We start from the raw sequence: 140,280 nt of genomic DNA, 5'->3' as shown, positions 1-140,280 counted from the left end.
TTCCTGTAGTTGCTTCAGAGGTGTTTGTCAGCTCTGCAAGTGAAGGGAGGTGATTCCTGCCATAGATCCTGTGCACCTGAGAAATGGTTTGGGAAGCCTCATGTTCTACACTTTGCTATTTTTAGGAGGTGCTGAAGACTAATCCAGGATGAACATCTAATTTTGTCACTTGTAATAATCCTACAGTGGCAGAGAAATCAAGCAGAAATTCTTCTTTACTTGTAGATTCTGTAAGGTGAAACAGGCAAATGAGCAATGAAAACAACAACGTTCACTTAAATACAGTACAGGCATCTGCATTTATGAGTCTTGAGGACCGTGAGGTACTTCAAATAATGTATGACAGCTGCCTCTGCAAAGAGAAATTTATGCGAGGGTGATCAGTGAGATAATAGCATGCCAAGGGGTGGTATTAGGATAAATGAAAGGCAGTGTATATGTGAAAGTGAACTCTCCTGTTGTTGGTCACGAGCACAAGATTATTACGAAGGGGTCGTGCCTGTTGGGAAGAAGTTGTCTTGAACAGTCTTATTTGTTTGGCACATGCACAGATACCGCGTAGGGGAATACTCTGGTAATGTTGTCGAGTCTCCTTCCCTGGAGATACTCAAAAGCCGTCTGGACACAGTTCTGTGCAACGTGCTCTAGGTGACCCTGCATGAGCAGGGGGGTTGGACTAGATGATCTCCAGAGGTCCCTTCCAACCTCGGCCATTCTGTGATTCTGTGTAAGTCACCTGCTACTGCTAATTAATGAATGTATGTCCCTCCAAAGTCCCATATGTATTCCTGTTGTTGTCCCTTCTGAGTGTTCAGCCTACCGTCTCATCCTTAAGAAGCAGCAAGTTAGAAGTCATTAAGAGGAATGTGATTCCAGAATGTGTAAGGTAGCCCAGCATCACTGCGAACAATGATGAAAGACTAGCAATTTTGAAGTATAATTATATAATGGTAGCAACATCCCAAAGGAGACACTTTTTCTGTAGACACAGCCTGCTTTGCAACGTAATTACTTGCAAAAAGATCGGACTGAGAGTCTCCTGCAAAAAGTCAGTTATCCCAGAAATGCCCAGTTTCTCCCCTGGAAAATGACAACCCCCCAGCAGCATCATTAGTAGCTTTTCATAAGAGGAAAGAGGAATGACTTTACTGCTTCACTGGCCAACTTTGTAAATTAGGCTCTGCTTGTGATTTACTATCAGCGCAGCTTCAGATGTGGTAATGAAATAAAATTAAATCAATACCCAATGGGCTCAGACACCATAGAACTTTCCAAAAACAACACAGACTATACTTTGTGTTTTACTCTTCTTTTTTATTTTGTGTTACTTTAAGGATATGGGCTTTTTCAGACTGATGCACAATATTTTTTTAAAAATTATGCCCAGCTTAGGCCTACTTGTTTCATTACTGTGCCCCTTTTCAGAATGTACTGGTGCCATAAAGGGAAGCAGTGGCAATAGCAGCTCTCTGCACTTTGATCGAAGCAGCATGTCAGATCAGTGCTCATTAAAAATTATATTAACCGATCCAACCTTGACTTTCTGAACTTGGGCTCCTGGGTCAGGGTATATACTAACATACATATAATGTAAAATCATTTAGAAAGGCAGCTCTCTCTTGACCATATTTGCAAAACCATCATAGGGGTCAAAAGCATTTCAAATTGAAGCTCGCAGATCAGCAGAAGTTTTCATATAAAGTAGCGATTTTGAATAATAACCTGATGGGAAACGTACTTTGTGGCTGGGGCCCTCTGCAAAAGTATTAAAATAGGAAGAAAACTAACTTGTTGGACTTGTTGTATGACACTTCAAAGATCTAAGCGTATCAACATAGCACTTGTCTAGCTAAAGTGCAGACTGGTTGGCTGGCAGCCAACGCCAATCTTGTGGCGAAAGATATTTAAAATAGAGACATGACGGGAAAGAATGGAGGCAGTGAGCATATGGGACACTTTATGCTATGGAGAAGAATAGTTCGGGGTAGCAGTTTTGAACTCAGTTATGCTTTGGTAGTGCCACAACTATGATTTGCTAATGGCTAAATTATGTTTTTAAAAAGACAATATGTTCTTTTAAATAAGTCCAAGGAGTGGGACAGAAAGATTTATTACAAAGGAGTGGAGTGTCTCATTTGCAAAGAATCAGAAGTCTGTCAGATTTTTATCTGTGAATTGTCCATGACAAATTCGTCCAAGTAAATTAAGATTTGGAGGGAAGTTTTCCTGCATGTCCAGCTTTAGTTAGAATCCACAAAACCAGCCTAGAGCCTGTCTGATACATAGAAATAGATGCTCTATGACTTCTTATTTTTGCTTCAGCTGTTTGAGAGAGAAGCTAAACTGTTTTACAATATAAAACAAATGGCAATCAGTTTGTTTCTCTGTTCAAGTTGGACTGAAAAGTCTATAGTTTATGGATTATAGCAGGCTTTATCAGTTACTGCATCTATCATTTTTATATTTTTAGAATAAGATGTTTTTTCTTATTCTTTGCTAGCAAAAGTAAGTGAAAATGCCTTTGGCAGTATTTTCTAGATGTTAGGCTCACAAACTTGTGCAAAATATTTTGCATTCCCCCCCACTGGAGACTTGATATTCAGTGTAGCCACTGGAGCCAATGAAATTTTAGATCATTTTAATGAATGCTTAATCTGGTTTTACTTTTCTCAGACATGTACCTATGGTTGTGCTCACCTGCAAGCTGTGGCTCTGAGAATAAGACTTGTCTGTGAGATGGTATTCTCTTTCTTGTTTAGGTAGATAACTATTCTGAAAAATATATTTTGGAAATGATTTAATTTTAGTCTTGTAAGTCACAATACATGTGGAAACTCTGCTCCCTAGTAACAGGCACAGAAAATATAGACCAAACATAATTAAAACAATGGACTCTTTTTCTGTCTTTATTTTTTCAGATACGTGCAGGCACACACGGACACACACACACGCATAGGGCCTATCTACTGGAATAGGCTTGCTTGAGAGATCACTGGCTTCACAAAAATTTACATTATCTGAAACAATTTTTTGGTTTGCACAGAGTAATTTGAAAAGTAGATGGGAATAAGGGTGTAAAACGCCATGCAGAGTAGACCCTGTAGAGCTCAGACAATCCTGGAAAAAGAAATCCAAAAAAGAAGAAGTCAAACAAAGCAAATCACTTTCCATAAAATAAACTCTCTTCTTAACATCTTCACTTGTTTCTGGCATTTAAAATGTGCTTGTGATTTGATTGTTCAGAGCCAAAGTGAAACTTCTCTGTTTAGAATTACTTTACTATGAGCATGGACAATTTCATGGTACTGTTACTGCAACAGTAGAGCTTTAGGGTCTAGTCCAACTCCCAGTGAACTCAGCAGGGGTCTTTCCATTGACTATAATGAGAGCTGGATCAGGCCCTAAATGAGGTTGTTGGAAATGCCAGCTGGAACAACTAATACACGTATGCGATGCATTAATCTGGAAGCAAGGAAAACAGAGGCCAGAGGTATTTCTTAATCCAGTATATGTATTAGCAGCCATCCTAACCCTGTCCGGTGTTGCTTATTTCATTCATTCATGGCATTCAAATACCATGAAAATGAGTGTGGTAAAAATGCCTTCATAAATGTTGATTATGTCTTCTATTGTTTTCACAGTGGCTTTCTGATGTTGTGACAAAAAAAAAAAAAAGCCAAACCAAGAAATTGAAAATTTGTTTCAGTCTAGGCAAAAATGTTCTCCATACATCTTCTTGCTCTGCAGAGTTGTGCAACTGATTGGAGTAATGACTCTTTCCATTTCTGAAGACAAAAGAAAACTGGAAAAATTTGAACACATATAGAGAGTTGTTCATTACTGCTTATATTTTCTCAGAGTAAAATTAAACTTTGATTTTGATTGATTTCTCAGAGAAAACAGAAGTTTTGGCATTTTTTTCTAAAATACCCAAAGAAGCAAGTTTCATTTCTAAGCTGAAAAATGGATTAATGTGGCCTACCAAGCTTATGTGAGACTCTTAAGTAATGACTAGTTCCTATGTGCACCTGGGAGTTGCTTTCTTAGGTTATATTCTTGGAGTCCCTATGGGGCCAATACTTCGCCAGGTTAATAAAATCATTTGGGAAATGGGATTTTCATCCCATGCACAGCACAATCCATGATCTTTCTTCCAGTTTGCCAGCTTATGTAGGGAAAACACATATAAGATGGATGAAGAGTGGGAAATTGAAATCCAACTAGTCCTTTTTAAAAGGTAATGTTTCTTCAGAGAGGTCAGGAGGAACTTCTCCCACCCTCCTCCCCAAAGCTGTTAGCCAGGTGAAGATTGTCTCGGGGAGGAGTATGCAAGTGGAAGCGTTAGCTCCCTGCTTTCCTGACATGTACTTTCTTCTGTGTCCTTGCTGGCTTCACATGGTCCGCTGTGGTGGAGGGCTAAGAGCAAGATGCTCTTTCCCACACTGTAGCTTCTTCCCTGCTAATATTTTGTCTCAGGAACTGGGAGTGTTGCCTTGAAGGAGCAGGTGCAAAATTTTCTTTCACCGTTTTGTTCAGTGTTTGTAATCAGTGATGTCTCTCTTGTAAGGTGCCTTAGATTCACAAATGGCCCAACTCTTGCTTAAAGTTTGACCCTGTTTATTAATGTTCTCGGGTTTTGGTAGTGGCCCTTTGGCTGGCTTGTGTCTGGTCCCATTGTCACACTAACATTGTTTAGTTCTCAGCGTGACATTATAGTTCCTAAGCCACTTTCAATCCTGATCTTGAATAACAGGTATCAGAGTCTTAGAATCCTGCAGATATCTCAAAAATGTGCAGATATTTTGTTGTGTTCATTACAGAGATGACTTTTGATCTCCTCAAAACATTCCCTGAATTTTAGGATCCTACCTCAGGGTCCTGGCTCCCAAAACCACTTGCATGTTCAGGCAGAAGTAAATTTTTTCAAATGTTCTCCTTTTCCCCAAGGAAAGGGGGAATGACCAGCGTCTTTCAGTAAAGGAAAACCACTTCAACGTACTTTCAAGCAATTACATGAATCATCAAGGTGCCATCATGGCTTCGGAGGGCGCAATGGGCTCAGAAAAGACATAGAAGTGTATGTTTTCCCAAGTAGTTTGGAAATAAGGAGGGAAAAAAAACGTGAGGAACATGAAGTCTTGAAGATTATCATTTCTAGTCTAGGCAACCTGTGCGGCGTGGGCTCTAGGGGCTAGCCTTTGCTCTTATTGTGTGATGTTAATGCAAGTCATTCTGTTTCTCAGGGGTTCGGTTTCCTCAACTGTAAAAAGAGTAGTGTGTGGATAAGAGAGGCTGTGTATAACTTGTGTAGACTAAAAGCAAGGCTTATACAGTATGAAGTGTGACTTAGAACAGGAGGTCACTCACAGATGAAATGGCATTCATATGGCTTTAAATAAGGCATATACTTCTTCCCAGGGTATTCCAAATCAACTGCATTAAGTTTTGAATTCCTTCCATCATTTCCATCTATTTACCAATGTAAAACATATTTTTATACATGTACATACATCACTCATCTATCTATAGCATGTACATGTGTATTTTATATATGTATAAAATCTTTGAAACATCTGGATAATGCATTATGCAAGTGCATTCTCGTCAAGTCCATAAGAAGCCAGCTTGCTGACTGCCTGTATTAAACTGCAGTCTTCTCAGACAATTCTGTCCACAGCTGTAAGGTGTTCTCTAGGCTACTTAAAAACTGCCAGCTTCTGTAGAAAAATTGCTCATCTGCTGAGAAAATATTATCAGCAGCTTCTTGGAGAGCTGTGGATAAATTACAAGTATTTGTGGATAAATTACAAGTATTACAAGTATTAAAGAAAAAAGAAAAAGGGGAGAAGAAAAGAGAAAAGACACCAACCAGCTCAATACTGGCTCGTTTCTTTGCTCTTCTGTTTCTGTACTTGGTACACAATCTAGAACAGTCGGGGTGGCTTAAGAGTTTTCTGTGTTTCTTGAGGCTGATGCAGTTAAGGGTCCCAAGAATGGCTGAAGAGTAGCAGTAGAGAGCGACAGGGAGCAGTCCTGTCCCCTTTTGTCTCTTTGTCTGTTGACGATGGTGCAGAACAGTTCCAAGGTCTCTGCGTCAGGAGGATACCCCATACCTCCCTTTCTGTTTTTTGTTTTGTTTTTTTTTTTTTGTCTGGACAAAGTTACACTTAACTTATGTGGAACAGTACATAGAGTTACTTTCTCTTCTGCTGTGGGAGGAATTAATAATAATGCTGAAGGGATAAAGGGTTTGGCCTCAGGATGCTTGAGACACCCTGACACTTGAGTCATCAGCATGGGAAGCTAGTGCATCGCCTCAGCCATCCCACAAGCAACAAAAGGGCAGTGTTAGGACCAGCTTTCCCTGTCAGCATAATGAAATGTGCAATGTGGAAGTGTAAACCACTGGCTGTTGAAGTGAACCCTGCCAGAGGAACGAGATAGTGTCTGACAGTATTTTGCTGTGCAGGTGGGAGTGTGCAGGAGAGGAGCAGCGACGCGACTCATCCTCTTTTGGCTAGCTAACTTCTAACTGTGCCATGTATGCTCAGCTGCATGGTGTCGGGAACTCCAGTAACCTGTCTTCTCCATCCCTCCTCTCAGCCCTGTTTGCTCCGCACTGCTGCTCTTGCCCTCCAACAGTAAAGAACATAGAGCGTTGCAAGATTATAAAAAAAAAAAATCTGGTAAAACAAACACATTCACACCTCTACTGTCTTGTGTGGTAGGGGTGAGTGTGTATGTGTGTGTGTGACACTCGGTGGGGAGGAAAACAGAGAAGAAAGATGTGGATCACAGACAAAGCAGCTAGGGAATGCTGACCCTCACACCACTCTTTTCTCTATCAACCACACACACACACACACACACACACACACACACACAAATAAACACCCCAGGTATAGACGACCTATGGAACTATTTTTCCCACTGCAATAATCACAACTACAGCAATTATAACCACACGTGTGTGCGGCTTACTCCTGGCAGATGAATGAGTGATCTTAAAGCTATCAAGTTACTAAATATACCCCTTCAGCCTGCTCTTTAATTACTAAACCGTTCAACTGTTCCCCATCACGTTAGATAAAGTACATTTAGTAATTATTTTCTTAAGTAAAGAAGTCTACACACAAAACTTCCTGCTCATAATGCAGATGTGGTAAACTGTGAGATATTTTTAAAGTAGCATTTCACATAGGTTCTGTCTATAGGGAATAAAGGGGCAGAAGCTGCTGCTGTTTTCATTTTTGTATTTACTCTTCCAGATCTGGAAGGAAGCTAATAGAGTCGGAATGATTGGTTGTCTGGTGACTCTGCATTAACACAAGCATGGGGAACAGAATTTTCTTCTGAGCCTCATTTTGTGTGAAATAGGAACAAATGAGTGGCTGCAATGAGCGGAGCTGTTTGGAAGGAGAGGAGGCTGGTGAAGTCAATACTAATTCGCTGGGTCAGGCTACGTTCTGTGTGCCAGACATGCTCTGTGGATTTTCACTTTTCTGTAGTGGGCACAGGGAGACTTAAATAGTGAACAGGGCCTAATATTTCACTCATGGAGTGCGAAACAGAATGCCTTTTTGTGGCTTTTATTTTTTTTTTCATTGTGTGTCATGAATACAGACAGTAGCATGGCTGCTAAATTTGCTGACAATGCAACTACATCAGGGTCCATAGGCCAGAGTAGCCTCTGGGCTAACACTCTGAGGAGAGGGGGAAAGGAAGGGGTACGGGTGCGGGTCATTGGCTGTACAGGGCCCTCTGAAACATGCTATGCTGCTCACAAACTCTCCTCCCTTAAACACTGAGATTGGGAAATCAAGAACTGTAGAGAAGTGCAATTTAATTGCTCAGAAACTTTCATGATCAGCCATTACCAAACTGTTATTACTCATCTCATTCTTGTCTGACATGAGTTTGTAGCTGTTGGTGAGCTCCCCGAACTTTCTTTGTCTTGCTTTTACTTAGTGTTGGGCACCTTGACAGTACAGAATTTTGGTCTAAAGAGCTATGCATTTCTGATTCACTGGTGAAATGGACTTGATGTAACACCAGCAATGCTTTATCTCATGGTAGGTACGGCATGGTAACTTGTATCATAGGAACAGCGATGCACAGCAGTCCTTAAATAAGGGATGACGATTAGCCTGCATTTTACCAACTCTAGTGATGATGAGAAAAATATTTATCCCTCTGGTTGCTCTTTCAATTTCCAAGCATGCCACTAATTACGTTGTTTCAGGTTTTGTCCAGGCTTATAGTCCAGTAGTTTCCCATTGCAGTCAGTGGGAGTTTCACCTTTGGTTTCAACAGACATGGGTTAGGTTGTAAGGCTAGTAACAGATCCTTTATAGTTCAGTTTGAAAGCAAGTGCAAACAATGACAAGAAATGTCTTCATAAAGACAATTTGCATGTTGAAACTTATATTGCGTAAATGTGCCATTAATATCATTAATATCTTCCTGGAGATAAGATGCTTCTTTGAAGATGACTTGCTCAACTCGCTCCTGGCATGACTTCAGTGGAATTTCACCCACTTCTGACGATGATTTATTTCGTCTGGAGCACTTTCCTCTGGGAGTCCAAGATGTCTATCTTTCCAAATCAATACAATCTAACATCAGAGAACTTAGAAGCAGGACTCTCAAGTTCCAGTACTAGCTCAGCCATGAACTGGTATTATGCTGGTTATCTCATTTAATTTCTGTGGGTCTTGGCTTAATCATAAATCTCACAGGCATAATTATTTCTTACAAAACTTATCAGAATATCACTTTGAATGGTGTACTCATGAAAAATGTGAATTGCTACAAATTAAGTGCTTCTAAAATAATTTGCAAGTAAAGAAGTAAGAGGAAAGTAAAGGAGGAGATGTTCCCTGAGGCTGTTGTAGAAATTTTGGATCATGTCTAACATGATGGAATAGCAAAGAAAAAATATTGAGGTTTTTGTTTGCAGTAGAAAGGAGACCCTCTCCTCAACTTTGTCTGTTGTTGTATTGATGTTTGTTTGTGTATTTAAAACTAAAGAGTGTTCACTTCAATTACAGGAGAAGCACGAATGCTTCAGGGTTGAGCAGGAATTGTGATGGGCTGCATTTAACTATTTGTTGCTTTAAAAATTGGCTGTATTTTAAATGGAACAGGAAATTGTCTGCAGAAATGTTAGTTTGTTAACAACATTTTTTAAATGTCAGTTAAGGAAAAAGGCCAACATTTTATTCCTTTATAATAAGTGAACAATTGTTTTTTTTTCAACCCACTTTTATGCCTCCTTGATTCTGGGTAGGAACTGTTTGGGTTCTGAAATGGCTTTGTGTTCATTTTCAAAGACCTACATTTAGTGTATTCTTTGCATCTTGCTTCCAAGAAGATATGAATACTATTGCTGGAAATGGAGGCACATTTACACAATGTAAGTTTCAACAAAATTTGCCTGTATTGGAGAAATGAAGAAAAGTCCTTTTACATTCAAAGGACAAAGATGGCATTTTACAATACACAGATTTTAAGAGCAGGTGGAGCCCATACTGGTCCTCTGCCTTAGCACCTCCAATCTTTTTTCGTACCTTGGCATTATTGTTAAAAATATTGTATATGGGAACTTATTATAAAAGTTTAGAGTCCTTTTTCTCCCATGAAGGGAGAGATTGTGATCATAACATAGAAGAATTCGTGGTCTAGCCTGACCTTTTGGATAACAGCAGGCATTTGATTAATAGCATGGTAAGTTATTGGTGAAGCTGAGGAACCCATGATTTAGCTAAACCGTCTCAGATACTTGGACAGAGTAGAGATAATTCAAAACATTAATAGGCAAAAATATTTTATTGTAATGATATAGGGAAGTAATACCCTCAGAGATAAGGTGACAGTTAACACAGAGATGTGCTAACAAGAGAAGTTTTATAAGCTTTTTATAAAGAAATATTTATCTGCTGATGAAGGACACTCGGGTAAGCAGTTACAGCTGAAGACACACTAAACCAAACAGTATCATGCCAACTAGATTATATTTTCTGGTTACTATTTCTCTTTTGCATATGAACATTACTGTTAAAATACTAAACTATATCTTAAGTATGTCTGTTCATATATGTGTTTGTGTGCATATATATATTCACACATATTCACACATATGTATATGCCAAATCTTTTTATGTCTAAACTATAGATTGTGTGATGAGATTATACAGAATGATTTTGTAAAACTAAAATAAAGCATCTGTGTGGAAAGGTCCTGGCATTGTAAGTAATTTTTGCAGGCTATTATCTGTGGTTAAAGAATGTTAGCTGCATAAATTTTTATAATTATTTCAACTCATATGATCACATCACAAACATTCAGAAACTGAAGCTAAAAGATCTGGTGAATGGAAGCAAATGATTCTCCTGAATTGCAGTAATTAAGCTTGCATAATATTCTCTATGGCAACCTGTTGTTTTCACAGGCTCATAATTTTCTGAGCTGTTTTAGCTTGGTTCCTGCTTTAAGATGAAATTTGTTTGCCAAAGACTTGAGCAAGAAGTGATTCATTTCTCCCCATTTCTATGAAAGGTAAGAGAAAAAGTTCACCTTACCTGTCAGAAGATGCCATCTCTGATCCTAGTGAAGAAGCCCTGTGGCTCAATGGGGAATTGGGGGATCAGTCCTTCTCTATTGTGCAAGGGCACCAGACATTTTAAAAACAATTACTGAATACATGGAAAAAGATGATTCCATTCGAGGCATCCAAAATTAGTGGACATTTAAAAAATAATCTAAGTCATCTTTTCCAAGTCTTAGAGGAAGGCCTCTCAGATTTCTGAGATGAACAGCACTGTTCTGTCTATAAGACTTCACTGCTTCTCAGAAAGAAAACAATTCCAGAGTCTATTCCATTATTTTTCTTGTTGAGCAGATGATATATATTTACCCATCCATGATAATCACTATGATTTACCAGAGAAAAGCTGAGAAAAGCAGAGAAAAGCCAGATGTTGTTAGTGCCGTTAATACAGACTGCCTGCCTGACGGGCCCAATCAGCAGTACTGAACAGTGAGTTGGGTGGGAGTTTGCCTGTCCTCCAGAAATCAGGTCTCTTCATGTCACCCTTTAATTTTTCAGTCCTTTCTGGATTCCCCTTAGATAAGGCACCTCAGATTTGAAAGCTAATTCTGAGAGCAGGGCATGGACAGAGAAAAATGTTGTCTTTTCATCAATGTACAAAAATCTGTGTCTAAGCAAAGAAAAGAGGGCTCTGAAAAACAGCTTTTTCACTGTAATCTGCCTACCTGAGTAGAAGTGAGAGCAGCAAAAAAGCAAAATACGGTTTTGAAAGATTTCACTTTTTTCCAGCAACAATTGTTCTCTGTTAAAATTCACACATCAGGAAGAGTGATGAATCTAATTCTACTGGTATTTCATAGTGGAGCTAGGAAGTGAACAGGCTGGGCGGCAATAAAAATCTGCCTTTTGCCTTCTGAAAACAGGGTTAGTCAAGCTGAGGGAATCGCACAGCCATTCCCATTCTCTTTGTGAGTCACTTTGCACACTGTTTGTCATACCTCACCTTTGGGCCTTGGAAAGATGACGGGAAAAGCTTTTGAGCAACTCCAAGGAACTGAAGTTCCTTGGACTAAGGCTATTCAGTCCTTCCTGTAAAACACTGAATTTAATGCTAGTGGACCAGGTCCTGTATCTTCTAGATGTACAAATATAGAGAAATCAAAAATGAATAGAAGATTTTAGAAGAGCAGAGACCCAAACATACAAACATACATACATACATACATGCACACACACACACACACATATATATATGTATATATAAAAATAACATATTGGTCTACACGTGCAGATGGATGTCCTTTAATATTATTACACATCCAAATAATTGCACTAAGTTTCCAGTTCTTGCCCTCTTATCCCTACACTCATGCCCCTTCAACCACATAGACTAAACAATCAAAGTACAAAATCACTGTTTTTTCGTTTTAGGCCCCTTTCTTTCCATATGCTTTGTGTTTTGGTGAGGCAACTGACTAAGACCTTAGAGACTACTTATTAGTATCCATGTGGATGTAATTTAACTGTCTTCTTTTTCCAGTTGCGCTGCTCTTTGAAACTTTTAAAGATAGTGGTAAAATACTAAAAACAAACAAACAAACAAAACCCCTTTAAAGCACCTTTCCTTTCAGAAAGGTCACATTATTTTGTGAAATGATGGATCACTGTGAGAAATAAGTAAGGCTATGGAATTAAAAAGGAGAACCAATAAATAGAAAGTACCGACGTCCAGCAAATACTTACATGCTGGCTAGATACCACTGACAAAGTTCAGGCTCCACTCATGCATGTGCTTATGTTCTTGAGTAATCTTTCGTGTGTGGGGAGGCCTCTATCCGTGTTTGGAGGACATGGCTCTATGTGAACAACCTTCGTACAGGGAATGAAATGATATGTCCATGTCACTATTACAGCTGTAGGGAAGTGGCACGAAAACATTGCGTTAAGTTAAATTAGGTTAAAATGTTCTCATAATAACTTTATGAAGTAAGTAAGCATCATCACTTCCATGCAGACAAAGATGAGACATACTGTATATTTTCATGCATGTACTCGGTTAAGTAAGGCGCATTGAATGAATGAATTTTTGCCTGGATATATTTCTTATCCTCTGAAGCATGTAAGATCCAGTTTAATATATGAGCTTTTTTTATGTTGAATGAAGAAGATCCCATATTCACATACTTTATTTCTGATGAAATCTCATCTCTTATATTTGTAAACATTACTGTGTCCCATCACGTCCTCATAGGTGAATGCAGGAAATGTGGGTTGGATGAGTGGACAGTGAAGTGGATTGGGAAGTGGCTGGAGGGAAGAGCTCAGAGGGTTGTAGTCAGAGGTGCAGTCTAGCTGGAGGCCTGTAGCTAGCGGTGTCCCTCAGGGGTCAGTACTGGGTCCAGTCTTGCTCAACTTTCTCATCAATGACCTGGATGAAGGCACAGAGTGCACTCAGCAAGTTTGCTGAGGATACTGAACTGGGGGGAGTGGCTGACACACCAGAAGGCTGTGCTGCCAGTCAGAGGGACCTGGACAGGCTGGAGAGGTGGGCGGAGAGGAACCTCATGAAGGTCAACAAAGGCAAGTGCAGGGTCCTGCACCTAGGCAGGAATAACCCCAGGCAGCAGTCCAGGCTGGGGGTTGACCTGCTGGAAAGCAGCTCTGCAGAGAGGGACCTGGGAGTGCTGGTGGACAACAAGTTAAACATGAGCCAGCAATGTGCCCCTGTGGCCAAGAAGGCCAATGGGATCCTGGGGTGTATTAGGCAGAGTGTTGCCAGCAGGTGGAGGGAGGTGATCCTGCCCCTCTCCTCAGCCCTGGGGAGGCCTCCCCTGGAGTACTGTGTCCAGTTCTGGGCTCCTATTTAACTCAGTTACTTTTTAGCATGATGACATCATGTCTACGCCAGCACAAGGAGGGCTGGGAAGGAATGGCCAAGGCTTAGGCAGTAAGGAGGATTAAATTCTTTTGGAAGCAATGCATCAGGGATGTAGAGCACCATGTGTCTGGGACTGTGGGGAGTTCTGGATGAAACAGACTTACAGCCAAGACGAGGATTGTCATTTCTGCTGTAGGATAAACAGTCGTTTCTGCTGTAGGAAACTGTCATTTCTGGCATATTTCTGCTGTAGGATATTGTATGTATGATGGGTGAAGTGAGACAGATTTACATACAGTACTTTGCCTATGGACAAATGGACTGCATGGAAAAAAATGTATCATTTAAACTGCATTTTAAACGATTTTTGTTTGACTGCATTTTTCTCTCAACAGTTGCCTGGACCTGAGATTATAGGAAGTTAAAAATATGAATGTATTTTTTCTCACGCTTTTTATGACCTTTTTCTTTCCAGTGGAAAGAAAAACTTAAACAAAGATAACTGAGAGAGGATAGTGAGTTTTCTTGTGCTTTTGAATTTCAAAGCTTTTAAAAAATATAAAAAAAATCAGTTGGAATTATTAAAAAACATAAACATTAAAACTTGATGTTTACAGAAATCATTTCTTTTGATAGGAAAAATGCTTCCTCTTAATTGAAAAAATGCCTACCATCTATCTCACTGGCTGTATTATACAATGAACTGATGACAGTTCCAGAAATGAAACTCAGAAAATCTAGTTCTTCATGTCAAGCAGGCCGCATTCCTCCATTCTTTTCCAAGCAGAGCTGATTCTTAATGAAGGCTAACTAGCACGGAAGTCCTTTTTTTTGAGAGTATTCTTGAAGCTGAAAATCTGCAGTTTGTGATGAGACCAGGGTAAGTGTTACTGACCCTTTTTAGACTGAGTAGATATTTTAAAAAAACAGAGGATTTTAAGCTTCATCCTATCAAATTTGGCATCCAGGACTGTTTTTGAATGTTCTATTGTTGCTGCATTAGTGTTTATGCTTTCAAAGCTTGCTATTTTGAACAAAGAGGAAAATGGCTGTATATAAGTAAACAAGAAAAATGTTCAGGGGACAGGCTCTAAATTTTCAGTTATGATCAGATGAGCTTGAAAATATCATAGTTCTTCTTGATAATCAAATATATTTACCAATTTCTACCATCTGAAGCGTTATATCAGAGATTTTTTGTCCTTGCTTTTCTTTACTCTGGTGCACAAAATAATCTAATGTAGCTCTTGAAATATTACACAGATATTTCTACAGAACATCAGTAAAACAGGATTATTTTCTGTTTTTTTGTTTTTTGTTTTTTAATTGAAGTCTTTCTCTTTAGTTTTAAACTTACAGGTCAGCTTCAGCCCAACCTATCCTTTGGTTGTTCTGCTCCAACACTTCACACTGATTTAAATGTCCAAAGCATGAGGAATCTGGTATTCTGTGGATTAGTTTATTCATTTTTGACACACTTTCTATACATAACTATGCATAAATATATGCATGTGCCGTTCTCATTGTCTTCAGTAGGAATGGGGTTCCATATCAGTGGCTAGAAGTTTTCCTTGAATAATTCCACAGAAGGTCTATCTTCAGAGATATCCTCTTTTCTAGTAAAGATGAAGGACAGAAATGTTGGAAGAAGACACACTAAAGAAAGCTAATGTTTCCACAAGAATGGGATTTGCAGGAAACTTGAATATGAAATAGTTGAGATGCTTGCAAAAATCTATCACTAAAAGTAGTTTTCAGCATCAAAGGTAGAAAACAGGATCATCAAGAACAGTAGTGCAGGGTCAGACCAGGTGCCCATCTAACCTGTGGTCCTATCTCTAATGTTGGCGAGGCATAGATGTCTAGGCAAGAGTTTAAGAATGGAGCTTATTCCTTATTCAGTGATACTCCCTGGAGCGCTCTCCTATCAGCCAGCAATTGGGGGCTCGCAAACCTCCTGAGCTGGAAGTTGTGTCTGTAAATTGCAACAGTCCTTGGTGAACTTTTTTTTCATGCATTTGGTTGCTTTTTGAAACTTCTGGTATCCACAACATCCTGAGGCAAAGTATTCTACGGCTGAATAACATGTTGTGTGAAGAGCCGCTGCCTTTTATTTGTTTTGAACCTGCCACCTTCTAGTTTCATGTTATGCCCCCTAGTTCTTGCCCTGGAAGGGACAGTGTTCTCATTGTTCCCTACTTACTCACTCGGTGACACATGTGATTTATAAACCTCTGCCATATCCCTACTCAGTCATTTAATTTCCAGCCTATTCTATTCAGTAATTCCTAGCAGGGAAGCTGTTCCACACCTTTGATCATCCTTGTGACCTTTCCCTGAACCTTTCCCCCTTCAAATATATCCTTTCTGAGGTTGGAGAAACAAGACCGCACAGAGCATTCAAGATGCAGGCACATGAGAAAATACATACTCCGACAAAATGATATCTTATTTTGGTCTTTTCTTAAAAATCCTCACTGTCTGATTTTCCTCATTGACTGCTTCTTGATACTGAACCAGTATTTACATGGAAATATCTATTATAACAGCAAGGTCTTACTTTAGAGAGAGAACAGTTCAGAGGCCATCATTTTATATGTGTCTTTGTAAAGCAAGAATAGAACGGGCTGAACAGTATTAATACCAAAAAAGTTTGTTTTAAGAAAATATGTCAGGGTGATTTTTAAAAATTCAGAATAAAAGCAAACATTTGTAGGGCAATTGGCCTAAGCTTTATTTTCACACTTTTGATTGAAAAAGCTCTGTATGAAAGCTTTTTTTTATTTTTATTCATTTATTTTTAAAGTAATTATTATATTGCTTTAGAGATGATTCAGGATGTTTCAGGCCATGAACCTTACATTCAGATCTTGTAAAAAACTTTGAACTAACTAAATAAAATGCATCTGGAGGATCATAATAGGTCTCTGCAGTGGAAGATTGTGCTGGGCTAATTTCTTGGAATTCTTTGAGTATACCGACAAAGAAATAAGCAGATAAATAAAATGAGTAGATAAAATTTATTTAAATTTTGAAAGACTTTTGACAGCAGCTGTTAAAAAATAAAGTAGTCACTGGCTAAAAGTCAAATAGTTGTCACTAGTGAAAAACCAGGAAGGAATCAATTTTTGTCAGTGGTCAGTTTTCATTATGGCAAAAACGTAAGAGCAGGGTCTGACAAGTTTCTGTACAGTTTCTGAACTACCTCATACCAAACAAAGTTCAATGTTAATAAATGGAATTTATAAATGCAGTAATAGTTATGAAAGCAATTTGTAAATATAGTGCAAAGATATTGAAGTGTACTTTCTACATTATAGAAAGTTATATGTTACAGGAATCCAGGAAGAAAAATCTTTGCACAGTGTGCAGCTTCTAGGCTGTTAAGCTTGATAACTAGAGAAAGTCCTACCCACACAAAGAATAGAAATTATTCATGCAGTCAAATCACTACTTTTTAATTTAAAAAAAATCTCTGAACCCCACAGGCTTATAAGACAATAAATAACAATTTTGAAGAAGATGCTGCTTCCTTCTGCAAAATGATAGTCTTGGTAACTGCTAGAAGAGTGTTCTCGCTGGCCAAAATCCTCACTTTAACTAAATTAGGTTAATTATTATTAGAAGCTGTTTGAAGATTATAAAGATAACTATCTGTTGGAGTACTGATACTTTCAGTAGGTTTGAGAAAGTTCTCTCATCACTGGTTCAGTTTACTTAAGACTGATGGGATTGTTTCTGTTTTGTGATTGGCCAGCATAGTAATATAATCCTGTTTCTTGTAGAATTACAAGATAAAGCACATTTAAAATTTGTTTTTCATCAATACGCAACCTTGTGTATTTCTGCCTTCTACAAACATTTGAGTCAGTAAAATGTGATATTATAAATATCCAAAAAAGCAAACATGAAAGAGCACAAAACAGCTGGGGAACATTTGTTTAGAAAGTTGATCAAATATTTGCGGACTTTTTTCTGCAGTATTCATTCTACTATGTATGCACAGAGGTAGCTTTACTTCCTTATATAGACAATACTTGTCACCTAAAGAATTCCAACCCCCTTTACAAACAACAAGCTGACACACAAACTTTACTTCAGTTTTACTTTGCTATCAGCTGAACAGCACTTGTCCATGTGCTGCTCAGAAGCAGGCAGAGCATATCCATTCAAATAAACCTCCCTTAGTTTTGATGGCATGTCAGTATTGGATCAGAGGGGTAAAATAAATGGCCAGAAATAGAATTTGGCCAGCACAGTTGAATCAACACTTTCATTTTAATGAAGAATGTTCTGGTGGCTCTTTTTGTGACTACAGATGGCATGGTGCAGCATTTCAGCCAAACTCTCTGAATGATTCAGTGGGTGAGAGAGGGGATCAGGAAGAGGTGTAGGGGATTCCAGCACTTGGATGTTTGTCAGAAGTCTTCCAGTAATGTACAGACCAAATGCAGCAGCATTTAATATGTGAGGAAGCGTGGAACACATCAGAGAGCAGTCAGTGCAGAACATGCACAAGGAGATCAGTAGACTATCTGCCTCTTTCTTCTATTTTTTCTTTCTTCTATTCAGGTAGATTTGCCACAGCTTGAATCAAATGGATTCCATTTGTCAGTTTTCAGGGTTTATGCAGTATCTTGCCTTACATCTTGATTGACTTTTCATCCTGTGCTTTTTTGCTCTACAGCTGCTCACAATTCTTTACCGTAAGTTGTCACAGATGTAGACTTTTATTCACATGCTTGCAAAGTGAATCAGTGGCAACATCTGTTCCCCCAGAGGCATGGGTGCACCAGCCCCAAACCACCCACATCGTCAGTGCCTATAGAAATTGGTATTTCCTGGCTTGCATTCTTGCAAGCACGTTCATTAAAGGGGAAAAAAACCCATCCATGCTTCTGTGCTTTTGTGCATAGGTGTGAAGATCTCCCTTGTAAGACAGGCTTAGAGAGAATCATGTGGCATTAATATTAACATGCATCTGAAAGTTCCAGTCTAGTCCAAGGTTCCCTATATGGTTATTACAGTTAGAAGATGACTTTTTTTCATGTGTCGTAGATGTTCCAACATCCCATAAATAATTATTTTGTATTAAAGCAAAAGCTATTGTGTAGCATACATTTTCCCCTCTGTAGCTTTAGCATATATATACCTGAAGCTGACCCATATATATATTTCATGCAGAACTGAAAGTGGATCTTCTTGGGATTGTACCCATCTGCAGTGGCTCTGCAGTTTGATGAATAAAACATAGTGGGATTTGAAGTAGTTAGAAGAGGTACCAAGGAGAGAAGGGGATCTGTGAGGCTGATTAGGTGTCAATTTCAATATTACCTTACGACAAAAGTCTATAATTCTTTTGTAATTAGCTGTAAACTCTCTGTTAAAGACTGTCCCTGAAAAAGGTAATATGATTGAAAGCTCTCTGACTGCAATGGCAAAACAGGGGGAAAGCCGGAGATGAACAAACAGCCATGGTGTTAGGAGTAGAAGAACTCATTTGGGAGGAAAGATTAAAAGCAAAAAGAGATTTATTGAGGTAGCTTAGATCCCCCTACCCATTATTAGTGACACAAGGAACATAATTGTAGGTGATGAGGTTGGGAAGGAGTTGAGACAATGTGTGGGTTCACATGATCTTTGTGGCTTCACTCAGCCCTGCAGCATCCAATGTGGTAGCTCATGCTGTGAGCTGAAATGTTCCCTTGGTTCTGAAGAACTGTGGGCCAGGGGTGCAGACTGGCCAAGGGGAGACTACCTAGCATCTTTGCCCACAAATATTTTGAGGGTATAAACATCTTATTACTACAGCTTTAGAGTAGAGGTGCATAAAGTCAGGTTCACAATTTTCTAAGACAAAACCACTAGTGGCAATATCTGCATCTCTGCATATTAACAGGCAAAATGAGACCTCTGAGGTTTGCTGGCCACAGCTGTACCACGAGAATCACAGGGGAGTTACCTCTTTAGCAGTCCCTTAGGATGCTAGTCTACAAATAAGAGGTCATGGCATTTAAGAGATGGTCTGTATGCCTGATGGACACTGGATTGCAGGAGTAAGGTTTGCAATCAGAAGTGAGGTCGTGAGCCTGGAAGTGCAATGGGAAGTGAGGTCCTGAGTGGAAAAGTTTGAGAAACTGCCCGGAGAGCTGTGTTTCAAGTACTGTTGCCCTTGGCCTCTCTTACATGCTCTCGTCTCTATGTCCTTAATGCTTCTACAGAGGATTATAAAAACCTTTCCTGATCCATGAGAATATTCACTCAAATCTTATTTCTTTGCTACAGTTCAAAACGCTTGCCAGCAGGTTAACAATCTCCTTTGTCAATGTGAGGAAAAACCTGGGAACTTTGTGATCAAGGACTATTTCTCATTTTCACGAAAGAAACAGGAAAGGGTTGAGCCACAGGGGAGATATTTAGAGTCAAAGAATAGAACTTGCCTCAGCAAAGCCAAAATGCATATACACACACAATACAGTGCTTAGAAATCACAAAGTCTTGTAGCACCAGACCAGCTTCTCTGTGAGAATGATCATTGCCCTTTGATTAATGCTGGCTGTGATGCATAAGAAATGAGCTATTTCTAATTAAAAAAAGGCTATTTGTTTATACATGCCCTTCTCCTGAATCCAAAAGACAACTAGTTTTTCTCAGTCTAAATAAACAGAAAGTCTAATAATCTCTCATATTTTCCTTTGGAACTGCATTAATAAGCTAACTTAGAGCATGCAAAAAAGGTGGTGAGATGTTTAATTACTATTAAAGCATTAGAAAGGGAGATGTTGCATTGTTCTGTGTAAGCAATATAATAATTGTATGTGATTGTCACTCCTTTTACTGCACAATATTTTTGGTCAAATAGTTTATATGTTATTAGGAACATTTTCCTGAAGGTGCAATAAGATCCTTATCAGTGTATATTAACAATGTCCCCTTATAAGTAGCCCTTAGAGAGGATTTGGTCTTTTACAATCATTTGGGAGATGAGGAAAGGCATGTGAGATGCAGGATTTCCTTAGAACTGCATTTGATCTATAAACAAAGTTCCTCTCTGTATCTTTGGAAGTTTAAATGCTACCTCTTAAGCAAGAAACAATAGAAATTTCTCTGTGCTTGCCAGTTTGGAATGATTACTTTAACTGAGAGCATTGGATTGTGTTCCCATTCCTACACTGAAATGTCTTGCAGGCATAAAGAAGAGGAATTATTTGTGGAATGCAGCATCAGCCAAGTCTCAACATACGCTAGGAGGAGTTGGCATAGGCTCACCTGGTTTTGCATGTAGTGGAGCATTGAAGTGTAGGAGTTTGAACTGGTTTTTCTTTTTAATACCTTTCATTAATGTTAGAAAACAGCAGATCCAAATTGCCTGTTACCTGCTTGCTTTTCACATTTAATCTTTGACTTGCTTTAAGAGAGAATAACTATGGCTGTCATTTAGACTTGTTGCAGACAGCATCAGAGATAATTCTTTCCCTTCCCTTCCCTTCCCTTCCCTTCCCTTCCCTTCCCTTCCCTTCCCTTCCCTTCCCTTCCCTTCCCTTCCCTTCCCTCTCCCGCTGTATTTCCCTTTCCCCTTTTCACTTGTCTTACAATAATTATATTGTCTTTTACTTAGATGTGCTTTGCACACCTTTTCCTGTTGTGGCAATTTGTTTTCCTAGGCTGGAATGCTTACAGCAGCTGAGCAAGTAAGATCTATCAATTGCAACTGAATGAATGTATCATTAAGCCTATGTGAAGAACTGATTTTTTGCTCTGGTGACTGAGTTAAAAAATTAAGATTTTGGTTTGGAGTAAAACGTTTTTCTGATTTTTTTTATCCCCAAGGAAGAACAAAAATTTCCCAAATTACATTTAATGTGGAAGGAAACATTCTGTTCAACCCCAAATGAAACATTTCGTTTTCCAAGCATTTGCAAGAAAAGCAAAGGAAATGAAGGGATAGATTCACAAAATTGGAAAATGGAAAGAAGGAGGAGTCAGACACTTTTAACCTATTGCCAGACAACTCTTCTGTTTTGCCACCTTTCAACTTTATGTAAATATTTATTGGAACACAGAAATGAGCCCAGATGGGTGTTCCAAATAGCAGGCTACTTATGCCTTCTTCTGTATCTATTCCCCTAAAAGAGTTTTAGAAGCATTTTATAAAAAGTGGACCGAAAGGCAGCACCTTCACTGAGATGCCTGTTCTGATGCTGAGCAGTGGTGAAGAAGAAGGAAGAGTTTATGCACTTCTTCCTCGGGCAACGTAGCGTTCAACTGCTTCTGACGCGTACAGCTCATTTTTTATTTGCTACCAAGCCACTGAATCGCAAAGCAATGAATTTAAGTTGGATCTCTGTGATGAACATCCAAACCATCAGGTTTTAGTGAGGCTTCCTCAGTCCCTTCTGCTGGAGTTGTTCCACCCTGTGTAGGATTCATAGACAGTGAGACACCTAGAGCAAATGAATGCAACTCCGTGCCTGAAATGGTAGGACACTCAGCTGAAAGATGGGAAACCCGCACTTTACTCCTTTCTAAAGTTACTTAATCACTTATGAAACGACGACACTTAACAGGACACATGATTAAAATTAGTATCCCTACCGTGAATATATGAAAGGCTGATATTAAGAGTGAACTTCTGGGAGGTGAGGGCTGTTGGTTACATCTCCTCTGGCAGAGGAAGGAAACTTGTGTTTTCTCATGCCCACCTGAGTTCTCCAACTTTTATAACAACTGTTTGAAAGAACACCACAACTCCTGTTTTCCTGAGCCTGTTTTTTTTAACTTTTATTCAAGCCAAGACAATTTGGTGAATTTGACCAGTATGCTCTTTGCTATATGTATTACATGGCAGATATTCCACCAAATAAAAAATGTCTGTGAACATGTGTGAATTTACAGTGTGAGTCCAGAGTAAACAGTGGGCTGAATGAAGCCTTTAAGGTGAAAATCACCTTTTCTTTCAGAAAGCACTAGAAATCAAGAATATACATGGAATTTCTGTCTACACAAATAAGGCCATAGGAAAGCGTTCTATCGGCAGTAAAAAGACTTTGGATTCTAGATTTTGTAAGGGTAGATACCACATCCTGTAGGTATGGTTTTGTACTTTGTCTAAATCTTTGACTGTAGAAGCTGTATTGAAGTTCCTTCAGGCATTTGGGGTGTCTACAGAGAAAATTTTAAAGAAGAGACAACAGCCATTTCAAATTGATACACTGATGAGGATCAGTTGAGATGGGCCTAGTTTAGGATTGAGTAGATTTACCAGAATTGCCCCTCTTTGTGGAAGCATCTTCATGAACATGAAAACACTCTGTGTTTTTGTGATATAGACAAGGAAAAAGGTTGACACCTGCCAGTTCCTTTGCTTGGAAGTAAGTTACTCATGTTTTAAACTTCAGAGACTTGTAGGCTTTAGTTTTAATGGTCCGTTCTTGAATAGTACTCTCATTATGTTTTTGTAGAAAATGGTACACATACATGTGTTTTTGGATATGCAGAAGGGCAACTTTTATTGACAACCTCAACTTATGCTTGGAAAGTCTAAAGTAAGTTAAGCAAACTGTATTAATAATGGTCAAGTACTATATTAATCACAGCTTGAGGATAAGCAAAGCCAGGGGTGCGGAGAGGGAGAGAAATGAGATTTTTCATTCCAAGTTTTGTTTTGAGCTAGAAAAAGATGGAAAGTAATTTTAGAAAGGAGGAAAAAGTTTCTTTTCTTTCTTCACAATTCAGAAAATTTAGACAAAGTCGGGAAAGGAGCAAGCTTTGACCTAGGTGTTCTGTACAACTTCTACACTGAATTTTCAATTTGATAGCTGAACAGAGGAAACTGAAATAGATTCTTGCAAGAGTACTGATCTTAAATGAATATTTTTTCCTATTTTTCAAGGACTCAACGTCAGGACTTTTGTGTAGCATTAAAATATAAAATTGCAGTTTATTTCAGAACAGGTAAAGAAGAAAATGCCTCTGTCCACACTTTACAGCTGTGGCTAACTGAGTAAGTAGATACACATAATTTGCTTTATGACTGATATAATTGCATATGTTTACAAAATATTAATATTCATGTACATACCTGCATGTAATTATACTATAATAACAAAAATAATTTAAGATTGATCAAAACCTTTCATTTGACTCAAAGTCAAATATTTAGTTTCCTTTGTGAGATTTCTAACTCTTTTAAAAACTTTTAAAATAATTGGGCAATTTTAAAGTAAACAAAATTTTGAAACAAGAAAGGAAAAGAATATTGAAAATGTCAAATGATAAATTTTGGCCTGTCCTATATTTTTATAAGTTCTCACTGCTGAAACTATTAGTTAAATTTTATCTATCCTTCCCCTACCCCCTTGTAAAAAGTGTTTTTCAGAAAGTAAAATTCTCACTGAGAAGAAATAACCTAATTCTACTCTAGAGTGCTTATGGTGAACTTCTTTCTCTAGTTCATGCATGTTGTATTTGCTACCTTTTGCTTGCTCAAATGAGTGCCCTACTTTTCACTTACTAATTGAGTTGTGCGTAGAAATGTACCAGATGTACTCTTCAGAAGTTCAAACACAAAAATCTAATATAAAAATATGACTGTTGTAGAATCTTAATAGTTAGTTCTAATAAACTTCCAAAAGTACAGTGAGGAATGTTAATTTAATAACTGATAATATCATGCTATCCTGCTTTCACAGTGACCTGCCTGCAAAACACTGGAATACATCTCTGGTGACCTGCCTGCAAAACACTGGAATACATCTCTGGTGGGTCTTTCTTTATGTCTCCACATGGACTACCGGGCTAGGTTGAACTTCAGGTTCAATTCTGCATGTTTGTAGGGGGAACTATATTATTTTTTGCACATCTGTATGTTTTTTTAATCAAAAATATTTTTACCTGAGAAAGAAGGAGTTAATCAAAATAGGCTTTCTGCTCTTGAAATGTCAGCCACAGCTTCTCATCACTCTATGAAAAGCCCTCTTGTTTCCTTGCTCAGTTCCTCCTGAACTTCAAACAGTCTTATAATCCTTTTGACCTTAGAAGGTCAAAGATATATAAAAAGTATCATTCTTTGTGTAAAAGCACATTAATCATTCTTACCTAGCCCTTTATTCTCTTTTGAGGGCCTTGTGATATTTTAATTCAAGTACTTTCTTCTAGCATTAGCATATATCATTTCAGCTCTAATTTTAAGCAGGTAAAAAAGGAAAAATCCTTTCTGTCCATAGATTGCAATGCTGGCTCCCTGACTACAGCCATGTAATTTGTTTTCATGATTAATTTAATGGCATGATATAAAATCTTAATATTTACCACGAACATACATATATTTGTGCTATAAATATTGTTTAATTAAAATACTTTAATGAGTAGAGGTAGGTTTTAAGGCATGCCACTATCCATTTCTATGGATTTGGCAAGACTTGAAATTCTTAGGACCAAATTCTGATGTCAGTGCAAGTTTGAAGTTGAATTTAGGTCAATGAAAAAACTCTAGACTTTCACCTGAGGACAGAATTCATCTCCCATTAAGGCTACTGCAAGAATTCCATTCTGCAGTGGAGGAGGAAAGAGAATAGACAAGATGAAAACCCTACTAAAAGTAAAGCAAATTACAGCAAAACTTAATTGACTGTGTGGAGCCTGTAAAAGGTCAGTGCCCAATCACCACAGGAAATACACGTGCAAGGCTGAAAAAACATCAGCACTGGGAAAGCGAGTGCAAAGGGAGAAACGGACCTTTCGGTCGGGCATGACTTCATGGTGGAGAGCCCGTTAATGAGGTTAGCATGCCTGCAAGGGACGGGATACTGCTGTCTCCTTGGGCCCTGAATGTGATAAGCAATTAAATGTGTATTGACACCAATGAGCCGGAACCATGCTTTTCATTAAGCATATGCTCAGTGCACTGATGAATCAGGGCCTAAATTAAGTGCAGGCTGTGGAAACGGCTGTAGTAAGTAAGTTAGTAGGAACTGTGCAGAGTCTGCAACTGTTTTGAGCCTGACTCATACTTTCTCAGCTATCTATACTTGATGCTTTTGGAGGAATAGCCTTTTTGAACTTAATGACCTGTGCGCTGGTACTCTTTGTTTTGTAACAAGATTCCGCCCATTTGCCAGCAGGCTGGCAGGACAGTTGTTAACTGTACTTTCATGAGCAATGTTGAGAATACTAGGTTTTATTGCATAGTTGATTGGAGGATGACTGCAACAAGAGGCTTGGAAAGGGAATACACGGAAACCTTTCCAAATGCTATGGTTCAAAGGGAAAATGCAGGCTGCAGAACTACTTCTAAGTGTCAGAGCTGGAATAAAAAAAACAAGGTGAGGTATTCTACCTGTTGTATTAAGTCTATTTTTCTGTATAAACACTTTGGCACTAAAAAGTGCAAGTAACAATAATTATGAACTTGAAACCAAATGACTTGATACAGCTGATAGCAGGATGAGGTAGACAAGGTGGCATGGGGAAATGTTAAAAACAGAGGTGAAAAAGGGAAGCAAAGAAGAGAAGAAGGCCTGGACTGGACTGTTCCTTTTTCTTAGTCAGCAGTTTAAGAAAAAGAAAAGGAAAAAGTCAGATTTGAGACGGTAAGGCTTTTTTAACCACACCATATATCACACAATGGGGTTAGGCCATGTCTGTATTTTCTGTATTGACGTGCCAGGGAGGCTATACTGATGTAATCAGACTGCTTTGCCTCTTTCTATCACTGCTCTTCTAAGATTAGAACCAGTTCTTGGGACACAATGAGGGCAACAGCACTGTCCTTAAATTTGGGGATTCTGACAGCATTTCGTCAGCCTTCCTAGCACTTTTGCAAGCCCTGTACAGAGAGCTCACCAATCTCATTAAATCTTTTAAACAGGACAGTGAGATGATGAGAGAAAGGTCATTCAAAATACACAAAAAAGTCCAGGAAAAATGTCCATTTTTAATATGGTATGCTTCCCCAGAGGCTGAGGCAAAATGCCTGCTAGCTGGATTGTTGTCTCCTGCTAGCTTCTAAGCTATAACCTCTTTCTAACTGTCGGAAAGGATATTTGTGACAGTTGTAAGATTCCTTGGTATTTTTATCTTCACTTCTCTCAGAGAGTTGCATAGTACTGGGAAGCAAGGGGAGCTAAAGTAGCTCTGACCAGTAAATTTTGTAGGTTGAAAATGAGCCCAAATCATGGATTAATGCCAGAGGGCTAGGAATGAGGTTTCAGGATCCACTACAAATAAAATGTTATCATGGCTGAGAGCATGACATGACCAGCCATTGGGCTGTTCTTGGTGGGTAGGGAGCATATTGTAAGCTAGAGGACCAGATGGAGAAAAGGAAGGAATACTCTTCTGGTACCTGTGAGAGAGTTAAGTGAATCTGAAATTCTGTTGCTTCTTAATATGCGATCTTGCTATAGAATATTATCCCAGGCCCACAAAAGATTAACCATCAGCCCACTACTGTGCACGGATTTGTCTTCTCTGTGACTCAGTCCTTTGGCATTGTCACCCTTGCAGGATTGCAGTTTTCTTGATCTGTTAATGAACTGTGTCCTAAGCTCAGGCTCAGACCTATGGCTTCCTTTCTTCCTGAGCTCCTCTGTAAGTCCCTTCTTGCTTTTAGTGTAATGAGGCCCAGCCTTCTTCCTGCAGCAATCTCTCTTCTCTTTTTGCAATAGCAGAACTCCCCTCTCCGCCCCAGCTACCGAGACAAATATCATGTAGGATTCTTTCTCAGCATACTTACAAAAGTGCAGCAGTGTACCCCAGGGCTATTTCTCGTGACATTTTTCTCTTCTTTCTTCTGAAGCTTCAGTTACTTTTTTTCCTGAAAGAGCTCAGGTATCTCTTTGCCTCTCAAGGAACTTGTTATCCATTTTAACCACCTATCTGCTGCTCCAAACCTATCTTTTCTCTATCCCCATTTATGCGCTGTTTTGGCCACTCAGCAAACTGACTCTACAGGAGGGGCTCTTCCCAGTCCTCTTCTCATATATGAGGCCTCAAAATCCCATCACAGGATGTATTTAGTGTACTTGGTCAACAGCTATTTCTTTGTCCTAGTTGTGAATGGCTTGGTGTCATAAGCCTGTGAAGTATGCCACCTGAGCTAGCTCAGCCTTTAAGAATCCTCACCTGGCTCAGATATATGATATTGGGCATGAATTTCTCTAACTTACCTCCTAGAATTTGAGAGAGATGGGTCAATAGTTCAAGCCTGATTTGTGATCCCAGCCCAGCTTGGAAAACCATTGAAATCAAGCCCTCCCTTAAGGTAGAGAGGACAGAACCCTCCTCCAGAGACCTGTTGAGAAAAGTATGTAGCTTGCCTGCAAGTTTATTAGGAAAAAAAATCATAAAAATTAACCTAGGAACTGTCAGGCCAGGTGCTTTACCCGGTGTTACGGGTTTCAGGGTATTGGCAAGCTCTGATGTTGTTAATGGACGTCCCAGGTTTCCTGCTGTGCCTCAGAGAATCAGGGCATTTATATTTTAGCAAAGAGCATTTCCAGATACATGTTTGAAGGGGAAGAACTGGAATTGTAGGGACTTGTGCAAAAGTTAAAGAATCTTTTATTCATATATTTGGGAACAATATACAATTTATTCTGAGTACTTCAGACTGCAGGAATAATTCTGTCTTGAGCAACCTTGCTTAAATGGAAGTTCCGACATGCTGCCTGCCTTCTCTCCTGCCTCTCTCAAATCCTATCCAAATTCAGGAAACATGAACACCGCCTGAGACGTGTGCCATATATTGAGCTTCTACCTGTTTTTGATGAACATGAGGAGAAGTTCAAGGGAAGGATTTTGAGGCACATACCTCACCCAACCCCTTTGCTTTCATTTCACTCCCCTTTTATAGCTGTAGCAAAGCTAGTAAGTCTGCCCCTACCAAAGGCTTTTCTTGTGTTACAAAGAAGCTGGCTAGAGGAAGTTGACAGTTCATTGGTATCCAGGAAGAGGTCAATTTCCTTCTTTATAAACATCTCAGAATAAGGCTATAAAAGTAATAAAATATTAAGCCTCCATCTATTTAGTTTCTTGGGTAGTCTGTCGGGAGAGAAGTGAAGGAGAAAGTCAAAGAATCATCACTGTGCCAGTGCATACAGATTGGATTATTTCCCCAGAAAGAAAGAAAATGTCAATCTGTGAATATCTTTCGTGGGTGAGGAGGAAAAACACATAACTTCTTTCTATTAGATTCATGAGCATCTACTCAGTGCTACTTCCTTTACTAGAGAGGCCAGAAAATTTCTGGATAATGCTGTTTCACAGCTATTAAGAGATGATTACAGGAAGGATCTAGAACTTTTTATAAGTTGATGGTGACTTTGAGAAAGATTATCTTTGTGCAACCTGCCAAGAATCTATGCACAGTATCTGCCTTATCCTTATGGGATTTTCCTGATATTAGTCAGAATCATTTTACGCCTATTTACAAGTTCCTTGTGTATGGAAAACATATTCTGAATAACCAGGACTGTATCAACAGCAGCTAAAGCCAGTTTTGTTACAATAGCTTTAAGCTGATTCTGAGTTTGATGTCATGGAAGAGGACAAAGCTTTTTTACCAGTCCCACTGCAGTTTATAGAGCTGACCAATTTAGGCAGTTTGGGGAAACTGTAGTACCCAGATTTCCAAGGACCTTGGGGACACAGACTGGAACCAGTTCGAGGAAGCATCCTTCCTACTCTACCTGATGCCACAAGAAAGAGCCAGCAGATGCGACCAGAGCAGATGTAGCCAGATGGGGGAGCTGCATTCATCACTGGAGTTGAACTGCTTACACTGGAAGGGTAGTTCAAGTGGAGAACAGGCACATTCTGTTCAGTTCAGGAGAGGGCAATGGCTGCACTGTGGTATTGCCAACTATGCAGTTGTGTGACAGGGACCCCACAAGGTGGGACCAGTATCTCCATAAAATTCCCTTCTTGGTCAACGCACTTCTTTGATCAAGATCAAGATCAGGATGGAAGTAAGGGGTAAGGTGAGATAAAACATAGAGAGAAACAGAAGAGCATCACAAAAGGTATGATGGGACTGTAATGGTAACATAAGACTTGGAGATGTAAATGGTTAGTACTGCCTTGGGCTGATGCTGGTATTTGCCAGAGTGGGAAACACCCTTTGTAACAAAACACAGATAAAGCCATCCTATACTTGGAGTGTGCGGGTGTCTAAGAAATCTGCTAGACTGGGGCCTCTCCTGGATTCAGATGCTTAAGTACAGACATGTAAAACAGATTGCAAACAATTTCAGCCCTAACAATCTCCCAGACTGGGTGCTTTTGATGTGGATTTTTGATGTGGAAAGGGTGGGGTGGCAATGAATAGGCTTAGTACTGGTAGTCATCACAGAGAAAAGGCACACCGTAGTTTACATAGTAGTCAGCCCCTCGACAAAGCCAAACTGGAATCAGGTTTGGAGATAGGATGTAGGTCCTACAGTCAATTAGAATTTTGAAGGTAGATTAATCACAGGTTGCATTGACTCAGAAGGTCTGAACAAGGTGTTCAGTGGCTCACCCATAAGATTAGGGAGTATGAACTGGAGAGCAAGTTCTAGGATCACAGAATCACAGAATGGTTTAGGTTGGAAGGGACCTCTGGAGATCATCTAGTCCAATCGCCCTCCTCAAGCAGGGTCACCTAGAGCATATTTCCCAGGATCACATTCAGATGGGTTTTGAATATCTCCAGGGAAGGAGACTGCACTACCCCTCTGGGCAACCTGTTCCAATGCTCTGTCACCCTCGCAGTGAAGAAGTTCTTTCTCAGGTTCAGATGGAACTTCCTGTGGTTCAGTTTCTGCCCATTGCCTCTTGTCCTGTCGCTGGGCACCACGGAGAAGAGATTGGCCTCATCCTCTTGACACCCTCCCTTCAGATACTTGTACACGTTTATGAGATCACCTCTCAGTCTTCTCTTCTCCAGACTGAGCAGGCCCAGCTCTCTCAGCCTTTCTTCAGAGAAGAGATGCTCCAGTCCCCTCATCATCTTTGTGGCCCTCCGCTGGACTCTCTCCAGTAGTGCCATGTCTCTCTTCTAGGATATGAGATGAGATAAGGTTTAGGCAATGTAAAGCAAGCAGGTCAGGACTTAGGAGGAAGAAAATAAGCAAAGGTCAGATCAGAAGCCTGTGAAGAAGGGTCAGGAACTAAGCCAGGAATTACTAGGTGATGTTCAAAGGCTAAAGCAAAGACTAAGCAGACAAGGAGCAGTGTATGCTGCAAACTTATATATTCCCCATGGCAAAGTCTATCTTTACTTGATTAACTAGGACCAGAAACTCTGAATTTGTGGCCAGGGCACAAATTCTTGCAGGGACCAAACTTGGAGGCTGCACTTGTTCTTCTTCAAAGAAAGAAGATTTATTTATGATAGAGGGGGGGCCTCTGAGGTTCTTCTTTTTGTAGACTGTACAAACATTACTTGCTTTAAAAAGAAAAAGGTCTGAGGCGCATGAAGATATTTTTTTCCTTGCTTGAGTCACATACCCAAAATGATTTTCGTTGTCCAAAACCTTCTAGTCTAGACCTTTCCAGTGACATAGGGGTTGTGGTCTCACTGCAGGAATTGTATAATGACTTCTGTGGTCTGCATTCCATAAGCCATGATCACAACAGTCCCGCTGTCACCAAAAATCATGATGTACTAGAGAATGTCACACCTTGTGGCACCCACAAAGGCTCCTTAGCCAATGTCCTTGCCTTATCTAATTAGCCTTCCCTTTTATCTGAGTTAAGAACTGGCAAGCTGAGAAAAGAGGGTAAAGTCATTGCCATTTTTCTTGGCCTCAGGAGGCTACAGAGCTGTATCATCAACTGCAATAAAATGATGCTGGAAAAAAATTGAATATTTTGGTGCAGAGTACTTGAATGAGCTTCAAAATCTTGTGTGTTCCAGCTGAAAGATCAACATCATTTTGGTTTGAAAATGCTGACATTGCTCTGAATGGCTGCTGCCATTATGACTTCATTAGCATGGAGTGGATTCTGGTCTCTCTCACTCTGATTTTACACTGAAGTAGTTCTGTCAGCTCACTGGAGGTACATCTGATTTAACTCAATATATAGCTGAGAGGAGAATCAGGCCACAAATGTCCCAGGCCTAACTCTTTCAGACAGGAAGGAACTTATGGTTTGGATCCCTTTGGGTTAAGAGAAAAAAATAAGAAAAAAGAATGCTTTTAAAACCTCAAAAACAAACATAACCTTTCTTTCCCCTCAGCAGCAGGTTTTGCTTATGAAGTGATAGTATATGACTCTATTTAGCGTGCTGGAGCTGCTCCACAATGATATAGTATGTTTTCTATTTTCCTTCTCGGAAAGAGCCTGCTCACTTGCAATGATGTGTGGACATAGTCTGGTTAGTTGTTGAACCAGGAAACGGTGGGTTTGCAGAACTGACGCACTATGGCTACATGAACCATCTTCCCTCCTCCAATGGCACAGACAAAGTTCAGCAAGGCAGACACGACCTGGAAGGATGTTTATGTAATAAAACAATGAAGTATTTGTTTCAAGGAGCTCTGATGACACTGAAGTGATATCACTAGAAAAGCATCTTTTCAAATGGTAATTACATTACTTACTGCTAGATCTCGCCACCATTTTATCAGTCTTATTGCCTACATGATCCCGTGTGGTTGTAGTACAAAATGTAGAGATAAGGCAGAGATGAGAAGAACAGCAGAGCCTTGGCATGGAATGGGTAAGATCCCACAGCACATCAGTGGCCAAGCTAGGAGTTTCTTCTGGTTTTCCTAAGTCACAGTTCAGCACTTGAGAGCTTCTCGGTATGTGAAACCGTGATTACAGCTCACAGTTCCGTTGTTTGCCATTAGAAGTGGTAGAGGACATGTATCATGCGCCCCAGGGCTAACGCTCTGCTTGAGGATTCAGCTGAAGGTGTTGATACTGAGCTTTATATGCAACAATCTGACTCAAAGGCTATTGGGCTTGAGAGTTTTTGATTCCATATATAGTCTGGATCTAGATCATTTGAAATGCTGCTTCTCTTCCAAAGACAAGTGAGATCAGTGGACTGTTAGTATTAATACTGGGTTATTAATATTAATTGGTCAGGGTCGGCTAGTGATAGATCTACCAATAGTAAATCCCAACCAATTATTCTTAAGGAAAACTACTATCTCTGCAACTTTTTTCATACTGCTCTAAGAGAATTTGAGGCTACTGATCTTTACAGCAAGGTACAAGGCTTAAGTCAGTCTCAGACTTTCATCTGATGAATGGGAGTTATTGCCTGGATGTTGGTTTGTTCAGTGACTTGGTTTGAACCAATCTATGATATTGTCTATAGGCACTCAGAGTCTTTGGTAATAGAAGCATTTACAAATCAATCAGTCAGCCTGTGTTATAGCTACTTGGCAGCCTGTGTTATAGCTCATGCAAGCCAGCACTGTACTATACAACACAATAGGCTGGATTCATCAAAGTGATAGCAGGGTCAAAAGGACAGAGTTGCCAAGACATAACTCACTGTACTTTAGAGGTAATTTTAGTTTTATTTCCTTTTGATTAATGTTTAAACTTTGATTATGAGTTTCCAGGAGAGAACAATAGAGCTGTGGGATAGATGTTTAAGTCCAAACTGATAATGGAAAACGCTTAAAAAATAAGAAAAAAAGAAAAAGCCCTAAACCTCTCAGCAGAACTTTTTCCAAGGAGAAGTCCTTCATGTTGGAACTAAACAGGCTGTTCCCCTTCCATTTCTGTTGTTCTGCAAATACTGACTGTCTGTAAATAAAACTAAAATGTTGCCCATCTGTTGTGCACAGCTAAAGGAAGTTTGCAGACAATACTACTAGAAGTACCAAAGATACCATCTAACCCAGTAAATAATTTATTTTCACAGTTCAGATCAAAGAGCTCCTGGATATTGGACTGAATCTGTTTCTACAAAATTTTTTTCTCCTACAAAAAAAGAGATAGCAGTGGTATGTCTTGGCAAGATGGAACATTCACATGGGTAGAGCTGACAAAGTTTCAGTGTTGTTACTTCTCAGAAATTTTTGAGATCTTGAAATCTGATTTATTTTTGATTCAGAAGAAAACTTGTTTCAGAGTTTCCTCTTAAATGTAAGTTCCACATTGAATCCTTGGGCGTGAAGATGAAATCGTATTCTTTGAGATCTCTTCAGTTCTTTTGATTGCTAAGCTTACAATGTCCTTGAAGAAGGAATTAATCACCACAGAGTGGGGAGTTGTCATTGGCCCTGTTTCTTGCCTTTAGTCTTCTAAAATTGGCTGATGATTTGTGTGTAATGCTGCTGCGACAATTCACGAGTAATCTTGTTTTAGATGTACTAGTCTTGGGAAGCTTTATCAAAATGCTGGTGCCACATATATTTCTGCATAAGGTGAGAAGAGCTCAGGTCTCCTCTTTGGATCATGCCATGCCCCAGGACATCAGCTTGTGTGTAGCAGATTAGGTGTGATGGCATGACATTATTCCATGTGGGAGACTTCCGCATGTGGCAGTATTCTTAAAGTAAAACAGAGCATATGGTGTTGTTAACACATTGGTTATATGTTGGGTGCTTCAAGCTACAAGGCTGTGGAAAACACACAGACTGCATGCAAGGGCACCGAAGCGTTTCATCTTGAGACATACTCGTGATGGTCCAAGAGCAGTGCAGCGTGAGCAAGTAAGGAATTGGCCTTGCAGTGGTAACTGGGAGCTCTTTAGCTGTTTGATAGAGTTGGAGTACTGAGAGTTCACAACAAGACACAAATTAATGCACAGGAGCTACACAAAAGCAGTCTTCCGCTTTCTGGTTAAAAGGTCACTACTTCTTTTCCTCACGTAATGAGGAATGCTGCCTTATTTGTATGGCAGCTATGTATAACGGCTGTCACACTGTTTGCTAGGAGTACTTTTTGGAAACTAATCCTTTAAATTTGGCAAAGCAAAACATCTGTCATTCTAAAACAGCTATTTTGTGACTGTCTCTCTCTCAGCTGGTAAGTACTCTTAAATCTTCCTACTTTTTTCTTTAAAACATTGCTGTGGAAATGTTATGTTTTTCATAAATTAAGATAACTTTTGTAAAAATAATCTCTGTGGCAGTCTCGAGTTCTCTGAGAAGCAGATTGTATACCCATCGCAGACAGTTTGCAGAGCTCTGGCAATAGGGAAATGTGATCATAGCCTGAGATACACGGTAAAATAAGCTACTTTCTTGTAGCTTGTTAAAGCAGGATGGGTTGAGAAGAACTTGCAACACTCAAACATATTTTGGCAGCTACTTAAGTTTCCCTGTTCTTAGCCACTTCTAATCCTCTGGGGATTGAGGACTTGATTTGGTGGACTGGGAAAATGTGTTCTCAATTGCTGTATAATACACATATGTCTAAGCAGTGAGATGCATAGTTAGAGCTATTCGTAACGCAGCTCAGCATGCATTATGTTAGCCCTCAAAATGCCGGGCGTGACGCTACTTATTTTCAAAAGAGCTTTACTGGTCCCTCATCTACAACCTAATTATTTTCACATCTACAGGAGTAGAGGTGTTTCTCAACATTATGTGCCTAAAACAATAGCTAGTATCTAAACATTTCATTACTTTACAATTCTCATTGCCTTCATTTACCTACAAAAAACCCATCACCCACCTGTTCCAAAAATATATAGCTATCCTGTGTTGCACCTATGTCTTTTGAAAGGGCAAAAGGTGCTGTGAATAATTATAGGCCAGAAACATCTGTATTGAGATACTGTATTGATACTGATACAATATCTACATTGTATTTTCTTGCTTAAAGGGAACATTTAAAGTGAAATAAAAGATGAATAATATCTCGATATACTTGAACCTAACTAGCACAGTTTTCACAATGGGAAAATTGTGTGTCACTAATCTGTTAGTAAGTTTAGACTGGGTCATTAAAAAAACAAGTAAAAGAAAATCAATTAATAGCTTTAATTGAAATGTTAATCCTGGGTAAATTCTCCACAATGCTTATTCAAGAAGTTTAAACAGTCATGCTATGAAAAAGAAAGTGTTTCCAGAAAAACAAGAATGTAATAAAATATTATAGCAAAATGTGTACAAGAAGGGAGCTAAGTCTGTATCCTGAGATATGTGTTACCTAATATACTTGCTAATGGTATGCAAAAAGAGATGAGCAAAAAAACATGTAATAGCACAAAATTATTTCAGTTAGTTAGCTTGGGGAGAACATCACATGGACTTAACTTACTTGAGCGACTGACAGATATAATTCAAGGAAAGCTGCAAAGTAATGTGCCTTTGGAAGAAACATTTTGAACTTTTCACACATGACTGAACATTAACTCTATCATCACAGAAAACAATCTTAAACTAAGCCAATCAGCAGAGATAAGGAAGATCTCTAACATGGGAGGAGGGAACATCATCTGAGTTACTTGCAGTAGGTCTCTTGACGTCTTCTACTGAAACATCTGGCTATTGTCAGAAACAGGACTGCAAACCTAGACTTACACAGTATGGCAGTTTTTATATCCTGAAAAACAGTATCTGGGTGTCATTGTAGACAGCTGAGTGAAAGCTTTATATTCAACATATAGAAAATGAAATCAAAATTAAGCTTACTGTTCAAGTGCATAAGAAATATGATATCAAATACTTAAATGCTGTGATGTCTGCACAGTGATTTCCTCATTGGGAATACTGTGTTCAGTCATCTTGTCTTAAGATTGGTATTTGAGCATATCCTAGAAAGGAGATGGATGAGAAAGGGTTTGGTAAAAGTAGATACAATAATCTATGGTAAACAACAGTAACTAGAGAGGGACAATTTCCTTTTTCTGATACTATAAGAACAAGGCAATGCTCACTGAAAATGGAAGCTAATTCTGACTTGACAAAAATAACTTCAATATACTATCACACAAAACCCATCAGACTGAACTCTTTGCTGTGAGAAAAAAAAAGCTGAACTCTGTTCAAAAGGTTTTTTTCTTTCATATTAATAACCAGATCATCCACAGTCACGTTAGAAAACACTGGAAGACAAAACTGAAGCGTTTCAGGAAGTGTCAAACACTGAGAACAGGAGAGTGGAAAAGCAGGTGTTTCCATGGCTTTCTAAAGCAAGAAGGGTGTAAATGCCTCTGAAGACCCTGATATTGACTCCTCTTGAAGATAAGGCAATGGCCTTATTCCTCTGGTTTGATTCAGCAATGGTGTGTTTCTTTTGTCTCTAGTATGTTAGATATTTAGGCAACGACTGTTTCATTTCCTGAACTTACATTCATCTTGTTTAAAGATGCACTTAACTGATGTTTAATAAAATATCATGGATAGTCTTGAATTTAATGAGTTGCCATGTCAGATTTCATTTAAATCCTTTGATTTTTGTCTTAAGTTTATAGCCTAGAGCTCTGTGTTTCATTTTGACCAGAATTACTGCTCCAGCTATTGGCACTGGATTGCTTATATTTACATACCTACAAAACAAGGATCGAGCCAAACTAAATTAAAGCTTAATAATAATAAAAGTCCCTCAGAAAATGAAAACAACAACCTAGCTCCATACTTCACCTCCTCAGAAATCCTAAACCACAACACATCAGCAAAAAGTACCTTTTCTACTTTATTACTCAAGGCATGTTTATGTATTTTGGGCTTGAAATGAATGGACCCTTCTTAACTAAGACATTAGTGTACTTTTAAAGCAAGCAAAACTTTTCTTTGGGGATTATGCTAAATTGACACCCACAGAGATTACAAACTCATCTTTTCATATGGAAAGCATGTCACCCCGCATGTTTGTTTTTGCATGCATGTGTAACCCATGCTCCTGCAGTGCTTAAAATAGCTGGCTTTCTTGGAAGGATTGGGGGATAATGCAGCCTGTGCTGCTGGACTTCTAAGTCTGCTGATATTTGCATGTATATATTTGCATATAAGCAGTCATGGACTTATATGCATGCTGTATGACATATGTACATTTGTAAGGATAGGCCCTGCTGTGGTAATACATGGTTGCAAGTATCCCGTAGCTACATTTGCACATGAACTAGAGTGCCATACTTGTGCATACAAAAAGCAAGAGCAGCGCTTCATTATTCCTCTAGAAGCTTTGAGGGATTTTGATATGACAGGGCAAAATAGAAAGAGATATATGCCTCCCGTGCTGCTAAAGGAAACAAAGAAAACATTCTCTGTGTCTTCTGTGACTGGTATTTTCTCTTAAAAACTGTTTCTACTCCAATAGAATTTTTGCAGCATAGAATGAGTTTTAAAAAGTGCTTGAGATACTAGGTTTTTTTTTTTTAGAAAAATTCTTGGATGTGTTGTGATGTTTAAGATTTTTGGGGGTGTTTGTGTGGTTCTGACCTTTTTATTAGGTTTTTATTCTATTTGTTTAGGTCGTTATTTTGCAGCTATGTATATACAGTTACGTAAACAGAGTGGTTACCAGTATGCATGAGGAATGGCACATATAAGCGGAAACTTCAGAGTATGAATTTCCAGTACCCAAGACTTATGTTTATTGTATATTATTGTATTATCTGAGAAACAGAAGCAGGCATATCATTAAATATAGCTGTGAGGAATATGAGCAATCTATGAGAGAGAAGCTTGTGGAAAAAAAGCTTTGGCATTTCAAACTTAACCTTAAATCATAAGCCTCGATGGTCTCTTAAGTTAAATTTTTAATGAAATAGGCATTTACAAGTTTTATATTGATTTAACAAAGTGGCTTTGTTTGTGAGTGTATTTTTGGTCCCTTGTATGAGATCATTTTAAAGTACTTTTTGACAGGCAAACAGCAGCTACTGTAACCATCTTTTAAAGAAGCAGAAACTCAGGTGTGCTCTGGTCAGACAGAAGAAGCCTGTGAAGTGAATTGGTGCATATAGCTATTCATGCCATATTCATTGTAAAACGTATTAGCTGCTCTTTTCTTCATCTTTGATGCAACCCCTTGAGAAAAAAAAATCTGCTGGAGGGAATGGTGCTACAAATTCTCCCAGCTAAATGAAGAGGCATGTTAAAGCTGTAATCAAGCTTTTTTTCGCCAGATTCTGTTGAACTAAGTAGCTCATGGGAGACATTTATTCCCCATTTATATTGAGTTCAAGTGGGACAACGGATCTGTGTTGCAAAGGATTAACAGGAAAAGACCAAGGCAATCTTTTTAGCAGTGTGTCTTTTCTAGACTGAAAAACAAAATAGTATATACAATGCTTTCCTTCTTGTACTTAAGTAAATCACAAATTTATTTTTCTAGCTTTCTTTTACCTCAGGATAGGACATAGGACATTTTACTTTCTAAATAGAAAACAATTTCTATATACTTCTGTAATTTTTTCCCACTTTCCTTTAAGTTTTTTCCAAAGAATACAGAATGAGCAAATCCTACAAAAGTTGTTTTAGAAAGTTTTGTTAAGTGCACTAAACTTGCTCCCATTAATGAAGGAGAGTGGATAGAAGTGAAACATACATATGTCGGGGCACATTGTTTCAGGGGCGATAATGAAATAAAAAAATAAAACAAAGTATAAGTAAATGCTTCTTAATTAGGCACCTGTTTTGTTTTGTGGTCGTCAATGCTGGATGGGATAAAAATGCCAAGTGACAGTGACATTTTTCAGACTTTTGAAAAGAAAGCCTTTCTATTCACCCGTAGCTTAAAAAATGCAATGACGATTGCTTTGGTTTGCTAATAGATATTTTTAAATCAGTTAGGGAAAAGTTATTCCATGAGGTAAAAATCCTATTTGAAGTAGAAGCTGTTCATCTGAAGAAACATCCGTCACAAGACATGAATGATTTCTTTGTGACTGGGAAATCAATGAGACATCTGTTTTAATGTACAACCCAGAAATAATGCATCTAGTTGAAAAAGGGAATTATAAAAGCGGCTGTTTTTTGTCTCTTCTCTCCAGAGTGTTCAGGATGGGATTCAACTAGTAGAATTTGTTGAATTTGTGTCCTTAGCTGTGTGGTTGAACCGGGTCTTTTGAGGATGTTGACTTTCAGAGTTAGATGAGCTAGTAATTCGTGTTTACTGACATCATAGAAAAACCTCCTATGGGGCTGGATCTTGTTCCTGTTTTCCAGGCACAGACTGACTGAACAGCTAATACAGCCCTAATCTGGGAGGGGAGAAGGGGCTGGGAGCTGTACAGCCACCTGGACGCATGGCAAGAGGTGTAAGTGCCTGTTCACTGTGGGCTTGGCCTCCCTGGAAAATCTGTGCTCTGCTACAGGACATCAGGACAGTCAGTGGAGCATGTGTGGACATCTCTGCATGTGATATGATTGCTTAGATGGAGGCTGTTTTTCTTGCTCGCTTCCTTTCTGTCCTGGAAATCTTGCTGTGTCCCTGTGTCATGTCTTTCAAGTGCACATGGAAAGAATGATATGCTGGTTTTAAGTTTTCCTTTCCAAGGTGTTTTTTGCAGTCTCTTTGCCTTTCCAGAATAGTAGTAGTGCAGAAACCAGCAGAAAGAGTACATATCTTATACTGGAAGGACCCTCTCCGCAAAACCTAGATACCCTGCATGATGCCTAAACCCTTACTTAAAAGGGTTTTTGAGGAGAAGAAATTAAAAATTGAGGAGTTGATTACCTCAAGATACATCAAATTAGTAGTGTTTTGTACCACCTTGATGCATAAGGATTGCATAAGATGCAAGGTTGTGAGGAATCCAGGCATTAGCCTTAATGGGATTGTCAGAGCTCCCCAGATGTGCGCGAGGTGGAGTCTCCCTGTGGCAAAACTGGGCTTCCAGAGACCTGCAGAGAGGAGAGAATAGCAGCAAATTAGGCAGCTCTGGCAGTGTTTGAAATCTGAGATCAATGGTTGCCCTGGAAACAAAATGTTGCAAGTCTGGAAAACCTCCTGGCAATATGAGGGTGGAGTAAAAAAAACAAAATCCTTTGGGTTGCGTGCGCAGTTCCACAAAGTTGTTCTTCGGCAGAGACAACGCAGCTCCTGAAGGGTCACACACAGGTTCTCCAGGGAGCCACTTTATCTCCAGTTCACGCAGAAAGTGGCTGAAAATGATTTGTTTAGGACATGCTTTCCCTTGGGAAGTGTCAGCAGAATAAGTACGTTTTTGTTCCTGTCAGCATGATCCAGTGGAAAAAGTGTGTGGAGGGGTGCCCAGAACAATCAAATGAATAGTGAGAGGTGGAAGAGTTGTGCCTTACGAAAGGCAGCAAAAAACCCTACAGTTCCCAGTGGATAAGCTGTTGCTCTTGCATATTCCAACCTGTCTGGTTATAAAACATAATTTGCATATCAAACCTTTCTATGCCCTGACTTTCTATTTACTTGTACTGGGGAATGTTGCAATCAAGCGATTGTAGATTGAATGTTGAAGCTGGCGCATGGGAGACCATGGCCTTACAGCCATTCCTAATGTGCACGTAGTTTGATGTTCTGACTTCAAAAGTGGCTGCTTGCTGCTGGCAGTCTTATAATTATACTTTACTGGTACACTGTTCAAGCTTCAGTGAGCTGTAATTCAGGGGTTTCCTGAGCCAGAGATGGTGTCCTGGCAACTAAGAGCTCATGAAAAATTTCTGTCTCATGAAGTTGTTTATTTATGTTTTTAACCAATGTAAACTTTGGCATCTGGTATACTGTCTGACAATGATCCCACAGCATATGATGCTTTAAAAGATACTGCCCTTTAGCTACTTTGAAACTACCAGCTGATAATCTCTTTTGATGCCGTTATTTCATGTATTATTGGAAATAATGAATTTCTTGGTTGTATCTTGCTTACTACTTATAATTTTATCAGTTGTCTTGTTTCTGAGGTGAACAGTCCTAGTCTTTTAACTCACTTTTTGTACAGAAGTTGCTCCATGGTTTTTGTCATCCTTCTTGCCTGTGTACTTTTTCTAGCTTTGTTATTTTCTTTTTGTGATGGTGACACCAAAATTGTACTCAGTATTCAAGATGTACATACACGTCTGAGTATGCTATAAATTTAGTATCAGATTTATTCCATCTTTCCCAGCTGGCACATTCACCAGGCAATGAAGGATCAATGGCAAGAGAAGAAATGCAATTGTGTAATGACATGTTTTGCTTTGGTGTCTACTCCTTTCTTAATAATTCCTGGCATTCAGTTTGCTTTTTTGGCTAATAAGAAGCAGCGAGGTGAGTGGAATTATCTATTATAATCCTAAAATTTTGTCCCTACATAGCAATAGTCAAGATAAGTTAGAATTGGTTTTTCTTGTGTGCATCACTTTGTACTTGTTTACTTTGAATTTCATCTGCCTTTCTGTTACTCAGTCAGTTTTATAAAAGCCTTCTGCAGCAACTTAGCGTCACCCTCATTTTTGTTATGAATATCTTTGAAACTGCAGGATCTTAGTTGCCTTACTATTCATTTCCTTTTACAGGGGAATGAATATATTGAGGAATATGCTGAACAGAACAGACAGAGCCTCTGTAATGCCACTGTGAAAACTGATTGTTTATTCCTACCTCGTGTTTCCTGTTTTTGAAACAGTAACTTCTCCATGTACTCCAGGGAGTACATCCCTTCTTATCTTAGTTATACATTCCAGTTGTTTTTTTTTTTTTTTTTGAGATCCTTGGGTGAGAGACCGTTTGGAAAACTGAACAGACTGTATACAGTTGATCTCTCCTTATCCACATGCTTGTTGAGTCCTTCTGAAAACTCCAACAGGATAGGGATGTGACTTCTCTCTGCAAAAGCTGTGTGGACTCTTCCCAGCATATCATATTTATGTTTATTTGGGTGCACACTAATTCTATTCTTTAGAATAGGTTTTACTAATTTGCATGTGTATCTATGTACAGGTAATCCTACAGCATTGAAATGTAGCTGCTTTGCCTTCAAGCTTTGGTAACAGGAAGCCCTAAGAATGACATAGGGAAAATGCAATTATTATGCAAAGGAAGCCAATGTGTTTGTATATGTGTAAAACAAATAACAGTTGCCTCCTTCTTCATATTGGCTCACCCTAGGTGTTAGATAGATTATGGTACGCTATGATATTCCTGCTTTTGTTGTACTGGTTCTTCAACAGTTCTGATGAAATGAAGACCCAAATCACTGAAGACTGGAATTCTGTGTTTCTTGTAGATACATCCCATGGATTTTATTTTTTTAGTGAAACATGTAAATAGTTTTTAGCCGGTTTAACAGAAGCAAGGACTGGTAATGAAGCCAGCACTGAATTATTAGCTAAGAAATGCATGACTCCAGGAGGGATTCAGCTGTTGCAGAACACCCTTGCAATTTCTAATGGTCATTCAGTTGTTTCCCACAAAGACTTCCTAAAGAAATAGCAAAAACTCTCCATAATTAGAAACTGTTATTGTTTCTTGTTTCACTATTTCCATAGCCCATGATGATTAAAAAGTAGCATCTTGTCCTGATTTGTCTTCTTTTTGGAAAAAAAAAATTATCTAAAGTAAATAATGTTTCCCCAGACTTTTATGCATTCCCTTAAAACATAATCCTTATTTGGCTTTGCTTTTCTGCGGACCTGGGTAAAACGTAGACTACACTAAGAAGAGTGTGTTTATTTGATACCTCAGAGACTTCCTTGACATGTGTGAAAATGGTCTCTGTGCCAAGGATGCACAAACCGATGTGGAGATGAAATAAGCAGCAGAAAAAAGTAGGCTGAGTGCTTAAGAAAGAAGGAAAGAATAATGTGCAGAAGAACTTTAGCACTGTATTTGATATATCAATTTATGCTCTGAATATTACAGATAGATGAGATACAATTTATTCTCTTGCCATTGATCCTTCATTGTTTGGTGAACGTGTCAGCTGGGAAAGATGGAATAAATCTGATTCTAAATTTATAGTCCACTCAGATGTATACAGAAAACACTCCACTTTCACATTTGAAGGAAATATCTGTCTAGCCTTTCTTTTATTTATGCATACAACTAGTCGCATGGAACTCAAAATACCTTATGTGAGCAAAGGTCTGTATATTTATGTATACACATTTCCAGAATCCAAACTTAAGTGCTGACTTTGTTCTATGGAAGCTAATATTTCTGTATGTGTCTTGTTTGTGTTATTTCTTTTTTTTCACATCAAATCATAATCTATGATTTATGTTCTGTGAGAGATTATATTTGCATTCCCCCACAGCACATTTTATTGACTGTAGTGATTACTTTAAGGAAAGCGTATGGTCTCTTATTTTTCAACAGAACTTGGCTTAGATGGAGCATCTGGTTTTCAGCAAAGCTCTGCTTCTTACCCGGTTTTCCAGCTGAACTGACAGAGGTATAAGAAAGTAAAAAGTTGCGCCCAAATTCATACAAGGATCAGAGACTCTAAGAGGATTAAAGCTGTGGGCCTTTTGACTCTGAGGTCGTTTGCCACCTTAGCTGGCAAAATGAATGTGAAACCTATTCAACTTTAGGGGAGTCTAACATACAGATTTACGCATAAGTCTGAGTGACTTTGATTAAATGCCTATAACAATCTCTAAGCCAATAGCTTTTGCTCCCTGCTCCAAATGGAGGTGACTTATCCATATCAAGTCCAAACTTGCCACTTCTGCTAGCACTTGGTTTTACTTGACAGCCGAAATACCCCTGGCAAAAATGTGAATGTCAGATGTAGCTTGCCTTTTCTCACCACTTCTTGACAGAGGTCTCCGAATGCAATTCTTTCTAGAGAATTGTTCTCTTCTGCCTCTGTAATTTACAGGGTTAATAGGTTGCATGAACTCATTTTGGAGCGTACCAGGTCTTCACATTTGCTAATGAGGTGCTTCACTAGGAAAGCGTTGTTGTCCTTTTACGTTTTTACGTGGCAAAACTAGATCTCGTCTTTCAATAAGAAAGCTCTAGAAAACTAAATAGCAGCTGTTTAAGTAGTAGGATTCTACTGAAATAGATTTTTTTTCTATTTAAATTTAGTAAAAAGCAAAAAAAATTAAATTTGAAAAGCAAATAAATACACCAACACAACTTACAGTAAGATTTACTTTCTGGATTAAGCTCAGTAGGCTTTGAGAGTCATTAAACATCCTTTGAATTTTAATAGCACAAACACAATTTTCTATCCATGGAAGTACCTGCAACTTTGTAGCAAAATCTCTGTGCAAATTAAATCTGAATGTTCTTGCTGCTTCCTTTCTCAACTTCCCACAGGTATTTATGCTCTTTGCATCTGTAGGAGCTGTTTTCCCCACTGCAGATTTTGTTATCACAAATGCTACATAATGCTACATAAGCAATGAGGTTTGGTCCCATGGTACCCTCTCCTAGCTGCTGGCAATTGCTTGCTGCCACTGCGTGCACAGAACATGACAGACCTTTCCAAGTTCTCAAACGAAGCCTTGAATATGGGTTCATTTTTAGCCCATGTGTTTATTTGTGGGAGTGGGGCCTCCTGAGGAGCTTGCTAGTAATTTCTTTTGGCCTTTGTTGAATAGGAAAACATTTGCAACAAATGAAATTTTATTCTTGGAAAACATATACTTTGCCATCTTCATTCTGTCCTATTCTTGCATTGTATACCCCTTAGACTCTATAGGGAAGATGTCATTTGGGTTAGTGGAAAAGAATATTAATAAGTGAATGAGCTATAAATAAACAAATGGAGACCGCGGAAAGGGGAGTAAAGTTGTTTTAATAAGTAGGACACCAAAGTAGCATAATTGTTTCCGGGAATAATCCCTTATTACAAAACACTTAACTTTTTGCACATTTAAACTTCTGGATACAATTGTCCTTTAACGGAAATTTTAGTTCAGAATACAGCATGAACTCATGTGGCTTCATCTAAAGTGCTGTGGAATGTGATTGCTTCATGATTTTTCTTTTTCAAATTGTTATTTATTACCCTGTGGACACTATAGAAATGCATTTAAATGTTTTTTTCAAATTGAAATTAAAAAGTGGAAAAGTCCTCCTCCAGCCTAGCACTGTGGCTTCACAGAGGGAGTGCATGTTGAATCTGTGTTATTATGGGTTTTTAAAAAAAGAGTTCAGGTACCTGACCTCGTATGCATGTGATTCTGATTGAAGTTAGTCAGTTTGAAAGATTAGTGATTATATAACTGAGCCTGCAAGTCATCAGTTAAGAAAAATTCTTGGCATAAAATGCAGAAGAACAGTTTTATAGATTACGTCCCCTGTACACATACTGTACCACATAAGAAAAATCAATTCTGTCCATATTAATTTAGCCTGAGGTAGGCCTCGGTTTGGCAGCTTACTTGATCTAGTTTGCCAGCTTCATAGCATACTGGGTTTAGTTATCTTTTTCTCAGCACCTCTGAGGCTAGGATGAGAATATATTAGAAAGAATGCGGAAGTCCTGGACTAGAAGGGAAATTCTAAGTCACTAAATGAATCAAATGCCATCTTGCAATGAATTATTGTAGGATTTGGGCTGGGGTCAGAATACCATTTCTCTGGTATTTAGAAATGTTCTTTTAATTTTCAGTTTAGATATAGTCATGATTCATTTTATACTTTTTGTTCTTGTGCCGACCTTTTCTTGCAGCTTAAGTAATTTTTATCAGTACCCGCGTTGGTATACCATACTGTTTTTATGGATAGCAATTGCATCTGCTTTCAACCTCCTTTTTGTAGGCTATACAAGTCAAATTTTCTTAGCTTAGCTATAGATATTAAACAGACCCTTTTCTTCATCCATTCTAGTAATCTACACCTGTTCCAATATGTGGTGGTCATACATGGCTGGGATTGTACGAGATATGATAGAGATGGTTTCATAAAAGTGCTCTATAGTGAAATCTGTATTCCTGCTGGATAGAGAAACAGTTTTGCCTCTATATATGTCAGGACCACATTTCTTTTTCACAGTAACAGGATAGGTGTGCTTCTTCCTCCTTCTATTACTGACTGACTCACTCTTTCTCTTGCTCTTCATCAAACTGATGAGATCCCGGCCTATGGCAAAAGTCAAAGTGGTTTCTAAATGCCTGGCTTTATGCTTGGCACTACCTGGATGTTAATTCATTTCCAGAGCTGCATGCCTCAAGGTCATCTGGTCCTTCTCAGTGCCCAGATGGAGAAGCTGGAAATTGCCGTCCCCTTTACCCTGCCAGTGGAAATTGTTAGGAGTGTCAATAGTAGTGGAGGGTTTCCAACTGACCTGCCATTACAGTTGTTGGTGGCATCCAGCTGCCTGCCAAGCCACATATTATCTATTGAAATGTGTATATTGCAGGTGGTGCACAGGTCACACTTTTTAGCTACCCTACTCTGATTGTCCTCTTGATTAATAGGTCCATCTTCATGACGTTGCTTTTTAAGCCAAAGGCATGAATGAAAATATATAGGTTCTTGAAGAATGCCAAGAGAACCTCTCCCCAATCAATTTTTTTGCTGCCAACACATCCTTCCCTTTAGTTAGTTTCTTACCAGCTTACAATTGTTGAAATCAATTCCCATTTTCTACAGCATAATCATTTCCCATACGACACCGTATAAGGGACTTTAATGAAGTCCAGATATATGAAAACTAGTTCATTCCTCTTGTTTGAAAATCTATTATTCTGAAAAGTTCAGCCTTTGGTAAACCCATTTTACATTGTACTCCCAATTTTCCACTTTCCTTTGTGCCTTTAATTTCTTTCTTTCCTTCCAAAAGTATACTAAAACCGTGGATGAGGTTAAACAAATCAAAGGTCTTTAATTGTCCAGATCACTTTTCCTCTTTTCTCAGAGACAAGGTATTATGTCTGGTATTTGCCAACTATGTTGACTTACTGTGTCTTATTTTTAATTATATGGCAAAGAGAATCAAAAAGGAAAGTAATCACGAAGTAGAGTAATGTCCCAGTCTAGGAACCATGAATAGAAAACTTCATTCTGGTCTTAAGAGGGGACTTAGGGTGCTCACATGATTAAGTAGTCATGTAATAATCAATATGCACATGTATATTTATAAGATTAGGGCCTGACAACTACCTAAATCTGTGCAAACCTAATGTGATAATAGAAAACAGGTTAGAAAGACTGAATAGAAAGACATTGATTGCAGAGTTTGGGAGAAGACATCCTTTGCAAACCTCTTGCTGATATCAATGCAGTTGTGTTCGGTATGCCTCAGAAAGAACTCCATCAAACCCAAGTTAATGCTGGGATTTGACCCTAAAATGAAAGGACCTAGTTGTTATCAGCAAAATGTAGGCCTGTATGTCCTTTTGCCCTTATTTGCACCCCTCGTAACTTTTGAACCCGCTGGCCGGTTTCAACCAAGCTTGGAAAGACAATAATGATCAGAAGGCTCTAGCATCTCTCGAAGTTTGGGCAGATGGAAGAGGGAGAGAGGTTAACATTGCACTTAGAAGAAGATCAGCGTATAAGCACCAGTACCATAGATAAAGATATTTTGAAATCCCCGGTGATGGGAAAAGTTTCAAGTGAACTTTGCATCTATGTTAGACAATGAAGAATCCAAGCATGAGATTATATATCACTAGTTTTGCTGCCCATGAAAAAAGTAGTTTAAAAATGCTGATAGGATCTGATTTTTGCTTTTAGCTTCAGGCAGTCTCTATACTGTTTCTATAGATACCTCCTGTCAAGTGACTGTTTGAAAAATGTCCTGTTCAGAGTCATGTGATTCCAGGCATTTGTCCAGGAAGTGTCTTAAGGTTTTCTGTCGTGGCTGCTAGTACCATGGGGTTTTCCAGATGGTAGCTGAGCTATGATTAAAAAAAGATGTTTGTATGGCTTCAGAGTTCAGGTGTCTCTGCCTTTTTTTGACTTGGGAATGTTTATCTGGATAATTTAATTCTGCTGTTCCTCTGTGCACAGCTATGTGGTAGAGCTGTTGTCTAAGGAATAAACAAAATCATGCCCGTCTTTGTCTTTATGAGCTGCCAGGTTATTCCTCCATGCTTGAGTTGTCATATTAACAATAGGTTATGCAGTTAAATTGCTTGGTTTCTATTGCTTCATGGATATAATGTGTCAGACATTTAGAAAGAACTGTTTTTCTTCATTGTAACTGGGAGATAGGGTTTTTTCCCCTATTTTCCCTGGAGAGGCATGGATTTATTCTTCTGTTGTTTGTACCTATGCCACTTATTTTTGAGTATGTACTATGTTCTTTCCTTACCTAGCACACCATGTTTCATGTTATCAGATGGCTGGTGGGAGTGTAGGCCTGTAGCAAAAGCCCAGCTACCTGGGCTTATCTTATCTTTCTTCTCATTCATTTTTCTCTCTTTGTGTTTGGCTTAATTTTTTCCTTATTGTAGCTCAAAACTCTGTAAAAACTGTGATTTGTGCCTAGGAGATCTCTGCCATTAGTAAATGAGTAAGGCTGTGCAACTGTTTTTCTAATTGGAAGTAAAGGAGTGACTGAGTTAGCCGGGAGGATGCTTGAAGAAGAATGATCTTGGAGAAATGGCCTAAGGAAATGGATTGAATTCATTAGCTTCAAATTCAATAGGGTAATAGTAGTTACTACTATAAATTCAGGGTAGTATAGTTATGCAAGAGCAATTGGCTACACAAACAGAGTGAGAACAATTGGTTAGATAGCAATTCTTGCAGAAAAGTATCTGGGTGTTGTTGTGTATCACTATTTGGAATGAACATTGACATGTTTTTTTCAAAAATGACAAACTCCCTACATTGATTTATAAACTAGTTTTTGCATGCAAGAGGTGTGAAGAAAATTCCTGCTCTGTTCAGAAAGGCTTAGGACTCAGCTGGAGTACTGTGGCTGGTTTGGGGCATTTCACCTAAAGAATAATGACAGAGGCTCAGAAAAAAAGACAAAAAAAAAAAAAAGACTTAAAGGCTAAAAGGCATAACCTATAAAAATACTAGAAACACTAGGGTTACTTAGCTTGAAGAAATGGAGACTTTAGAGGCGATATGACTATAGTTCTCAAGCATTTAAGTGACTAGTGCAAAGGAGAAAGGAATAACTCTGATGAACAGGGGTGAGATACAAAATATTTATAACTATAACTACAAAGATGCAGGCTATATATGCAGAAAAACTTTCTAACAGAAAGGACTGTGAAACACTAAAGTAAATTGTCTGTGACCGCTAGAAGAAAGTCTGGGGTAACAGCAGATTAGCCAAACATCAGCTGAGGTTGCGTGGAAACAGAAAGGGTCTTGGAGAAAGGAGCTAGACCAGATAAGCCCCTGAGGTCCTGTTTTCTGAGTCATTGTGAATTAGCAGTCTTATAAATCATTACTAGCTTTTAACATAGCCCTCTTTTGCTACACTGAAATATATATTGCTGGAGTTAAATAGATATTTTAAGATTTCAGCTGATTTAGTTAAGCATGCCCCAATTCTAGCTTAAAAACTGTCAGAGGTCAGTGAAAAAGTATCGTCTTGAAAAACATGAAATGAACCGAGTACAAACTGTTCCTCTGTATTAAAGCAAATGTGACAATTGTGTGGCATCTTCTGGCTGATCTGCACATGACATATGGTATTTGCGATTTGGTTACAGATCAAGACATTGTCTTCAGACTTCTGAGCACCTGAAGAAGGAGTCCCAATTAGAAGAATTCCAGATTCTGTTAACGCTGCAAGCAGGGTTAAGGGACTAGCAGTACCTTGAATGCTGATTAATGTGTTAAACAATATAGTTGACAGAAGAATCCTCTATTATTTGCCTTTTATTCCGGGATTTCTGACTAGCTCAAGGTTTAATATCAACCTCCAGGGAAATATTTTGTTCCTTCTCAAGAGATAGGGATTTTGCAATAGAAAAAAAAGCATACTCTAGCTCTGACCTTGAAATCCAGATGAAATTTCTCTCTCTGATATGTTTCTTTTCTGTCCCAATTAACCTGGAGAGACACTACTAGATTGTATTGACTTTATTTTAAGAATCATCAGCAGTACTTGCTTATATTGCTTGTATCTGATGAGGATATGTCTCCAAATCTGTATTCATTAACTGAAGCAATAAATACTGTAGAAGAGGTACACAAATGTACTACTCTTCCTACATGGCAAAAAGATTAGCTTTTAGTAGCTAAAAAACCCCTCTGGTCTTACTGTGTTAGAGGTTTAGAGGCTGCAGATATTTTCTCACTATTTTGAGACTTGCTATTGTCTTGTGTTCAAACAAAAGTCTCCGGGATTGAGTCTATGCAGTCTATGCAGTCCAGACTTCCCCTGGGGTTTGAAGTAACCTTGCTGGAGTCAGTGGAGGTCTAGCTAAATAAAAAAATATGTAGCAGCAGAGTTGTATTCTGACCTTTCATGTGTAAGTGAAATTGATTTCAGTGAATAAAATGTCAATGAAGTTGAATAGAGACAGGCAAAGAAGAGTTGCTCACTTTTGAATATGAGTAACTGTGTTTTTGGAACTCATATGCCATTTGACAGTGTACAATTGTTACAATTGTTGGAAAGGAAAATGTGTTACTCGATGTTTTGTTTACATTGGTTTCAGTGGAAAAGTCTTTGTTTACAGCAGCCTCGCTATAAACTCTGAAGGAACTTTAGTTGTAGTAATCAGCCAGATCCAACAGTGGATTGCCAGGTCATGGTAGAATAATTTCACAAAGCCGCCTAGTAGGAGAATTATCCTTTCCATCTTTCTCTTCCCATCCATGCACTGATGTACCGTGTTGTTCTTGTAGTCCCATATAGAATTTTTTCATTCTTTCTAGGTTATTTCTGTGCTGAGGGGCATTTGCAGGCCCTGCCAACACCTCTTTGAGTTATTTGCTTCCTGTTGTGCTGTCTTCTTAACATCTCATGACACGTTCATTCAGTAAATCCTTTGATCCCCTTTCACTCTCCTTTTATAGGGATATAGCTACTAAGACTTCCTAGGGCTCTTTTTTTTCCCTTGTAAAAGAGACTGTAACCCCTTTTCTACTGCATTCAGCAGTTCTATTTCTGTATGGCTCAAACAGTCTGCATACAGTGCAGACGCATCTGGAGTGACGTGCTACAAACCGTTTAAATCCATCGGCTGGGACTCCAGAGAAGCAGTGGGGATGTAGACTGGTTTACTTCCCAGCAGGAGAAGAATCTGGCATGCATTTGGTGTAACATGCTACCTTATGATATGTTTGGCAAGGACTTGCGTGGGCTTGGGTGGGGATGCTATCTGTTCTCTGTTTCTGGCCGTGACTGGAGATGTGTTAAGCCCCCTACCAATTAGCTGATTTACATACAGGCTGTGGGTGGTATTAGTTTCCTCCAGAGGTCCTAAAAAGTAGATACTAGTAGGAAAGGACTAGTGACATTCTGAGTTGGGAAAAGCAGGTAGGAAGAGAGTGGAGATTTAGGGTTGGGGAGAGGAGAAGCAGTGGTTTCTAGAAGAAAGCTTATAAAACAAACAGCAAAGTTAGGAGCAAAAGAAAAGCCTCAAGCGACTGGCTTGAAAGAGAAATGCATGCAAGCTAGTATGGGTGTTTTTAATAGTACTTAAGGATTTACCAAACCTCTTAACTTCAGTATAAAGTAGCAGCAGAAATGGTTTATAACCAAATGTTTGTGATTAGAGAGGGAGACCTTAGGCTAAAGGGTGGGGTGAGTTTCTGCACACCACTACATTTTAGTAAAATGGAAAGTAACTTTGGAGCCTTAGGGAAACCCTGATGGGTCACGGAGTGGGTGGCTCCATGTTGTGGGGTTTATTACTTTTTCAGAGAAGGCACATCTCAGTTTTGAGATGTGATATGAACAGAAACCTAAAGCTAGTCAGACATATGAAGGACTAGGAGATGTAAAGAAGGGAGCGTCCGAAGAAGCTGTATGAAGGGGTGCTTTTAGGCTTACAGATAGTGCCTTTAAAGTGGGTGGGTTGCTTGTTACTGACACGCCCTTTAAAACTGATGCTTTCACCTTATCCTTTTGAAATCTACTACTGCCTCCTTGCTTCTTGTTCTGACCTGGTTGCCCATGAGAACTGCTGACTGACCTTATCCAGCCAGTAAACATGGGCTTCTGGCCATTAGCTCAAGGCTCCTTGTGTTCCCTGGCTGCCACTTCCTTGTGTTTCGTTCTCCCATATTCCAAAAAAAAAAAAAAAGAAAAGAAAAAAAGTTGTCCATCTTGGCTCTGCCAGGGGGTCAGCCTCCTTTTTTTGCACTTCCTTAAACTTCAGACAGATTTTGCCCATCATGCCTTGCAAGTGCAGCATATCTGTCAGTCTGCAGCTCTTTTTGTCATGCAGAGCTTAACTCTGGGCGAGGCTGCTCAGTGAGAAGTTGGATGTTGCTCTAAGCAACCCTCTATGACAGACACCTTGGCTTTGGGCACGTTCCAGCTTTGACTCTTGCCCTGTTGCTCTCCTCTGTGAGCCCTGCTCTCTGTTAGCAGCCAGTTCTAAGGAGGGCACTACAGGAGCTGTGATGTTTTCTGTTAATTTTCCTTGGCCTAACATATCACGGAGCAGGATTTAGGGAGCACGCCTGCTCCACAGGTTAAGCCCAGCTGTTTCATCCTAAGTAGTGTCATCTGGAAGAGTCCAGGCAATCAGCAAATGAGAACTTGTCTCACTGTGCTCCAAGAATGTTTCCATCCTCTCACACTGCTCCATTTATTCTGTGTTTTGATTGTCTTATTATAAATCTGGATCATGCACTCTTTAGTCTAGGAAATGCATTCTTATCCTGTGGTTGAAAATGCATTTTTCCGCTCATGTTGTTCTTTGACTGGGTGCACAGTTGTCATTTTGTTCAAAAATGATAACTGGTGAAAAAGAGAGGGAAACTAGTGTTAGTTAAGTAGAAGATGGACCGGGACTGCTTCTTTAGTCTGCTGTTGTGATCCTCGGATATCTGCCTGTTCTTTTTCCTGATGCAATTGCCAAGATTTTTGAAATTCCCCTCCCCCTAATGGGAACTAGATTGTCAATATGTAAGAAAGCGAGATCTTAATGTATTTTTTAAAGTGGGCTATAAGTGCTGCAAGGAGAGCAGCTGAGTGATGAATATTCTTGAAAATCTGGTCCTATTCGGAGAACGTACTACAAAACGTGACTGAAAAACGAAATGATGTTTCCCATGTGATCAGCCTTTTGCGGACGAAGACTCTTTTAAGCAGTGCTATATTTGTATCAGCTAGCAAACCCGCCTTCTGTTATGCAGTATCACAAACATTTCTTTTTATGATCCTAATTTCCATAGATAACATTTCCTCGGAAATGGTCTCAGACAGGCACTTAGGCAGAAAAAGAGCAGCTTGTCACTGTAACTGAGCAGTCTACCCTTGTCGGCTTCCTTGACAAATTTGCACCCATTTCTTTCTCTCATGTTCTTAAGCCCTTCATAGTCATCAGCCCCTTGATCCTTTGTGTCTGTGGGGAGAGGCAGGGTGTGCATTCAGTGATCATTCTGAAGATGAATGTGCTGGATAGTTTTGATTAGTAATTTGCTATTTTAAGTCCACATTGTGCTTTGATGACTCTTATGGGATTTTCTCTCACAGTAAGGGACAAAGATCTAAGGGGTGCCTGTTTAGTTTTTCTCTTCCTGTAACAATACAGAATGTCATCTTGGCCTAAGCAGACCCACATGTCACTAGCCCCATGGCACTGTTCTGAATAAAAAAACATTACCCTCATACAAATACTTGAATATTTAAGGGGATTTAAGGGAAGGAAACCAATAAATGAAATCCTTCTAGAATCCGAAGCTAGTCTGCTATTGCCTCGTGCTCAGCTTAAAAGGAAAAAGGTCTTAAAATAAGTCTTCTTAATTTTTTAATGCTGTTCTAAAACTTAACAGAATTAAGGGATTCCTCTTTCCGGGCCTGTATATATGACAATTTTATAGCAAGAGACTGACTGTATGTTACCCTAAATCCAAGTATTCTTTCCACTAATCCAATTAGCTTTTCATTAGAGGTCTTAATATAATATCCCATTCTGAAGTCAATTGCTTTAACTGTTTCCCTCTCCCACTGTAAGGTGTTCTTGGTTTGTACATACCTTTGCTCTTGCCTAGACTATCAGCTTGCAGGGATTAAAACTATTCATTGTTCTGTATTTCAGGTACTACCATGCTATTGTATTCAATTCCTTTTTGCTTGTTGCTTATTAAGATGATATATGTTAAAAATAATGATTTATAATAATGCTGCATATTTACATGGAAAACACTATTGCTTTGAAACTAGATTCTACCATTCTTAAGTTGGGAAGTACTTTACTCTGCGTATATTTTTTATGCAGTACTTGTTCACTAAAAACCCTATCCAGTGAAAAAATTAAGTCTGTGGTTAGCCTTAGTGAGGTCAAGTCTATCTGAAGTCTTAAAGTTACGCACGCACTCACACGCTTGCTGAGTAAGTGCCAAGGGCATTACTCAGTAACCTTCATCCTGCTTCGCCCTACGGGTGTCGGAATGCAGTCCCAGACTTGGGTGTGATGCTGCAGTTGCCTCTTGCCTGAGGTCCGTCTTACATCTCTGGGTAGTCTAGCTGAAGCTAGCACATTACTTAGGTTGTCAGTACTTGGAGGATGAGTCTCTGATGGCCCCAATCCTGTCAACACTTCTGCGTGTACTTAATTTGGGATTACTGATGAGTTTACAATGAAGTGCGTATGTAAGAGCTGGCAGGACTGATGTTCTAATTTGTAGCTGCTAAGAGAGATTTCTTAATATACCTATTGTATTTTAATTTAAGATGATTTTTCAGTAATCAAGACATGTTTACTGCAATCATCAAACATTTGCTGGAACCAGGACACTACATACTAGCAGAAACCAATGTGTTTGCAAGAGCTGGTACTGTTTATTTTCCTACAACCAACCGTATTTTAACCCCCTGCCACTATACTGAATGTTTCAGTTCAAGTTAGTACACAAGATGAGCCTCAGTTGCATAATGTAAGAGACAGAGCGAGTGAATTTCCCATGACCTGTACTTTATTTTCCCACTTAAACATGAACCATCTGAAAATGACCCTTTAACCATCTTGTTGCAGTTTGATTGCCTTGGTGCGTGTGCTTATTTACCTTATGTTTTCTAGTTGCTGACTTACCTACAGTAACAAGCGGGTGTATTTTGGTTTCTGACAAAGTTTAAGTTTAGAGGCAGTAATGCTTCAGCCTTTTTAGAGTGAATGGGGGGAGGGCTGTGCTATCACTTTTTATTTTGACAGATGTAGCCACATAACCTTTCTCTGATTCTCTACCTTGTAAAGCAATCAGCTTTATCAGATGAAGACCTCTACTTTTATATGGCCCTCAATCTGCAGAAGCTTTGAGAAGTATGTGGCTGAGAAACCTCTTAATTAATCACATGACCATACTTCCTCTTTGCCTTCCTAAAAGATATTTTCCAATACAAGAACAGATTGTAGTTAATACTTTGTTAAAAAGAACCCTCTGACTTGTACAGATTGTAATTTTGGGCAGAATTCTTCCCTATTGTGTTTCCTCTGTAGTTACTGCCACTAAGACTGAGTAATTCAACCTCTTGTCATGGGTTATATCCCTTGCTGCCAGAATGAGTGGCGATGACATGATGATTGTGGTACATGATTAAATGGGGTGTGTTTATATGATCATTATGATGATCATAATTTATAATAAAAAAAAAAAAAGGAGAGGGAGAGGAAAAAAAGCATGACCAGCTTAAATGGAGGCTGCTAGTGTGGCATGTTGGAAGATCTGCGTAAGAGTCTTATTGTTTTTTCTTGTCTGAAAAGGGCATTAATTGTGGGGGCTTTTCTTCTTCTCATCCCTTCTATTTATTTATTTATTTATTTTTCTGCTATGTGATCCCATGCAGATTCCACCAGCAAGTCCTGCAACTAGTCCCACGGTGGAGGAGCTTTGTAGAGAAGCTGTGGTCTGATTGGTACTCTCAGAGTGATGAGAGAGCTGCGGTGCTTATGCCTTCAGCTACTCACTTGGGCTTCAGCAGCCCTGTTCTGCCATGCCAGTTCACTGGAGCTTTGGTGTGCGACTTTGTTTCCATCGTGTTTGAGAATGATTGTGATGAGCTAGTAAAGACTGAGGTGTTTTCACAAACTGGAGTTACGGAGAGCCCAGATGGCTTACTGGAAGGCTTGCCTGTACCTCGTCGCCCATGCTTTTCAATAAAATAAATCTTGTTTTCTCTACAGAAATGTCATTTATAGACTTTTTTTCTGTAAGTTCAGACATCTCTGTGAGAACTCCCTTTTGTTTCTTTACCTCTTCTTCTTTTATTCTTCTTTTATTCTACTTTTATTATTTTTTCTATTCTGTATTTAGTGAAAACCACCGGATGGCAATGCTGAAGAACAAAGTTTACAGGAAAACAGTACTATGGACAAAAAAGTGTAACCTCCATGTGGTATGGTTTGATGCTACACCCAGGGTCTTGACTCTCCCGTGAGTTCTTACATAACCCCTTATGCAGGCCGTCCTTTGCATCCTTTAGTATATCCACCTTCAAAGTAGCTGTGAAGAGAGGTAAATGTTATTGTGAATTCAGAGACAGAAAACTAAGATTCATCACGCACTTGTACCTACAGCAGCTGGTAGACTCAACCTGACCTATGGCAAGGGGAGGAGTATAATGGATGAGCCTTGCTGGAGTTGGCTGCTGCAGCCCTGTGGGAAAAATGGCGTGGAAATAAGGCAGCAATCAGCTGAGCTGCTGGTATGATGAGAGAGGTATCCAAATGTCTCACTATAGGGAGGTGGGGAGGTTCTCAGAGTATACACAAGTTAGCTGCATGCGACAAGGCTTAATTTGGATGCAGTATAGGATAGCCTCATGTACAACCTGCTGTATGGATTAACTGGCTCAGGCCTGTGCTGTTCTGGGGATGCATTTCACAGGGCAGACAAGTCTTAAATGTGACTCTCTCACTCTAAAAGTCTGTGACAGAGTGGACTTGAATTTTTGGAATCTCCCAAGTGCTAGGTTGATGGCTTGATTCGTTGACTGTGTTGACTATGTAGTTTTAAATAACCTAACTCAACATGCACTAAATCAATGGGTACTCCACTAAAAAGTGCTATTTTGGCAGTGAAGACATTTTCAAAACAAAACAAATGTTTAAAAAAGACGGCCCTACAGGTCTCCTCAAGAATAACATGGAAGCATGGGAGGGAATTAGCTATAGTTTCTTCGGAGCAGAGCTATGAAGTGACCCACACTGAGCCATCCTTTTAAATATCCAAGGTTTTGATGAAATATTTGGATTATGGAGGGAGAATCTTTTCAGAGCGGTTCCTGGCCTTTGGGTTTGATGTGTGCTCAGAGTAACCCTTCCAGAAGAGCTAGGAAGAACCTAATTCTTGCTTTATTGTGTGATTCTATGTGTGTGTGTTTTTTTTTTTTTTAGAGAGGAATGTGTACAATTTCAAATCATAGAAAAAATAGACTGAAGTAAACTTCTACAAAAGGATAGCTTGAAAAACGCACAGAAAACAAAGTCTTGATAATTTTTTTCTGAGTACTTCAAGGTAGATGTTGGTAAAGAAAGTGTCCAGTTTCTAGCATGAATGCCTTTTTTTTGCTTGCTACATATTAAAACTTTCAAAAGTCTTACATATATGATTTCTTTATTTTCAAGAGAGTAGAGAGGATCCTGACATAATGGCTGTATGATAATCTGTGATCCAGTTTTTCAGACTGAAACACAAACCTCTATGGTAAGAGCCTTTGTGATCACCAAATTTTCTGTGGCTTACGAGGCACCTCTTAACATAAGCTTTCTGGATTTACCCCATTTTTTTTGCTGTTTGAGCTGAAAGCCAGTGCTGTCTTCTGCATCTTCTGCCAGACTACAGTGGGGTGTTGCCATGAGATGTTTCTGCAGCTGCTGAGTTTTGCACACTCCTGGCTCAGACTTCAGGTGGTGAAAGAAGGGATTCTTGTTTGTCGTATGCATAACACTTTACAGAGTGCTTTTGGACACTTCACAGTGAAAGGTAGCTTGTAAACTTTACCCTGCTAACTTTTTTAAAGTAAATTTCCTCTATGTTGGAAAACTAAGCAATGCTTTTATGCAATATTGTAGCTTTGTCCTCCAACCAGTAAAAACGTGGGAAGAATAGAGCCTGTAATGCTCTAAGCAATCTTTTTGTACTTATATTCTTCCTTTAATTATTGACCGCTTGCATGTGAGCTGCAAACCAAAATGTAATAGTGCACGTAGCTTTACTTTCTTTCAGCAAAAAGTACTAAGTGAAGAGTGGCCTGGTTCTGTGGCTCTCCTTGAGACAGGCAGCGCATGCAGAAGAGGTGGCAGGAAAGAAGCAGTAAAGCAGGCAACAGGGAGAGAATGGCTCAGCCTCTTCTCCGAATTGCCTTGTGCTGGGCTGTTGGTGGGAAATGAGCTTACAAGGATCTATGCACTGAAGTATGTGTGCTCTGTAGGTTTTCTGAATGTACAGAAACAAATATTTACTGCAGTGTTCAGTGCACAAGCCATGACTAAATATACTGTGGCCCTTTCTCCACTAGCAATACTTAGTCCTCTCTAGTAAACATGTTATGTCAAAAATCAGGGGCACATTTTGTCATTTTACCATTAGTAGATGAATGCTGGCAAGCTTTCTAGTATGAAGATGTTTCCTTATTATTTATATTGTTCATTACTTATTTTCAGTGTGTTCTGACTGATATATAGATATATTTTTTATGGCTGTGTTGTGAAATTTATTAAAAAAATACAGAAAGCAAACTCTTTTGATAAAAGTTATTCTTGTGGTTTGGGCATATAAAATGTTCTTTAAATGTATCACGGGTCAGGTTAATTGCATTATTCATACTTACTCTAGGTGTATCATTTGTCACAGTGATAACACATGCCACTGCACTGTCAGATCCAGGAACAAACTGAGTGAACTCTTTTCAGCAGAAGATGTCTTGATCAAATATGTTGTATTTATGAGAAAAAAAACAACATTTTAAATTAAAAGTTGAAGCTTAAAATGAGAATATAGCATGTGTTTCAAATAAACTTTTTAGGCAGAATTTTATTTTTAGCTATATCATATAAAACCAGGACATTTCCAGTAAAATATGAGGTATTTTAGCCATAGCAGAGCCAAATACGGTATCCAACAGGTGGGCCTTTGTCTGAAACGTCCACCATGAACGTAAACACAAAATAAGAACTGTGGTATATGTGTTTATGCAGCAAACTTAAAGAAGAGCTGTGCTGATCATGTAGAGGATGAGCTGACATGGCTGAGCTGGAGGAATTAGCTGGGGCTTTCATCTTCTGCAGAACTCAGCAATTTTATTGTTTAAGTTTTAAATGTGAAACTTTCAATTTCAGTGTATTTGTAATTCATTGCTTATTATATGCATTCTGTTTTCTTCTGCCGCACTTAGAGCAATGGCATGAAAGAGGTCAAGTTTTCTCTATAGGGCACAGATCTATAGAGACTGTTGTTTTTTGTTTATGCTTTTTAACGGCTGAGAGGGAGATCTTGTTCTTCTTCTATTTTTGCAGAGATGCCCACAAGTCCAGTAATGGTAGACAGAAAAGTTTCTTTTATTCAGATGTAATTCCTCTATATTCTAGATCAAAGATTCAGCTCTCTTTTCTAAACTGCATTAAAAAAAATAACCTTGAAAACTCCCCAAACAAAAGAAGTTTTCCTTCTCAGAACAGCATCTGTTATTTAACAACATAAAAATTTCCATAAATAATCCCAGATTTTCCCTGCACAAAGATATAAACAATTGTTCCACCCTCACATCTCCCCCAGTGCTGCTGCCTTTCTGTGTGAGGGAGGTGGGAAAGGAGGCTCGGGGTCAGGGGGGCCTTGCGATAGGATCCACATCTGGGCAGAGGGGGGGTCAGGACAGGGATGGCTGCTGGGCCTCTGTGGGTTTCCCTTTGTAAGCTTCGGTGGTAAAGCTCCTCTGCTCTGTGGAAGCCCTCCACCAGAGGGGATTTTTGAGGTGCAACTTGTGCTGCGTTTTGTAGCGGCCAGACTACAGGAGGACCTGGTCCTGCCGCCTGCCTTGGCTGAGGGTTGTGGGCGGTGGTGCTGAGGGTGCCCACCCTCCCTCAGAGCGGGCTGTGAGACAGAGGTGAGGGCAGACCGCAAAGCTGCCAGAGACTGAAGGTTTTCTGCGACTCTGAGGTTCTCATATATATATTATTTCTGCAGAAGGGACAGAAGGGGCCAAAGGTCTTTCGAAAATTCTTCGTTTTATTCATAGGCTGGGAGGTTTGTTTGTTTTGTTTTTTAAACACTCTGTTAGTGGGTAATTAAAAAGAGTTGTAATTGAGAAACAAGGAATTATGGCACAAAGAGCAATAAATGGCAGCTCTAGAGGCACCAATTGCTTCATAAACTCATGAAATTCATGAAGTCCTCCTTTGGATTGCCTGCTGTAATGGTGCTGTATCCTTAATACAACTTACTGACAGCTTAAACCATGTCTTCAGCTAGCTTAATTCCACCCTCCACCATCACCTAAGCCACCTAATTTTTAAAAAATATAAAATATCATGAGATTTAAATTTTTTCAGTGATTCAATAAACAAGGACTCCACTTTTCCCAATAAGTCTTGGGATGGCTATTTGGTATATCGTGTACGTATGCAAGCAAATCAACCTGGGCCAGGTTGCTGTTTCACAGTGAAGTTCATTTCTTCATATCATTGTCCTTCTCCTTTGACTATTTCCCTTCTGTTCTCGTACAGGTGATGACACCAGACATCTTCTCTGTGCTTTGAAAAATCCTGCAATAATTACTTTCATAATTAGTCTTGATATTATTCCTTGATTCTTTAGTGGATGCCTTGCCTGCTGACACCTTTTTCAGGTTTCTTCAGGGCTGCGGTACTGATCTTTCCACCTACTTTCATTGGCACCATTTTTTTTCAAATGCGAATTATTATGCCCTGAATACAGCCTCAGTGAGCATACCTGTTCAGGGTTTGCAGTTGGTAATTTGCTTGAATAGCAGCAAATTATCTTGAAATCACAGGCTGGATGTAAGGGCCAGGGGAAGCTGCATTACACGTATGAAAATCTTTCTGTTGGAGTCCAAGCCCTGAAAGGGAAATTTGTATAGAGAAAGACGTTCAGTTTGCATCCTAACATCATAGAGAAATGTCTTAATCTTAGTCTGGCTGAAGTTGATTTGATTTGAATTTGACAGAACTTTAGAAATGCTTTTATACTGTTGCTTTGGTATTTTTGTATCTATCTTCTTAAAAAACTTTATATACTGACTTTTTGTTGTTTCTTTTTCTTTACATTTTCATGACAATGAAATGGTTGGCTGTGATATGCCACAAGAAAGCAAGAAGGTCTTAAATAGAGAAGTTTTGTCCCCTTGAACACTCTCTATCTGCTTTTAAAACTTATGTAAAAATCCATGTAACTGAAGTTACCGAGCTCAGCAAGGAGTTCTTGAATTTCTGTGCTAGCCTTTGTTCTTGCCAACATGACCAACTGCTCAGAAAACCTAATTATTTTGTACCTGCACCTAGAGACTTCATCTGTGAATAGGACCCCTATTCGCTTGTTAGCCAGACCAACTTTTTATCTCCTGGATCCTGCTGCTTCTCTCAATATTTCTCTTTAATTTCAATAACTTATTTTTCTAGAGGAAGAGATTTGAGGTGAGGGATCTGGGAGTAGAGACCAAGTGAGCTGCTATCGACTGGCCAGGTGCTCAGCTGGACTCTGGGTTCTTGCAGTGTGCTGGAGTCCATGACCAGCAGGTGTGGCTGAGGAGCTCTCTGCTGCTACCGGTTAGGATGGGAGGAAAACATTATGAAAGCCTTCCGTTACCTCAGGCCTTGAGCAATACCTCATCTTATTCTGTGCCTTTCTAGGGAATGATGAAAATCCCTCCTTCCGTTTTTGTTCTAAAAGTTCACCAAGAAGCACTTCATTAAAAAATATGTTGCTTCTCTGAAAAACCTGACATTGTTAGAAATAATATTATTTAAAGCAGTGACTGCTTTCATTTTTGCTTAGTTGTTTTCTTTTCTCCCCTAAGCACAAAAAGTGTATATGATCTTAAAGATGAGCACTGTTTATCTTCGTCAACATCTGTTGGTTCAGTCTACTTATCTGGATTTTTGCGTGATGTCAGTCAGTGAAGTCTATGTGTGCCTCATCTATATGTGTAGTAAAATCAAGATTTTTGGCTTGGACATGTGAATTACTGAATGGTACAAGATCTAATTACTGGAGAGACTGCTCTTTTCCCTTCTGTCATGCTACTGCCATGGAAACTGGCAGAGATGACCAAGCAAGCATCCTTTCCACGGACAGGAAGCCTTTGGCTGTTAGTGATCTTCCCCACCTAGATTTATAACCTTCCCGGTGTACTTCGAAGCCTTATCCTTTCTTAGGGTCCTGAAGGGGGAAATGCCTTGCTGTTAGCTTCCCTGGGCTTTGGATCAGGAACTGTAGTGAGAATTTGCTTCTTGTGTGTCTTAGTTTCCTGCAGTGATGCAAGCCATGAAGTCTTGCTGTGAAGAGAAAGGTGTATTGGTGCAGTCTGCTTCAAACGTCTCATGTACAGTGTCAAAAGCCTGGATGTTGATCTCCCTTGATTTTCCATACAGTCAGGAGAGAGAAAGAGTACTCCTCCAGAAGGCAATTTAAAGTATCTGATTTAGGCTTCTCCTCTGAGTCCTCTCCTCCCTCTGCAACCAGGAGAGAGGGAGAGGCAATTAATATATGCACTGCGTGTAGAAGGTATCCATACATGTGCAGACGCTTTCCTTTGAAAGTCCTGCAAGTAAGAGTTGAATGAGAGTTAGAAAAAGATAGAATTTTGGAAGATTCTTGGTTGAGGAAGTTTCTCTGTTAAGGAGGAGGGAAAAGATGGGGGAATTACTGAGAACTGTCAGTGCTCACCCCAGCTCTGTGTACCAGAGCTCTTCTAGGTGGCTCAGCTCGGGTGAGGCACAGTGGCTGTCCTGTTGCTGAAAGGCAAGTCCTGGCACACATACAAGAACAGGACGAATGCTATTTTATTAGCAGAACTGCTGTGGTCAGCAGCTTGTGCGCTGTAACAGCCTGAGCACTCGTCTAGCTCCACTACTAGCAGTGCTGGAACTTTTACATTACAGAAGACTGCAGTGTGTAGTAAGTCACCCCATTAAGGTGCAAAATGCTGATAGCGCGGTACATGCACTGGCAAGAGGGCTGGTCTCGTGGAAGGGGCCTGGTGTGTGAAAAGCAGTCCCTTAACTCTCACTTTGGGCCCAGTGGTAGGCTTTCATGGCTAACTGCATCTCTTCCTCCAAGAGCATATTTGTATTGCTTCCCACGTACTGAGGCTGGTACTGCCTAGCCCCAGCAGAGCTACATCAGTGACCTAAAGCAGATGCTAATGCTCCATCCTGCTTTCTAGCAATAGGCAACCATTCAGCGGACTTAGCTGTATCCTCTGACTGAGCTCTTAGCCTCAGGAGATTGAGAAAGCAGTGATTTTCTGAGCGGCTCCAATTCAACTACTCGGACAATATTTGATATATTTATTTATCCAAGACCAAGGGTGTCTTCTAGATTTTGCTGTTTTGGAAATCATTTGGTCTCATGGTTTCTTTTCTGCAACAGTACCTTACTATCGCTGTCTTTTGTGATATCAATCCAAGATCCTCAGGCAAAGGCTTCATTAAAAAGAAATAGGTTTCAGTAATTCAAACAGACCTCTTAAGTGTCATGTGCTGAATGCAGGTCTTGCAGAACTGGCTTAACATTTAGTCTTTTTCCTGCTCTGCTGACCAGCTTTAGGTGGGGTTGTCATCACAGAGCATAACCCAGTGCTGTCTCCTGCAGTAAAGAGAAAAAGTATTTGACATCTATAAATGTAAATATATTATATAAATATAATATAAATAAAATACATTAATTAAATTACAATTAAATTACAATATAAATAAAATATATTGACAAGGAGTCTTCCATTTCTGCTGTGGCTGAAATGGCACTGTCAAGAATCACAACCAAATGAGGGTATTTGTGCACAATTGTGTCAGATTGGGTTTGATCCAGTTTGTCCCAGCTCTCAGTGGATACTAACAGTGTAGGAGCTTCACTGAGTTCAGTGGAGCAAATATTTAGAAAGAGGGTTGCTTTAAGCTCTCTGAGGTGCTGTGAAATCTCATATTGCAGAGGTCTGCTGTTTACCAGAATCCTGAATGAACTTAGGGCTCCCAAGGGTTCTCTCACCTCGTCTGCAATGAAGACCTTTGTAGATAGAGATGTGTGATGAATTTCTGCCAAGATCAACTTTCCTACCTCCAGTGCGTGCACGGAAGTGAGGAGAGGGCACCCAGGGCAGTGGTGCTCTTGCTTCTGGTTAAGGTACTGGTGGAGATGAGCTAGTTTATCTTAGTGCACATTAGAATAACGAAGAGGAATATCTGAGGCGTGTGTATCCGGCCCATATTTGCCTTCTAGGCAAATACCAGGTTCAAGGGGGGATAAAACCCTCCCTTCCTCATAGTCACTAACCCACTTCCCACACAACCCACTTCCTACACATCCACTGTCTTCCTCCTTCCAGGAGGGTGGTGAGATCGGGGCAAAAATGACTTGTGGTCGGGCTCTGGACCAGTCTGTTGTTTGAAAGGCCTTATCCTACCACCCCTGCTGCCATAGGAACCCCCTTCTCTGTTGCAGTCCACATGTGATACTTGGACTCATCATTGTGAGCTTTGCTTGGCAGGAAAAAGGAGTATATAATCACTCACAGGTGCTCAAAGCTAGTGTTACGGCAGAGACTGGACTGATCACAGCAGGTCAGACAGGGTTTGACAGTTCGTGTTATTGAACATAATGGAAGGCTCAGGTTTAGGCTGTAGATATAGCACAGAGAGACTACACATGTTTTCACTCTTGCTGTTTGGTGGAAACAGCCGCATGGATAGCATCCTGAGCTCGGTAAAGCTCAAAGAGTTAGTTTATTTTTCTTTCTACTTACATGCTGTCCATTTTCCAGAATGAATTTCTGGTTCTCTCCTACAACACTAGCATAATTATAAAATGCATGTCTTGACTGCTTTACCTGGCTCTGCTCTTGTGGTCCCAAAAGCTTAGTAATCAGTAGTAGTGTGATTCAGTGTCCAGCAGCAAACACAGAGGCTATGAGTGAAAAAGGGGGTGAGCTGTCCTGTGCTAACCATTATGGTTACCACAAGTCTGGGTCGTTACAGTGCAATGAACCAGTAGTGAAGCAGCAAGTTTCAGAGTTTCTCAGAGCTCACAAAAATCTTTGGCATGGCCAGGTAATGGCCGGATTTTCTCAAGTATTGTCGCTTGTTGCGCCTTCTTTGCAAAAAGATGTGATTATTGCACTGTTAATTATTGCAATGTTAATGGTGCTGATATTGTGGCAAGCATGCAGCTAGTGATCTTAAGGCTCCTTCAAAACACTGTGCAAGAAAAAAAAAAAAACAACACAATTTGCTATCTTTTCCATAGAGTAAGTAGGAGAGTGGCTGACTGTCTTGTGCTTTTCCTCCTGGTCTAGCTCAGAGCTGAGGCATGTCACTGCAACCCACTGCCTCCATGTGAGAGGAAAAGATTAGGCTGGAGACGTTTCTGTTCATGTGCATGTGGTCTAGCACACATGGCCGTTGTGACTGTGGTGTCTGATCCAAGGCAGTGGAGAAGTCCCTGTCTATGCCCTTCAGGGCAACATCCACCCTCAGCGTATGCTAAATGGTACTGCAATTGCCATGTGACTGCACCTTGGTTATGTGAACTGGGAGTTAACATGCTGCACCAGGGAGTGCTGATGTGTGGGTTACAGCCTGCATGTAACTCTTTTATCCTGCCCCTGTCTATCTGGTGTACTGGTGCTTGATCCCTCACACATGAGAACTCCTTGGTCAGCCTGATGGCTGCTTGCTGCATTCCTGGGTTTTGTGTTAATATTGTAATGCCAGTGCTTTGTGGTATTGGAAACAGTTTGTAGCTGGTTTGCACCTGTGCAAAATGGTTTTAAAATGCTGACATGCGCATTCAGAGGCATTCTGTGCATGCCATCTGTACACTTTGTGTCAGTGTGAATGATCGCATGGTGTGAATAATTGTAGTAGAGAGTTGGGCCTGATTTGCGTTTGACTCTAAATCCCATGAATTATCACAGCACAAGAGGAGAAATGAAGTCTACAGCTGGCACTAGATTTGGAGATGGAATAAAATCCCTCAAAACCTAACTAGTCTAGCCTGGCCCCTCCTACGTGTCTTTGTAAGTAACTGTGCTGATTCTGTGCGCTGATAAACTTCCTTCAAATCTGGGGTATCTTTTGGCTGCATCTCTCCCTCCGCTGGAAATAACGTGCTCCATTCCCTCCGTTCCCTCCACCCCACTCAAATTCTTGTAGCTGCAGCAGGGCTAGCAGCCAACTCCTTTTCTAAGCTTCCCTTGTCTGAGGCTCCATCCAGATGCTTTTGGAGAGATGCTTGATCAAAGCAGACAGAGCTGCGATTGAGCCTTTTCGCAGGGAGCTGTGAAATGGTGGTGTACTACCAGGAAAATTCTGCAGAGCTCTGTCAGACTGCTTTGATGAGGCCAGGCTGAGCTGCCCAGACAAACTCACTAATGATGTGGCTGTCCGGAGCATCAAATATGACACAAAGCAGAGAAAGAGATAAACATAAACTTTTGGCTGGTAATGTGAGTGGTGGGAAGGATTTAATTTTCTCTGTGGCAAATCTGAGCTGTGAACCCTTTCTGTGATATTATTGACCATTCCCTCTTTTCTTTCTTTTCCAGCACAAATTGACTACCTTGCCCAGCAACACCTTGACAGAATGGTACATATATTGGATGAGGAATACAGCAGCAATAGTAATTATATATTCTATCTCTCCAAAATAGTTGCATTTACAACGGAAAACTTTGGCAGCTTGTGTTGAGTAAAGGCTGCATTTACCACAGAATGTGGCAGTATATATCATGGCCTATAAACTTCTAAGTATTTACACGCATGCAGTCCAAACAGTTTTCTGAAGAGCCTGAAATACTCAGCCAGCTCAAGTAAGGAGCACTTGTCCTTACTGTAACCCATGCACATGGCATTTAGATTCATGCTTTTCTTTCTACTATGTATCTCATCATCTACAATCACTGCTGCAGTCACTTACTGTCACACTTAATAGTGTACACTTTAATAGTGTAAGGGAAGTGAGTGTGGCTTACAAGAAGCTCCCTATCCCCAAAGCCTGATTACCAGAAGTAGTTTAAAATAGTCACATTCCTGGTAGGGTGAACAGAGAAGCCTGGACAGCTTGAAGTGTAATTGCAGAACTATTCAAACCTCTGTGGTCTAGTGCTGTTTAATATGGGCATAAGCATTTTGCTGTTGGATACTCCCTGGATCCCTCAGAGATTAAGGTTAGGCATTTCTACTGCCCCTGCTACTCTTGGATATAGAGAAAGCTTCATGCTCTGACGTTGCAAATCTGGCAATCTGCATAAATATTGGATTTACACGCATGCTCTCAAGTCACTGCCATTGACTATTTTGATAGGAATCCAAAACTACAGATGCTTTCCCAGAACACATTAAATTGTTGCTTCGTCTAATGAACAAGTGCTGATGGTCCCATTTTGGCATGCGTGAAGTGTGACAGTGTGTCAGAAAAGCAGCTCAGGTTCTTATCACAACCTCCGGTGGGCTACCTGACTGTCTCCTGGGACTGCAAAGAGTGATGGGAAATGAGATGAACATGCCGTTTCAGCAGAGTTCAACATAGACATAAAGGTGGTAAAATCTTCGTAAACAGATAAATCCTCATTTTGCTAAGTGACTAGGTGAACATTTTCATCAGTTCCTCTTTTGTCCCAGCAAACTTATTCACTCCTCCTAATTTGCATGCCCTGCTTAGCTGGTCGTGATTTATTGCCATGTCACATTGATAACCCAAAGGTGGAGTTACTGTAAAAAAAGAAGTGTTTTTCCTCATAATAATTTAGGAAAAAAAAACTAGTTGGAAGAAATCATTTTGAATTTTTCATCAGAAATGAAACAGAAATTCAAGACAACTGTAGTTATTTTCCTTTTCTTCCAGTATTCTATTATGAAATGCATTTACTAGTGAACTTGCTCTAGTATAAGATAAGTCATGTAATTCCCAGAGAAGGATGATCTCAGGATATGAAAGAATCTAAAGTGAAACCAGATGAAAAATAAGGATTTGGGGGATTTGCTTTTATATTTCTCTTCAACTTGCCAGTGTGTGTGGAATATGCTTGGGTGCTGCTTGTGCCTGTATATTTTGTGAACTGATGCTACAGCACAGCTAGCAAATGTGAATTGTTCCTTTTGCAACAGATACTCAGTTACTTGGCTAGGCATATGCTTGATTACATGACGCATTAGAAAATTTTAGGCAGATTCTGAGGTGTTGTGTCCAATGATTTCTTCCTCTTTGTTTTTTTAAGAATGTTACCACAACTGACCCACAGCCCCAGTTTAAAAATACTGGGGTCACAAATGATGATCTACTAATTACACGGCCTAGTGCTTGGACTTCTGTTCCCTTTGCAGTTTAATAAGTATTGAGAAATACACCATTACTTCTGTGATTAAGGAATCTTACTGGTATATTAGAATATTTTGTTTGTATGGATATAGCTGAATACAGCTTACGTGAGGAGATATATGCCAAAATATATGTGTTGACTTACAACTGGTCTCCAGGCAACTTTGAAAAACTGATGGACTATATTACTCTCCCTTTTATTGCTGGAAGTGCTTGATCTTTAGAAAGTTGAAATGCTCCTGTGTTCAGATTATTAACATAGTTCTGTTCTTTCATGAGACTTCATATTGAAGTGACTGGTTTGGAGGTGATGAAGTAGTTATGAATTGTGATATCATATCCTTCATGTTATCTATGATTTTCAAACGTTCTCTCAGCTGCAAGGTATGTGCAGGTGTTATCCCTGTTTAGGCCAAGACCATTTAATAGCAACGCAGGCCTTTGTAATCATGCAGATCAGTGACGGTGTTTCTTTCTTAGTGGCTCTTTCAGCAGATCTCCTCTGTCAGGTTAAGAATGCAGCATGACTGTCTGCTGTCCAGCTTCAATCTGCCATGTTCAAATTACATTCACCCTACAGTCTTTATATTTCATGCCTATAAAGTGGCAGTTAGATTTTAGACTAGTGGCGCTAATTTGAAATTTTGGCTGCATTGGACACTTCCTCCTTTGGCCCTTGCCTTCACAGTTATCACAGGGAAGTAGAGTTTCCATTATCATGTATTAACTCAAGAGACGATAGGGCCTTTTCTGCTATACAAAACGTGCCCTGTCTTGAAATTTATGTGGTTCTCCTTTAAAAGTACTGATGTTTTGGGGTTTTTTTTTTTTGATATTTCACACTTGTTTAGTTTAACAGGTGTCAGACTTCTTTCAGCACAACTGAGGTTTGACTAAATTCGCCTGGCTCACCCTGTGTAAGGCATAAGTACAGCAGTGCAAAATATGCAGGGACAGTATTCCTCAGATGCATGTGAAAGACTTGAGAGGTAAGGCTTGTGCTGTGCAAAAGGAAGCAAATAACAATCTGCTTCTGAGCATAAACTGGACCATCTGTGAACTGTGGCAACCATCTAGCCAGTGTAGCTGGCTTCATATGGTGGGTCCATTTAGCAGCATTCAGGTACTGTGTTAAATCCCATGACCTTCCTAGTAGGCTTTAAGAAATTGCATTTGGGAGTTGGGAAGAAGATGAGGTAGGAACCAGAGGCAAAGCTAGAAATATGTCAAGCAACACAGAAGTGAGATGGAGTTCAGCTTTCCCTTTCTGCATGCCATTTACCATCAGAGTTCAATAAAAGAGTTTGTGGCATGTTTTGATTGACTGACCCTAGCTGCTTCACCACTGTTGAGGGTGTGTGCCTGCACACCAGGGCTCCCTGGAGCATGGCCCTTGGCAGCAGTGGGCTGTAGTGGTCCTTCTCTTTGCAGAGCTGCAGAGCGGTGCCGCAGGGTAAGAGTGGACCAACCTGCGTGAGAAGGGAGAGAGGGACTTTCCTACGGTGCCAGTGCCAGTTCCCCTCTCTCTTTGTTCTTCATCCAAAATCCCATTTATCTGAAGATGTGGATTTTGTCCAAGGTATATAACTGATTAACTTTTGCTATATGAATGAATGTAAGGAAGACAGTTTATATGCCAGAGAAAGACAGGATGTGGATATGGCTGTGGAGGATGTAAGTTGTACAGTGACACAGGCCTCTTCCTCCCTCCTGACCCAGTGGATGCTATCTTTGGGGTTGCTAGTGAGTGCTGCAGGCGGTTGCTCTTCTTTGCCTGACAACTACATCCAAGGATGTTACTGAATGAGGTCTTTGAACGGTCCTTTTCTCAGTACATGGTAGCATTCATAGCAGCCATCAGTAAGAAACCAGGGTGCTCATCAGCTGGTAAGTATACTAATCCTACCACGCTAATCCTGTCGTTAGTGTGTTCGTATTCACACTTATCTCTGCTAATGGGGAAAAATATGGAAATAAATGCTATTTTTTAATTTGAAATTTGTTATAGAAGAGTCTTGCACAGTGTGTTTCTTGGTTAGCAAACTAATGTGAACAAGAGAGGGATAGGAAAAATAAAACTACCTCAGGAGGAATTTCTTGCCACGGTGCTCAGGCACTCTGCAATAACTTGCGAGTGAACCACTAAATGACACAGACATCTGATATTCTGGGCTATTTGTCTAGTAGGATGCAAAAGAGACCGGCCATCTCTGGCCTCTTCTCTCTTCTGGACGCTCATCTTGTGGCATTAAAATCACCGACTGCTTTTGGAGGAAGGTGTGTGGGCAGGCCAGAGTGAGGGGGTGCCTGGAGGAAGGTTGAACAGCTTGATAAGCGTTCCTCTGGGGCTGCGGTGTAGGAACAGAAGGTCTCTCTGCTCTGAGGGGGATGATATTTCTAGATGTGCCAGCTCTGGGCTTTGGCTTTTACTGTTGCTGCCTGTGCAGTGGGAGGGTGCAAGAAGTAGGAGATATGTAAGGACTTTGTGCTGTCTCTCTGAGAGCTGTAAAACACAGGTGAGCATGAGGAGCTGGTCTGGGCCACTGAAGGATAGGCAGCAGAGAGCTGGCATACATGGTCTCCAAATACACATTTGTGTGAGAACTGATATATCCTTTCACTGTAAGTTCTGCTTAATGTCTAATCCCCAGGAAGACCTTACTTTACAAAATATCTTGCTGTGAGAAGATAGGACTTTGCAGCAGAAACCTGCTGGGTGTTACAAACAAGGGTGCTTGTTACAGGGAGCAACTTTTGAAAGCTGCTTCTCCCCTCACCCTATTGATCCATATTATGTTCCTTAGCCAGTGAGGGATCAAGAGGAGATGCAAGAGCAGAAGGGGGGAAATGCAGACACCTTTTCTTCTGAGCAGAGATTTAATGCATGAAAAAACAACGATAAACCCTTTCCTGTGGCACCGGGGAAAAGACCTATTGTGATCCCTCTCCCTGACCCCAACTAGTGAAGATCTTTTCTTTCTTCTGCACTGTATTAAACAATGCATCTTTAGGCAAGCCTTGTGAATGTTGGAGCTGGAACCAGGGCAGGGAGTTTCCCAGAAAAACGGGCAGTGCGACTTAACCTTTCTAGCACTTGATTAGTGCTAGTGTGAAGTATAAGACAACTTAGGGAGCAGGAGGAGGCAGGAGTGAGTGAACAGCAGCAATATGGTATTTAGCAGGTGTTGGGTAGAGTAGAATCTAATGAGAATCATGGAAACACTTGAAAGCTTTTTAACTCCATACAGGATTTGCAGGAGCTGTTGATAGGAAACAGTAGTGACCCAGCTGACAGTTAAAGAGATGAAAGGAAGCCCTTTGGATTAAATAAGATTTAGGAAATAAAAGGATTAATGCTACACAAAAGCTAGATTTAGGGGTTTATTTAGCCAGTGCAGTGTGGCATGATGGCATGTGGGGCATCAGAAAGGAGATGAAAGACAAAATAAAAAGACGAATGTGGGAGGTAGTAGGGAGGCGAAGAATCAGCACAACATCTCCAAAAACCCTTCACAAATCTTCTTATAATTGAAAGTGGCACAAAAAAGTAGTTTTCATTAGCAATCCTGGCTTCTTTACATAGCAACAAGAAGTGTTACAATGACGAGAAATCTTCTGTGATGGAACTGTCAGCTACAGGACAGGCAAACTAACATAAATAAATTACTCTATTAAATTCATAATTCATTGTGCTTTCAAGTAAGACTAGTGAAAAGCCATTCTTGTTTAAGAGATGTCCGTTTGGAAGTCTCTAATGAAGTTGACAGTAGGTCTCAGAAATGAGAGGTGCACACATGCTGGAGGAGCCGAGAGGATAGAATGCCTCCGACTGGCATCTGGCATGGGAATGTTTTATTTTGTACCTGAAAAAACAGGACTGATAGGTTTCCAGAACTCAACTGTTTGACTTGTGGGTAAATCATCTATAGCTGACGATTTGTTCTATTAGAAAGGTATGTAAAGAAGGATACAGTAAAGAATTTGGCTGGAATACCTCAGCTGGTATTCAGCATGGCCAGAGACCATTCCAAAATCCACTGAACACTGTAGAGTGGCTATGGGGGTAGGGGGGTGGAAGAGGTGGCTCAGACCTCAAGGCGCTGCAGTAAGGTAATTGTGGGTGCTCTTGGCCGTTTGCAAGTGCTATGTGATGAAAATACCACCTTCTCTGTTACAAAGCTGCTTTTACTCCAAGGATAATTATGAACCTCTCTCATGTGTCAGAGGCTATCAGGAAAAGCAGAAATGCTCCTTTTTTTCTCCCTGCAAGTTTCCAAAATGAGCTTGGATTCTTTTCCTGTCTAGATGTAGAAGAAAATGTATTTTGTTGCCTCACTTTAACAAAATGAAGATTTTTTTACAACTGTAGACAGTCATAACTGGATTAGGAAGGTTTGTGATGCGTGAGAGATGTTCTAATTAAAGTAAACCAGATTTCTTCTGCCAGGGTTTCTGGAAATACACTAGTGTAGAAACACTTCTTCAGATGATATTCGCTTTTCACTTGTTTTATTATCCTACAGGGATGTTAATAGGGTTACAGAAACATTCGGAAGTTAGAAAATGCCATTATTTAAGTTTCTTGGGCACCTTTTGTATGGCCTTGTATTGCCTAGGTGCTTAATCCCTAGGATGTGGTCCCAAAGCAGTTTTTTCACTGAACTCTGGCCTGCATAAGTAATCTAGATTTAAATAACAGATTTACATGTTATTTATGCTTACTTTATATCTTTTACAGTGTTCATTGTAAAGAGGTGTTCATTCTTTTTGGTTGGCTTTGGAAAGAAATGGAAACTGGACTGAAAATTCACAAAGGGTGCTTTAAAAGGTATTTTATTTGCTCAGTGAAATGACCTTCAATGTACTGACTACATGAGAAAATCCTGGCAAAATTTTTTTGCATCTAAATTGCCCGTTCATTTATTTTATTATTATTTTTGTTCAATTCAATGAATTCAGTTAATACTTGTTTTTCTTAATAACCTGGTCACCTCATTATTAATGTATAAACAATATGTTCACTGCAGACACAATTTTCAAAGGTAATTGGGTGAAGGTAGTTGGATGTCTGCTTGGATTTCCAAACCACCTAACTTAGATAAAATGTCTAATAGCTTATGATGTCAGAGAGCATAAGTCAGCAACTTTAAGTTTGCTTTAAACAACTTCCCTGGGACTTCTGGGGGTAGGCTGGAGTGGATGCAGTGGCAAAATCACCTCTCCAGCGCTCACCTGCTTTTTGTCTTGCTGCAGCCCCTGCCTCCTTGACCACATCTTCCCTCTTCCCTGCAAACGCGGTCAAACCCAAAGACAGGAACATCATACTCCACACCATCCTGCAGCGTAAGTCTGACCTGGTCTCTGAACTCTGCAGTCTTAATAATGTCATTTCCTTACTTTTGAGGGCTTGAATTTTATAGCCTGAACAAATGTCCTGTAACAGAGGGCTTTGTTCATAAACATTTCAGGAGGAGGGTGGGTTTGCTGGTTTTTCTAATTTTTTCTCCTGTTTTAAATCACAGTGGAAAATCCACCCAGTTCCACGACAGGGCACCCTTCTGACACCCATGCGACAAGGACGTTTTAAGGACTTCTTTTTGCCCCCAGCGCCTCCTTCCCCAGGGCCCATAACCTGGCTAAGTTTAAGCAGATTTTCCTAAACACAGTAAATGCCAAATGCTGGAACCAGTTATTTCACATCCTTCCCCTTTAGAACTGCATATACTTCATTCAGAGCAGGAGGACGGCAATGCAGATATCCACCTGTAAGATTCCCTCTAAGATCACAATGGCTGATTTTTCCGTGGATACACTGGTTGTCACTGGGATTTCTTTTTCAGATTTTTAAAATCTGAAATCAATATCTCTTGCGAGAAATGTTATTTCAGATGAGCAAAATTTGGAAAATATGTTTTAAAAAAGAGAAAGCGAGGGTTTTAATAAAGGGAAGTTTGGGCATCATATTCAACAGTGCCTGTAATATTGCATGTAAGTAGTAGTAGTACATGGATGATTGCTTTAACCACTATTTCAGAACGTCCTGGAACACCAGTTTTTATATAAATGAATGTTCATGGTTATCATTTATTCCAAATTTATGTGTTTGAAAAGTTTGCATAATTTCTTTCTTGTTTCAAAATCGCATTTAATATGCGTGTGCTTCTGCAGAACTGTCTTCTCTCTCTTGCTTGTCTCTCTTTCAATTGGAGTGGAAGAAATGCTGAAGTATTGTAGTGCTGGAATTGAAATTCCTAAAACAGAACATGCTGGAGGTTTCAGGAGCACAGAAAGCTCTCTTGTCCTGAGCCATGGTAGAATATTTTTCCCTTGTCCAAATGTCTCCCTGGAGACAGCCTTCAAGTGTAAACATTTTTTTTTCACTGTCAACGGAGCTTTTTACCTGGCAGCTCCTGCTTTCTGTATCCTCCTGCCAGCTCTTCCGATCCAGCCTTCTGCTGCTAATGTAACCTCACTGTTTGAACTGAATGGGCAAGCACTAATACCTCTCTTAAACGCTAACCAACATCTTTCTTTCAGTCCCAGACTGAAACGGGCAGAGCAAGCAACAGACTCTTCCATGCTAATCACATATTATAAATAGCTACAAAATAAGACTGCTAAGGAAAATGCATGTGTTTTTTCTTATCTTTGGTTTGTTCATTCTCTGAGCACACCTTTTCTCCAGGTGATACATGTGGTTTAAGCTTAGAAAACATTTGATGTCAGCCTGGGAAACTACAGGGCTATAAACATGACTTCACTTCTCCTGCCTGTTTTTATTGGTAGAAATCATATACAAAGATTTTTTTTTGGTGTGTTCTGTTATGGTAAGCAGCAGCGAGCTGGGATGCTCAAATCACAGTTCAGAAAGGCTGTCTGTCTGTGTAAAGGCATCAGATGAAGCTTATTGAACTCAGACCCTCTTTTGTAAGAGGTCATGGATTTGTTTGGCTCGGGCCTCTGGCCAGCTTTGATGAGAGCTGCAATATTTTGGTGACCTTGGCCTAGGGGTAATATAGTGGCCCCAGACTCAATGGTGGTTAAACATGAACATAAACAAAGTGGAGATTTGCTTTGTGCCAGACAAGGTTACTTTCAAATGTACCCACAAACTCCTAGAAAATTGATGTCTTTGGTTTACTGCAAATATGTAATGGTATAAAAAGAAACAGTATTCTAGGCAAAGTAATATTTAATGATTACACATACCTTGACCTTGTGATTCCAGTCCGCAGAGCAGATCAGATAGTACCTCTGTAAATATTGGTGAACAGTGAGCGGAAAGATTAGAATGTGTTGCCAGCTTCATTTTTTACAAATTAAAAGGTCTCTGCACTACTTATTTCTGCCCCTCATTTTCATTTTTGTCACTGGAGTCAACTTTATGGGGCAGTAGATCGTGTATAAAATGCATGTACATAACTTTGGATAGAGACACATTTCATTTTTTGTCTTTATGGGGTATTTATTTTGAAGGAAGCTACATATAAACTATCAGCAGTTCTTAAATGACTGAAGCGTTCAACTGCTGTGTCTTGGAGAACAGATGGTTTTGTCTATGACTACTGAAGGATAGTATCCTACACTTTCTATTTTCAATCCAAAGCCAAAGGAAAATGTTAGCTTACATAAAAGATGGTGGCACGGAAGGGATTGCTTAAATGTTCCTAAGTACTGTTGTCAGTAAATTATACCAAATTGAGCACATCAGACGGAGGAGTACAAGAGGCTTCTGTAACGGTGCGGACAAAGAGACGTATAACCTGCTTAGTAGTCAACTCTAAGTCAGCTTTATTCCTTGGTCTAAGTCTAAGCTGAACCTAGGGCTCTAACCTTTCAAGAAAGGTCTGGTCTACTTCTCTCTGTCCCTGTGTGCCAGGGATAGCTGAGAAGCATGTTCCAGAACTACTATGATGTTTACCAACTGGGTTTCCTTTTTAAATATTTTGGTTAAATTTCACGAGACTTATGAAGATTCCCTTTGGGACTAAAGTTGAACACTAAACTTAAAAGGTGGGTTTTAGGCTAAGAAGTGGTAACAACTTGAAAGTTGCTGACAGTTTCCTATGCATCCGCCATAGGAAAAAAGACCTTTTTGAGAGCAACTCTCCCAAATAATAATGAAAAGCTATGAAACTGTCAATGCAACCCCTGAACATCAAACCAGTTTTGAAATGGTAATATGTTCACTGTAACAGGTAATGGGAACATGACATCTGGACTTCTTCAGGATGAGTCGCACACTTTTCCTCCTTTCTAATTCTGCAGAGACTTGGCACCTCTGTGTGATGAAATCCAAATGCTGGCTGTGGTTACAGGGCTGAGCAAAACACAGAGCAGATGAAGAGATACAGGTCAGTATGTGCATCTTCAGCTGTTTGCCAGAATGACACGGATCCAGAGGAATGTTTGAACATCATCCAGAAATTATCATTCCCAAATATACATCCACAGAGACAACCCAAGAGAATACACACCTGGTTTTTACTTAACCAATTGCAGAAGAGATACCAGCTAAAGAGTCCAGAAACACTGGAACTTTTTCAGAGAGGTCAACAATGTTCCTAAAATAGCTGAGGATTTAGGGTACAATGGGCTGTATTTTTTATTTTGTTCTGAAAGATACTGCTCTAAGAAAGAGGACAGTACCAAATTACTTCAGCTTTAGCATTTTGGTGATCAGGCACGTTCTTGTTTTTTCCACTTGATTGCTTTTGGTTTTATCTTACATAAGTAATAGACAAATTTGAGAAATGAGTTCTGCAGTGAATATATTCTCTGCAACCAGCAGGTTCTTATCTTAGAAGATGATGCTTATAGATAGAAACTCTCTCTGAAGGTTTCTGATCCATTTCTTGATAGTGCAAGATTGTGTCCTGCATATTGACTGCTGAACCCCTTCGCTGCTAAACATTTTCTTTGTTTTTTCATGGCTTCCAGTTTGTCTACATTTCTGCAGAGCTGACTGAAGTGTCCTGGGAGTGACAACTTGGTTTTAAAAATATATTTAAATAAATAAAAGTACAATCTTTTTTAAATTAAATCTATTGGTTATTTGCAGTGTTGTAGCTTGTGGCACCTCATTGTTCTTATCACTCCATAGCAAAATGAGAGGCCATGCTCTAAGGAACTTATTGCTTCTGTGAGGAATCTCCTGAAAAATAAAAAAAAACAAAGAAAAACCAGAAACTTATTCTACAGCCAAAAATAACCACTCCTAAAATTAGGTTGGTACCTGGCAACATTCAACAGGTACAATACTTGTCTCTCTGCTTGCCTAGTTTTCCATGCTCTCACTGCAATCATTACTGATTGTGTTTTCTATGGATTCATTCTGTAATTGTAAGTATAGCTGGGCTTTACTCCACAGTCTGGCTGAACTGACCTCTGCTGTGGCTTTGTTTCATTTTGGGAGCCTCCATTTATTTTCAGTCAAGATCACAGTAGCTGGCAGCTTCTTGTTACAACCAGTTGCTGATGAATGCTGCACTGGAGGCACTACGTGTACGGCAGCATGCAGACTCTTTCCAGACCGAGGCTGCAGACAGCAGTTGAGAGCGAGCTGTGGTCTTGTGCTTGGAAATTTGGAAACATGGAAACTCCAGGAAAGATGCAACCAAGGAAAGAGCAGCAGCCAGCTTGTCCCTGCAAGACCCCTGGAGAGCAGGGATGGCTGCTTCTCTTGCTGACGGGGAGGGAAATAACAGCTGCTGTTATGGGATGGGCCATCTCACCGGGCCCAGCAATAGCTGCCTCCTTAAGAGGCTTCAGACCTTCCTGTGGCATCACCAGCAGTAGCCCTGGTGCTGGTCTGCCACCTGGCCTGGTGGCTGAGAGCCAAGACAGGCGGTGGGGCTGCAGCTTCTTCACCAACCTGGGAGGTGTTTCCGGCAAGCCCTAGTGTGTGACTGTAACTGAGGATGGCAGAGGGTGCCTGGGAGGTCCAGCCCATGCCAAGTGGAAGAGTCTTCAGTCTCCCTCTGACAGCCGTGTTCACATGTGAAAATGGTAATGTGGCAATTTGAGGAGGAATGAGTGTGGAACAGACTGTAAATGAAAGCAAAAATCTAGCTTAAAATGCCTTTAAAAGAAAGTATCAATAAATAACCAATATAATGGAAAAGACGAACAGAGGTAAGACCCTTTTCAAGAACAAATGCTGGATTATTTCTTCTGTCACTGAAATCACTTATATGTATGTGGATAAAGATCATAGTTTCCAGCAGCTGAAAGCCTGTGATCCAAAGGGCCACTGCAGAAAGAAAACCCTTGGGTGATGTTCCCAAGGAGTTAGTTTTTGTGCAGCAAATGTATCTAGAGAAAGGATCTTTGACGCTACAAGTGTAGGAATTGTGCAGGCTGCATAGACAGCATACCTTTTCAAGAGTTTAAAGGTTGCTGTTGCACAGTTCATGTTCTCTGTAGTTGCTTCCTCTAGTGGAAACAGTGAGGTGGGCATTTGCACCCATGTAACACTGCTATTTCAGCACTAAGTTGGAAAAGGCACAAGAGAATACTGAGAAGCAAAGCTGCAATTTTCTCTGGCATTTTTCTCTCTGCCTTCATTGCATATCTGGGAGAAGTAAAGAAGGTATGATGTATTTGTATTGAAAACAGTTTTGGAGAAATTGGAGTCTTTCAACTGTAAATGTTGAAGGTAGAAATGATTATTTACATTTTTGGTCATTTGCAGATGCAGGGCTCTATCTGCTTTCAGTTCTAAAGCTGCTTCAGCCCTCAGTTCATTTGGTTCATTTTGTTCAGCCTTCAGCAATGTGGCTCCCAGATGTATTTTCCGGTATTTCATTTATAACTGTAAGGAATCTACAGCATCCAGTCACCCCGTGTCTGTCTTTTTTTCCTGGCATTGAAGTTCTTTGAACAGGACATTCCTATTAACATCAACAGTCAAAAATGAAATAAAACTAAAAAAACCTGTCAGGTTTTCATTCTCACCAGACAGATTTTTAAGGTAGAACTTCAACAAGCGCTCTTGTAGAAATATTTGCTAGTAAGGCTTTGTTTTTTGTATGCCAGTATGCTAGAGCAGTTTTCAGCTGACAACTTATGTTCATCTGTAGTGAGTCTTTTAAGACTTCAGCTTTGTGAGTGTAATAGTGTTGTGGCTATAGTTTTGGCATATAAGTAAGTGATTTATTTTGTTACATCGACTTGTATAGTTGAGAAAAAAAAGAGCTGGAGAAGGGCTTGTGTGCCTGAAAGCTTGTCTGCTTTCTCCAACTATATAGACTTCCCACAAATCTTGCCTTCCCTTGCAAGGCAATTTTTTTGTCTAAGTCATTTTGAAAGGGTGTCACTATGTCTGACTTCAAAGCGTCTGGTAAATCTAGAGTAGAACGGCAATGAATTTGAAAAATTAGATCATACATCTCATACAGCAATAGGCAAAATTAAAAAGGGAGGTTGACTAGAGGATCAGAAAAATAAAGCTCAACTAGGATTGCTGGAGTTTGATTTACTTTCTTTTTTCAGTTGATTTTATTTCACATTATCTTCCTATACCTACTGCCACAATGAGAAAATAGCTTCAGTACACTTTGGTTTTGCAGATTTTACCTCTGCAAACTCAACAACTGGTTCTTCAAAGAGGTGTATGAACTTTGGAGCAAGCAGCTGGTCTGATCTTCCTTGCACGTTGATTTATACTCCAAAGCATAGGGTATAATATCTCTTCCAAAAGTTTCTTATTAATGATGATGTCCCATTATATGAATCTTGTTTAGGCCTCATCCTCCTCAATTCTTGTGACAATGTGTTCCTTATTTTAATCCTGTGCTTTAGAAAAAAGTACTGTCTTTAATTTCTTTGAATATTTAGCCGTATTGCATTTCACTGACATGAGTCAAATGCAGAGTGAAGAGATGCCCTGATCTAGCTTTTTTAGAATATGCAATATTTTATGAAATTCTGTCAAATCCCAGACTACCTGTCACCTTTTTAATATTAGCAATTCCAGTCTTTATAAACTTGCTTAATATGAGAAGCTCTCCTGGGCTGCTCCTACCTCTACCCTGCAATACCCTAGATGAGGTGCTTATTCTGTATTCCTCCCCTTCCTTGTGAAGCCTAATATTTACTTTGCTTTTGGCTCCCATTTAATATGGAAGTTTTCTCCAAGCTCTCTCCAGTGTCTCGCAATCTGCCTGCTCAAAAGGAAACGCTTGTTGTTAGGACCCTGTCAGCTGTAAGACTAGCTTACATTTTCCCTTTCAAAACGGTGCTTTTCCAGTTTTACATTTGGTTTTACCGCTATGTTGCTGGCGTGCCTGAACTCATGCTCTGCTCTGGTTTGGACCAAGCCCTAAACAACCATATCGTCTGTTAGCATTAACTACTTCCTCCCCTTCCACCTTTTTACAGATATTACAATATATTTATTAAGTAGTGTAGCATTTCAAGGCTCTTGCTCATGCCTGCTGCATAAAGAATTCATCATTTAATCCTATCCTTTATTTTTTAGCTTGTTTCTGATCTAGTAGCAATCCTTTGCCTTTCTCCTGCCCATGAGCACTTAACTTTTGTACATCTTCTCGAAAAGACCTTACAGGCTGTGTCTCTACAATGTGTCAAGGCAGGACCACAGGAAGCTTCAGGAAAATAACTTTTTAGGCCCACCAGTATGATCATATGAACTGTTATCTTCAAAAGGACTAGAAATCCAAAAGATGTAGTTCCAGATTTTCCCAGCAGTCAGCTGAAAAACATGTACAAAAGCTGACCAAAGAAAATCTGTCAAAAATTCAGTTTATGATGAAGTAACAATACGGCGCAAAGCATTGCATTTCTGTAGGAAATAATGAACCCCAAATACTAAAACCTTTTCAGGAACCTTTTTAGCCTGCAGCCAGCTTTGAGCAGTCACAGCCTAGTGTCCCTCCTTTCGTAATTCCTTTTTCTGTTTTGTTCTATCTTTACTGTTAACACAGGCACATTTCAAACTCAGATTCCTCTCTTCTCCATTATTATTTCCATATTCAAATATTTATAAAATTTTGATTTTTTTTTTTTAATTGGGATGTATCATGGCAGAGTCTCATGAGGTTTCTCGCTGTGTAGCCTCAAATCAGTATTCTACCATATGGGTAACGAAATCAGTCTGACTTGATTGACTTTGAGGCAAATTAGCAGCCATTCTGAATCTGAATATTTTTGTTTTTATAATGTGTGTTGCTATTATTTGTGTGTGTGTGTGTGTGTGTGTGTGTGAAAAGGCTGAACTTTCTGTAGTGAGGAGAGGAAGAGAGAGGGGGTTTCGTGTTTGTTTTTTTGATCAGCTTCTAGTTAAGCTTTCAAGTGCTGCTCAAATCTAATGTACTCTCCAAGGCCTTTTTTCAGTGTATTATAATCTCTAATCATCTGTACTACAGTTTTCACTGAAGTGTTAAAACTGTTTTACTACCACTTTGCTGGCAAGAATATTCAGAGAGTCCTTTAAAGAATGAAACTTTTCATGAACTACAAATCCAAGACATTTGTGAAGCTTTTACAAAAACTTGGCATTTAAATGAATGTGTTAAGTCCAAGAGTAATTTTCAGGTCTGCAGTATATAAAATTGGTCCTCTAGTTCCTTGTAAGTATCAGCACAGAAATAGGACTGTGAAAAGTCAATTGTCTGTATCATAATTAGGAGAAGGAAATAATTTGGTATTAGGTACCAGAAAACAGGGTTGCAGGGGAGAAAACGTCCCCACACTTCTATTTTTCCTCCAAAATTATATATAAAATTGAACACTGGTGTCTCTTACATTTATGAACATTATTTTTTTAATAAAGATATCTACTCTAGAACAAAAATTACCTTAATTCAGGGCAAAGGTGAATCTGTATAGAACAAAGCATGTCACTTTACCTGTTTTATATACCAGAATGTTCAAGCTCAAGTTTTGCAGAAAACAAAAGAAGAGGACAATGAGGCACAAAATTTTCCTAAGTGAAATGGTGCCAAATGATCACAGCTTTTTTTTGCCCCCATTTTCTCATAAGGAAACCTGGTAGAATCAGACTTAAAGAAAAAAATACAAAGCAATATATGTATGTATAATATATATTTTAAATTGGCCTTAATTTTCAGGTTAGATTCTGATCTGGAGCTTCTGATGTATTTCAGCTCATTTCCTTCTCCCTCCTCAACCCTTCTTTTAAACGTGAAAAATGGAGATGGAGCCCATTTCTGATTTTGCTTAGCTGTGGCAGCTCTTGAATAATGTAACACCAGCCAGTGAAAATGAGTATATATGAGATCAGAATCAAGGCCTGTTTTTGTTGGACACTTACCTGGCATGGGATGAAGGCATGTAAACACTGCTGTCACTCTAACTTTGGGTGCAGCAAGCAGTTTTATCTTAGTGAACGTACATACATATCAGCTAGGCCTTTGCTTTTCAAATCCCATGAATATCACTCAATCTGTGAGACTGTGTAAATGCCACTGAAATCTCACTCTTGACATTTGATCAATGCCAGTTAAGAGATCTAAATCCATTCTCCACTGAGGCTTTTGTGAGAATTAGATGTTTTTTTTCTCAATGTGCATCCAGTGAAGTCAATGCTAAAATTACAGTAACTCTCCAGGGTTGCTATAAGTTACCCTGGGTGCTTATGAATTAGTTGTGCTGTCTGAATTTGGCAGATGTGAAGAATTTGCCAGTTAATGGTTTTAGGATTTCATTGTGAGATTGTTTCTAAATCTTGTACTGTATGCACATGCCCTGACAATAAATCATTGTAAGAATATCAAACACCTCCCATGTGCCCATGGTTTATTTTCTCCTAACACTTCCAAGTAAAGGGAACACTTATGTGATTATATTCGGTGATTTAATGGTGGCAAAAGAGGAGTTCATTGAATCTGCCCTTGCATAAGAATCTGTGCAGAACTAAAAGCTGAGTCCAGTTCCCTGCATCCCAGCTTGGGATTTTAATCACAAGATCAGTGTGCTTCTCTGCAGGTATTTTCCCTGCTTTGTGCCCATAGTGGGATTAATCAGAGAATTTGAATATTGTAGTTATCTAAGACAAGGTCACTGGAAAAAATTTTTTTTCCCCTTCATCTTGTATGGTGGAGGTAGCTTCATGATTCTGAGACTGCCATATAGATGCTAATATACAGCTTGACATGCTTCAATTTAGCGATCTGCACACCTGTGTACTTGACAACCATCAAAGAGAGTAAATGACTCTTTGTAGTTTTACTTTGATACTCTCCCATGGATGAAGGGTGTGAGAGAAGCCACCATACGTATGTGACAGTAAAGAATGAAGCAGCTTCTTTCCTCAACATTGAAATGTGGGAAATTGTGGTCATTTAAGGACATTTTAATCCCTTGCTGTTAATATTGTCCTAGACCAAAAGGATGAAAGATCTCTTGTCTTTCCTAGAGGCCATAAGCTAGACCTCCAAAGAAGAAATTTATCTTTGGAAGCAATAATAGTATTTTAGATATTGATAGCAACTTTCATCTGAAAGGTGTCTTGTGCTTTGCAAACACTTATCTTAGAATGCCTCTTTTAAAAAGAGGCATTAAATTTAATAAGATTTCAAAAGAGCAGTAGCAATTTAACCTGTGGTGCAGTAGCATCACAGCAATGGAGAGACAGATAAGCTCTTACTTCTAAGAAAAGCATAGCAGAATATTTATCAGTGTTACAAAACAGGGTTGAGTACTTCAGACTAGTGGTATTAACCACTTCAGAAAGGTGAATATTGACAGGTGTTTTTTCAGTTTTCCTCATCTCTGCTGTAGCTGTCTCTCTCTTAAAACAGAATATTAGAATTGTCAGCTGTAAACATGTCATGAGCATATCATGACACTTTATTACATGTAACATTTCACAGCACGAGCACAACTTAACATATCACGTGACGATCTGGTGAGACAGCACTAGCAGGTTTACCTCATTTTTTGCATCCTAATTTCTCTTGCTACTGAAGATTTTTTCAACAACCTGAAACAGCAGATTGTTTATGTGAAATATATATCCCAGATTTTTGGACTCTTCTTAACCACACATCTCTGTCTGGCTGCATCATTTGGAGATTTTAACTGGGGCAACTTTCTGCGGGGTGAAATGCCTATTAGTTCAAGTGGGTGATAGCCAGAATGAATATATCCAACTAACAGGGCAGAAGTTAGCATGTACACATGCAAGGGCAAAGACATTTCTAATTATTATACATCTGCAAACCTAAAGAGCTAGAACACCTATGTTATGTTTTTATATTTATCTAAAGTAATGGCTACGTGATCTTTTGCAAACAGATTTGAGTTTGCTCTGTCCTTATTCTAAGCTGACTGGAAGCCATATAGCAAACTAGCATGGCATTTGGCCTAAACTAATATACCCTGCTTCTCAGCTGAACTTTATTAGCTTGGGCTTGGTGCCCTGCTAACCACAGCTGTGGGCTTCTTGTCAACTTGGAGGACAGGCAGAATAAGCTCACGTCTCTTTATAGGTAGAGCTATAGGGTTTCAATGTTTATGAATAGTAGTAGCTTTAGAAATTTGAATGTTTCTTCTTTTTATCCTTAAAACAAGCAACAGAGGAAGTTGCCTGTCCTTCCATCTACAGCCCCTCTATTGGCAATCCTAGTGTACTTTTCATTCTTTATCATCTCTGTTTTGGCTGTCAGAAAGTTATTCATTGTGCTATTAAGTAGTCCTTTTGCTCTTGAAGCAGTGGTGATTTTTCTACCTCCTGGCTTTTTTTTTTTTTAAGGAAACAAATGATAACTGTAGAAGATTAGTAATGAGAAGCTGAGGAATGATGTGGAAGTTTGCATGGAAGAAACAGATGTTTCTACCAGGTTTCTTCAAATAAAATGCTTTGATCTAGCAAGTGGCTTGCTTATATGTTTAGCTTGTTGGGAATTTTTCCTGTGAAAACATATTGCTGGTAATTGCCTATTTGTTAAAATCAAACCCAGTATTTAGAAAAAAGATAAAGTGATAGATATGCTGAATATGGTAGGGGGAGAGGGAAGACAGATTCTAGCCTGCTGAGCCCTCAGTAGCTCATAGCCTTATGTAAAATGGTCCATATCTGGGTCTGATTCAATCTAATATGAATGAAGTAGAGTGGAAAATTTCAGCAAAGGTGAGTACTGATCTATTCTAAAGTGACCTTCTGGAATAGGTGCTTCTTTTTTATCACTTTTGCACTGTTCAGCTTTGCATGAGTAAATGATTGGTGGAACAAAGACTAAGTTCATAATCTTTACGAGTAAGGGAGTATGCTGCTTGCTGAACTATAACCTTAAGTGAGTTTTCTACTCCCCTTTCTCACTTTCCACCTCCTGTTTTCAAACCTAGACTCCTACTCCTGTTGCAATTGGTGCTTATCCCTTACTGATAAATTAGTGTTTGACAAACTGGCATTTTTCACAGTAAAAATTGCAATCACTTCTTGGCAATTCTTTCATCCTGTTCAGAATTACTCAAGTATTTTCTCTTCCTAACTAGCTTCCTAACTTTGAACAAGGTGGAGATGTTGAAAGAACAACCCGTTATACTCTTCTTCAGACTGTAGGTAAAACTAGATAGAACAAAGGCATGTGAAAATAGAAATCAGTTAACAAAAGTATTTCTGCATAAAAAGCTTTATTCTAATTTGTTCCTCCATTTTTTGCAGAGGTTTGATTAGTGTGTCATCAATGTATGCAAACTTAACTGTTTACATAAATTGCTATTGTTTTACAGATATGTCTGCAATTGCAAGAAACAGTCTCCAGACAGTCTCCTTATCCCCTCAGTGGTAAGGTCAATGGCTATTAGAGAACGTTATTATTATTTTTTTTACTTACAAAGCCTGCAGACAGAATTTTTTTTGTTTGTTTGTTTTAAACAAAAGCTCTTGTTTTCTGTCTTTGCACTTCCCCAAGAAGTCATGGAATCTCCCTGTCCCATGGTCATGGCAGGATCCAGTCCTGAATCTGGAGATAAGATATGAGTTGTAATCATGGGCTGCATGGAAGTTGAGCACTCTTGTGCACTAGATCGGTTAGACAGAGGAAATGAGAATTTCAGATGGTGCCTGATGCCTCTACCTTAGCACTCTGCATGCTATTGCAAAGGAACTATTCCTATGGCATACCAGAGGGTGGTACAACTAGACTACCCTCTCCTTTGCTATAGAACAGTAGCTATTTCCCTGAATGAGAAGAGATTGACTTGTGAGCAAATATATGCTTTTCAGTACTGGGAGCACCACTTTACTTGGCTTGTATATTGGTCATATTTTTTCTGATAACTGTAGTAGCCCCTAGAATAGGATGACATTTTGCAAATCATGTTTTCTGCCTATTAAGATGATATAAGGATTTTGCAGTGACAATCTCTGGAATTCCTAACACCTGTTTTTTATAATCCCATGGAGAAAAAGATGAATGTGTTTTATCATTCATGCTTCAGAGGGAGAGAAAGAGGGGCCTGCATAGCAGTGGGGAAAAAGCTTATGCCAAGAGATGAGGAAAATGTTTCCTTTGTCTATAAAGCAAGGAAAACGTATCTTCTAACAATGCAAAGTTCTAATTTCCAGGCAAATCAACACTTACAAAAAAATTGTCCAGAAGAAGCAGACAAGTGGAAACGTTATTTTGTATTTTGACTGTGCTAGATTAAAACTGATGAAAAAGAGGTATTGAAATTCTTCTTTTTTTTTTTTTTTCAATCTAGAGGCAATTTTCTGAATTCTCTATTTTCTACACAGTGATTTGTACGTTATTTGTCCATGGGGTGGATGGGTGGTGGGGAAAGGGAGGGTTCTCTTAATTTTTCTTTCTGTGATTGTTGTTGTTGTTGCCGCCGTTTTTGTAACGGGCCACATAGGCGGGCCACCCGTCTTTTCACCCTTGAAGGAGTTTACCACATTTATCCCATTTCCTGAAGTCACGTAACCCTCTCTTCCACCATTCCACCATAGCAATGCAAGATAATATCACAAAAAAAGAATTTATAATTTTGATTATAGATCAAAAAGGCAGAGGATGGAAGCAGCAAAGTATATCAGAGATTAGCTGATAGCTAGATTCTTAAACATCAATTCAGAGGTGATCCCTCCTTCTGCACTCTTTTTTCCCCTTTCCTAGCTTGGTCATGGTTCCTGGGTAAACCTGAAGGCTGATTTTAGAAAAAGAGAATAAAACTCTAAGATTATTTTAGAAATCCATGAACTTGGAGAGAAATACTCATTAAAGTGTGAGGCTAGCAATCTTTTCCCTACTTACAGTGCTGAGACAATAGCAGAGCTGGAATCCTAGCCCTTAGCTTTGTCCTGTAAGCCCTACAATCCTGTCATGTTTCAATACAAGTGAAGTTAATTAAAAGTAAACTAAAAGTAAGAAGAGTTCCATCTTGGTGAAAAATTGCCACATGCAAACTTTGGTTTTCTTTCTTCCCCAGTGGAGTAAAACAGAGACTCAAAACTGCTCCTGGGGGAAAATTGAATTAATTTAAGTGGGGGTCTTGCAAACCCTCAATCAGTTTAAGCTGGGTCTTGAACCCAGGATTTCTTCACTCTAGAGAGGGCCCTGGTAACTCAGCTCGTCTGGATAGCAGAGGGTGGTCTTGCTCCGTCTTCAAGAGTGATAATTTCTGGCTTTTGCTTCTGTGAATGTGTTCCTTTATAGAGGAGCTTTTATTTTTTTCGTTAAGAGATATTTGACCTTTCCTGGAGTCATTATTTGGGACAGTTTAAATTAATAAAGAACCAAGTGCGTGCCAGGCATGCTCAATAGTTTCTTTGTTCTGAAAATAACTGTAAAATGTCTAATAATTGACCAAACCTATATTAGGCACTGTGTTACAGGGTCAGGGTAATGGACATATGTACATGAACTCGGGAGATGTTTTTTCCATTTACCTTCCCCTTTGATCACAGGTGTGTTCTGTCATTCCACTTCAGTAACCAAACAGATTACCGTCTAAAATGAAAAATGGCTTGAAAGTTGATATAAAATACCTAGTGTCCAGGCCAAAATGGAGAGAGAAGGGAGAGAAGTAGTTATAAATTACACTGATTTTTATATTGTGATACTGGCGGCACAATTTCTTACAAAGCAGATAATCTTTCCTCGTAATTCAACTGGCCAATGAGGTGCACAATTTTGGCCAAAAGCAGGAAAACACACTGTAAAGAATGTGTCAAGCTACAGTTTGCCAAATTAAACATCAGCAAAAAGGAAAATATCTGCTATCTTGATGCCTACAGTATGCAGACAGCTGTGTTACCTCTGGGGGTAAAGAACCTAGATTCATGAATAATCCTGAGTTTTCCTTCAAGAAACATTGCAACAACATCATTTCTCACCCTCAAGATTACTGAGCTCTGTTCTGCTGGCAATTTCAAGGAATAATAGTCATCCAGATATTGTGTGGGTCTGCTTCCCTTATTCTCCTGGAGGAGCAGAGGACACTGCTGCAAGCCGTATTAGAGCTCTATTCGGTAGCTCTCCTGTCTTCTATGTGCATTGAAATTGATTTTTTTTTTTTTTTATTTATGCATGTAAGTTCAGGCAAGAAGATCCTAATTCCAGTCATGAATTTGATAGATTTTTTTTTTCTGTACAACCATACATGAAATAGCAGTTGTAACATTTATTCATAATGAAAGGTGTAAAAGTGGTGAATGGTTGGCTGACTCACCTTAAGGAGATGCGACATCCTGAAATATCTGCTAAAGAGTTATAGCTGACTGTGGGACTGTGTTTTATTGTATACATAGAAATAAAGGTGACAGTCTTATCAAACACTCAGGAAGAGCAGGTACAGAGAAACCTGACTGAACAATCAGAGGTGAGATCTGATATTCTTGATGGGTGTCTTGTTTACTGGAGCCAAATTACTTAGGGTTAGTTTGCATCTTCTGAGTTTTAAAAATCTTCTGGAACTTATGCTCACTGCAGTGGCTTTTTTAATTGAGACTGTAGGCAGTCACTTATTTTGACCTAAGTGAGCATTGCTGGAAGTCTAAGGGAAACTTCTTGAGGCCCAAGGGGGGCCTGAAGAGCTAAAATGCACTGTTTGAGAGTGTTGTAAGATGAAATTTGAAAGCATTACATGCTATTGTTTACATTGCTAACATGTTATTGTTAATGCTTTTCAAAGTGGATTTTGTGAGGTAGAAAAATTTTTAAATTAAAATATGAGATAATAAAGAAATTAAAGCAGTTCCAATATATGAAAAGAGGTCCAAACACTTTCCTATTTGGCTATGTTTTGTGGGTCAGCATTGGTGCCTCAGTTATAATGCGCACTGTAACTCTTAAGGCAAACGTTGGGGATCAGCATGGTTTACTTAGTTGCAAATTGTCAAGCTCTCCCACCTTATAGTACAGGCTTTGCATAGTTGGAGAAACCAGCTAGCTGCAATTCACTGTTTGCAGAAAGCAGTGGTAAATCAACTTTTCAGCAAGACTAGTATATAAATCAATGAACAGTATATTCCTTTGAGACTCTCAAACCTGCACAGGAAAGCCACTCTAAAACCAGATTAACAGGGATCCTGATTTATGGTTGAATCAAACAGCCAAATTCCATTTTCAGAGATCTGAAATACTAGATTTATATGACTTATCTAGGTGACAATCTTATGGCTTTCCACTAGTGCTGTTTACTCATTTCTTGTTGCTATGAAAGAGCTGAAAGCGTGCATTGGAGTGCATATGCTATATATGCTCGTAGGAAGCTACTGCTGTGATATGCAATAAAAGCAGCTACTGGGTATTGTAGAGGTATGCATAGATGCTCTTTTCCTTCCCTTCATCCTTTCAGTGTGGTTTGCATCCCTGTTATCTACGGTAGCCTGTCCTTGAACACTGAGCCTGGGACTCTCACAAAGCAGCAGGTCAGCCAGGCGTTCGGCTGGACTATGGAAACGGTTTCACTGCAGTCAGTAAACTTTACTTCATCTTGTAGATATGGCTGAAAGTACAAGGTATATTGTTATTGCTATGTCACCTGCCTGTCTGGCAGCCATGACTAGCTATTTCTTCTTCCTGTGCTTCCTGCTAATCGATAAGTGGAGAGCTGCATTGGGGCTAAAAGCGGTGCAAACAGCATGGAGGAAAATTAAAAAATACTTCATGAATATACTTACTGAATTAAAATATACTCTATGTCATGGGCTGTCTGTAGACAAAGATGTGGAGGTGTTTGTAGAGCTACAGCTGGGATAAAGAGACTTTCACAGCAATAATACAGGGATGAACATGGGCTGGGTGAGTAGCTACAACCTCAGAGTGGGTGCTGGGGAGGGAGGTGTGTCTCTGCCTTTCCATGGAAATTACAGGCAGTCGAAGTTACGGAGGGACTGTTACCCTAGATCTCTGGTCTGTGGATGGTTTATATAGCAGCAACCTTGTTGGTGTCCTTTTTTTTTTTTCTTTCTTTCTGAGATGGAAGCATCAAGAGGTGATGCTTATTGTATCTTGTAGAACAGGAGGTGGGTATGTCCAGTTGGATGTGCTCCTGTTAAAGGAAAAAAGAAAATCTGAAAGTCAAAAGCAAAAAACTATTCATGATACAGGAAGTTACTGATAATCAGTGTAAAGGCTGCAGCACAAAAGTGATACAGTGGTCTGATTTCGTCCTTGATAGCAATGACTCAGCTCTTTGAATTCTGTATTAAATGAACCAATAACTTAAGGAATTAATAGAAACACTGTATATCCAAAACTTAAGATACCATAAGCCAAGATTCCAAAGATAAAGCTAGCCATAAATTTCAGTGGAAACAGACTGTATCATATTAAATATGAGCAAGTTGTTATTAACTTTTAAATTAAAAGTTTTTTTTTCCTTCCAGAGCAGTCAAATCAAAGGACTGCAAAACTTCTCAGAGCAGAAAAATGACTCATGTTTTCTCTCCACATCGTCATAGCCAAACTTGGAGGTAGTTTGTCTTTAATTTAACTACCTCTTGCTACTGTTGAGCAGAAATGCTTGTTTGTGTTTGACCTGAAGCTGGTGGGCAGCTCTGGTTTATTAGCTAGAAATTCTGATTTGGGGCTTAGCTACCTTAATGTTTACTTAAGTAAACCTGAGCTGTAGAATGAGTTTTTCTACCTAGTCCCATAGCCTCCATCTCCCAGGGACTGTCCATTAATGTAACCTCCATCCCTGGCATGCCTCTGCCTTTCTCGGTCTTCAGAAACCTAAAATTATCTCATCTTGCTGTTTTATCCTAATTTCTCATAACCCCAAATTCTTCTTTATTTTTAGCTGCCAATGTTCCTCAGGAAAGGAAGAGAAAGCTTTCTTGTTAACATACATGGCCACTATTGCTTTCTCACAAGAAGAATGGAAGTTGGTAAATCTGTGACTTTGGACTATACTCAGACAACGTACTATGTTTTTTCACTGCAACATGTACAGTATGCCTCCTTTCAACAGGGGCAGACTCTAGCTTTGTAGGTTGTGAGTAGAAAGGGATAGCTGCCACATCAAAGTGAAGCACTTGTGATCAGTGGTCTGAATCTCTTACAGGCATTTCGAACTTAAACGTTATCTAACTTAGAGTTACCTAAGTCTATGTGAGGTGTCCATAAGGTAGTTTGATAAGGTTCTTTGATATCACTTTATAGTTTTGAGGGAATGATTTCTGTCTTCTCTCACCAAGATACTTCTCTTGATGCTGGATTCAGGGTTTAATCCCGTATCGTTTATTAAAATATCTCCCTGAGTTCAGTTGGACTGTGCATTAAATTCAGGGCTGTGTGACTTGAGTAAAGACATTGTATAAATTGTCCCTTTCCCTCTGTTTATAACGTTCATTTGACTGAATTCTTTTTTTCTCCCCTTTTCTATTTTCCTGTTCAGATAAAAAGCCACTCTCAGTGCTTTGCTGTGAGGCAGCATGACTGGTGCCTCTGCATAGCTGTTGTAACCTATTTTTTGTGGTGATTCAGGAAGCCATCATGTTTGGTGCTGAGCCCCTGTTTCTTGTAAGACCACAGTCATGTGGTACTGGTCTGTTCCCCTGTCTGAAGGCGGGTGGGAGGAAAGTGATTGAAAAAGCCTGAAGCTTGACGGAGGTGAAAAATTCTCAGGACTGGGCTAAGTCTTCAGAGATGACAAATAGCTTGTGAAAATAAAGCATGTACTTCAAAGACCTCTTCTCTCAAATTCTGCCTGATCATCACCCTGCGTGCTTTATGAGAAGCACCCTTCCCCATCATCAGATTAATCTCTACAGTTGTTTTCCTGTCTAGCTTTTCTTCCTCCGCCATCTCTTCTCTTTTCTTGCCGACTTGACAATCCCCCTCACTTTCTTTAGATCTTGCAGAGAGATGGGCTATCTTTGTTGTGAAGCCAAAATGTGTATGTCTTGCTGCCACTTTGATTACTTGGCTTGGAGTGCTGGACAGGGTCAGAGAGGATGGAACGTATGTGCAGCATTTATTTTGAACCATTTTGCAATGGTTTAAAATAGACATCCTTGATATAAGCCAGACATATACTGGGAAATGTATGAGTACAGAGGGTATTAATAAAGTAGCTCTTTAGTTTTGCTGTTTATGGTGTAAAGTAAGTAATTGCACCTAGCACCTACCTAACCTCTAAAACTGCACTCTTCTGTGGCCTCGTTCTTTCACAAGTAAATCCTATATCTTGCAAGCAAAATTCTTCTGTTATGCATGTTGGTGGGTGAACTGGCTGCAATATAGTTGCTGTATCATTGTCACACCTGAACAAACACCAAAATTGCTTGCATACACAAATCGGAGTCACTGTCCATTCAGATATGGTGTGGAAGAAATAAATATGCTTAGGCAAACTTGTGCTTTTCGAAATCTTGTCTAATAGCATTAGGAAGCTCAATGAGTAGCTTGTACTAGCATTTGAAAAATCTGGGCCAACCTTGCATGCTGGCAAGCGTGCCTAGGTTATTTACGGTGCTCAGTGTTTAACTTTGTCTGATAGAAAAAGGAAGGAAGCAGTCTGAATGAATGTGACACTCCCTTATTACTGTAACTTCGAAATTAATTTATGGCTCCCTGTAAAATCTTTCATAGTCACTGCTATTAAATGCCAAAATCTTCAAAGGACAGGCTAGTAAGGTCATATTGTTTTTAAGGAGCTTTAATTATACAACATGCAGTTAAATTCCTAGCAGAATTTCCAAGAAGCTTAGGTACCTAATTTCCCCTGGAGTGCACTGGGGAAGGAGAGATTTGAACTAGTTTTAGAAGTATTTATTCTTTGATTATTTGATTCTGTGCAGTCAGTAAGTAGATGGCTTGGTAAGTAGAGGTTTATAGTGCTTGGCTCTGTGCGAAGAGAGTCCTCCTTTGCTGTCACAGGAGTCAGGAGAAGCAGTGAAGAGAAGAAAGGCATGAAAAAAGGAAGTGACTTTGCCTAGGCAGTGACCAATCTATAGTAGTAAAAGCCTGGCTCTCTTCTCTACTGCCCTGAGGCAGGCCTGCAGTTTGGGAATGCTCTGAAACCTCAGCCCAGCACCTAGGAACCACGAAGAAGAGAACCTTCTGGCATTGTTTTCCTTGGTTATTAAAGGAATAACCTGGGCTATAATTTAATTAAAATTACTTCTGCTTCTCCAGTGTTTAGCAGTTCAATTGGACCCGTACTTCTGTTGGCCTCACTTCTGTTTTCTTTGTCTACATCAGACAGACAGACAGACAGACACACACCACGGTGATCCGCAGCCGCTGTGCTTGTTTTCCTGCCCTTCGTGACCGTGACCCAGAACAGGAGTTGTTTGTCGTAGGAGTACCAGCAGGGGCTCGCAGGAAGCTCTGTGAGCCCTCTCTGAGCGCTCCACCACGGAGAATCTGTATTTAACACGTTGGCTAAGATATGACAGGCCTGTGCCACGCAAATCACTACAGCTGTTGCCTCTCAGCTTCCAATTTCAAAGCTTCCAGCTCTCCCGAAAAGGCAGTCGCTGTTTTACTTTCCAACTCTAACAAACTCTACAATTCCCTGGGAGCTTTGGAGGTCAGGCTTTCATCCGGATGCCTTAACGGATCAGGCTGCCTCCCCCACCTTTCTCTTCTGTTCTTTTTTTCTGGAGATTGTAGAAGGCCATAAAACGCTTTGATAATTAAGCAGGGAAAATTTCCACAACCCATAAAACATAAAAGGTAATACTAAGCCCAATTTAGCTTTCAAATGCCTTTCAAATAACTTGTATTTAACACATGGTAAAGGTGCTTGGTTGGTGTTCTTGAACAAACAAATCACTGAGCTTGGTTTTTACCGTTTTGTGTCCAGACTGGTTGTAGCCATTCTAAAAGCATTCCTTGGTTCAAGTTTCCATCATAAACTGGAATGTGGGAACTAGCAGAGGTAAAATAAAGAACTGACCTGAAACTTTGCCCAAGCCACGGACTGGACATAAATTGTTCTTTTGAAATTTGACAACGTTTTTGCTTGTTTGTTTGATGTTTCTCAGCTAAGACTGGGAAAAACTTGGTAGAGGTTGGTACTTGCTGCAAACTTAGAGAGGAGTTTGCAAGCCTGAAGAAGTTTGGAGAAAATTCTAATCTGTGTTTTGAGATGACAGGAGGATTTTAGTAGAAAAAGATTTCATCAGATTAGTTTGTTGAGAAATTATGAGAAACCATTCAAAGAAAACGTCAATGATATCTGCTGGTTTCTTCTTCAAAATATTGAATACAGGGCAAATTAATAGACATCAAGCATGCACTCCTTCAAATTTAAGCCACTGTGTTTCATAGACCTCTGTTATGGGTGGAAATGGCCATCCTGAAATATCATTTTATGGCTACCCTCTAGCTTAGTTGCAAGTTGTTCTCAATTTCTTTTTTTGGCCTGTCATATTTTATGGCATGGTAACCTGGTAACAGGTTTGGCTTGTTCCACTTTACGCTGGCTCATGACTGGCATGTGGTTGAGTACCTAGGCAGTGAAGAGCAGCCATGGGCTGCTGTTGTCTCTGGGCTAATGTATGAAGGGACCAGGCAGAGCTGGCTAAGCTCTATGAGAGAGGAGTAGCTCTGGGCTTCTGCCCTCTTCTTCTAGAGCAGCCAGAAAAGCTAGCATGGCTAAAAGTCCTTTCTGCAACTCCAGGACCCATCTTTGTGGCTGGGAGGAAATTTGCTTTACAATAGGGATATCAGTGCGAGGTTGGGAGACTATGGGAAGAGGCAATTGGCTGGCATAAATACCATTTGCTGCAGCCATCCCGTGCAAGCTTAGAGGTGATATGTATTTGAAGTACTTGCTGTAAGTTTTGAAACTTCTCTGTATCTTTCAGGTGTGGGAAGCTGGGAGGTGAGGCGGTGCGGGGTGCCGAAATAGGGTTGCCAGCCCCCTTATCATAAGTTGTTCCTATGCTGTCTAGTTAGATGTTTGCAAGGCCAAATTAAGGTGCTAGTATTAATCTTTTAAGGCTTGCATTGTTTGGGATCTAATGCTCTGGAAGCCTTTTTACAATACTTCACAATATGTAACTTGCATCTTCAGATTTCCTTGTTCTAAAGCTGGCAACAAGCATTCTCAGTGGAGGCTGATGTTGCTTGCAGGGTATAGTTTCACTCCTGATCCAGTCTTTCTGACTAATCTGCCTGCTATAATCATCCATGCTGTAACATCCTTGGCCTGATAATTCAAAGGCAAAATGTAGTTGCCTCTTCTGTTAAAAGTTCATTTCATTATTTTTGGGAAGGTTATAGCACTGTCAGGATTAGCTCTTGCAAGCTTCATGAGTTAACATTGCATAAGTTCCAGAAAGAGTTCACTTAATAGAAAGCCTAATTATCTCAGCTTTTAGTTAGACAATAATGAGTGGACAAGATTAATATGTGAGTTGGACATTCATTTCCTGAAGCCCTTCTAAAATTCCTGTTCTAAGTAACCACACAGTGCTATTTCCCTGAAATCAACCAAAATGATCTCTGACAAGCATAAAATATTAGAATGATACTTGTACGCCCCTCTCTCTCTTTTTTTTTTTTTTTTGAGGGGCAAACCTCATTCTCTATGAAGTAGCAACTGCCAGCCAGCTCTCTGGCCGAGTTCAATGAAATGTGCCTGCCAGACGTTTTCCACAGTGAATTTCAAGTTAGATGGAGCTCTGGTAAGGCTTCATACTGGGGAATGTGTGTGAGTATGAGTATGGGACTCATCACAATTTTTTATGTAAGTGAAAGATTAAAAGAAATAAGACTTTGCATCAGAAGCATGTTGAGCAGCTGCACAATAAGGGAAACTAAGGCACAAAACAGCCTGCAAAGTCAACTAGTCAAGTTGGGTGATGCTTCCTATATACATGCTCTTGCATAGCCGTTTAGCCAGGAGATTTTTGTTTTAAAGACTGTTAAAGGACTGTGGGGGAAAAATGCACTGCAGATGTTTTTTTTTTTTTTTTTAATTAAAAAAAGAGGAGCTTTTTGCTGCAGTAAGTTGAGGGACTGGAGGTTAAGACCTTTTACATCCTCTAATATAAGTTGTTGCTCCATCTTAAAATGAACTTCATATGCTTCCAATGATCCTAGGTCATTTCCTCTAGACAGAAATCAGCATGGTGTCTTATATTCTAAGTGTGGGTAATTAAATGTAGGACCAGGCATAACACTGAAAATTCAATCCTAGTTAACTTTAAAGAGCAAGATGGTAAAAAATTTAATTGAACATAATATATTTCAAAAGGTTTGGAAATGAGTGTTGAATAAAAAGGAAATTGCAGTAAAATTGCTTAAATTTCCTTTAAAGTTTCGTTAATAATGCCCCATGGATAAAGTAGCTTAAATATTCACACACACCTCTGCTGATTTACTTGGAGAGTTCACCTTTGTATGGGAAATGACCTAAGTTACATTGTCACTATCTGATACTGGTCCTTTTCTCCTCTCTCTGAAGACAGTGCCAAGATTCCCCTGGATTTGTATGATATTAAAATAAGATTATGTTCACTTATGTAGTTAGAAAATGTTGAGGTATTGTAGTGATAAGTTCAATAGAAATATTGGTCCTAGACTTGGCTCTCTTGGACTATTATCTGCATAAGTACCTTGTGTGCTTACAGAAGACCTACCTTGATCCCAGGAAGGTTAATCTTTGTGATTTCTCCTATCTTCAGTGAAAAATGAGAGATTCCCCAAGGGGTTGACTCAGAATATCTAAATTAAGCCCTTGTCGTGAATCTCACCTTCTAGAGAAGCATGTTTCTATTAGGTAAGAAGGCTTAATTTCTGTGCTCCCCCTCGATCTCTATCCTTGCACAATGTAGACGGGTGGAACATATTAATAAATCAGCCCTAATATAGGAAAGCTAGACATAATTGCCAGTTCATAGGCTTTCTAAAGTGTTATGCATTTTCATGAAGTGTCACAAATATTTTGATTTTGTTCTTTGGTTAGAAACATTATGTATCTGCTTCACTAATACTCAGTTAAAAAAATATGTGGCTCAGATGTCACTTTACACTTTTCAGCTGAGTGTTTGCATCTGCTGAAAGCATAAACAGAAAGGGCCATTCAACAGAATTTCAGTACCACTCAGCTTTGATTAAAATCTTTGCTGCTTCCATTTTTTGTAAATAGTATTTTTTTTCTCAATGGAAAATTTTCTATAACTTTACAAATGATATACAACAGCACTATATTCTAGGGTACTTTGAAAATACCACTACCTCTATAATTTCTAGGCAGTCGTGCGTCTTTCCCTAGTTCACTAACAGAACTGTAAAAGTGAAGACATTCATTCATGTAAACTTTACATTAGAGGGGAATTTAAAAAAGACTAAAAAAGGATATTGCTAATAAGCTTCCTTGCTCTACTTACAAATGAATTCTTTAAAAGAGGGATCGTTAATGTCTGTGCTCTAACAAACTTTTCGTTTAAGAAGGTCTTGAATTAGAATTTTTTCAGAGTGAAAATGTTGAGTAGTTGGCAATTGGAGCGGGAGAAATTGGCGGCTGCTGCTGCCGCTCTGATCTCTCCTAGGCTCTGCTCCCCTGTTTGAGAGATATTACATGCATATGGCATGCGCAAGACCTGGTAATGTTGCAAGCTGTGGTGTGAGCAGCAGAAACATTAAGAAATCCTTCTTCTCTCTGAGAATAAAACATGTTTGATCTGTTGGGGAAACTGAACTCAAGATGCGTGCGATAATGGAGATGAACTGACGAAACGCTGTGCCAATAAGGATAAACAGTTACAGGTTTGAAATTGTGCTGCTGTTGCTCCAAGAGCGCTCTCGAGCTGAAATTATTGCATTGCAGAAGCACAGTGCTGCAACAGTGTAGAAAGAAAACATACCACAATCAGTTCAAATAAGTCTTTTGGGTGGAGGAATACTTTTAAGCACTTCTCAAGTGATGTTATCTCCCAGAGTCTCTCATCTTTTCTAGGAAAGTGGAGCAAAATGTTGAGATATGTAATCTGGAAATGTAACCAGACCACAGATTTGAATAATTGACAGCTCTACTCTCTACCCACTCCACATGGAAGGACCTCTCGGTGTGCTGCATTTGCAGGTTCCTGTTCAGGGCACTTTTGAACAAAGCTTCTTTTAAGACAATACGTTTTGAACAAGGAAGAACAGCAAGAGCTTTGGAGTTCAGGTCCAAGGACATGCAAGTGCTTCTGAAATGCTGTGCATTTTATAGGGGTTCTGAGAGATTATGGGAAAGGGCAATAAAAAGTCAGTAAAAGCTTAGATAGAATCTACAGAGAACAAAAGGATACAAGCTTCTGAGACATTTTGAGATTAGTTTTACTTGTGGAGTTGGGCTTTGAAAGCATAAGGCTATTTTGGGCATTTTAGAACATTAGAGTCTTTTTTTTTTTTTTTTTTTTCCCCTTTGCAACAGCCCAACTTTGATAGCAGACAGCTAAGTATAATACAGCTGGAGATAATGGCAACAGGTTAACATACTCGGAGTAAAATTACAAACTGTTAAAACTGATTAATTTCCTTTTATGAAGTGTTTCTTGAGAATCACCTCAGCAAGACAGGCTTCTGGGTTTTTTTTGTTTTTGTTTTTTTTTGCTTTGTATGGAAAGAAACCATTACAAATGCTACTAACAGGTTAAGTAATACATCATTCAGGGTTGCATAGAGCAGCTGGAAAGTCTCTTGCAAATAGTTCTGGTCAGTCTGCAATTACAGCAGAAAATGCCTGAGTCATCAGCTTAATTAAAACACCAGCAGATCTTTCATGTTCTTTGTCTTGTTGGGTAAACCAAAGTGGCAAGACCTTGGGCTGTGCGGTGCAGGTGCACACACAGCCTGAATCCTTATTTTACTGCAGCCAAAATCTAGGCCTTTGTCAGCCTCTTATTATTATCTGATATCATCATTACCCAGGTCACTCATTCTCCTTTCAGCTTCCCGCTGGAAGGAAGCTCGACCAGATTTGATTGTGTACTGCCTTACACATGATTTTGATAAAGTTCTATTGGGGAAATGATTGGTGAAGACTTGTCCATTTTCACATGCTTTCATGCACAGCAAAGCCCTTTCGTACTGAGGCTTTTCCCTGGTTTTCTGGAATTTTCTTTGTTGATGCCATGCAGATTTTGGAACACTGGAAAACTAGAATTAGCGTCCTTGATCAATTGCATTCACCTGGTTTGATAGCCCTACCCTGGGGATGATGGGTGATGCTGAGGCATCTCTTTTCCTGAAAAAAACAGTTACATGAAACAGTGTAGCAGAGAGCAAATGACTCATCGATTTAAGGTGGGTAGCATCTTCTAAGTCTGTAAGAACTTGTTGTGGTTTATACCCAAAAGCTGAGTATTTAGCTCAAGTCTTCTGTTTAAAGGAAGCTTATTTAAATGTGCAATTTATTGTTTTTTTAATGAATTTCACCAAACTTTTAGCATCTTCTAGGAGTTACTGTACAATAGACAGAACTACTATGTTTTGTTAGCTTCAACTATATTCTTGACAGTTCTACTGAAAAGCTTTACAGTCATATTTGATGGGAATTTGCAGAAGCACCTGGCTTGTTATCTATGCCACGCACATTTTCTGTATAACTCTATCCTTTTTGTTTCAGTTACAGTAATCCCAGCTGTTCTGATCTTTCTGTGAACAAGGATTCTAAAATTAGGCACTTTATTAACAGAGAGTGGGGATTTATGCTTTCATAAAGTTTGGGACCAAACTGGACCTGAGTTTTAATTCAGACCGATAAATATTGAGAAAGGAGGCATATGCATGGGATTCTCAACAGCTCTATCATGAATGTATTCCAAGTAATTGTGGACTTTATATCTACCCCTTTTCACCCCTAAATGATGAGTTTTGAATTCTGAAAATTTGAGTTTAAAACATAATGGAAAGGTATTGAGAATTTTGGTATGTAAAACACAGACTCTTCTTCACTATTTTCTCTCATTTGAGGGTGGGGAAAAGGAAGCAGAATCTAAAACCTGCCAAATGACTATGCAGCACTTCAGAAGGCAAAAGGTTTAGACCTTTGCTTCAGTGAAGCTTTTTAAAAATTCACTTTGGCTTCAGGGAGGTAAGGAGTTACCCACAGTCTCTTCCCGTGTTTTGCTAGGAAGTTAGAAACTTAATGTGGCGTTAAATTGATCCTCATAATAGTCCCCTAAATAAGTCTGTGTCTCAGGTGAAATGAAAAAGAAAAAACCAAAGGATGTTGGATAATGCTGCATAATTACTCTAAATTTCGGGTTTTAAGTTACGATTGTTGTTATCCTCAAAAAGCGGCGAACAAGGCTGAACTGCCAGCCTCGCACTGCAGAATCTCCTCTGTTAGCAAAACAAACCTGAAGGTAGCCTGACAGAAGTTTTTATAAGGACCGTCTTAGTTTTCTTTTTATACAAGTGAAATTGGTAAAACTAACAATAAGAATCGATGAATCATAACATCGTAGAATAATCCAGGCTGATCTCTAGTCCAACCTCCTGCTCAAGGCAGGGTCAGCTCTGAGGTTAGTCCAGATTACTCAGGAATTTAGTCTTGAAAACCTCCAGGGATGGAGATGGCACATTACAGTTTTAGGGAGCTTTAGCTGTTGAGCAAGCAAGTTACCTTTGATTGCCCCTAAAGGAGCTGCTGATTGTAATCCATGAAAAACTGAAAACTGGACAGATCTGAAAAGAAATGGTCCAGATTCCCAGTTCCTGAGGTGGAGGGCAGAGGGAAGGAGCTGATGGCAGCTTTTGAGCCTTGAGAGGCTGTGTAATTGCAACCTGGGAGCCATTCACCAGCCCAGGCCATTCTTTTCGGAGATATAGCTTGTTTAATGTGGTGCAGTGGTACACAGGTGACATTTCTTTTATTATTATTTTTATTTTACTCTGGCCAGGCCTGTATTCAGTGTAATGCACTTAAGAGAAAACAGCTTAGCAAATCCAGCAGGGAAATGTCCTCCTCAAATGCTGTGATAGGTGTGAGAAGTGCACTGGTGAGCACAGATGTGGCAGAGCCATGCCCACTGCTGCTGCCCAAGAGGTGCTGCAGGTTTGGGGCAGCAAGAAGGCATGTGTGGAGTAGGGGCTGAGTCCCAAGGACTGCAGCATACCACCATGCCTCTGTTTTTCCCTTCAGTGTGGATTGAATGCTTCTTCGTACTGTACCACCAGCAGCGTTTGGGGATCATCACTGTTTCCTCAAACATAAGAAATGTTAAAAGTGATTAGACAGGGCCGTATAATGGGCTATATGAAATCTTCCATGTGACTTTTTCTTTTTCCTTTAATCAAAGCTGAATTTGAGTGTTGATAATTGCTATGAAGCCCAACTCATATGGTCACATCAGTTTCAGCTTTTGCTTAAAAATAAAAGTGTGTTTTTGAAAACTGTGAAAGGATATTCCCAGCATGACTTAATCTATCCCTACTTTATTCAGAACTAAAGATGTAACGCTTTAAGATTCAAATGCCAATATGAATGCCTTGTCTCTTCTGATAATGCATGTTTTGCTCTCATTTCTATTTTTTTTTATAGCCTGACTGAAGTTACTTCTAACTGTTCAGTTTATTTCTGTTTATGCAGCATGGTGTATATGTGATATACGGAGCTGAGTGAATGCAATGGTGACACTAGGAGTTTAGGCTAATATTTAAGCAGGGCACCGAATAATCTGAAAAGTAAGATAAATTTCTTAGACATTCTGCTTTTGGTGTAATTTAAGTTTTTATGGTCTTTTACTGCCAGCTTGAACTGAATCATTTGAGATTTGCCTGACATTTTTCTGGCAGATATGTATCTGAAATTTTTTCATTATTTTAATTTTCACTTGACATCTTGTCGCTAGGCAGTATTGGATTTTTAGAGATGAGGAATCTTGCTCCATAACAAGGTACAAACCTCACCAAAAAAACCTCTGTACATAAATCGCAGTTGAACTATCCTATTGTAGATGCTTAAAGGAAGCACCTGATGCAGAAATAAAAGTGAATACCCTGCATATGAAAATCACAAGCAAGTATGGAAAACCACACTTTTAATCACATCAAGGCAGCATATGACATCTTGCTGAATGGTGTTTTACTCTGCAAAGATTCTGCTGAGGTCATCAGCCTTGCTCCGCATTAGAGTGTTACTTAGTTTAGGTGAGACTGATGAGCTATTGCTCTTGAGTTATGTCTACTACATGAATACTGAATATACTCCATGCAGAAGTTTTGAGAATAGCCCCTAATGTAATAACCTCCTTGTCAGTCCACTTCTTGTTCACATACAACCCTTTAGAGAAAAGCTGGGGACAGTTTAGCCATGAATTAAGCTGCCAAACAGATTAGATCTCTAGATGTCCTCAAAAACATAGGCCCTTTAGTGTTGCAAAAGCCACCTTCTTAATTAAGCCTTTAATTTTTGCTTCCGCATTCATAGTTGGGACAGAAAGTGTGTCTGTCATCAGGAACAGCCCTTGTATACCACTCAGAAAGCATTATAGACCTTTCTGTATAGTGTCCAGATAGTTATTGAAAAAAATTACAGAGAATTCATTCATACATTGAATAAATGTATCAGACAAGTTTTCAGTTTCTGCCCAATAACAGACACAGCTGTGGCTTTCATTCAGCAGTTTCTGGCAGACACTGAAGTATACCGTAAATTGTTATTCAATAGAGAAGAATTTGGCATATGAATGAAGGTGAGCAATTTTATAGCATTATCCAGAATGGATTTCCTAGTCTATGACTCAGTCCCCTAGGAATGTTTCCAAAAAGGCGGCTGCAAATTTTCCCTTAGTGAAATTTATCTGTGCTGGGATCTGTTCATTTTCAGAGATTTTTATCTTCACAAGCAGCTTCAAAACCCTATAAAAATCTGGTTGTTTACATAGATAGGAATCTGGAGCAGTCCAAATTCTATTATCAAATTAATTTGCATTTAGATTGTGCCTTTCCAATGGCTCTGAAACACATTACAAATACAAATTAGGCTTCAAACCAAGACTGTGGAAACCTCTATTGCAGTCCTTTGGGACAGATGAAATTAGAGATGCCATGACCTGACCTACAAGTCCTTATCTCCAAGTGAACATGTCCAGCAACTCAAGCAGTAGGAATTCTGTCCCTTCTTAGAGAAAGGTCAGTATTGTTGATTAAAATGAATTATTTTTCCAGTATGTTGCCCTGGTGGCCATTTTGTTGAAAAGTTGACATCATTTGTGGTACCAGCACATATAAATCTGTTGTAACTGACTGTGAGCCTTTCCTGTGTTCATAATTTAACACGAAGAGATGATGTTTAAGTGATAACTTGTGCCTAATATGTTTCATATTGGTATTCATTTTATCACTAAACCAGTGTCAAGGCAATGCCTTTAGTAATATTCCAAGATTTTTAGCTTTTTTTTTTTGTTGTTGTTTTGAATGTAGTATGTGCAATGCAACACATTGCAATGAAAAACCATTACTACTGTGGTCTCTTCTGGGGAACTCCACATGTCAAGATGTAAAAAGGAGATACGGAACAAATTCTTTGGTAATTAATGGAGCAGCTTAGATACAAAAAAGCTTTGTATTTCCCTGGCTTCAAGCAAGACCAAAAACAGAAGCACTGAAGAAAGCTCGTTCTTGTCATATTCCTGGCTTACGAAAGCAGAAGCATCCAATATCTTTAGATAATTTGATCTCATGTGGCTTTAATCCGAAAGAGCTTTGGAGAGTCTGTACACAATTCATAGGAGTATCTTTTAGCATAGTTAGACCAGCATGCTCTCCTTGATGATGGCCAGTATACAAGGTACCCAGGGAAGAAGCTGCTGGCAGCAGTGTTGAACACTTCCCTACAGTTTATCTTCCCAGCTTCTGGCAGTTTGTGGCTTCCTGAGTTGGAGGCTCCTGTATCATTGCGTTCAAGAGACTTTGATGGACTTCTGTGCTGTTTATTGGTTTGATTGCTCTTGGGCCCCTTTTGCTTTTAGTCTCCAAAAATTATGCAGCAAAAAGAGCCACAATTTCGTTGTCTGCTGTGTGGAAAAAGGGCTTTCATGAGTTTGTATTAAATCTGTTGTCTGATGGCTTCATGCGAAGTTTAACCTTTCCCTGTTCACATTCTCTGTGCCATTCTAAAACTGCAGCTGTCTATCATATCTGTCACTAACTGTCTCTTTTGCAAGCTGAAGAGACCTAGCCTGCTTCATTTTTTTCCCCATGAAAAAGTCATTCTATAATTCCTCTTATTCTATTGCTTCTTTCTATACCTTTTTTTTTTTTTTTCCTAATGTCTCTCCGTTCAGTGACCAGCAATATCCACATTACTCAAGAGGCAGGTCCACCACAAATATACCAGTATAAACTAAATGGTAAGGACATTTCATGATAAATGCAAAGCATCAGAACATCATATTTCTAATTTCTCTATTCTTTTCCTATAAACTTGGTAGCTTCTAATATTTTAATATTCCCAAAAGTCTGCTTTTGTGAAGTATCCCCAGTTTCTCTCCTAGGTCTGTTTCTTGAATGACAATTGGGTTAGAGCCTGTCATTCTGCTTGTATAGTTAAGGTTATTCTTACTGACGTGCGTTGCTTTACATTTACTGGTGTAGATCTTATTGTCTAGTCGTGCAGAGATCTTTCTGTAATGCTACGTAGTCCATTTTAGTTTTGATTATCTTTAGAAATTTTATATTATGAATGAACTTTACTCACTATTCAGCCTCTGTTATAGATCTGTTATGGATATATTGGCAAGTAGAGTTCATGGAGCAGATCCTTCTTTGAGAGATGGCTGTTCATTGTAGCATCTGTTTCTTTTTTAAGACATTGTTATTAATTTTATATATTAGTTCTTGAGAGAATCTTTCTCCTTTAACCATGATAGCTTAGCTCTTTTAAGTGTCTCTCAATCTGTGAAAGGCTTTCTGGGAATCCAAATATAACAAATTAATCATCCTTATTCACATGTTTACAGCTATCTTCAAAGAACTGTAATGTGTATGGGAGGTATGACAGCCCTCTGTAAAAACTACTTGCTTGTTCTCTATTAGGAGATACTTACCAGTATATCAACTATTAATGCTCCAACCAATCTGGCCAGGAATAGAAAAGCAACTATTGGTCTGAAATGCCCTATATTTCCTTGTTCTTGCGACCTGTTTACAAGGTTTTGTCATCTGTGCAAGCTTCCCTTTCTCTGGTCTGGGAGCCCTTAGAAGCTAATGAAGTGATAAATCACATACTTCACGATTCTGTATATTGGTTCCTCCAGGACTGCTAGATGATTGGCATCTGGTCTTAAAGATTTTTTACAGTTTTATTTACTTTAATACTCCACTGTTGGCACTTCAGCTGGAGATTTCAAACTTGCATCACACACAAAACTGCTCTGAGCTTTTCCATTATAAACATCAACTGAAATAATTAATTTAGCTTTTTTTGATGCAGTCTCCTTTCACGCCTCTGTCCTATATTAGTCACACTGATTCTGACAAAGCTCTTGCCGCTACTCCATTTGCAAGACTTTTGTGGTTAATAGGGATGCCTGTAGCAAGCTGTTCTTCAACATGTTTTCTAATTTAATAAGTTTTTACATTTAACTTACAAACTTTAATATTCTTTTTGTTTGCTCTGTTTGGACATGACCCCCACTTGTGAAGAATCTCTTCTTACTGGTAAGAGCTTCCTTCAGTCTGATGTTTAACAATGCTGGGTTTTTAAAATCCTTTTTAAGTCTTTTCAAAAGGTGATACACAGTTACTCTGAAATCTAACAAAATATTTTTAGATGGTCTCCAAACTGACTTCAGGCACTTTACCCTTTTAGCAACTTATCTTAATTTCCTTTTATTAAACTTTCTCATTTTTATATAGTTTCTTGAGTGGTACTGTAGTGTATTTTTTTCCACCCCTCTACTACAGGGATCTTGAATTTGAGTATGTTATGGTCATTAACAATCTTCTAAATTGCTGAGAACTAGATCAAGAAATGTTTTTCCTTCTGTCAGGTCTCTGACTCCAAAAGGCAGTCATTTATACCAGGTAAAAATAAGTCAAAAAATAATCCAGAAGGAATCTGTGGCTGAAGTACCCACTTGTTTATTTGCTTACAGATTGAGTCCAAGTTTACTTCATTTAATTCTTCTACCAATGAAACTGTATCTGTCACATGTAGATGATGATGTGAATCCTGATCCCACTGATTTATCTTCCTTCTGTCAAAATTTGGAAGTGATTTTGAAATGATTTTAGTCTAGGTTTGGTTGCCTAATTTTATACATCTGGTTTAAATGACACTATTTTTTGAGACTGTTTTCCATGACTTTCTACCCAGATTTCAATGCCTTTATCCCATAGCTTTCTGTGGTATGCTTTGGCAGAAAGACATTATAATGGCCCTCAGTTTGTTTGGGAACTGCATGCATTAGAGATCTAGTTAACTAGATAACGGGCTGCAGCTAGCTTCAGGCAGGAAGAAGGCAGAGATACTGCTTGGAAAGAAGAAAAAGGGAATAAGTTTAGTGGCTCCCCTCCCACCCACTCCAATTACCCATTGGAGATGAGGAGAATTTCCAAGACTGCAAGGGCAGAAGAGGTCTGCAAAGAATGAAAATGACTGGGAATGGTCCATCTTGATAAGAGTTGCTTACTTAATGGTTTGATGTGGTTTTAATCCCATACCCTAAAAGGATAAGGGACTCTGGAGATTGGTTTGACTACGTGTTTGGAGAGTGAGAAAATCTGTATGCCTCAGTGGGGAATAGCAGCCATGAGAGGGCAGAGAAGCCCAGGAAAACCACTAATAACATATTCCTAAAAAACATGACGTTCTCTTTTTTTCTTTTTTTTTCCAGCTAGTATCAAATGGGGCAATTGTTTCTGACTTAGTAAAACTGCTCAGAGAAATTTTCGATGCCATGTTTTTTCCTTATGGAGTATTGATTCACTGAGATCAGCATGGTCCAACAGGGTATAGCAACCGTCTGGTGGGCCCTTCAGTTGCTTCTTGCCAGTTGAGCTCTTGGTTTCTTAACTGGCCACCTGGCTTGCTGATAGGGGTCCGAAGAACTCTATATAATAAAGTCAGGAGAGTGGGGCTGCCAGTTTCAAGGGTGAGTGGCGTCATGCTTTTAACGATCTAATTGCTCCCATCTACCTTATTTTCTCTGGTCTGTCTGGAAACAAGCTTCTCAGGTGTTCCAAGCAACATTGCTCCTCAGCCAACCTCTAGATAGCTCAAGAAAACTTGGAAGCTTTTGGAAAACTGTCATGGGATTCCTCCTCCTGGAAAGCTTCAAGATTTGAAGAGAGAAACACTAGTTGGCACTAGTTGGCAACTAGTTGGCATATTTGGGATTTGGAAACTTCTAGGATGCAGGGAGAAATGCTGCACCTGAAATCAGTGTCTACCAAATTCATGTGTGTACCACTACCATTGCTACGGAGCGTTATAATAGGACACTGATACAATCTAAACTCTAAGAGGTTTGGGGATATATGTTAATCTATTTCATTCCCAAGTTTTCATCTGCATTGATAAACTACAAAAGTGAAGATCTGCCCATCTGAAGGCAATGTATTATACATCATTTAAAAAAACAAATGTTTTAATCACCTGTAAACTGCTTGTGAAAATAATGCCATCTGCTTGGAACAGCCCCCCAGCACATACACATGACAAAAACATGCACACAAGCTGCAAAATCAGAGCAGTAATAACAAGAATCTTTTAAGCCATGATTCCATAAGGTTTTCTTATGGTTCCAAATCATAATAATTTTGCCTGAGAAATTGTTATAAATTGTACTTTTAAAGGTGTGGGGCTTTTCGCCAGGTCACGAGGCTAGCTTACACTGTGGTTAGAAGTCCTTTTACCACAGTGGCTGCAGTATAATTGTTTTTCTATCAGTTCTTTCTTAGCTGAAATGTACTGATGTGGGGAAGAAAAATTGACACAAGGAAGTGAAAACCTCTCGAAGTCTGGAAGATTTCATTCTACTTTCTGAGTGTAGTTTCTAGGCTATTCTCTTTATTCCTTTTTTTTGGGATTCAAGTAGCCATGGCATGGAAATGTGTGTGAAAAATAGTTGACCTAACAGACACAGTCAATTTAAATCAGTGTTTCAGTCAGTGTTTGCACAATAATTTGTCAGAGTTACAGATAATCTCTAGAAATCTTACAATTGGAAGAGTCTGAGGAAGAAACTGGTGGTTGTCGTTTACAGCAGTGTGTTTATTTGACAGGATTGTGTGTAGCTGTTCTTTCTTCAGTTGGATCAGACGCTTTCTCCGTCTGTTGTGAGTGGGGGTTTTCCATGGAAGAAAAAGAGAAATGAGAAATTAACTACTTATGCGAGGGGTATGTATATCAATAGTATTTTTTCAAAAATTCTCTGTCAGCTTCTTCAATTTTAGGAGTGGTGGAATTCCTGAGACCTTGCTTCAGCTGTGATTTGTGACTGGATTAGATTTCAGCTTGATTTTGTGTCTTGTCTTCTCCAAAATCTGTCACTCTGATAGGAGGGGTGAACGGACAGAGGAAACAGGTGTTTACAAAAACACATTTAATGAACGCAGTTTGTTCATCCTTTGACTTTCTTTCCTACCTCTCTCTGATTGTGCAAATCCATAATTTCCAATGCTAATGATAAACTGGTAGAAAGGGTTACGTTGTAGGCAGAATAACACTTCTTACTATTTTGGAATTTGAATTATTTTTATGAAAAATAGTAGCATATTAAAATCAAGGTGGGTGCGATGGTTTTAGCATGTCTTGCATCTAGTTGTCCTTTGATAATCACTGAGTGTGGAGAGGGTTAACAGATACTTGAACTAAATGTGTATTTTAAAGGTGCTTTTTGCTCTCACAGTGCTTCTTTTTTTGTGTATGTCAGATGCTTTCAGTATGTTGAAAATAAAATACATTGGTTTTGAGCAATGGAGAGTTCATTTTGGACATATTCAAAGTGATGCTATGGCCAGATAGGAACAACTGTGTGTGTTGAAAATGTTCTTAAAATTATAACCATAGGATTGGTGACTGCCTGTTAAAATACTCCATTTATCAAAATATTTTTTTAAAGAGACATTTTGACTCTTTTTAGTGAGCATTGGTCCCTGTTCTAGGTTCCTAAAAAAAGATCACATTTTACACTTCAATACCATGCAAAAAACAAGACTTTAAATCTTCATGGCATATATGACTTCTGAATATAGGTCTGACATACCCCTCCCTCCATAATTCTGTTTTTGATAGACGTGTCTTTTAAAATAAGCTCTTCAACTCTCTCAACTTCTTATTGAAGCTGTGATTGTTCTGCAGGTGACAGCCAGGCCCTTGGAGTCACCAGTCAGCAACTCCAGTCACCGAGCACTAGCAGACCCTAGGAGTCACCCTGTTCTGAACCAAAAGCAGATACTGTAGTGTTTCAATAATAATATGTACATTTTTTCACAGCTGTGAAAAAGGGGGTGTCTGGGGGTGTTTTGGTGTCTGTATGTGTTACTAGAAGGGTTAATCTGAGCAAACGGTATGTAGGAATTTAATTTTTTAAGTGAATTTTATGTGTTCCCCTGCTTCACACACACTTTTTTTTTGTCTGAACACAAACTTTTTTTTGGTTTTGTTTTTTAAATGTGTTTGCTATTATGAGTTAATAGTGGAAAAATATACCTGAATAATTCTTAGAAGATGTATAAAATATGAAAACCGAGACATTTTTGTTCTGCTATGTGATTTGAATGCACTTTTTAATTCTGTGATCATAATATCACGAATGAAATCAACTAGTGGTATGAACAACTGCTATTACAAATCTAAAATTAATTTTTTTGGGTGCACTCCATTTTCCTTTTTTTTTTTTTTTTTCTTTCAAAGTGCATATATATAATATGAGCTTAGAAAGCATAGGCATGCCACTGAGGAGAAAAAACTGGTTTACTATTTGAATCTCTTATTGAAAACGTTAGGTCACTTCAAGTTGTGAGCTGATGGTATGTGGGTAAGAGAACTACTGACATCTTTCTGTGGTAACAGTCCCGTTCCCCACCCCCCAATTTGCTCTTCTGGTTGAGAAGAGAAATAATGCATTTTGGAGGGGAAGCAGGCTGCTCGGGACTAAGAGAATGCAGTAAGTCTATGAAGAATGGCAGTGCCAGCCTAGACCACAGGTCCCTCTAGCCCAGTGCTGCCTCCATCAGTGATGGTAAGCAGGCACAGCAGGACAAGTGAGCACTGGGCAAAAAATCTTTTAATATTTCCCCTTCAAATACTATCCCAGCTTCTAACTATTTTCCACTCAGGGATCAACTGATCCTTGTGTATTTTCTCTGTTCAGTAGCTCTGAACAAACTTTTCTTGCCCATTCTTCCAGTGAACCGGTGCAAACTTGTTGACGGATATTGTCAATGCAAGAAGGACAGCCTTATTGCTCTCACATGAGGAGCCACCTGCTTCTGTCTGTTTTGAACCTGATTCCTACTACTTGTTTGTACTACTTTTGAGCATATGTTGCTTGTACCTTCGGAGAGAGGAGACAATCCATCTTCTTCTACCCTCTCCATACCCATTGTGATTTTTGTAGACTTTGGTCATAGGTCCTCTCCCTTTCAGAGCAAAGAGGCTCACCCTACCCTCTTGTTCGTCATATGAAAGCCCTTCCACACCTTTTCTCAGCCTTGTTGCTCTTTTCTGAACATTTTCCATTTCTAATTCTGTTCCCCTCATCTCAAAAAGGACTGTACACAATATGAATGGTATGTGTGCACTACAGATTGATACAGCAGCAACATAATGATTTTTCTTTGTTCTCTATTCCTTCTTCTGATTGTTCCTGACATTTTAACTCTGCTATTGTAGAAGCATCTATCATAACACTAAGGTCTTGCTCCAGAATAGTAGTTGTTAGTTTGGAAAGCATCACTGCCTATGCAAGGCTATGATTGTTTTTCCCCATGTGCATCACTTTATATTTATGCGCAGTGAATTTCAACTGTTTTTTATTGCCCAGCCGTTCAGTCTCATCAGACCCTTCTATAATTCTTCACAGTCTGCTCACATTCTTGCTCTTCTGCATAACTTAATGTCGTAAGCAATCTTTACCTCACTGTTCAGTGCTTTTTCTAATAATGTCTGAATATATTAAATAGCTCATATCTCAGCACCAGTCCTAGTAAAACTGAACTGATGACCTTCCTCCGTTGTGAGGACTGGCCACTTACTCTTACCCTCTGTTTCCTATCTTTTAACTAATTTTTTCTTGCAAGGACCCTCCTCCTTATCCTGAAGTCACTTACTTTCTTCTATTGCCCTTTGCTAAGAGGCTAGAAATCTTGGTCTTCAGCTTCCCTTCTAATAAGCCTCAATTTTACCTCCAGAGTGTCCACCCATTGCCTGTGTCACTGACACCCAAGCAGATCACCCCCACAGGCTCTTTCCCCATACTTCCTCAAACCCTGTCCAAGTTTCCAGCGAAATCCCCTATGTTTATGCTTGTAAGGAAGGCTCCCCTGTGGTCCTCTCTGGGGTCACACACCCAGTTTGTTTATTTGCCTGATGACTGAATCTTCCACTGCTACAACCTGCTTCTTCCTATCTGGTCTTTGATCTTCCCCTCACTTTAACTTCCTTTGAAGAAATTTGTCCTTGGACATAAGAATGTAGCTTCCAGGAATTTTCTGTTTGGTGAAGCTTTGTTTTGAATTGGAAGAGGAAGCCCTCTTCTGTCGCTTCCTTTTGAGAGCCCTCCCAAGATTCAGGTGTTGTTTGTGAGCACGCAGTTCAGTTCTCGTGGAGATGGCTAATAGTGTGCAAAGTGAGATAAGTTGCTTTGCAGGCATATATTGATGAGCATGATAAAAAAACCCAAGTAGATCGATGTAATATTTTTATAAAGCATCAGCAAAAGCCTAACCTGAGCTCCAGACTTGGATATTTCATGCCTCCCCATATTTCTTCTGGACTCAATTTCATTGTCTAGAAGGAAATGCTTCCCATTCTTTGTATAGGGGACTTTCAAAGACTGTTGTACTCCATTTGCCCCTAGTCTGTTGATTTTCACCCAGCACAAGCCCTGCTTTCATTCTGAATGCTCCAATGTGCACATCCTTTGAAACAAAAAGTACTGTGATATAACTTATCATTACAGAAGAAACCTACTTATTTCTGGGTATAAAAAGAATAAGCAACTTAAGAATTGGATCTTTTTCTTTCTTTCACTTTTTGCACTAAATTTTGAAGGAGAACCTAGTGGAATTACTTTGTCTGAATTGGCTGAAATATGTTACAAATAGTCTTGCAGATTCTCAACATAGTTATGTAGTTGTTTTAGGGTAAAGAAGAATAAACTGAATATTAAGATAGTACCTGGGAAAGCTTCAGTCCAGATGAAATCCATCAATTCTATATTTTGGTGTCCAGTCAATATATATTACAGAGCAAACATATGAAAGCCTGGGAGATGCCAGCTGGTGGTTTTATGCTGGCTGGTCTGAACTGCTGCTGGTATGCGGAGTGGTAGTTTATAGCTTATTTTGGATCTCTGGCAAAATAACTCTAGGAAACAAAAACTGGAAGTCAAATAATAAAATTCAGGAACATCTTTGATATGATGATTAAATTATTCAGCAGGTAAGTGTTAGATTTTCCGTGAAAGAGCTTTGAAATGATAAATCTCTGAATGTTCTCTGATGCTCGGAGGGGCAGGTGGGGAAGAAGCAGAAAGCGGTCAGCCAGACCTTTTGAAATAAAGCACTCATGCAGAGATGTCAGCAAAGATACTCCGAGAGTTAAGTATCTGAGATGCAGTTCGACTGTTCTTGACTTAACAGGAGGCAACTGTGTTTCTTACAAAGACTGGAATAAAATCGAAATCATACCCAGACACAGTGTTGTGAGAATGGCCTCCGAGACCTTTTTCCCTAGCCTGCTACCTTGTACTTGAGTGGCTGTGACTGTCAATACCCTTTGTGGTTTGGAGAGAAGTTGTAAGTGGCTGCCTACTCCTGTGTGAGCACACTCTAGGCCACTGGAGTCTTAGTGTCCTGTATCCTGGAAAATCTTGGGGGGGTGGTGTTTTTTTTTGGTGGGGAGATCTGCCTTTCAGAGAAAAACCAGACTGTTCACAGAGCCTAAGACTCTAACCTACTCTGCTGTGCTACGGATTTTACAGGTGGACAGGCACAAGGAATGAAGGCTTGAGATTCTTCCTTTCTAAGAAGAAAAAAAAGAGGAAAAAAAAAAAAGAAAAACTAAGGGAAGAAGCTGCTGGCTGAGTGCCACCTTGAATGGCCTCCTTGTTCTCCAGCTCTCTGGACCTAATTAAGTGACTCCATTTCTACGGGCAATGGCAAAGTCTAATGGCAGCAAGCAGAAAGAAGATAGTTAACACATGGGACACGCCTGTGATGTGGCTTTCTGGAATGAGAGATTGCAATCTTGGGAGGAGGAGGAGAGAAAGGATGAGGAGTAAGGGGAACAGAGGGAAGGAGGTCCTCCACAGAGACAAAAGTGGCAGACACAGGAAGGAGTTTTGTTTCCTCCCAGGAACGTTGGGAAGAGCTGGAGAGAGTTTGATTTCAAAGTCCAACAATGAAGCTATGGCATTTGTTTCCAATTCAGCAGGAATGAGTGTATGGTTTGAACAATTCTTTCGAGGTTCCTGGCAGAGGGAATATAACTCATCTCAGCTGGCTGTTTTAGGAGATCAAATGACACAAAAATTTTCACTCAAAGCCTAGGGTATCCTTCTGGCAGCCAGAGACCATGCACATCTTCATGGATTCATTATTTGCTCTAATGTGGACCAAGAGCTGCGTGCTGTGTAGAAAACTGCTTGCTTACAAAACAATCTTATTATTGCCAGATGTTGGCTCCCTGCCGGCTTTTACATAATTCAGGCTTTTCTTTACTCAAGATGTTACAATTTAAAGGTGCTTTAGAAGTTTTATTTTAAAAGCCTTGATAATGCTTTTTTTTTCCTGATTCTTTTTTCCCTTTTATAGAGTTGCTCTTCCTCCACCACATGCTGTAATTTGGTGTATGTGGTATATGTTACTGTGTATAACCAAAAATAGCAAAACGCTTTCTTAGCTCTACCATTGGTTTGATTCAAGAAAGAATAAAAATATCCTTATGCTGTCTGCATCCTGCTGACTCACCTATGTCAAATGCAGCGTCCAATTTTGTCTCAAATGCTGTCCTACGTAGTGAATATAGTTTTTTTTAAATTCTAAACTTTAGGTGCAGGATAATTGTAAGTTTCCAAAGACTGATAACAGGGGTTAAAGCGGAGTAAGTGATATACCTCTCTGATAAACTTCTCCATGCAGCTGCTGGAGCTTCACTCTCATGTACGTCATCCTTCATCCACAGATCAAATAACTGTCAAAGAAGCATCATAATAATCCTGTGAGATATTCCTTTTTGACTTTGCAGTGGGTTAGCCAAAGCACCAGTAGGCTAAAATGCATTTTAGAAGATTAACCTGGCAGGTTCCCAGCAAAGATAGAAAGTGTTCTGGCTCTGAGCTTTTTCACTTTCTTTTGAAGACGAGAATTGCAGCCACAGTTGCTTACATGGCTAATGCCTTTTAGCCATCTAAAATGTACTGATCTAGGCTAAGCTGATTCCGTAGGCTCCCCTTATTGCCAGTGAAGAGAGATGGACAGCTTCCGAGGACACTTTATCCCATCTGAAGACAAATAGGGCAGGTGGGGAGACCTTCTCCAGAGGTCTCTGTACTAGGTTAGAGGAGGAACCTAGCTAGCTCGTTTAGAGCTTAGCTTTTAGGCACACAAAGTTGAATGGGCATGATAGTGCTGTTGTTTGCACCCATTTAATCACTTTCTTCTTTCACTTACCTAGAGAGCAGAGCCCAATCCATCATTTATTTTATTACACAGTATGGTTGTTGTATTTCCTACTCGCAAGCCAGGAGATTCAACAGTGCTTAGAAACGTGTAGTAACTTAAATGAAATAGTGCAAAAATCAACATTGTGCATCTGAGATTGTCCTCTAGTTCTACACAAACACTAGAACAGTACACGTTTGAAAATGGTAGCTGAAGGCTCGTTAGTTCACTTTGTCTTTGGATAAACATTATTGAAAATCACAGGACACCACAACCAGAAGTGCAATCATGTGAACTGGTGATGAAATACTTTTCTTCCCCTCCCTCCTCATCCCATTTAGGGTTTTGAATGAACAATTCTCACTAGGGAAGCAGTTCCAGCGTATTTTACCATGGAAGTTCACGGCCTCCGAGTGACGTCTAAAACATTAAAAAAAAAGCATGTTTAGAATAAATACCATTGTAAGTCATAGAATAAACAAATGTTGGCAATAGCTGTAGGAGATATAAACTAATAATAAAAAGTTGTTGTCATGTGGAGACTAAGAGCTATTCTTTATTTTACCTGTTTACTTCTTTCTCCTATATTTTACATGATGGATAGGATTCATTTCACAAAACACTGACCTGAAAATATTATAGTGATTGGAGCAATATGAATCTTTTGGACAAAATGTAATAAAACTTCCTGCCTTTTGGAAGGAAGGAACATGTAGCTCAAAGGTACAAAAAAATTTTCTTTTTTTGGAGCCATTGTGAGACAAGAGATACTAAAAAATGGGACTTTTGTTCTGTGCTATCCTACTGTTGTGCCTGTTATCAGGGTCTTTGAATGCCAGGATTTGTAGAGTAGGTTACCAGTAAAGACTACACACTTAACTGATTTCTGAGCATTTCCCTTTCCTGTATGTGAAAGCATAATTTTTATCTCTGTTGGAATCTCGTCTGTAACACAAGAATTCAAAATGCTTCTCCCACTTCAGAGTCTGAATTCATGGGCCAATATTAATTACGTGCTGTGCTGTGACTTGTACGATCAGATGTTGCCTTTTGTTTGCCAGTTAGGGTAAAGACTCACTGCATTATGCTTATTGGAGCAGCTAGTTGGTGATAAGACCTGCTTGAAATTATGCATTTTTATCTTCCTAGATGCATTAACATTTGTAAATGCATTTTTGTTTGACTTAGAGTAAAAACACATTGTTTTAAGATTTCATGCAAAACAAATTGCTTCAGAAAATTAGGATGCATAAATAAGTGAACATTTGTTGTGAAATGCAAGCATTTCAAAACATATTAAATTTACAGTGTTTTAAGAATTTGTCTTTCAATATTTCTTCCATGATGAATGGAAGATTTTTCTCAAATGTCATGACACAATGTAAAAATAAGATTAAAAAAAAACTTCACAAAACAAAATTCCCTTATAAATTGGAAAATTCTTTGAAATAGAAAAGTCATTATGTTTCTCTATTAGAAGTATTTTCACCAAAATTGATGCATTTTTCAAAATCCGTCATTTCAAGATAAACATTTTGAAAACATTTGGGTGCATGCAGTTAGCACACACTAGTTTTCTGGGATAAATACTGCTTAGAAAGGCAACAGGCAAGTGCAGCCTTGTTGACTAACTCCTCTCTACTACTTAAAAACTATTGAATGAAACAACTCCGTTTTTTTCTGTTATTTTTCATCAGAGAAGTAAAGACATGTAGCAGCAGGCACTACTTTTGACTGCTGCACTGAAAGCAGAAGAAGAGACGAATATATTCCTCAAATCTATCTGTGCATACTGTGTGCGTGTGGGTGCTCACGCACCCACACGCACATGGAGGGAATTGCAACTGCATCATGTTCTCTGGAGTGTGCACATCCCACCAGGTGGTGCTAACAGAAGAATCTCAGTCACACTGATAAATCAGCTCTATCTACATGTGTAATTGAGGAAAGGGACACATAATACTCATTTAAACCAAGCTGGGACTATCTAGCTTTCAGATTTAACCATGTCACTTCTGGTCTATGTTAACATTCAGTCAGCACATTGTTACAGGAGAATGAATATGCCATGCACTGGCATAAGTAATAGGCATCAGTTTTTCTCTTAAGGAGAAAGATGTGTAAAAAAAGCAAACTTTATTTTTCATGATTTCTTCTTGTCTTCATCTGCTTCTAAGACTGTTTAATGAGTTCATGACGTTGCTTTCCAGAAGTATAGAGTAGTGAATGGAAGGGGATGAACAAGGGAAGGAGACCAAGCATTCTGTGTTTTATTATTGAGCACCTATTTGACTTGAGTAGTTCTTTTGCTTTTTCTGTGTCCCCACAGAAAATAATAAAGATAATAATAAAGATTAGCCATTTCTAGCATATTTGTAAGATTACACTAATACTGTTGGGATTATTTGATGAAAGGATCTTTAGAAATGCAAAGTGTCATTCTACAGAAAAACAATCGTGTTAAAATTACATAGACTTGCTTTATTTTATCACTTTAGTAAACCAGTACACTGAAACATAAGTGCCTGTCCAAAGGATGGCTTCAAACAACATATCTGAAAAAACTTTTAGGTTTGGATTTTTCCAAAATGATCATCCCTTTTCTGCCATTGGAGCCAAAGGTAAATCTCTTACGAGTTAGGCAAATGCTCGAGGATTTGTCATCCCACTCCAAATACTTGCTTGGTCAGTCCTCAAACCACAACAGTGCTGAAAAAATTCACAGTATTTATTGAGGAGAAAGGCTCATCCACTCTAAAATCTACTGATTAGCATGCATTTGGCTACTGAAGAGGAAAATGGAAGGTATGAATGATGTCATTGTGAGCTATTTTGAATGTACATTGGTCTGTATGATACAGGGCAAAAGCATTGTAGGCTATGGTGACAGGACGTTTTTATATGAAAGAAGTGGAATTTTTTTGCATGGCAAACTGCCCTCATGACGTGCAGATAACGAAATGGATTTGAAAGTAAAGCTTATAATTACGTTGGGGATGGTTGAGGCAATTCCTTGAGAATCAGGAAACTGCTTGGCTAGTCATTGAATCAAGGGTCATTGGATCACACAGGTGCTCTTAGGGCACTCTGCAATAGATACCTATTTCTTTACTATTTATAGTTTAACAAAGGAGGAAGAGCACTTCAGACGACAGGTAAATTGAGCAACGATGAATCGTAGCAGTAGTGAAGCTCCCGTGCCTTATCTCTCTCTAGTATCTTTGCAGATGGCAATGTCTTTTTACAAATATAGTTTCCTTTTAAAATAGACAGATCTTGTTTGAATCTTGGAAGAAATGACAGGATCTTCAAGTAGGATATAAAGATGTATCATAGGTTCAGAGATTATGAACTGAGTAACTGGCAGCAGGACTGGTCTGCCCAAAAGCGGATGTTACCTTTTGGACACCCACAGCAGGCCTAGCCATCCACACTCCTTTAGAGTTGCTTCTGGATTTAGGTACTTTCTAGCGCACAGTCCTGACTTTTTTTTTAGATGCCCATCTTGAGATGAGATGAATCATAAGCTAACTGCCCATGCTGGGGCTGAGGAATCCCACCCTTTCCACTGCTGACTCCAACATATATTTCCAAACATCCAGATAAAAGTCACGTGTGCTGCCTCTCTCCAGGCAGTGTGTGAGATCTTCCTTTCAGGGCTGCTTGGAGAGAGAGGTACCAGGGACACTGAATACTCCCGATTCATCCTTCAGCCACGTGCAGCTGGAAGTCCCGCTCACTCTTCAATACCCTGTTACTTCAGGGATTTCCTGGTTGACCTGCAGATGGGTAGAGTGGAGAGAAATAGGAAAGCACATACGAAGGCAGTTCAATATGAAGTGAAGAAAAGGTTGTCTGAGGCTGAAATACCCTTCCCATAAAACTGTCCCAGCAGCTGTTTCTATTTAGAGCTGATCAGGGCAACTTTGGGGCAGCCTGGCATGACTGTTTGCCCCATTCACACTTGCATGTAATCAGGGCTCCTGCAGGATTCATATTCCCCAGGGAAAAGCATAAATATTCAAGCAGAACCTGTGAAATATGTATCAATACCTGTGTGCGGGGGTCCCAAAGTAATAAGGAATCATGCTGGTCCTGCTTGTATAACCCTGAATTTGATAACAGCAATGGGAATAAATTCATTTTCTTTGGATAAGATTGGACTATTTTCCTCATTAAAAATAATGATATAGTCGTTTATTCCTTTTGTTTTCAAACTAAGCAGTAACTTTTGTCTGAATAGAAGTGTGTGGGTGAGAGACGTTATGCTTGTTCATCAGTTAAGAGAAAACTGATTTGAGATGGATATATAGAGAACACTATGGATTGCTGTCCTCACTACCAGAACTAAGTTCTGGTGTTGGTAATTAATGTAGGAGGCTGACTGAAGTTGAGAAGGAGGAGAAGAACCAAACATCGTAACTCTGAAGTCTTTTGAGTAACACCCAGACTAGCGATTTGCTCTCTCTTTCTCTCAGTAGGATTTGGCTTTTAAAGAGGGATTGCACTGAGCAGCAGCATGGCCTGCTGTTGAGAGGTGAATGATTACATCAGAGAGGCTTTGGTGAACTGTGACTGAAATGAGGCAAAACTGAAGTTCCTAGATTTAAGGGCTGGAGGAACCTTCTCAATCATCCAACGTGATATTCTCCCTTAGAGAAGCTGTGTGTAAAATCTTGCATTAAGACCAACAATCTGGGTTAGGTCTTTTCTTCACCTTCCCAGAAGACTTTCAGTATCCTGTGACTTTTGAGGATGGCATGCCCAAACCTCATCCAGACAAGGAGTCAGGATTCAGCAAGGGCACACGCTTGGATCTGAGAGTGGGAAGTGCTCTTGGATCACACAGTCTAGATACAGCTTCAGGGAAGTTTTCCTTCTCCCTTTATTTTGTTTTGCACAATTTAATTGCTGCAACTTGTTTGTGTGAATGCTTCTGCTTGGTAAAAGTGACCAGTGGGAGGGATGGGATGTGTTAATCTTATAATAAACTTTGAAGGACAAAACACTTCTCTTAGACACCATTATAATCTCATGCTAATTGTACAGAAGTGTGATTCTGCCAGCATCAGTGAAATCTGCAAAAAAAGGCTTATTCTTGCCAGTGAAAACTCTTAGTAACAAAGTAGCATTAGACTGGTATGTTTTTCACTAGGCTGGAGAAAACTATTGAAAGGCAACAACTGACGAAGTGGAGCTTCTCAGCTGCTCTGTGATGTGCACAGGAACCTGAAGTTAGAGAGCAAGACTTAGTTTGAGTTTATTTCAAGAGGGTTAACTATGCTTAGGATGCTGAGGTGTAAAAATATTCTAAGAAGCCCAGTGGGAGCTGGCAAGCTCTTAGATTCAGGTCAAACCACAAGATCTGATGGTATTTCTCTAGTACCTATGTTTAAGGAGGGGTTTGCTTGTATCAGAATCTATTACTTGGTTGCCTTTGAAACCACTATCTTCTCAGTCATTTAACTACAACAGACCTTGAACTGGAAGCTCTTGGGATATTGCTGTTGCCCAAGTTGCTAAAAGACTGGCAGCCTTTTTCTGAGTGCTGTTTAGTGTGGGCAGATAAAGCCGAGCCAGGGCAAGTAGCAAAACTGTGGAGGATTCTTCATTTGCATTTTATTTCCTTATTGTTAGCTGAAGAATAAGATAGGTCATGCTGTTTTTGCGTGATGAAGAGAAAATTGCAAAAAACCTGGATGGCAGCTGAAGTTTTGAAATAGCTGTTTAAAAACAAAACAACAGCAACCCAACAAGCCAGTGTTTGCTGGATACTGTCCATAGCCCTCTGATCAGCCTTAGCCTTATATGTTGTGGGCCATGCCTCATACATGGTAAAAATATCTAGCTGTGCTTTCCTCACTTGTATTCCCAGACAGCTGGGGGCTGGATAATGCTATTTAATGGCTATTAAATACGACAATAACTCCCAGCACTGCCAACATACAACCATGTGTTCTGAAGAAGAAAAATAAGAGTGCTTAAATGTTTTAAAATGTTTATCTTTCAGCGGGGGGGAAAAAAAAATCCCTTTTAAGTAACACAGACTGTCATGTTCTCCAATTAGACTAAACATAAAGGAACTTCTGGAACAGGAGGCTGAAGGTAAGTTTGATTTTGGTGTAATGAAATTAATGTTAAAAGCTTATTCTGCTATTATTTCTAATAGATTACTGACATCTTAAGCTATAGATGGCAAAGCGTGACAAAACAAAAATAACCCCTAATTGATACAAATGTGTCGACAGTGCTCCTAGATCTAAGGCAGGTTTCTACTTCAAAATCTGATCTTCCACCTTTTACTTATTATTTTTACATTGAACATATTTATACTGTGTAAGCAAAGGCAAATGTAACTATTATGCATGTAGTTGCTGAGGAAAAGCAGCCAGCAACATTGCAGAATACTTTGCTAATATATCTGACAACAATGTCAAAGCATATTTAATGGTCTAAACAACCATATGCTCAAAAAAGCACACTGAAAATTTGTTTTCTTCTTCGTAGATTTTTGTTCTATCACAAAGTAAGTCAAATTTAATTATAACCACTTAGATTTTGACTAATTCCAGGGAAACTGAAGTTGATATAAATGCTCTGTGCTTTGAGGGAATAAAAGACGACTTAGCCATAACTATTTTTGACTTAGACTGCAAATCCTAGATAAAAGCAAAAGCTTTCAGAACTGTAGAGTGTCCTTGACAACAAAAAGCATTTTTTTATAATTAAAAGATTGCTATATACAAAGCAACTTTTCACATTTTCCTTTTTTTTTTTTTTTTGGCTAGCAAAAAAGAACAAAGATAATCCAGTTTGAAAACCTAAAATGACTTTTTTATTTGTTGGCTCCCCTACAGCTAATCACTTTGACCTGCTTTCTTTGGAATATGTAAAGCAGAATTCAACAGTGGGGGAAACTATCCCTAATCTACATGTTTTGTGTGGAGGAAAGGAGAAAAAGTATTAATTAAACCCTAATTTTATCACAGATTCATGGGCTTGGATAATAAACACTTCCCATCTGCTACTGCATAGATGGGCTGGAAGAGGGGAAGGAGACTGAATGAGTGCGTTGCCCAGGGGCTTACTTTTCCAGTCACTGGCTGCATGGCCTACTGCAGAGTTGTGGGGATCACAGACCTGGCCAAAACAGTGAAAGAAAGAGTGGTCTTTACAACATTAAGGAACAGTTTGTGTTGCTTTAGCAATGCAGACTGGGGAATCCGAAAGCAGTTTCTGACTTAAGGCCCCTCGAGACACAGGAGTGTGGCAGGGCTTTCCTCAACACATGTAGCCCTGGTTCTGTCCTAGGAGAGCAAGCAGAGTTGTCCCAACAGATCCCCAGCCTGGATTACAGGGTGACAAGTACGTGGGATGTGCGCCAAAAGAGAAATCCAGATTCGGTCAAAAGACCTTCCTAAGGGGATATGCCATGCGTGTGCTATAGCGGCCCAGAGGAGGAAGTGTCCTTCCACACCTGGACCATGGGTACTTCTGAGTTGTGGTCTGGTTTTGTAGGGACCAGCAACGTGGAACAAGGATGAAAGCTCCAGGGAGTGCCTTGAACGCTGTGGCGATTACTCAGCGTTGACTTTACCTGGCTCACTCCTCCAATTCAAAGTTACACCATTGCTCTATGGATTCTTCTGGAAAGCACTGTAATGTCGATACAGTCATGGAGAACTTGTCTGTGTGTTTATAGAGATGAACCTGGGTTCTGCAGGGGGTAAGAGGAATTCTCCCCTCTTTCTGCCTCCCTCGCCCCTGGTTTCTCTGCCTTCAGACCCATAAATCACTTTGAATTGTGTTTGCTTCCTCTTCAAATATGAAAAATGTACCTTGACCTAAAAGTGACTTTTCTTCTTGTGCCCACAGCCTTGATTTTACTTTCAGGAGTTGATATGAGGATCAGGGTTAAAGTATCATAAAGTGCAAGTGATGGAATTTGTCACTGGGCATTTCAAAGTGCTGTATATGTTATTTATGAGTTAATAAGACTATCCTTATGAAATGATGTATTGATGACTCTTGCTGCTTAGCAGAAATGTTGTTCAAAAGCAAACCTGCACACCAGATAAAGGTGTGAAGAGTGATTCTATTTCTGTGGAGGAAAGCAACGTGCTTTTCAAGGAATTCAGCTGCAAAGTGCCTCTACACACACTGTAAGATATTTCCATATTTTGTGAAAGATAAAATTCCCTGGTGGTTCAGTTTCTCTCTATATGGAACAAACACTGACTCATTGTGTAGTCTACACATGTACCCAAACTTACCTGAATATAAATTGAAATCTGCACTTTTGTTTGTTTTTTTAAACTCAACTAACAACCTTCTGTAAGTTATCTTAGGCAGTATTTTTTCGTTTCATTTTCTACATAAAAGTATCCTATTATGCAATGTAGTATTTGCTATCCAGAAGGATGAGCCAAAAGCCTTAGTGAAGTAAAGAAGCTTACAAGAAAAACCTCAAGGAAAACAAATTCTTACAGTATTTTCTTCTTCCTATTATTGTTTATCATTTCTAGAAGTAGGTTCACTGGCAGATTGCTGCAAATCTGCCTTCTTTAAAGGTGACTGGCTCTCTTCATATCCTTGTGCTTTTCAAAAGTGCTTTAGTATGTATACCAGCGAACACAGAATCATATTTTTTTTCTTTCTCTCTTTCAGTTAGTTTCTCAGAAGCACTTTTCAGACCAATAAAATGTTTGGAAAATATGCAAGATGTGCAAAGTGTGCATGTAGGATATCAACTCTGATCACTGCTGTTCAGTGAACGCAGGTAAAATCAGTAAGGTGAGTTGTGGCTGATGATCAGCTTACTGTTGTCTTCTTGAATTTCAGTGAGCCATGAAATACAGTATAGTATGCTGCTATTTTCATTATTAGATGCCTTTATATAAATAACATTATCGATGTTGGGTATGAATAATACAGAATTATAGTGGTGGACATAATTTAAAAACTTGCAGCCATGAGTCAGACAAATCACCCAGAATTTGCATAGGACTTTTGCTGTGATTTCATATTTCAGGTTTAAGTCTAAACATTACTTGTAACATGGCAAGTTTTTTCTTGACAAAAGAAAATGTGATTTTCCAGCTGGGACTGAATGTGTTTGCTAACTACTGCATGCATTTTCCTGGTGATAAAGGCCCAGTTCCAGTACTATTTCTGTAGACAATAGTCCTATTGCATCTGTCCTGTAGGGACTAACCCTTTCACAGACCAAAAAAAAAAAAAGACATTTCAACAAATGTTTTTTTGTATATGAAAATTCAGTCATTTGTGTGCATGATTGTTATTTCTGGCTATATACGCAGAGACAAAAATTTGTATATGAGAAAAGGCCAGGGTCTGAAAATCAACCACTAGACTATCTACAGATAACATTTTGGCCTGGTATTGGAGTACGGTGCGTGTGTGTGCATGCAGGTGTCTGTGTGTGTGTAAGGCACTCCATTTCCATTCCTCCCTGCAACTTTGGGTTCATCAGCCCATTTCAAAACATTCTAGAAACAGGTAGAAGCCTAAGTATGATTGAATTTCAGTTCCATAAGGATAAGTGACTGGCTAAGGAGATCCTGTTATGATCCTCAATGAAGACAAAGGCATCAGCATAAGCTTATTCCACCTTTTAAGGTAAATCAACCCAGGAGAGAGATTGAAAGAACAGCACACAGTCGTTGGGGAAATTTAGACCTTGGCTCGCACCTTGTCAGACATCAGAGAAGCTGTTAATCCCAAACCAATGGGAAAAACAGCTTTTTTGGTCTGGAGTTTGTGGTGTTGCTCATTACGGTTGTTGCTCAGTCTGTTGGGCTATTTAGGAAACACTGAAAATACATAATCAGCACAGGAGTGGTTATCCCCTAGCCAACAAATGGAGGCTCTGCTCAGAGCAGGGACTATGATGTTTCTTTTCTGCCATGACTATAGTGGTCTAAGGTGTTGACTGGTGTCAACCAGTTTATCCCAAATACACATATGACTTTTGCTGGAAGTGCTTGTACTGCAAGGGAATATAATCGTTCATTTCAACAGAATAAAAGCCCTTTCAATGCAAGAATTTGTCTTCAGAACTGAATCCTCAAACATTAGGGACATTATTTTCAGTTGGTACCTGCTTTTCTTTGCAGTTAAATCTCCAGTTCATTTCATATTTCTTTTCCCCCAGCTTAGCCCAGCAAGCAGGAAAAGTGGACTTGTGAACGGTTGCTTCAGCTGTAACACCCACTTACACATCCACGTTAGCATGGTGTGTTTCTGCGTGAACTGATCTTGTTTATTTTTATTTTAGCACCCATTCATTTGTCGAGGGAATATTAAGGTAGATATGTCTAAGTCTTATTTTCTGAAGAGCTACCTCTGAGAGTCACCATAGGAAATGAAGGTTGCCATGATTAATTGGAGGCATGGACACTACTGTGTCTTTGCACAACTAGTGTCTGCTTCCCTCATCCTGTCCTTCTGAACCTGTCAGTCGATTGGCGGCAGCGTCCAGTGCTGTGGGAATGCTACCGCCAACTGCACCTGCATTTTATAAGAGCCACTGTAAAATTCACTAAAATTGCAGGTGTCCTTTGGTTTCCTGGGAGTGCAAAACTCATTCAACACAGGGTAGTGCTGCTGATCTCTGAGTCTATGTCACTTGCTTTCTTTAACTACTTTAACTACTAATTGGAAATGCCTATGTGGCTGTAGCTAGGAAAGATAATCACCTTCATGACTCCTTGAAGAGTCATGTCCCAGAGCCAACCTTTCCGAGGGCTTCCTGGATCTGTTTGTCACTGCAGGGTGTATTTGCTCTTTTAATGACAGGGACTAATGGGAAGTAACACATCAGACTTTTACTGCTTCTTTGCTGTCATTTTTGAATAGTGGCCGAGGACTGTAGAGATGAGGTCATAGCAACAGCCTCCACTGAAGGAAAATTTTTGCAGAGACAACATGGAGAATAAGCAAATATCAGTCTAAACTGGGCCAGTTTAGCCAGTTTAGCTGGTGACTGGAGGGGCTGAAAGATCCTAAATGCTTTTGGAACCACATTGTGAGGAAAATAATGACAGCGCTAAGAAAATAAAGAGAATATTCCAGTGCTTGCAAATTTCTGGCAGATTTTCATTCAGCTGCAGAAGAAAAACAATTCTGCCTACCCAGAACTTCCTGAAGAGACTTCTGCTTCTTAGCACCTCCTGTGAACTCAGATTGCAAGGAGCCAAAGCATACTAAGCGTAAAAAGATTCTAATAGCCCTACCATCATGATAAAGTGAGACATCACATCCAATGGGGAAAATATGTCTCTCAGCCTTTTCCCCTAAACTGTAAAGGCCTTCCTTCTCCTCTTTACCCCATGAATGTATCTTTAGTGTTAACACTTATTAATGATTATGAGGCTCTGTCATTATTTTTAATAAGATATCAGACCAGAGTAGCGCTAGAAAATCTACCCTGGAGACCAGTGCCTGTGTTAAAATGACTCTAGGTTCTTCTGAGAGAATCCTCTGGGTATGGAATACTATGTGTCTTTGTTTTAGTCTTTACAGAGAAAGACTTTGGGAGATCGAATCCATCATTTTAGGACTAACTCAGGCTTGCGAGCCCTTACCATTTTTCTCCTCAAGTCCATGTGAACTAAGTGGCCCAGGTAGTTCTAAGACTAAAAATTGTCTTCTACATTATTTCTTGGGAATGCTTCAGTGGATTTGATGTAACTGAATTAATCATTTGAAGATTTAGAAAAGTCTGTTTTGAAAGGCCGTGAAATTGGCCAAGATGATATAATTGTTGTTTAATTGAGGCCTATCTTGTTGCTACAACAACTGTAAGAAACTTGTATAGATTAGGTCCTAGTAATATTGGTATTGCATGCTTTTGACAACATGCAAGGACTAGTCCGAATTCACTATTAGGGCAAGAAGGGCATAACTTTCATTAAATAAAATGAATTATCTTCTGCCTGATAGATATTCAGGACCGTTTGGTAGCTGGCCCACTTCTCTCCCTGGGCACACTTGACTGCAGAGTCATAGAATCACAGAATGGCCAAGGTTGGAAAGGACCTCTGGAGATTATCTAGTCCAACCTCCCTGCTCAAGCACGGTCATCTAGAGCACATTGCACAGGATCGCATCCAGGTGGGTTTTGAATATCTCCAAGGAAGGAAACTCCACTACCTCTCTGGGCAACCTATTCCGGTGCTCAGACACCCTCACAGTCAAGAAGTTTTTTCTCAGGTTTAGATGGAACCTCCTGTTTTGGGGTTTCTGCCTGTTGCCTCTTGTCCTGTCACTGGGCACCACGGAGAAGAGATTGGCCTCATCCTCTTGACCCTCTCCCATCATATACTTGTACATGTTGATGAGATCACCTCTCAGTCTTCTCCAGGCTGAACAGGCCCAGCTCTTGCAGTCTTTCTTCATAGGAGAGATGCTCCAGTCCCCTCATCATCTTTGTGGCCCTCCGCTGGACTCTCTCTTGTACTGGGGAGCCCAGAACTTGACAGAGTACTCCAGGTGAGGCCTCCCCAGGGCTGAGGAGAGGGGCAGGATCACCTCCCTCCACCTGCTGGCAACACTCTGCCTAATGCACCCCAGGATCCCACTGGCGTCAAGGTGCTCTGTGGGGTGATCTTGGCCACAAGGGCACATTGCTGGCTCGTGTTTAACTTGTTGTCCACCAGCACTCCCAGGTCCTTCTCTGCAGAGCTGCTTTCCAGCAGGTCAACCCCCAGCCTGCACTGGTGCATGGGATTATTCCTGCCTAGGTGCAGGACCCTGCACTTGCCTTTGTGATAAAACAATTGATTGAACTTACACCACTCTAAAAAAGACTCGGGGGTAAAATTTGAAGACTGGGAATAAAAGGGCAGGTCTGATGACGGTCTAGTAAGAAAACTCTCAGCCTCTTTTATATGATTCATTCATATGCTCAAATATATTCGATTTTTTTTTTTGGGGGGGGAGGTATTTTGGTTAAAACATTCAGGAAATAGATCCCTCTGTGCAGTTTTATTCATGAGCAATTCCTCATTTAATGTCTGACTTGGCCATTTTTCTTAAACTTACAGGTTGCGTAGTATTTCCTGATAGGAGGGGTGTAACTCTCATAGATGAGTTTCTAAGTGTGAATGCTCACATCAATAACTGTTTGCGGTTACTACTTAAAATATCCTTTCCCAAAAAATATTGCTGACACTAAACTTGCCCGTTGGATGATTTCCCAGAAATTCAGCAGTATATGTCCAGAAAAATTAATGAAACACAGTGTGTTTGACTGGGTGTTTTCAGAAAAGGTTTACAATGGTAGTTCTCCATGGCTTGCAGTAGTGTGATGTTTCAGCTGACGGTGTTCCTTTTGAGAAGACAATAAACCCAAGGCTCTTTATAAAGTGGAGGTCTCCCTTGTAAGATTAACCTAGTGCTGACTCACAGACACAGGTTTCAGTTCTGGTGCTTCTCAGGTTTCTTAAGCTAAAACTTACAGAAAATTACCTAGACACTTGCTTCTCTGTAGCATGACTACCCTAAACAGAAAACCAGCGTGAACCCAGCATTGTGGAGATTATGAAGCCCCCCCCCCCCAAGCAGTTCCAACACTTCACCCCTTCATAACCCTTTCAGGATACACACCCACATGAATAATAATGTCTGTTCTGACATTACGAAAAAAAATACTCTTTCTACAGGAAAAAAAAAATCACAAGCTCTGTGAGCTATGGAAAGGTTCTTGATGTAGGTTAGAGCTACTGTGTTGAGCAGAGATCTCAACAGTGAAAATTCTGACTGTAAAGAAGGAAAAGGATAAAAAGAGAAAACAGCCATACTCCTAAAGCATTGTCATTTGTGTAATTAGATGTAGCTGTACTGAAGGCACTGAAGAGCATTGTTAACCTCAGCTGGTTTTTACTATCTTCCATGAAAATAGTAAAAATGGCAAGAAGATGGTAAACTCTGCCAGCTGTCACATGTACAAGATTTTTGCATTTAGCCCACTCTCTTGCATGCCGTTTTTCTTGATACTGTAAAATCTTATTTCCAGCTTCGTTTAAATTCCCCTACCTTAAAATAAAAAGTTTTACCTGCTAATTCATGTATCTGACAAATAACACAGATTCCTATGCTCATCAAGAGTCACCTAGCTGGAATAAAAATGTCCCATTGTTTCCCAAATCAACACCATCAGAGCTCTAAGAGATAACAATGTAATTGAATATTCTAAAAGGCACAATAAAACTGTCCTGAAATGCTCCATGCTCCAAGCAAATTGGGTAAGAGCTACTTAGGTCTCAGTGATCAATATTAAATTTTCTACTTCTTAGGTTATTTTTCACTGCTTGCTTTTTTTTTTTTTTTACAGAGACATCTACTTCTGCATTTCTTTTTTTGAGTGTACCATATAGAATCACATAATTCATTAATAAGGAATTAATTTCTTGCTGCCAAGAGGCTGCACTTAACATTAGGGCAACCACTCTTAAAACATTAACCCATGGCATTTTGATTTATGGATCCCATAGGCTGTAATCAACTTGTTGCACATGGTAGCACTGGAATGCTGCCCCTTTGTTGAAGTAATAACTTCATCCATGGAAAGTCATTACATGTATGGCAGCTCAGAGGTAGAAACTGAGAGACACCTCCAGAAAAGGTCTCCACCTTTTCTTCCCTCTGAAAATGCTTTTGAAAGCCCATAAAATTGTGCGGCTTTTGCCAAACGACCTGTGAAATAACTATCCACAGCTGTGATGGTAAGAAACATTGCATACCATTGGCACTCACATTGATCTGATAAAACCTATTTAATGTGAAATTCTCCAGCCTCGGAAAAGATGATCCTGCACATCATGAAAGAGCATGGCACACATTTCAGAGGAATGGAGGATCACTGCCATTGATAACAACAGCTACTGAAAATAAGGAATAGAATAGGTTTCTGGGAATATATATGAGTGAAATTGCAGATGATCTACTTTGGGTATTATTATTCTGAAATAGCAACAGAAATTTGCATGCACCATACAGATACTCTCTAGCTTTGATAGCTCTGATCCAATTTGTTCTGTGCGCAGGAGAAAATTATAGTTTTAAGTGTTGCTTGATAGTTTCTGGTATATATTTAGGACTCTGTTATGCTCTTTTTTAATGCGAACAGCAAGGCTGAATTGTGGAGGCTCTTTAATTACTAAACTATACCTCTTTTTTGTGTGTTCAGGGTATTGGAACTATAAGTAGGAGACCATACTCTTTGAGAAGAGAGTTGATATTTTTGATACTGTTTTCTTATTTTTCCTTCTCTGCTTTTTTCCGTTATTGTTTTGGTCTCTCCTCCTCGCAGCCTTTCCTAGTCAGCAGTAATGTGCTTTAGGCTCAATGATTGTTCCTTCGATGAAACCAATGTCATCATTTGACACCGATCACCAAAGCAATTATTAAGGTGAACGTTAGACATGTTGTCTTCAGAGGTCAATGTTATCAGCCTAAAGACATGAGCCAGGAAGCAGAAAGAGGGAGGATTTTCAGTTGATCTGCTGGCCTCAGTTTATGTTTTGTTTGCTTCATGAAAGTTACCTTCATGAACATCTTTTGTTAATTTAAATTCTTCTAAAAAACGAACCGTTAAATTCTGCAGTTCATAAATATGCCTAGCATGTCATATAAGCATAGCACATGGGTTTACTTATTAATCTGGTTAATAGAAGAGAGTGGAAAACAAGCCTTGCATACAACACAAATGCAGATGGCTTCCTTCAGATGAATGCACTGCCAAACTAGTACCAGGTTCCTTGCAACCATTTGCTCTTATGCTGCATGCCTGGGAATTGCTTGCAGCGATCTGAGGTTGTTTTTGAGATTTTCAGGTCTAAAACTAATTGGTAGCTAATGTTTTCTTATATATGTAATTTGTCTGGGAGCTGCCTTTCTTCTGATTGCTTTTGTCGGTACATTTATCAACTAGTAGAAAATCTACTTGCTCACTGTTTGTTTGAAAAGCGGTAATGAATGCATTAAAAACTCTCCATACTTAAATAAAACTCAGAATGGTGGTTCTTTGTAAGGTGCCCGTGTGGAGAAACAGAAGAGAGAGAGAAGAACAGAGCTGCATGAATAGAGACCTCTGTCAGCGTTGCGTGCCTGAAACTTGCAGGATCCCAGCCATGAGCTGGGATTCAAATCAGAGTTTAGAAGCGAATAGGATAGGTAGGATGATAGGGTACAATTTTGCCTTCGTAATCTTGGTAAACTTGCAGAGTTTTGCTACAGAAACAGAGCACATTTATTTGAATCACAGTTTCAGAGAGCAGACAAGCAGAGAGTGCTCTCCTTTCTGATCCCTGGGGACCATGAGCATAACCCTGTGCTTTTCCCTGTTCCCCAGGTGCAAATAAGGAGAGAGAAGAGCAGGTCTTCTCTCTGACTTACTGCCTCCAAATGAATATGACTTTAGGGGCTTTCTCCATGCTTTTCTTGTGCTAGGGAGCGAATCTCGGTAGCATGGTGCTCTGTGGGGTGATCTTAGTGTTTGACTCTTCTGGAAGGAATTTTTCCAGGAATGAAATCAAAGCAGCGTAGCAGGTGTCCTTCTGTTGGAGCATCCATGGTAAGCTCAGAATTATTTTGAAGCAGAAAGCCTTAGTGATCACTACTTGCAATGCAGAGGCTGTAAGGCTTTCTCTGTGTTTCTACTTTGATGACAGTGAGTTTTGGATATGCACCAATAACTTCTGGTACATGCAGGCTGTCTACCAAAGCAAGTTTACATATCAGCTCAGCTGGATTCAGTTTCCTCTGAAGCAGAAATCCTGTGTAGCCCTCTCTAGTCACTGGAGTAAAGTGGTTGTAAGCAAAATCTGGATGGAGTTTTTGGATCTAAGTATTTTTGCTTTGACTGAGTGCTATATTCATTGTAAGACAATGTTTTCTTGTTGTCAAAAAAAAAAAATGTGATGAATATTTTGTACTGAAACTTATTTCCTATTCTTGTATTTCTCTCACCTCTCAAATTGGTGTCATTTTTAGGTGGCCTAGCCCTGGGATGTGCTTAAGCACTGGAATGCTCCTCTGTCTAAATGCATGTGAGTAAATAATGATGCACAGCTCTCATATCAGAAAAATAATGCAAGTTAAAGTTGTTGGGACTTAAGAGAGTCCAGGGCTCATTTCCTTTCTCAGCTCTAGGCATGCAGCATGAAGCTGCTTTGTTTCAGCTACTAGCCTTCCTTCTGTGAGCTGTGCTGGAGCTCTTTAGGCATCATCTATTTCAGCAAGGTTTGAGACTCTCTCTTTTGCAGAGAAATCTCCATTAGCAGCTTTGGAAGTAATTGTGTGTCTATTGCCAGTGTAGCATCCCTGTCACTGTCACTGGGAGCTTGGCCAGGCTGGGCAGGGCAGGATGGTGGTGTGCATGTAACAGCTTAGCTTATTCTCATGCATCAGAAAGCTCCAGCCTTGTGTCCCTATGTGGAAATCCCAAACTGTCTTAAGAACCAGTTCCAGAGCTGGATGGAGTGTGGCCCCTTCCCCTAGGAGCTCTGGGCTGTGCTCGGATCCCCAGCCTCACACCCAGCCCTGCACTGTGTAGTTATAAAAAGGGTTGGAGATTTTAGCCCTGCTCAGGATGAGCTTTGGAACATGCTTTGCTGATGTAAATGTCGATAGACAAAATAGCCACTGCCATCTGCGTTTCTCATAGGTAGTGGGTTAAAGCGCTGGTGAATTTTCTTTCTCCCTCCCAAGGCAACTTTCTCTCACTTCTTAAGTTTGGTAATAACGAGGTAAGTGAATGACAGTTTATACAAATAGCCCAATTTCTCATCAGATGGATCTGTGTTCTACTCTGGCCCAACTTATTCTGATGGCTTGTAATTTTATAGTATTGCTTAATAAGATACAGGCTGGGAGTCTGGAATGTGACATGCCCTGAACTCCCTCACCGTTCTTTGAAAGCAGGGTCTTCTCTGAGGACTCAGCAGGTAATGTTGTCATAGCCTCGCCAAGTGCCTGGGATTTTTTTTTAACCTCCTGGGAGAAGAGTCTGTTTCTGGTACTGCTTGTGCCTTTATCTCCTGGCATCTGAATGCAAAAGGATAGTTTATTTCTATTTGGAAAGTGCTTTGAGAAGCACTCAAGGTCCTACAGAAATTCAAAGTGCTTACTACCATGAAGCAGTGCTTCCAATGTAATTGAAAATTTTCTGGATTATTACCAGAAAGACTGGCCAAATTATCAAATTCCTGGTTTGTGGGAAATCTTGACATTTGGTCTTGTTCTGATTTGGAATGAAACCAGTTATTTTGAAACTAGCCACAAAAGAGAAATTTATAGGGAAAAAATAGGAATAGGAAACAATGACGCATAGTATTTCCAAAACAAAATATTCTCTGCAGGACATGCTACTTTCCAGTCTTGTTGCTGTCTGTTACAGAATGGCATGTCAAGCGAGGCCTCGAGCTGGGAACTTTTATTTTGAGGTTGCTGACTTTAGCTAGGTCCCCCAGCACTCTCAGGCTCCAGGTTCAATGGCAGCTAGCCTAAAATCCCTGTGTCCCAAGCAGCCCACCAGGCTAGCAAGCCAGGCAGTTTTCCAGTGGAAAACTACCTGTGGTTTGAGGTAGGTTCATTGGAACAGATATGTTTTAACATGAAACTTTCTGGCTTTAATGAATCGGTGTTTTCTAGAGAAATGACATGTCAGAAATCTCATGTCCAGCTCTAATTGCCACTTTGATGACCAGAATCATTATTGACCAGAGTCCCATACCTTCCTGACACTCTCCAAATATCCCTAACTTCCTGATGATCACCAGAGATCTTGTGCACGCAAAACACACAAAACACACAAAAAAAGCATATTTTGTTTTGTACACAATAACTGTGAAATTTGCGGTGCCGTTTCTGAGCAATCATGTTATGAGGAAAGTTTCTGCCTTCAAGGCAGCAATGCTGGGGTTGCATGCTCCTCCACTTCAAACTTATGGCTAATATATTAGCTTACAGCTGACCCAGAAGCATAGTATTACTACCTCTGAGTGGAAGACAATGGCGTAATTGCCCAATGATGTCAAGGTCTAATTAGAAACAGGAACTTACTTGCTAGACCACTATTTATCCTTGTTCTTACAGTGTAAGATTTCAATAGTCTGTTTCATTGTTTTTATTATTATAATGGAGAAGGCTGTTTATTGATTTTTCTACTATATGAGTGTTTGTATACACAGAGACTTCCTGCTCCTAATGAAATCGAGCTTGAGCCTCTTAAAATAATAATAAAAAAAAATAACCTCACTCAAGAGTGAAATAATTGTGGCCAGAATCATACTTCAGTGAAAATGTTCCCCCTTCTGAACATGCCACTACATCTCTCCATCTCTCCCCAGCCTCTCTGATGGGGAGAGGTTTTCCTCCTGCACCAACAGTTTCTCTCCTTAGACAGCAAAGTGTCGTGGTGGGACCTCATGGCAGAAGGAGTCCATCTAGAAAAGGGTCTTCAAACTGGAAGAATGCATCCTATCTGCCTCCAGAGAGGGTGGTTAGCAGAGATCACAGAGGAAAGGAGCAAGGATGTGCAAGGGCAGGAATATGGAGAGAGAATCATAAACCTAGGTTTTTTTTCCAGAAATGTAAAGTGTTTCCTGCAGATTTTTATTGTGGAACTAGAAACATGAACTCGAAATGGTTGACAAAGTCACATGGCTTTGTGTTCCCCGCAATTTTGGGAGTAGCTGATTCCTTTTCCTCATCCAGATTTTGTTCTTCCAGTTTCCTTTCTTCCTTCCTTGCTTCCTAGATTCAAAACTGACTTCCATCTCAAATCTGAAACAATTCAGCTTCAGATCTGAACTTGTTAGATGGAACTTGTGTCTCAGGATAACATCTTAGTCTTTTACTGATATGTCTAACGTCACTTTTCTGTTTTGTCCTAGACAAGCTGACATCATCTCCCAAGATTTCTTTCTAAACTTGTCTGTAAGAGTTGCAAAGACTCAGGGCTGAAGATTGCTAGATACAGGCGAGTACTGAAAGCATCTTACAACCGCATATTTTCCAAAGAGCTCAAAACAAGACCAAAGGAAGCAAAACTCTGCTTAGAATTCCCAGAAGCAGCCGCATCATCTTGGCACGGGTACGTACAGATCATAGTAGCATAATGTAGCAGTGGGTGAGACAGACTTGATGCTGGAAGTTGTCTAATGCCAGTAATACAGAGTGGTCAAGCTATTCTGCTTTGTAGTTGCTCGCAGTACCCTCCAAATCTTCCACATCTATAAAATATGGTTCAGTCTTTAGGGAGATATTGCTTCATCTATCCAACTACTATGTGGATGTGGGCTGAAGTGTGCATGCCTCTCCGTCACTTCTATGCCCCCTCTGGATTACTTATTTCGCCAATAGGAAGGCATTTGATTTGTGCCTCTCCATGACAGAAGAGGTTCTTTACTTTCTTTGTCCCTGCAAGGACTAGACCCAATCTAAACCCCACTGTAGCCAACTCCTGTTATTTTATCTTGAGAGGAGTTTCCCATGGTAGCTTCATCATCTTGGCATGGATAGGTACGTATCACTGTGGCAGAAGTGGTCTTTGGTCCTAAAGGTGCAGAGGTATGTTGCTGGGCACAGACTGAGCCAAGAGATCGGGTCAAGCATCTACCTCTTGGTTCGTTACCTTCCATGCTCTATCTGCCTCTGCATGAGGAAAGCAGGAAGAAAAGCCTGTAAAGCCATTTTCCTCAGACTGTTTCTGAAAGAGGGCAGAAGCTGCCCCTGGTCTGTAGTATGCAGAGGGGTTTCTGTGAGGGGGTAGCCAATAAAACTGCAATGTTACCGACTGACTGTATTCCAGTCTGCAAATCCTTTCTGTTATATTTGTTTTGGCTGCTTAGGAAGATGCGCTGCTGATGAGAGACTTTCCAGACTACAGCTGTGTTTCATTTTTGTTTAGTGCTCTGCTTATGCTGAGTGGCATCTAATCTGTGGAATGGGTGTTGGCACAGATGCCTGGACTACCTTCTTGCTCATCAACTAGGAGAGCCTTTGGTCAGATCAGTTGGGGAGGGAGGACTGCTGCAAGGATATGTGCAGCACAGTACGAGTCCTTCATCACACCACTAACTGCCTGTCACTGCTATTGCCTTTCTCCTGCTTGGGGGAGGAATCCATTAGGCCCTGCTGATTCCTGGAACAGCAAAGCAGCCCAGGATGCCTGCAGCGAGACACAGCTCCTCTTGGGAGGACCCAGGCAGGGTTCCTTTGCATGGTGTTTCTGCCCACTTAGGACCTACCCTGACACAAGTCCTGGCGAGGACGCCTATGTTCAATGGGCTCGTGGGCCCTTATCAGCAGCTCTGACAGGCAAACTCAGGAAGTTAAAGCACTCTTGTAAACACTATAGATCGAGGTTTGGAATTTGCCCATTCAAATTTCCGTTTGGCTAATACATGAAAAGGTCACTGAAAGGGTAGTTTCCTAACTCTAACATGGTGATTATCAACTAGGCCAGATTCACAAAAGCACTGATAAATTCCCACTGAAACTGAGTAGGAACTAAGTTCCTAAAAGCCACTTATAGATCGGCCTTTGCTGCCAGGATCTAGTACACTTTCTCTCATTAATGTTTGCAAAATAATGTTTTTCCTTTCTGCCTGCTAACAAAGATTTATTACCTCTCCCTTCTACTTCGCAGATACCAGCCTACTTTTCTATCAGATGGTAAGACAGAATAAGGAGCAAAGTATTGGTTGTCAAGTTGTATTTGACTTTCAGTGCTACTGAAAAACCTGGTGAACCTGAAATAATGAGGAAAAGGATAACTTAAGAAAGCGTTGCTTTGGTTTCATTTAGGATTGCTTAAGATTGTTTAGGATTATATTCCCTGTCTCTGTTTCTGCAGATAAAACTCCCGGCAGTAACAAGGTTGATTTGAAAGTACAGTGACTTCTCTTTTACCTTATTACCAGGATAGCCCAGGCTGTCCTAAACAGCTAAAGCACCCTGGGGCTAGCTCCCAAACATCCCAAACAGGGGCTGTGTATTACAATGCCTGGCTGTTAGGTACTTGGTCTCCGTAAAAATCTCACCCTCCTCTTGACATATTTGAGCAGGGTGGGGAGCTTGGAGCTGCTGCTGTGCTCAGCTAAGGCCTAACATAGATTATCAGCTTTGCAGGAACTGCCTGTGTGGGCCCTGCCCCTACAGCTCCAAGGTCTTTGTGCGGGTTTGGAGCCGTGGTGGGCACAGGACAGGCATCACCCATACAGACACGGTGAGAGGCATGGGGCAGATGCCTCTGTATCTCTAGGACAGCCAAATGCTCAATGCCAGACAGTCCTGATCTGGCCTGATGCACTGCTTGCAGAGTTTGCCAGCTCTCTTTTCTAGCGTTCTTGTTTCCCTTATGCTGGAAGCAATCAGAGAGCTAATGGGCAGAGAGCACAGGATGGAGCACAGGGGTTACCAGGTGCAGTGGGGTGAGGACAGCCTTCTGAGGTCCTGCTCCATTTACTGCTGAGATGTTTTTATCAAGGGATTGTCTATTTTACATGTGAAATCCTGGTGTCATGCTAGGCACACATACCTTTCCATTCCTAGGTAGCAGGGTAGAAACTTTCTTCCTCATGATCTTTGCTTTCATCCCCAAAGGACCCGTAGAGAAGTATAACGCTGTACAATACAGGGGAGCTTGCTTAACATACTCTTTCATTGGTTTCCCAGGCTCTAAGCTATCCGATTTATTTTCTTTTGCACTTTGTATGTGTTGTTAGAAAAAACAAAGATCTACTTTTTTGAATTCCACCCAGAGGGAAGGTGGTGCCTTTGTATATCTACACAATGACTGACAGTCCCACTGATTTCTGCAGGAGAGTAGAAGGATGGTATACATTACATCAGCTGAATATAGTCAGTGAGTTGCATTGTCCAACAGTGTGTTATAGTACAGCCTTAAATACACTGAAGAGAACTAAAAAACTCGTATGCATTTAACTGAGCTTTGGGTTGGGATACACATAGCAGTTTTTCTGGATGTCCCACTGAGCAGCTTTCAGAGGACTGTGTGGGAGTGGAGCGTACCTCTATATCATTGGCAAAGATGCATCTGCCCATAGGGATTGTGGGATCTATCCCCAGCTGGATGTTATAACCCTTGATAATATCCTTCAGGGCCTGGTTTCCTTCCTGTGCCAATGCACCAGGGTTGCACATGCTAGCACCAAGCCTGGCACCACAACATGCAGCCGGGAAGGAACCTGTGCCTGCTTTCATGGGATCCCTAGCAGATAAAAAGCCTTGGGGTTGCCCTTGCCTTTGGCAGGGCTCTCCCTTCCGGGAGTTTTTGGTAGCTGTGGAAGCGATCTTGTGTCTCTGTCTTCTCTTGAATGGGCTCTGAGGGCAATGGCTTTTATGTGGATACTGCTAAAACCAGTCCCCAGTGACCAAAACAAGTATTGCTCCCTGCTCTGAGATTATGCTAGTACACCATGCTCCACATGAGACGAACGCTATGTGTTGGCTTTAGGGTAAAGGCTTCTCAGATAAGGTCAATACATGATGTGGGATTTCAGATTTGTTTAGATTTCTCCAATAACACAATCCTTTTTCCTTGTAATCTAGAAGAGCCATCCATAATAACTTGCAGGATTGGGCTATATGTCTTGGAGAAACAAAATGACCCTTTAAAGAGGGACTCTCTGACAAGCCCTGAAAGACTTTGATTCACTCTATGGAAACAGTCAAAGTGATTCTTGGTCCAGAAGCAAATTGATATAAACGATAGAGGAGCCAGCATGTTTCCTCAGCCTTCTATTGCCAAACATCTCCTGGAGCCAGACCAAGACACTGCACAATGGGTGTTTAAATACACTTGTCCCTATTCCCCTTTCCTAGAAGCAGAGTCTGGGATACAGGTTGTAAATCAGGTCCTATGGTGATGGATCCGTGTGCCAGCAAGTGAAGCGTAAAAATAGCAGTATGGCTGAAAGGACATTAAAAAAAGGGAAAACAGACTATTATTATTTCTGAGCTCAAGAGAAAGAGCGGTTAAATCTGACATGCAGGCCAAATCTGAGTAGCCTTGGCCTTTTTATTAAACATAGACAACTGCTCTACTCCCTCCTCATTGCTGTGTGCCTCCTGTAGACAAGGAGCCAGTCCCATTTTCTGGCCAATGAACCTGGCACCCAGTGGCTTGATTCCTTTCAGAAACTTGTTTGGAACCTCTTTGTGTGCATTAAATCAACTC

General features: G+C 39.7%; 1 long non-coding RNA gene across 3 annotated transcripts; it reads left to right on the top strand.

The window, feature by feature from the left end:
* Window positions 1–34,284: 34,284 nt before the first annotated feature.
* LOC104139120 (uncharacterized) lies at window positions 34,285–116,533 on the top strand. 3 transcript variants are annotated; one of them, XR_011139140.1, is made up of 8 exons: window positions 34,285–34,407; window positions 67,055–67,129; window positions 73,565–73,654; window positions 74,080–74,169; window positions 77,025–77,180; window positions 86,545–86,599; window positions 109,446–109,560; window positions 114,371–116,533. It is a non-coding gene; the product is annotated as an uncharacterized lncRNA (long non-coding RNA). The 3 variants fall into 3 exon arrangements; XR_011139139.1 differs by having other exon boundaries at window positions 34,321–34,407; window positions 77,095–77,180; XR_693047.2 differs by lacking the exons at window positions 109,446–109,560; window positions 114,371–116,533 and adding an exon at window positions 87,383–87,445 and having other exon boundaries at window positions 34,321–34,407; window positions 77,095–77,180.
* Window positions 116,534–140,280: the final 23,747 nt, after the last annotated feature.

Source organism: Struthio camelus, chromosome 2 (assembly GCF_040807025.1).
Source record: "Struthio camelus isolate bStrCam1 chromosome 2, bStrCam1.hap1, whole genome shotgun sequence".
NCBI classification, from domain to species: Eukaryota; Metazoa; Chordata; class Aves; order Struthioniformes; family Struthionidae; genus Struthio; species Struthio camelus.
The sequence above is the reverse complement of the archived record's forward strand: the minus strand, read 5'-3'. Positions and strand labels throughout refer to the sequence as shown.